The sequence below is a fragment of the Myotis daubentonii genome, chromosome 4 (genome assembly GCF_963259705.1).
Source record: "Myotis daubentonii chromosome 4, mMyoDau2.1, whole genome shotgun sequence".
Classification (NCBI taxonomy): domain Eukaryota; kingdom Metazoa; phylum Chordata; class Mammalia; order Chiroptera; family Vespertilionidae; genus Myotis; species Myotis daubentonii.
In genome coordinates, this window is record NC_081843.1 from 87691240 (window position 1) to 87833650 (window position 142411).

General features: G+C 51.6%; 2 protein-coding genes and 1 long non-coding RNA gene across 6 annotated transcripts; 1 reads left to right on the forward strand and 2 right to left on the reverse strand.

Annotated features, from left to right (window-relative positions):
• Window positions 1-8130: 8130 nt before the first annotated feature.
• Window positions 8131-39162, reverse strand: SLC6A3 (solute carrier family 6 member 3). Of its 3 annotated transcripts, none has more exons than XM_059694643.1 (15): window positions 38995-39162; window positions 36809-37141; window positions 35335-35466; window positions 31000-31231; window positions 27051-27189; window positions 25533-25667; window positions 23867-23970; window positions 22278-22402; window positions 19302-19414; window positions 18049-18177; window positions 17236-17335; window positions 16018-16118; window positions 14273-14440; window positions 13613-13684; window positions 8131-9466 (listed from the first exon to the last, which is right to left on the reverse strand). In XM_059694643.1, the coding sequence occupies exons 2-15, from the start codon at window positions 37092-37094 to the stop codon at window positions 9443-9445; spliced, it is 1860 nt and encodes a 619-aa protein (XP_059550626.1). In that variant the 5' UTR covers window positions 37095-37141; window positions 38995-39162; the 3' UTR covers window positions 8131-9442. The 3 variants fall into 3 exon arrangements, with proteins under 3 accessions (XP_059550626.1, XP_059550625.1, XP_059550627.1); XM_059694642.1 differs by having other exon boundaries at window positions 38754-39161; XM_059694644.1 differs by lacking the exon at window positions 18049-18177 and having other exon boundaries at window positions 38754-39162.
• A 6867-nt stretch (window positions 39163-46029) lies between these two features.
• LPCAT1 (lysophosphatidylcholine acyltransferase 1) lies at window positions 46030-82450 on the reverse strand. Of its 2 annotated transcripts, XM_059694646.1 has the most exons (14): window positions 82175-82448; window positions 66051-66193; window positions 63855-64069; window positions 61828-61940; window positions 60528-60588; window positions 59927-59985; window positions 57945-57979; window positions 56738-56792; window positions 55017-55099; window positions 52697-52822; window positions 51954-52107; window positions 50190-50288; window positions 49796-49937; window positions 48034-48362 (listed from the first exon to the last, which is right to left on the reverse strand). In XM_059694646.1, exons 1-14 carry the CDS (start codon window positions 82307-82309, stop codon window positions 48178-48180), a joined length of 1605 nt encoding a protein of 534 aa, XP_059550629.1. In that variant the 5' UTR covers window positions 82310-82448; the 3' UTR covers window positions 48034-48177. The 2 variants fall into 2 exon arrangements, with proteins under 2 accessions (XP_059550628.1, XP_059550629.1); XM_059694645.1 differs by lacking the exon at window positions 49796-49937 and having other exon boundaries at window positions 46030-48362; window positions 82175-82450.
• Window positions 82451-82571: 121 nt separating this feature from the next.
• On the forward strand, window positions 82572-97827 carry LOC132233641 (uncharacterized). Its single transcript, XR_009452681.1, has 3 exons — window positions 82572-82681; window positions 86800-86868; window positions 97439-97827. It is a non-coding gene; the product is annotated as an uncharacterized LOC132233641 (long non-coding RNA).
• The last annotated feature ends 44584 nt before the right edge of the window (window positions 97828-142411 follow it).

Below are 142411 nucleotides of genomic sequence, written 5' to 3' on the forward strand. Positions count from 1 at the left end.
AGGAGCAGGAGCAGGAACCGGGCTCCGGGCAGGTGGCTACACCTGGAATGTGTGTTGCACCTGTCAACCGATGATTTGTTGGCACCAATTCGATGCCAAGAAGAATTCCCAATTGGGGTGCAGTGAAGGAAACTTTATTCAGTGCAAACAATACTACAGGTCAGTGGTGCTACAGCACAGCCATGGAACAGGTCTAGGGCCAGGAAGCCCTGGGACCAGGCCCCTCTGACTAGATAGCGCTGCTCCTCCATGGTCGTTTCAGCTCTCGCTGGGGAAAACCCAGTCTCTAGTCTTCTGTGGAAAGTGCGCTCTCCTAGCCAGCAAATGCAGCCCTGTTAGGTGGCGGGACCATGGAAATCACAAGGGTGCTGCTCAGGCTACCGGACCTCCCCTCCCTGGGCCCCTGGACATGCTGTCTTTTCTTCAGTCCCAACTTAACACAACACTGAGTCCTCCCTGGTCCAGGGCTCACGTGCACCTAGGACTCAGCTGGAACACAGGAAAGGCAGTGGTCACCCTTGGAAGCTTGCATGTCTGGCCATTGGGCCACTCCTCTGGGGGACAAGGAGCCCCCTGGCCTGTGCTGACCTGTGGGGCTATAAGCACCGCTCTCACCCTCATGCCCTAGCCTGTGCAGCCATGGTCTCCCAGTTTGTCCACTGCTGCTACGATAGTCAGTAGAACCCACAGTGCACTGCAACTCTCTGGGAAGGCTGGGGGCACAAGCGGGAGACGCCTGGGCTCTGCCTGGAGTCTGGGGAGTGGCCGGTCAATCGGCCCCCAGGCATTTTGACTCCCGTTGGAAGCAGCCAGAAGGAAACCGATCTGCACTGGAATCGGAAGTTAGGTCTGGGGCTCAGGGCAAATCGCCCTCTGGGTGGGGGGAATTGGCACTAATGTGTGTGCCCCTGGGCCCAGCCAGGCGTCCCGCTGAGATGCCCACAGATGCAGCAGGTCCAGCCCGGCCTGAGAGCTTCCCCTTCCACAGGTGGCTGAGGGGGTGCTGATGCTGGGGAAGGCCTGTCCATTCCCACAGGAGACCTGGTTGCTGCTGTGGACAGTTTCATGACGGGGCAGAAGCTCTCCCCGGTCAAAGCCCTGGCCCATAGTGTTCCACCTCTCAGCCCCCAGTCATGTCTGTGGGGACATGGGCACCTCCAACAAGCCTGCAGGAAGCATGTAGGAGTGACCATCATCCCAGGACACACGAGGGTGCTGGGGTCAGAAACAGAAACAAATCAATTTACTGGTTCAGATAAACTTGCATTTCTAGTTAGAACTCAGAGAGAAGCCATCAAAATCTATTTCCTGGGTTAAAAGCAACTTTCCTAAGTGCTAGCAACAATCAGTGAGTGCAACCGAGAATGTGATCTCGTTAGCGGATCCCTGGGAAGAGCCCATGAAAATGGCTCTAAATCAACCTCACCAGGTGCTCTGAGACCTTCCATACTTATTTAATAGTTTAAAATCTTCAGCTGGGACTGGAGATCACCTGTTTACAATGAGTAAACTGATGAGTAAACAGGCAGGCGGGAACTTCCCCCATAAACTGGGCAGTGAGCCCCTGCCCATTCCCCTACCCTCCTCCCATGTCCTCCTCCAACAACTCTGGGGTGGACAGAGTACAGGGTGGACAGGACAAGGGGTCCCAACATTGACACACTGAAACAAGACTCTGCACCCCAGTGGCACAGGGCCAACGTACTTTGCTGCCGTGGGGAATGGATCTACAGGTGACTTTCCCCCTTTTTCCTCCTAAGCTTTAAAAATAATCATTTTGTGGTATAGTAGAACATGTAAAATTTTAGATTAAGTGTCTGTGTGTGGAAAAGGCTTAAAGGATAAATCAGAATGTTTAATAGCTGATGGTTGATAATACCCTCTTTGAATACATTTATGGAAAAGCTACTCAAATATTAACCTTTGATCCAGACCAGGCTAGCTCCCCATGAGGACCGCAGGGCATTGCCCCTGGCCGGCAGCGAGGCTGGGCGCACAGTTTAAAGTGGATAGCGTGTGAATACATTTGCCATTCAAATTTTAACCCAATAAATATTCTGTCGGAGGCAACTCTTCATCTACACAACAAATAACTTTAAGGCAAGAGGAACTTAGCTCCTGGAATAACTAAAATTATTTCAATTCTAGATAAATACGTTCAAGTACATAAGTGGCTTGACTTTTAAAGTTCAGTTATATAAACGGAAGCTTTTTGCATTCAATTGGGGAGAGCGAATATTCCAAGCAAATAGGGTTTGTGGTATTTTCTCCCACGCCACCTATTGCTAGGTATACTCAAGGACCCCCAAGGCTGGTGTCCCCAAGGGGGAGCCTTCCTTCTCAGAGAATACCCCCCTCCTGAGAAAGGGAAGGGCTGCTTCTCAGGGCAGAATTTCCTGGTGTCTGCACTCATCTCTGTTACCTGTTCACACCTGGCCGGTCCACTGGAGCCCTTGGTTCCCACTGCAGACAGCTGTGCACACTAGCACACTACGGGCTGTGAGGTGTCCTGAGCAGGAAAATGGGGGTCACTTAGCACCCTCAGTTCACTGGACACTCTTCTATTGTGTCATTCATCAGCTGCCACCTTCTACTGTAGCTGCTCTGGGGACACAGTGGGGCAAACAGGTCTGCTCTCCTCAGATACCCCTCTGCTACCTTCCCCCTCAGGACACCGTGACCCTTCTCAGATTTAACTGTCCTGGGCCTCACTCCTCCCGCACTTAGGGCTCCACCCACTGGTCTTCACAGAGGGACAGCATGGGGGCTGCAGGGGCTGCGGACCCCAGTGACCAACCATCCTGGGAAGTGCTGGGCGGACTGGGGTGGTCACTCACCCTTCTCAGTCTGGGCCCCAAGTCTTTGACCCTGACCTGCAAAGGCCTATTCCAACCCCGCCCCCCTCCACCCCCCGTTCCACACACACACACACACCTGAAACATGTTTCACAAAACAGAACTTGCCCTTCTCAGGTGCACTAACTTTGATATTTTGGGTTAAAAGTCTCAAGCCAGACGCACTACATTGAAGTACTCTGACATTTTCCATTCTATGTGATGTTACCCAAAACTGTGGGTCCTGGCCCAGTGCGGAGGTTCTTTTGTGTGGATTACCTGGGAAGCAGTTAGGTGCCCAGCCCCTCCCAGTTCCCTGGCAAGCAGGGGTGGGGGCTGGAGGGGTGGAAGCCCCTGAGTGGCTGTCTGCTCCTGTTCTGTCTTCCCAGCTCCCACATGAGCCTTCTGTGCAGGCAGTTAGCACAAGTGCTCTGGGGTTGGTTTGAAGGGATGTGTGGGGAGAGTGTGGTGCCTCAGCCTTCTTCTCCGGAATCATGGCCATGAAGGTGGACTTTGTGCCCTTGAGGCTCCTTGGAAGGAGGAGGGAAACAGGTAGATCTGGGTGTGGCAGCAGCATCCAGGGGACAACTGAACATGGGACTTGCTAATTACGGTTATCTCAAAAAAAGGTGACCTTTTTCTCTGCTGCTAGGAATCAGGATTCAGGTAGAGGCCGCAAACTTTGGGCTGGTCAGATGCATCTCTAAAGATTAAAGGATTGTGGAGAAAAAGCAAAAAAAGCCGAACGCGGAGGAATCTGTTTACCCTTTAAATCACCGATTTCACTGTTGCTGAACCTTAAATTAAAATGCTTCTCTCAAAGGAAAATCACATGGCTTTTCTGGGGTTTAACTTGCAGACTTTGTGTCTAAAGGTCACTTGGCAAACAGCATAAATGCGATGGTAAAGTGCAGGGTGGACAGAGGGCTGAGACCTCCCACTTGACAGAATTGGGGGCACAGGCAGGCTCTCCCTCCCAGCATGGCCTCTGCACATGTTGGTGTGAGAAGAGTACACTTCTCCTGGTGTTTTGAAATGGACAGCATTAAAGAGCCTGATGTCTCCTTGGAGAACAAGTGGCAGATACAGCATTCCGATGTCTAGCCCCCATGTCAGAGTACTTCAATTTAGTGAGTCTGGGTCAGTATTTTTATTGGGGATCTTATATTGGGCCAGAATGACAGACTTTTAGATGTAATGCAGGACCTTCCACCCATCCACCTACTTGTCCATCTATCCAACTACCCCTCTATCTATCCACCCACCTATCCATCTATTATCCTTCCTTCCACCATCCATCCATCCACCCATCCACCCAATCACCTGCCCATCAACCATCCATCCACATACCCACCTATCCATTCATCCATCCCTCCATCATTTATCCATTCATAATCCATCATCCACCTACCCATCCATTCTTCTACTTTCCTCTCTCCCTCCCTCCTTTCTCTCCGTCCTCCTTCTATCCACCCACCTATCCTTTTTTTCATCTATCCACCCATCCACCAAACATCCACTTATTCACTCACTCACTCGTTCATCTAAATACCCACCCATCAACTCATCCATCTGCAAATATAGGGTGTCTCCCAAAATGTATACACACACACTTTGAATAATTATAAATGCACTGCTTATTGAAATAAATTTCATTTTCAAAATTGAGCTATCAGCTGTTAAAGTGTGTATACATTTTTTTGGACACCCTGTATATGAGTGACACCATCCACGGTGTACCGGGGCTATTCAAGACACTGGGAGAAGTGACCGGGACCAGCTCAGGCCTTTTCCCAGGGGATCCCCCAGCCAACTGGGAGGAGTGCTGCCCTTTCCTGTGACACTGGGGAGAGTGGACATTCAGGGGGCACTGACCAGGGGCCAGAACCCAGTAGTGGGGGTTGGAGCAGGCTTCCAGAGGTGATGCCTAAGAGAAGCTGGAGTGGTGTAGGGGATGGTGGTTGGAAAGTGGGGGGTGAGAGCGGAAAGGAGATTGTTGTAGACAGAGAACAAGTGGGAGGCTCAGGAACTTGGAGATGTGTCCCATTAGGCTGGAGCCTGGAGTGTGGTCTCCGGGACCTGAGCTCCAGGCAGGGCAGACTGCTCCCTCTGACATCCCGGCAGGCCCACCTGTATGAGTTTCCTGGGCTGCTGTAACAAAGCATTACAACCTGGGTGGGATGGGGAGGCTTCAAACAACGGAAATTGATTTTATTTACCTTTAAAATGTACTATTTTTATACAGTTTTGGGGTCTGAGTCTGAAATCAAGCATGGGAAGGGCTGGCTCCTTCTGCAGGGCCCCAAGGTAGTCTGTTCCACGCCTCTCTCCGAGCTTCTAGGGGTGACTGGTGATCCTGGGCATTGTGAGCTGTGGCTGCCTCACTCTCATCTCTCCCTCCGTCATCCCATGGCCTTCTCCCTGCTGCGTCTCTGTCTCTCTCCTCTTCTTATAAGGTCGCCAGCCATATTGGGTGACGCCTTCCCCACTCTAGTATGACCTCCCCTTACCTAATTACATTCCACGAAGTGTAAGTCCTGTGTGGGAATACCACTGCCCAGCCGCACAGCTAACATTGAAAAGATGACAACCCCTTGTGTGAGTGAGTTGTGGAGCAACAGGGACTCTAATACTATCTATCCTCTGATACTCTCATACCTCCGCCAATGCTACCCCTAATGCTCTCATTTACCCCCGACACTGTGCTAACATAATAGTAATGATATCTTTCCAATGAGGTGCTGGGGTTAGGACTTCACTGTCTCTTGCTGGGGCACAGAAGTTAACCTCTAGGGCCCCCCATAAGTCAATGCCATTTGCTAACAGGTCCTCCCTTACCTGCTGAAATGTTCCATTCATGAACTCTCAGTGTGTTGTGACAGACAGGTGTGTACGTGTTCTGCTGGGCACGTGGTTGGAGGTGGAATTGTTGTGTTTGGGGATGTACTTCTCTGTAGGCTGGAACTCCTGCGAAGCAGAGGATTCCCTGATTCAGCAGAGGGGGTGCTCAGGAGAAAATGGGAAGGAAATGGGGCAGAGGGGACAAAGGCTAAGAATGGGCCTGGTCTCAGGAGCTGTGAAGCCAGCCCGCCCTGGGGCACAGACCCCCCCTCAGGCCAGGGTCAGGCTTTTGCCCATGGTCAGTGGTTGGTAACTGGCATCCCCATCCCAGGGCAGGCCTAGGCCCAAGCCCCAGGAGTCTCCATGTGAGGGGCCCAGTCACCCAGGCATCCCCCGGGGTGGTTCCAGGTGTGAGCTGTGTTGTCCTGCAGCAGGTGCCACACCTGAAGGCAAAAAACATCCCAGATGCCAGACGGAGAGCTTGCAGCATTTGCTAATGTGGTTCAACCTTGAAGACGCACACTACTTTCCAGGTCGCATATCATTTATTCTCGTGCCTGAAATGTGTTAGCGTTCCCATTGCTCGGCCTGCTCATCAACATGGGTGGGGAGTGTCCGGCCTCTGGAGTTTACCAGGTGTGGCGGGCTGAGGTGGAGTTGCCTCACAGCTCCCCCTGCATGTCCTAGCTTACGGATGAGGTTGAGCATCTTTTTGTGGGACCGTTGGCCATTTGGACCCGCCTCCCCTTGTGTGCCTGTTCATTTTCCTATTGGCTTCTCTCTCTTTTTCTTGTTGATTGGTAGGAATTCTCTACATATGCAGGGTATCAGCCCTTTGTCACTTCCATTTGTGTCATAGCTCTGAGCAGCATGTGGCTATCTGTCTGGCTGCCTAGGAGGAACCCCAGCCTAGTAGCTTGGGATCAGGACACGGAGGAAACTCCCATTGTAACAAGTGACTGCTGAGACAACACCCCTCAGCAGTTCTTTGGTGGCCTGGATCCATGGAACAGCTCCCTGGGACCGTCCAGAGAGGCACAAAGTTCCCAGGCTGTGCCCAGCTGACCACGAAGATCTCTGCTGACCGCAGTGGACCCAGTATGAGAGCGTGTATGTGTGCATACACATGCTCATGTGTGATGTGAAGCATGCCTGGTGCGTGTGCTTGTGTGTATGTGTACATGCAGGTATTCACATGTGTGGGTGTGGAATGTGGTATGTGTAAGATATGTGCAGCATGTGTGTGTCTATACGTGTGACACGTGCAGGATACACGCTGTGTGTGCATGTACATGTCTCTCTTTGTGTGGGAAAATATATAAGAAAGGACAGCTTGGCTCCCAGCGTTCTCCCCACCCCAGAATGTGACACCTGGAAGGCTCCATGTGGGGGCTGTGGCACAATCAGGCCTTTGTTTCATGACTTTTCCCAGGGTCCTGCAGATGCTCACACTGCACCTGGGGTGAGGGCACAGCTGCAACAGAACAGGCCTGCGAGGCCATGGACAGTTAGTCCGAGTGGCCCACGCCTGCTCTGGTGACCAAGGAGCAGAGGGGACATAATGGTGCTGAGCTCTGCTCACCTTGTCCCATTGGGACAGGTCCTGTGTCCAGCCCAGTGTCTGTTGTGATGGCTGACAGAGGTGACACCTGTGGAGCCAGGAGGGGGAGGGCTGGGTCATAGCCAAGGGGCAGGCAGCACCTCAGGAAAGCAGCAGCAGGAAGCGCTGGACAGTTAAGGCATGGCCCACCTGCATGTGGCCAGATGGGTGGAGTCTAATGGGCAGACTCTGTGGGGTCCCCTGGTCCCTGGGAAAGTGAGACCCAAAGGAAGTGAGGACATTCTTTGGGGACCTGGGGCAAGAATGACCATGCAGGGGTGGGTGTCTGGCAGGAGTGACCAGTGTCCTACAGCCTGGAGGGAGTGACTGGCTGCCTGACCACTCAGGTCCCAGAACTGGGCTTATTTCAAGTATAATGATAAGCCACAGAGCTCTCCTCTAGGCTGTGGCCTGAGCTGACTGGTATCTGGAAGGACTCCTTCGGCCATAGAGTGAATGAAAAGCCCTCAGACACCAAGGACAGGGAGCCACTTGAGACTCTGGTACATGTCCCTGGAAGGGGCACTTGGCCCGGCAGGCATGGTGGTCAGACCGCAGGGCTGAAGTCTGGCCACGCAGGAGCCTGCAGGGGAGCTGATGGGCCGGATGAGGACTCTAGAGAGGCAGGAGGACAGTGTAGGTTGGCCCGAGCCAGCGGGCACCAGGGAACCTGCAGGCCTAGGCCTTGGGTGGGGTCCAGGTTAAGCCCAGCAGACCTTTAGGGCCCAGGCTGTGCTCCCTCTGGTCTGGAAGTTGCCAGGTGAAGAACTCAGGAGGGAGTGAAGCTGTGAGCCTGAGGCAGCCAGCCCGTAAAAACAATGGGGTCGAGCAAAAAAGTGGCCAAAAAGCCGGGGTTGTCTTTCCCGCATACAGTTTTTATTGTTGGTGATGCTGAGTATGGACACAGACAGACATTGACAACACCAGTGTTCTACATGGAGCTCTCGATGCTCCCCCAAAGGAGGAGAGGACAGACCTGATTCCTCTTGGCCACACTGCAGACAGCCTCCAGCTGACAGTCCGTCCCCCCACCGCCTGCCTCCCCGCCCTAGAGGCAAGTTCCATACCCCCTGGGAACAGTGTCCATGGTAGGGGTGCCGAGATGCCCTGCAAAGCCAGCACACGCAGTGGGACTTCTCCACGGGGCACAGAGCTGTGCCAGAGCGTATGGTCAGCAGCCCCGTGCATCCTGAGGCCGATGGCCACTCTCCCTCCAGGCAGACGCCAGGTGCCCGGAGAGCAGTCCTCGGCCAGCAGTCCTCACTTGGTTTTGTTAATACTCTCGTAACAACAACTGGACATCAGCAAACAGATTTTCAGAGACCCATCCTACATCTGAGCATTAGTTTTGATTCACAGGTAAATATGATTTAAAAAAGCCATTCCCTAACTTAAAAAGTGTTGTTATCGATGTGATGTGTGCCAGAGAGAAATAAAATCCTGGCAGGGTCCCAGGCTGCCTGCCTGCGGGGCTCTGCAGCTGGAGATCCACAGCAAGGTGAGCATGAGCTGACCACGGCCCACACCAGACAGGAGTGGTGGCGGCCATACAGATGCCACAGGATTTGTTTTTCTCAGTGACAAGGACATAAATAGCCTTCCCTTCATACACGGACCCTCGCCCTCCGTGGCTCTGAACAGACGCAGTGTGTAACGTGGAGACATGAGCATCCCCTCCCCCCACCCCCTGCCTCCCACTTGATCAACTTTTGCAGTTCTTCCATTTCACCTTGCGCACAATTAGGCAAAATATGGTGATATTTTAAAAATATGAACAAAATAAGTGACCCAGGGAGCTGCTGTGAGCACTGGGCTCTCACAGAGTGCACAAATAATTTCTGTATTTCTTTTCAGCACACAGATGAGCGAGGCCTGTGCTCTGGATGGCGGCTGAGGTGGGGAACGTGTTACGTGAATAGAACAGTTTTCTACCTGCGGGAATGGGCACAGATCTACGGGGTTACACAGCGACACAGGACGGACGGCAGGCCCTCTCTTCGTGGCAGAAGGGTGTAAACAGTCAGAAGATAAAGCTCTCGTGTTTCCAGTGAAGCAGAAGTTAAATAGTGGAGCAGCCCTCCTTTCTGTCCGAGCTCGGCTTTTCCGTCTTGGCTTGCGTCTCTCCCACAGGGACGGCTGCCCAGGGCCTTCCTTCTCCACTCCCCGCTACACCATGAGCCAGTGGCGCAGCTGCGAAGAAAATGGGCTTATTTAGAAGTGAATTGAGAAGCCTATGACTGACTGGTAGCTGTGAGGGATCTCAGCAGAGAGGATGGTGAGGATACAGCCGGGGACCTCATGGCGGCTGGGCCAGTTGCTGACCAGACAAACACCGCACACCAGCAAACCTGGGGCTGGTCTCAGATGGCATCCCCACAGCATCTGTGTCACCTGGGGTGCCCCCAGACCCCCACAGCCACTCTCCTGGGGCCTCTGGTCCGTCCCTGAAAGGCTGTGCCCTGCAGTTCTATGTCACTTACATGACCCCAACAGGTGCGGGAGCAGGCCTCATTACACTCGGGACGGATGAGATCGACAGGCCAGCTATTCAGTCTTCCTGCAAATGTCATCGCCTATCATGCAGCTGGGAGTTCAGCCTATTTTTGAGCACAAGCCATTCGATCACACTAAATGGCAAGAACTACACTTTTTAAACATTTTTAAAACAAGGGCATGCAGGGCTTCTTTCTGACACAGCCACGGCGGGGACAGGGAGATGCTCAATCTGCCACTGGTCCCCTGTAGGGCTCTTCCATCACCCACAGGGGGTCAGGACTCCAGGGGGCCGGCAGCGACCGACAGGTGGGGCCCACGCTGGCGGAGCCCGGGTGCTCTGTAAAGGGAACTGGTGGGCAAGGGAGGCCATGCGTGGGACCCAGGGCCGAGCCCCAACCCTCTGTCCTGGCCACGGCAGCAGCAGAAGGCGACCTTCTCTGGAGGAAGGTGTGCTCAGGGGGTATCTCAGAACTCCAACAGATTAAGATCAAGCCATGAGCTCGTGAACATGGACACCAGGAACATGGCTGCAGCCCACTCTCAGTGGAGTCAGAACAATGGAAACTTCAGACCCCACAGACCAGAGAGGTTGCCACTGTCAGATTACGGGGCAGCTGTGTAAGACGTTTTAAAAGTGACATCTGCCACCTACAATGATGGTGTATTTCACAAGAAACGGGCGGACCAAATGCAGCTTCCAGGGGTGAAGTGAAGTGTAGCTGTCGCTGAAGTGGGATACAATCAGAGAGCCATGAGGTGGAGGATGAGGGCCCTGTTGTGCCAGGTTTACACACTGAATGTTGTGTAGCAGGTGGAGGGAGTGGGCCACAGCCACACACAAGGGTAGTTCTGGTCAAGATGGAGTAATAGCGACTGAATTTACTCTACTATCTGATGTTGCCCAAAATGAATAAAATATACGTAATAATGGTTGTCAAGACACGAGACCTCAGATGACAAGGGACAATGATACTGAGAGAAACAAGCAAGGGGGCTCTCAGACTGCCTGGCTGGATGTGTCTGAGAAATCTGTAGGCTGCAGTGGGACCCTGGTGCAGCCAGTGAACCCCCTGGTGCTGGGGACGCCAAGGCAGCTGGAGTTTTCAGTACAAAGTACCTAGAGGAGAGACCTGCACAGGGAGCCCTGGAGACCACAGGGTCCCCTTGAGGGTTCAGCTGAAGACTCTGTGCACAGGAGGTTTGGGAAAGAGCCACCCAACAGGATTAGAGGGAACAGCCTCTGAAATGCACCCCGGATGGGAACTGTGCTGCTCCGCCAGCACAACTGGAAAATCCCAGGCTTGTGGGACACTGGGAACAGTACTCACGAAGGACTCGCTTCCATGGTGGGAAATAGCCCTACACTGGCTATTTCCTACACTGAATGCTGCTCTGCTCCCACCTAACAAATCCTAAAAAGCAAGTCCCCCAAAGGTCACACTGTCCCCAAGTAACTTGACAGTGTCCCAGAACAAAGTTCAAGAACATTTAAAGGGGTGCAACAATACCCAGCACCTAGCAAGGTAAAACTCACAATATTTGGAATGGAATTAAGTATCACCAGACATGCACAGAAGCAGCAAAATTCACCCCTAATGAGAAAAGTCAACCAACAGAAACTGACCTAAATGTTAACATCAGCAGAGAAGGACATTAAACCTGTGATTATAACTGCACTCTATATGCTCAAAAAGTTCAGCAGAGACAGGAAAGCCGTGAAAAAGACCCAAATTGAATTTCTAGAGAAGAAAACTACAACGTGTGAGACGATAAATTGCTGGATTATCAGCACATTAGATATTGCGGAGGAAACAAATAGTGAAGTAAAATACAACAGAAAGCATATGAAATAAAACAGAGAAAAAGAAAATTAAAGTGGCCTAATACATGTAATTGGAGCCCTTGAAAGAGGTGGGAACAGAAAAAATGCTGAAGAAATGATAGCCAGAATTTCCCAAATTTGCTGAAAACTATAAATGCAGAGTTCCAAGAGGCTCAATGAGCTGTAGGTATAAGAAGCAAAAAGAGAGGTGCTGTAACTACACACATGGAAACAAATAAACCCAAAGATTCAATCAGCATAATGCCCAGGTGAGTCTCACACACCAGAGCCCCAAAGGGAAACAGGCAAGAGGCAAGATTTAAGTCTACCTGCAAAATTCCCAGAACTGACAAAAAAATGGACCCACACACCCTGGTCACACAAGATATCCTGAGAGGGGGTCAATGGGGGATGTAGGGGGAATATCTGTAAGACTTTCAGCAATAAAGATAAATTTTTAAAAAGAAAAACAGAAAGGCACACTACAGGGAAACTTCAACACCAAAAGCAAAGGAGACAGGAAGGGTCCATAGCACATGGCAACCATGCCCTATAGGACTGCAAGTTTTTCAGTGTGATGACAGAGGAGAATTAATGTCTTCAAAATGTTGAAAGACAGTAACTGAAACAGGCGGTGATATAAAAGCAGACTTGAAGAAATCACAATATATATTAAAATAAGCTTAGAACTGAATGATGAGGAAAATACTGTTAAAAGTTGTGGAATGCAGCCAACAGGGTATTTTGAGGAAAAGTCATAGCCTTTAAGGCTTATATGAGAAAACTGAAAGGTTGAAAATTAGTGATCCAAGGTCTAAATTAAGATGTTGACAAAAGTATAACAGAGTAAACCCAAAGAATAAAGAAATAATAAAGACAGGAGGGGAAATTAATGAAATAGAAAGCAAAGAATGAATAGCAGCCTGCACCAAGACATCTGTCCTGCAAACTGTGTAAGAGGAAGTTCTCTGTCTTAATAGACCACCTTGCCCACCACTGCCTAAAATTGTGCCCCTTTGATGGTTTTTGAATCAATGTGGCACCCACATCCTAGAAGGATTGGCCATCCAGCAGTCATAGCTGTCATTAGCACCCTGACTCAGCTCTCACCTGATCTAAGTCCTTCTCACAAGGTAGTAGAAAAGGGAGTGCCTGCCAGGTCACCTTCCACTGACCAGCTATGTTACTGTGGGGTGTTCCTTAGTCTCTCCGTGCTTCAGGGGCACCCTCTTGGAAGAGAGAGTGACAACTTACCTCATAGGATGTGGGAGTTAAAATGTGTCACACATTTTACTCTGTCTCTCAACAACATTAGGGCCATTTCCACAGCTGCTCCATAGCATATGGTAAACACGTATGGAAGCTCATGCATGCTCCCAGTTGTAAGGTGAGGAGAAAGAATAAATCCTGCTACAGGCCTGATATGACCCCTACTCCCTCCCACCAGAGCCTCCCTTTATCCCCCCCACTCCCCCGTCTCCTCGTAACCCCACCTCATAGCAGCCCCAGCGAGGGAGCCTGTCAATGTCATCAGATCTGGGCTCCATCTTGGCGCCAGACCTTCTGGAGCCTCTCACCTCCTGCAGATGACCACCAGCAAGGTGGCCTGGGCTGCTCCAAGTTTTTCTCCCTCTGTGAGGCAGGTGAGTCCTTTGCTGATCCTACAATTTGCTCTGCCCACCCCTCAGGGCCTTTCCCTGTGATGTGCCCCACACCCCTTGAAATGCAGGCCCTTCCCTTCACACAGATGACTGCTCAGATGCCATGTCTTGGTGGGCCTCAAGTCAAGTTCTGCCCCTCTCTGCTTTCTCTTTCTCCGCCTGCTGTCTGCACCTGATACACTTCGTCTGCTGCCCGCCCTCCTCAGGTCAGGGGTTCTCAGAAGGTGGTGGCAGGGAGCATTCACTGAATGAGTGAACGAGCCTCCCAGCCTTCTGAGGGCCGTGATTCAAGGACAGGCTTGCTCTCTAGATCTGTGTGCATCCAGCCGAGGGGACAGTGGGGATAGCAGCACTCACCGTGAACTGGCGCACCTCCCCGCTGTCCACCAGCTCGCGCTCTTTCTCGGGGGTGATGGCGTGGGCCACTTTCTAGGAGAAATGGAGAGGCCGTGGGTGCGGGCACACGCTCAGTAAGGTGACCAGACTCCCTGGTTGGCATGTGGTGGTCAGGTACGGGAGCTGACATCCGGGTCCCCTTAGGCCCTGGAGCAGAGTCCAGCAAAGGTTAAAGAGGCAGATGCTGGAGAAGTTTTGTCTCCACGTCAGCTCTCGGTGGGCTCCGAGGGAAGGTGAACAAGACGCACCCCCACTGGCCCAAATCCGGCCTCAGGGCACCTGAAGCTCACATGCCACGCAGGAGGAGCCTCCTGTCACATTCAGCTCCAGGAAGCTTGTCGTCCTTCCACTTCCTGCCCCAGTGGCCCAGGCCCCAGGGCCGGACAGAGCAGCTGTGCTCCGTGCTGGTCCTCCGGGGCCCTCTGCCAGCAGCTGCCAGGTTCCCTCTCAGTGTCGCAGCCTCAGAGAACCCTCCCACAGCCTCACCCGTCTCAGGTACTGGGATTGTATGTGGTCTATGTTCAGAGTTTGGCTGGCGGGAGGTAAAAGTCCACTTGATGTAGTTGGTGGCCTCATGGTCAGGTGACCGGGATGGGTAAGGGGCCCTGCTCACATACGCACCTCCCGCAGGGACCCGGGCAGGATGCAGAACTTGTAGGCCGCGTAGATGGGCACCATGGACATGGAGGACGCTGCGATGGACCAGCCCAGTGCGTTGGCCCACTCGGGGAAGACGTAGTCTCCATAGTGCGGGGGCCTGAAGGTCACAATGCTGACCACGACCACAAACTGAAACCAAGGGCAGAGGTCATGCGGCTGCACTCGGCCAGCAGGCAGGGGGTGCAGAGGAGGAATGGGGCCAGCGTGTCGGGGCCGGGGGTCTTCCAGCCACCACAGCTCTAGGGGCCCTGGCCCCACAGACCAGGGAACCCAGGCAGTGCCTGCTTCTCCTGCTGCTCCGAGTCCCCAGCTGCTGCCACAGGATGGGGTTCCTGAGGTGCACGTCCTCTCAGCTCTGAGTTTGACAGTGGGCATTCCCACTGCTGTCCTTGGACAACCTCACACCTTGTCCCATCGGGGGACCTGAGGATGTAGAGCAGCTCAAGAACACCTCGTCTGCTAGGGTTCACACCCCCACAGCCTCCGCCCTCTGGAGTGCGGGGAGATGGGCATGTTGGAGACGGGCCTCGGGCGGCCGGGGGGTGGGGTGGCAAGCAGCTTCCAAAGGTTCGGGTGCGGCTCTGTGAGAAGCACCGTCACATCAGGTGCTGCACCCTGACTCCTCCCTCTTCCTCTCACTAGCCTCTGGGCTGGCCCATGACGGGGTCAGCCTAAGCTGCCTGTCTATCCCAGGCCTGTCCAAGGTGCCCACTGGGCTGGCTGGGGTGAGGGGAGAGCCAGGGGTCCGGGGGTGCTGGCCTCTGTGCATAGCTCCCCGACTCTGCACTCAGACCTGGACTTGGCCTTGAATGGCCATCTGGAGTCACCTGTCCAGACCTGCTGGGGTAGTTCAGGTGTCGAGAGCCATCGGGTCTCAGTCACAACCACTCAGCCCTGCTCCTACAGCGAGGAAACAGCCACGGGCAGCCTGTAAGGCAGGGCTGGGGAACCTCTTTTCTGCCAAGGGCCATTTGGGTATTTATAACATCATTCATGGGCCACACAAAATTATCAACTTAAACATTAGCCTGCTCTATTCGGTCAAACATTTAATTACCTCACATCTAATGCCTTGGCAGGGCCAGACCAAATGATTTTGCAGGATTATATGGCCGGCAGGCTGGACGTTCCCCACCCCTGCTGTAAATGAATGGCATGGCTATGTTTTAATAAAACAGGCACATGTGGTTTGGGCCCAGACAATAAAAGCCAGGCAGCTGCTGGACGGTGAGTTGTGCCTGTGCCTGGGGAGGCCCCCAAGGGCAGAGTGGTGACAGAATCCACCTCACTCTGTCCTCTGGACTGAGTACTTGCTGCCCCAGGAGGTTTAAATTCTATCTGGTCCTCAAGGAAAACGCCAATAACCTCACTCATCTCAGGCCTCCCCCGCAACGCAGAGGTATGGCTGAATGCAGGACACACAAGGGCCTTCATGGAGGAGATCACCCTAGATCCCACGTGAGGTCCTCAGTGGGCTTAGTGGGGGGTGGGCCACACCTTCAGGAGGCCAGAGAGGATTTCAGGGACCAGCTGGCCCTCCTGGAGTCCTGCATGACCACCGACTCCACCTCAGAGACCTGGTCTCCAGGCAGCATGGGTCCCCGCCACCCCCAGCCTTGGTGAAACCTGCCCGCGGCCACCACTGACCCTGGGGTAGATGCAAGACCTGGGCAGAGCAGGGACGTGCATGGCCTTTGGCCCCTTACCAGGAGGAAGCAGGGGCTGACGAACTTCCAGCACAGCCGCCAGTAGAGGCTGGGCCGCTGCCCGGTCATCTGCTTGATGTCATCGCTAAACTGTCGCACGCCTGGGGAGCCAAGCAGGGAGGTCAGGACAGGACTTCTCTGAGGCCCAGGCAAAGACCTTGGTCCTTGCTGACCCCCGGGGCCACCCCAGGGGACCTCAAGCCCAGGCTGCCTCCTGTAGGGACCAGCCCCCCTCCAGACTGCCCGGTGCTCTTGCTGACGGCGGGTCCCCACACATGTTCCCCATGGTGACACGGGGTGATGTTTGCTCCTCAATCCTGATGAGGAAGACCGGTGCAGTTCCAGCCACTCTGCCCGACCCTCTCCACCCTCTGCTCACCTCAGGGGTCCTCCCCCGATGTCCCATAGCTGTCCTGCCCCGCCCCCCCCCCACAGCTGTCCTGTCCTCCCTCCCACCCGCCCCCCAGCTGTCCTTGCTTCCCCTCTGCAATCATTATTTGTTTTTTCGCTTCAAGAATTTTGGCAAAATAGATATAACAAAAAATTTACCATCTTATCCATTTTTAAGTTCTGCGGCATTAAGTACGTTCATGCAACCATCATCTCCATTGATCTCTAGGATTTCTCCATCTTCCCAAACTGAGACTCTGAACTCATTAAAGAATAAACCCCCCCTCCGCACCCCCCCAACTCTGTCTCTATGAGCTTGACAACATTAGGACCATCCTGGGAGTGAACTCGCAGAGGGTTTTTCCTTTTGGGATGGTTTATCTCAGCAGAATGTCCTCGAGGTTCATCGTGTTGTAGCGTGTGTCAGGATTTCCTTTTTTTAAAGGATGGAAAGTATTCCATTGTATGTATATAGTCACCATTTTTTAAAGGAAAGTATTTCTAGATGATCAGTATTTTCTCCAGGAGATCTTAAAAGGGATTTCTCCTGCCCTGAATTTGCCCTGGCCTCTGGCATGGCTGAGGCAGGTTTGCTGAGGGTGTTGGGGTGCCACCCACGCTGTCTTCATTGATCCTAGGGAATGATGCTGCCAAGCCTCTCATCTCTGTGATGCTGTGGTCACCACAATAAGCTTCCTAGAGCTAATGTTCTTCCCTTTTCAAGCCAGCTTCGCCAGGAAGGTAGCAGCACAGCCACAAAGCAGCAGCACCGTGGCCAGGTCCCCCGCCCGCCGAAGCACACCAGCCCAGGAAAGGTTTCTTCCTTACCGTAGAACCAGGCCACCCCGATGGCCTCGATGAGCACCCCAAAGAGGATGGATGTGCCGGCTGCAAAGTGGTCCAGCAGAGTGAACACATAGATGCCACCCTGAAAGAGAAGGGAGTGCCCACTGAACTCCGGTGTCCTGGTGTGGCAGGCCTTGACCATAAAAGTGCTTTTCTTAAAACATAAACCTGGCCTGTGGGTTCAATTTATAGACAGATTCTGTTTTACTACTCCCTAAAGTCTGATTTGAGTCACTAAAATTCAATCCACCTGCAACTTCTTAGGGACACATCCATTACAAAAAAAAAGACGACCTCTCTTCTCCTTTGTGAGGGCTCCTGGTGGCATTAGAAATGAAAGCAGCCAAATGCCAAGCTTAGCAGACCCCCTATTGGGAGAGGAGGTGACCTGGGTGCCTCCCTCCAGCCCCATAAATCCACAGGCAGGTGGCTGAGCCAAGGGCACTTCCCAGGGAGCTGTCCAGGCACTGAAGTAACTCTAGACCATGTTCCATAGGTGCCACGGCTACTCCATGTGACCACGGCTATCCAAGTGTGATCACTGCTAGCCTGAATGTGCTCGTGGCTACCTGTGAGTGACCACAGCTACCAGAGAGTGCCACAGCTACTCCACGTGGCCATGGCTACCCGAGTGTGACCACAGCTACCCAAGTATGATTATAAATCAAGGGTTGTTTTGGGGGGGATGCAGCCTTAGAAGAGCTGTGGCTCTGTCTGGCCTGACCGCACCAGCCTTTTGCTGCCCAGTGCTGAGTGCTAATGAGACATGGTCAGGTGAGCTGAGCCTGTACGTACATTGGTGACGCAGAAGAGGGAGAGAAGGAAGGTGACCAGGACGATGAAGAGGGTGAAGAGCTCCCGGTGCCTGTGCAGCAGCTGGAACTCATCAATGAGCCCGGTGATCACTGACTCCATCCCGCCCATCTGCAGCCAACACAGAGCAGGGGATGCGCTGGGGGGCACTCGGGACCACACCGAGGTGCAATTTACATGAGATTCAGTGGATGTTCACCCAGAAAATGGACATGGAGTGGGAACTGCACGGTGTCCAGGGTGCAGAATGCCCTAAAGACAAGACAGCCCTCGTGAGGGCTTCTCTTGTGACATGGTTGTTGGAGAGAGAGGAATGGGGGTGGATGCTCCGTCCACTGGTGGTGACTTTCCCAGCCACTGTGAAGTCCTGGGGCAGGGGTGGGGGGGGGGGAGAAGTGCTATGTGACTAACATACGAAGCCTTTCTGACTCTGAGTGTGTGTCCCGGGGGCCCTGACTGCTTGGGGTCCGTCTAGCCCCACTCTATCGAGACCACCTCCCCCAGGAAGTGCTGTCAGGACTGCATCCCCACCAGACCTGCTGTCCAAGGGCTGGTGACTGGGCTGGCGGGAGAGGAGGTGGAGGGCTACAGAGAGTGACCAGCGTTCTCATGGGGAGGGTCTCTGCATTTTCCAGGAAGCTCAGGGGAACAAGGCAGTCACAAGGACCTTGAGGTCTCAGCAGGTCATGAGCAGGCAATGGGGAGGGAGGCTGAGGAAGTCCAGGAGACCCAGGGCCAAACGAGGGTCCACTGTCCACCCCCTAGTTCACCCCCCGTACACACACACGAAGGGCCTGACATGAGACCCTCAATGGGCAAGGCCTAGGCTGCGGCTAGAGACTTCTGTTGCCCTATCCTGCAAGTGCAACCACCCCTCCTGCAAGTGCAGCCACCCCTCCTAGGGCTGAGGGGCCGGGAAAGTGATGCGTCATGAGGAACCTGCCTTGACTCTGTGTGGTCATGTCACCCTGTTTTCCTGCACAGCCCTCTTGCTTCGTGTGTATTTAGGGCCCATGATGGCTCAGGCAGAGGGCGCAGCTGGTGCCCCGAATGAAAAAAGAAGGGGTGAGTTGGTCCGAACACTTTATCCCGGTAATTGTGGGCCCCCTCCCTGCCACCCATGCGGCACTCTGTGTGAACACAAGCTTTAGGGGACCCCAGGGAGCGTCTGTGGCTGCAGATGAGCCTGGCTGTCGTGGGCGGGACCAGGCACGGGAAATGCTGGCGTCACTCACGGCGCTGTCGATCCCCAGGGTGAGCAGCATGATGAAGAAAACCACAGCCCAGGCAGAGGACAGCGGGAGCGTGGCCAGCGCCTCGGGGTAGATGATGAAAATCAGCCCTGGCCCTGAAAGCAGAACCTCAGGTTGCCACGAGTGTCACTTCACGTTTACTCCCTCTTCCCCGCCCCCAAGAGGCCCACTCGGCCCCCACAGGTGCCTCCAGATTCAGGAGCACAAAATCTTTCCCATCACAGCCTCCCCTGTCCTCCCTCCTGTGAATCTCGCAGACACCTGCCTCTGGACTCTAGACAACGGAACCCAGCACCAGGGGCCACAGCTCTGCTCCAGATCTCTCCTGTCCCTGGCTGTGAGGGCTCGGGGGCAGGGGGTGGGTGGTAGGACCTTGGGGGTCCTGCCTGTGTCCCTGAGCACCCGAGGGCCCTCTGGCTTGTTCTTCCTGAGTAGGTCGCTCACACACTTGCACTCACTATGGTTCGTGAGCAATACGTTGTAAATATTTTCTGTGCCCTGAAGTACTCTAAGTGTGATCTGTAAAACCACAGGCTGGATGAGCAGACCACATTCATGAGTGCTGTCTGGTGTGTTGCTGGGAACGGGAGTGCTCCTGGGCACATGCCAGTGCTCCTCAGATCAGCCCCTTCTACAACTTTCTGGAACTGGTATTGCTGGGTCAGGACAGGCGCTCTGGGCAGCCACACCCGCTCCTCATCCCCAAGAGGTGAGATCCAGGTGGAGGCAAAGGCTGTGAGCCTGGACAGAGAGGGGACGGAGAGGGGACGGGGACAGCAGGACTCACCTAAGATGAGTTGCAATTTGGCTTTCAGTGGCCTCAGAGAAAAACATATTCCTACGGGAAATTGGTAAATATTTCCACAGAAATTTTCATGGTCAATCAGAAGACGCGCATACTTAGCTGACAAGCACTGCCCACTGAGACTCTGCTTTGGAAGCACCTGATAGCTCTTCTGTTTCTCCCAGGCCTCAGTAGACCTGCTGGCACCAGCCAGGAATGGGGAGCTTATACGGGGCGCTTAGGTCTTTCTAGAGCAGTGGTTCTCAACCTTCCTAATGCCGCGACCCTTTCATACAGTTCCTCATGGTGTGGTGACCCCCAATTTCATTGTTACAAATTGAACGTAATTAAAGCATAGTGATTAATCACAAAAACAATATGTAATTATATATGTGTTTTCCGATGGTCTTAGGCGACCCCTGTGAAAGGGTCGTTCGACCCCCAAAGGGGTCGCGACCCACAGGTTGAGAACCGCTGTTCTAGAGGATGGGACAAAGGCCAGAGACCGGCCAACCTCCCAGAGGCTCTATGGCCCTGGGGTCGGGCTGGGCTCTCTGATGACTGAAATGCAAGGCCAAGGGTTAATTCTTTGAGATGCTGTAAAGTCTAAATGCCATAAAGCCAGGAACCCAGAGAGAGATTCATCAGCTCTGTTGAATTAATGTCAACACCCTCACCTTTCATTTCTGTATCCGAGTTAACATTTCACCCTGTTTTCCTGAGAATTAGAGCCATAAATGACATTTACTTTGCTTGTCATGCAAATGCATAGAAAACATCCAGCTTTACCTTCAAGGGTTAATAGAGGTCTTTGCAAGTTATTCCTATTTATCATAATAAAGGGCAAAAAGGACCGGAGAAAATGCATACATGCAGGTGAGTAAATTTCACTGCTCTGTACTTATTTGCGTTTATGTTCCCATTCTCCCACCTTTATTAATGTTTTTTCCTAGAGGGAAGAATATGGACTTGAAACCATGCGAAGGATTCATCCCAGGCCCCTGCTTTCTCTGCCATTTCAGAGGGGACCTTTTGGGTCTGGGAGTCTCTGTTTTCTACTTTCAAAGTGGGTTCTTAATGCTCAACTCTCGGGAAATAGATGGGATGAGAGCTGCCGGCTGAGCTGAGGACACAGGTGTGGTGGGTCCCTCCCTGAATGATTCCTGACCCAGGAAGATGCGTCCTTTGCACTCACAGATGAATCTAAGGAGCAGCCCCAGCAGAAGGGACGTCCCAGCAGCCAGGAGAAGGGGAAGGAGGCCTTCAAACTCGGGGCAGTGCCCCAGAGCCAGAGGACAGTCTCCAGGGGAGAGACCCCTCCCCAATCACCTGCACAACAGTCTTGAAGGCAGGGGAGGGGCTGCAGCCATCTCAAGAGGACTGGAGCCTGCACTGACCCCATTCAAGGCTGCTTATGCCACGGTTTCCATCACGAACTAGAACCAAGCAGACTCCCAAGTGCTCAGGGAGCTGCAGCAATCAGAGTCCCCTCTCAGGACCCATATCTGTGCCCAGCCTCCCAGCTTCCCCTGCCTGGTGCACTCCCTGCTGGGGCTGAGCCCGCTCCTGGGTGGTCTGTGCCCGCACCTGCACCCTCCACCCGCCAACTCCCAGGGCACAGGCACCGAGTGCTGGAGAGTCCAGGTTTCCTCCGAATACTGTCCACATCCCCCGTAAACATGTCATGGCCATTGGCTTTTGGAGGGAAAAGCTTTGGAACAGATTAGCTGCTCATGTCAAAAACAACCCAACTTTTTTTTGGCTGATCATGCGTGGAAATCCAAAAGCCTTGCTGCTTGGGACAGCTCAGTGCTCCCAACCCCGCTCATCTCCCCTCAGGGTGTAAACAAAGTTGGGGGATCCAGACTGACAAAGGAACTGGACCTCATCCTGCAGCCCAAGTGGCTTCTGTGAGGAGCACGAGGCCGAGGGGCCACTGTCACATTGTCCCACAAAGGGTGGGAGTGGGAGGATGTGGGGACAGGGGTTGTCCTGCTTCCAATTATTTGTCCTGCAATCGGTCCAGCACATGAACATGTGCAATTCTGCAGATCAGCAACTCTTCTTGTACCAAGGCCTGTGTCTCCCCGTCATTTTGCAAGAAAACACATTTTGAGAACTGGCCTAGAGCAGGTGGAGGTATGGGGGCCGCAGCCTGCGCTCGGGGGACTCACCATCCTTGGCCACGTCCCCGATGGGTACACTGTGCTTCTGGGCCATGTACCCCAGGAAGGAGAAGACCACGAATCCCGAGGAGAAGCTCGTCAGGGAGTTGACCGAGGTGGTGATGATGGCGTCTCTGTGAGAAGAAGACACCCAGGCCAGCGCTGGAGCAGCTGCCATTTCCAGTCATCATTCTCAGTTTACTACATGTTTCCTCCAAGCGCGGCCAGGCCCTCCTGAGCTGCAGAGCCTGTCCTCCGGCTGCGCTGCCCATTGGGACGGGACCTCCCAGCTGCGGGTTCTGGGCTCTGGGCATGTCCTTATGGTGAGCAGCCGTCATGTTTGGCCGGGATGGCAAGGCTCCTGGGACACATGACTCAGTGATGAAGGTGAGGTGGTCTGCACCAGCAACCCGGGGGCGCTGGGTGGACAAACAGATGGCCATGGGGGTCCCCACCCATGGTGAGGGAGCTGTCAGGCAGCAGGGACCTTGTTCAAATGCAGATTAGGACAGAGTGGGTTTGGGGGGCCCTAGATGTCGTATTTTCCTGCTGCTTCTGGGGGGCTGGTGCTGCTGGTCTGAAGATTCCACTCTCAGCCCTCCTGGGAGCCAAATGGAAGGACATTGCAGAGTGCCCGGGCCTGAGGGCACCGGTGGGCTCAGGCAGGGCTGTGTTGGAAACAGCCGCCCAGAGTTCACCCTCTGTGGGAGCCTGGCAGCAGTCTGGTCATTTTGCTGTGCACACTCGCTGTCTTTGTATATTTACCACATTTTATCCTCAGGATATGAAAGAATATAAACATGAGCCTGTAGTCCTAGCCAGTCTGGCTCAGTGGATAGAGCATTGGCCTGTGGACTGAAGGGTCCCAGGTTCGATTCCAGTCAAGGGCACATGCCTGGGTTGCAGGCTCCATCCCCAGTGAAATCAATAAAAATATATTTAAACATGAGCCTGTAAAGGTCAAAGAAAGCAGGTCCCAGGTAAATTCTGTTTCTGTTTTTAGAAGGATTTTTGGGTCCAACATGTGGCGGCAGCTAAGTCAGGTCGTTCTGGGCCAGGTGGCATGGCCAAGATGCCACCAGGCTGTGGGCACACAGTGCTGCCATTTTCCTTCCTGCCTGATGCTGGGTCATCTGGGTGCCTCTGCATAGAGGCTGGGATACCCTGCGGGAGCCAGGCTCCCAGGTGCAGGCCAGGGGACTCATTTAGGTTCTTCACTGTGGGGGTGTCTGGAGGAGGAGCCCGACCTGGGCTTTGGGAAGAGGAGGGAGGCAGGGGGAGAGGAGGAGGCAGGGGTGGGGCCTCGGGGGGAATCTGCTGCTCCTGGGATTTAGGAGGCTTCCTTGCAGGGAGGTGATGCACATCTTCACGTGTTTCAATACCTTCCTGAAAGCAAGGACCAGCATTTTGCCTGTAGTTTCCCCATTTTAGTTTTCACTTAAAAAGCCATTTGGCTCAGTGGTTTTGCACACAGAGCTTACTTCCCCTTGCTTTCTACTGGGCACATATTGGGATACCCCCACCCCCATATCAGTGATGCACATTGATTTTTTCAGACCATCTTATGGGAGGGAATGGGACAAGAGTTCAGAACCCACCTGTAGCAGTTGTTGGTGAATTTATTGTAACTGGAGAAGGCGATGAGCACCCCAAACCCAATGCCCAGTGAGAAGCATATCTGGGTGGCAGCATCGATCCAAACCTGCAGCCAGAGGGGAATGAGCGGCTGTTGGAGATAATTGCGGAAGTGAGGGCCAGCTGTCTCGAGGCAATTGTGCAATTGTGCAAAGACCGAAGCCTCAGCTCCCTGTCCTCCCTGCAGGCATCTCCTGCTGAGATGCCTCCAGCTCCATGGAACAGGGTGGAATTTAAACGCCATTATCAACAAGCACCTGGCATCAACAACATGATCAGAGTCATAGGCGTCTCAGGGAATAAACCTTCCCGTGTCACTGGCCTGACGGAGCGTGATGAAAAGGGACCACGTCTTCGTGCGTTCTTTGCATTTGCCCACATGACCACAGTTAATTTATTATGAATCAGTGCTGGCATCTGTTTTGCTTCCTCGTGCATGTTGCCTGGAGCCGTGTCTGGGCCTCTGCTGCATTTCCTCTCTCTCCAGTCATCCAGCTCCCTCTCCCTTCACCTCCTCTCGCCTTCCTCCCATGGCTCCTGCAGCCACCTCACCTCCTGGGCTTCCTGGGAGCTGAGCCACACCCCATCAGCCTTCCCATTTCTGCCTCAGGGCTGCTCCTTCCTGAGTCCCTAGCGAGCCCCACACGTGCCTCTCATGGCAACCTAGCAGCATAAGGCAGCCCCTTCCAAAGGGGCCCTACCCCCAGCCTGGACCTTCCCCTCCTGGCCACATGGCCTTCCACACCTAGTTACTCCCCGGTGGCTGCTGGAGTCCCACCATCTGCCCATCTAGTGCACCTGAATTGGCACCCACTCCCTTTGGAAAGCTGCTGTTCCCATTACCCCTACACCCACTGGCCAGCGGTCACCGTCATTTCTGAGCTGTTTCCCTGCAATGCCATCCCTTCTCTCTCTTTCTCCGGAGACCCCTCTCCCATGGCCCGGCCAAGCCGCTGCTCTCCAGGAGGCTGCCTCCAGTACTGCTTCCTTTGCCGAAGAAACATGCAGCCTGACTCCAGAGTTAGTGTTTTAGATCATGCTCTTGTCACCATTGAGGTCTGGCTTCCCGAGGAGAAGCCCTGGTTCCTGCGATATCTGTCTTGATGGGCCGATGGACAGGGAGCTGGAGCTCAGGCTGCATTCCAGGCAGGTGGAGGAGCTCACTGGCACAGACTGGGCCGGGCCATCGGTGCTTATCCGGGAACCCAAGAGCATTCCTCCGGGACATGGGATGGGACATGGGGAAGAGGTCAATAGGCAGGAGCCTTCATCCTGTTTCTGCGAAGACCCAGCAGGTGACCTTTCCCCTAACTGCCTTCTTCTGGTCCGTTGAGCTCTCCTGAATCGCCCATCCAGTGCATCTGAATTTGCACCCACTCCCTCCTGTCCATTCCCACCCCCCTTCTCAATAAGACGGTGAACTCTATGGGTGGGATCAGGTTTACACATTGCTCTGCAGAACCTCGCACACAGCAGGGCAGCCAGCACCTGCTGGATTTATAGGGCGAGTGAGAAATTCCAGCCCAGGTTCTGCCTTTGGGATCTCCTCCCCCAAAGCATGGGGACCCCCTGACACCATGCCTGCCCGTCCACATGGACTTCAGGGTCGCGAGCGGTGGGCATACTCACGGACGCCTCACAGAGCCGACGGAAGTCAACGCTCAGGTATGCCCTGATGCCGTCCATGGCTCCAGGGAGAGTGATTCCTCGCAGGAGCAAGGCGAAAAGGACCACGTATGGCATGGTGGCCGTGATCCACACGACCTGGGGAGAGGACAGCGTCACCGGGCTGCACAGGCCACCTGCTGGCAGGGAGTGGGCACAGCGTCACCCTGATGGTTGGTGCTGGGAGAGAGGTGGCCTCTGCCTGGGAAGCCCCACATCCCGAACATTCACAGGACGCCAGCTCAGTAGATGCTCACTGGGGGAGGCCATCATGACTTCCACTGTGTGCATCTTTCCCAGGGATTAAAAGAGGACAAACCATTTGGCAAGGAAGGAGCATTCCTGCTCTGTATTTGGTCTGTCACAGCAGGAGTGGCTGGATTTCTGGTGAGTGAGATGTGAGCAAGTTTCACTTGATTGTGCGAACGTGCACCTGGATTACATGTAAAGGATGGATTCCGGGCTCCAGAGGGAGGAAAGGCACGCTCACTATCAAAAGGCTCCCATGTGCTGGCCCTTCACTACATGTATCATCACACCTGATGAACACATTCTGGTCAAAAGTGCTTTGGGTGCCCAGATAACAGCCAAAATATTGTCATCAGCAAAACCCAATTTATGCTGCGCTTGTCTCAATGCTGAAAGCACTCTGCTGTGCTTTTCCCTTGATGCCATTTCTCAACCTCAGTCTTGCGTTGACTCCTCAACTCAAACACAGACCCCCTGTCTGCTACCCAACCCACCACAGCCACCCCTCCACTTCACAGCCATCCGTCCACAGCCCACCTGCCATGGCCTACCCTCCACCGTAAACCCCATGACAGCCCCCTGTCCACTCCCCCCATGGCCATGTGTCCACTCTCCCCATGGCCATGTGTCCATTCTCCCCAATGACCATGTGTCCACTCCCCCCATGGCCTGTGTCCACTCCTCCATGGCCATGTGTCCACTCTCCCCATGGCCATGTGTCCATTCTCCCCAATGACCATGTGTCCACTCCCCCCATGGCCATGTGTCCACTCTCCCCATGGCCATGTGTCCATTCTCCCCAAGGACCATGTGTCCACTCCCCCCATGGCCTGTGTCCACTCCCCCCATGGCCTGTGTCCACTCCTCCATGGCCATGTGTCCACTCTCCCCATTGCCTGTGTCCACTCCCCCCCATGACCATGTGTCCACTTCTCCCCATGGCCATGTGTCCACTCTCCCCCATGGCCTGCGTCCACTCCCCCAATGGCCATGTGTCCACTCCCCCCATGGCCTGTGTCCACTCCCCCCATGGCCTGTGTCCACTCCTCCATGGCCATGTGTCCACTCTCCCCATGGCCTGTGTCCACTCCCCCCCATGACCATGTGTCCACTTCTCCCCATGGCCATGTGTCCACTCTCCCCATGGCCATGTGTCCATTCTCCCCAATGACCATGTGTCCACTCCCCCCATGACCATGTGTCCACTTCCCAGTTGGCTAGGCTCAGCCTCACCTTCCCCGAAGTCTTCACTCCCTTCCACAGGCTGAAGTAGAGCAGGACGATGACCAGCACCAGGCAGGATGTGAGCTGCCAGCGGGGAGGGCCCAGGTCGCCGATGCCGCGGCTCTCATGGAGGTGCAGCACGCCGCGCCTGGAGAGGGAGAAAGGTGGGGGGCCTAGAAGAGCACTGCTTCCCCACCCAGAGCTGTAACCAGACAGCTGAGCTCGCCCAGAGACTGTCCTCCCCAGCTCCACATGGCAGACAGGACCAGCCTGGCAGGGCCAGAGACCCCCTGCCCCCCTCTGAGAAGGGCCAGGCCCAACAGTCCTAGCTGAGATGCAGGGTATATCCTCCAGGTGAGGGAGAGGGTGGGCGTGGCATGCTGGGAGCCCACAGAAGCCCAGCCCTGCCCTCAGCACCCTGCGTTTGGAACTGGGGAGAGAATGGGTGCCTTGGGTGTTTGAAGAAAGAGCTACAGAAACCAGAGGGAAGGTGTCAGCAAGGTGGTGGCCGCTGCTGCACACGAAAGGTCCAGGCCCTTTACAGGGCTGAGGCTGAGTGGACCTATAGTAACAGGTGTCTGCGCTGCTCTCCGAGGGTGACAGTTGACGAGAGCTGTCCAGCAGTTGAGGAGGATTCTGCGGGAACAGACTCAGGATGAGTCTGCGCCAGGTTTGCTCAAGAACTTTCTGGTAGAGGGATCCACCACCAAAAAGACAGAGCATAAGGCCACACGGGAAGGGGACAGAATGGCCAGAAGAGCCCTCCCTGTGGGCCAGGCAGGGGTCTGAGGCACTTTCCACACAGTATCTCATTAAATCCTGTGACGGCCTGCGGGAAAGGTGCCATTGTGTCCACCGTGCATCTGCCGCCTCCTCTCCCAGGCAGGACTGTGAGTCAAAGCTCAGCCAAAGGCTGTGCTGCTGCCCAGGCAGTGGAGGAGCCACACTGAAAAGGGCCATCACCACGGGATTTGCGAGGTCCGAGCAGATCTTCCTGGCACCATGGGGGAATGCGCAGACCGCAGCGTCCCAGACCTTCACCAGCTGCAGGCACCCCGGGATACGCTGGAGAAGTTCGGGTCTTCACACACACAGTCTTGGGACAGGAGAGGCTGTGACAGGCAGGGAGAGCCCAGCACAGCACTCCTGCTCCGTCCCAAACCCGGCATGGCCCAGGTCGGCCTGCAGTGTCCGAACTGTCGTCACCACCTCTTCTTTACGGAGCGCAAGATACACGCCGAAGTGAAAGGAATCTCCTCACGCTGTCCGATAGCAGTGTGGGATCTGGGGTAGGGAGCTGCTTGGTCAGGCAGAGGAGGGGGCCACTGGCAGCCTGCGGTGCCCTGCCTGCCCTCCTGGAACCTGCCCTCCTGGGGCCTGCCTCACCTGGGGCCTGCCCTCCTGGAACATGCCCTCCTGGGGTCTGCCTCACCTGGGACCTGCCCTCCTGGAACATGCCCTCCTGGGGTCTGCCTCACCTGGGACCTGCCCTCCTGGAACATGCCCTTCCAGGGCCTGTTTTACCTGGGTCAATAGAATTCCCTGTGTCTTTCTCTCCTCTTTCCCTCACCTCAGCCTTGGCTCTGTGTCTGCTGCCCATGTGCCCTCCTCACCTTGCCTTGGAGCCCCTGCCAGGCCTTATCACCTGGAACCTCTTTTCACCAATGAGAGAAATCTCCTTGGAACAAAACCATCTGCCCAGTGAGTGTGTGTGGGGCCCGGACCAACCCCTACATACAATCCAGCTACGTTTTGCACACACGGGCATGGGTTACACACCTAACCTGGTGGCAGGTGGCCACTTACCCTTCTGCAGGGGAAAGGAGCACGGTGGCCCACAGGGGTCACAGCCCCCAGGCTGAGAGGGTGTGGCTGGGGAGAAAGCACGTGGCTCTCCTCAGGACTGACCGTGAACTGCTTCTAGGATGCTGTACCCACTGGTTTTACCTCAGACACTTCAGGCTGCTTTGAGAATTAGCCCCTCGTCTGTGCTGGCCAAGTCCCTTCCCCAAGACTAAAAAGTCCTCTTGTCTGAAGTTGTGTGAAATCCCACAGACACTCCAGAGGACAGGCCCTGCAGATGCTGTCAGCCGGAGAGGAGCCGGCAGCCATGCCAGCCACTGCAGGATGCCACCGGGCACAGGGAAGGGCAGGTGCTTCCCAAGAGCAGGCGCACAGTAGGATGAGGACAGGACGTCTGAATAAGATGGTTTGGGGCTGAAAAGCAGACATTTCCAGAGTGTAAGTGGCCTGGAGGACCAAACAGGGATGGCCTGGGATGTCACCAGCCTCGGCAGAGATCTAACACTTCCACTTCCTGCAGCTTTCCTTCTCCAGGTGTGTTTATTGTCATGGTTCTTGGATCCGGATAAGGGAGCCTTTGAGGCGGGCCAGGCATGCACTGGGCTGCACCTACACTGTCACGTTGGATCCCCACTGCAGCTGTGTTGCCCCATTTACAGCAAGGACCCCAGGAACTGAGAGGGTAAGAACACTATCCAACCCAGAGACAGCCAGCAGCAGAGCCAGGACCTGGACCCCGGCAGCCTAACTCTGAACCTGTGCTCTGCCGGGGGGTGGGGTGGGAGGGGATGGCTGCCATGGAAAGGTGAGAGGCCTCCACTCTGGCCATGAGGGATTGTCATCATACCAACTAGAAAGCTGGACAAAGTACACCAAACGAGTATTTGCAGATGTGGGACTGGAGATGACAACGCCCCACTTCCCACCTGGAGGCACCTTCCGCCCCTCCCCAATGAGCACAGCATGGGGTCTTGCTGGGTAGAGCTTAGGGAGCCTCAGGTGCTGACAGGTTCTCCACAGAAGCCCACTGACTCAGTCACAGGGTGAGACCCTGCAGGTCTCCGAGCCCAGGCAGGGCTGAGGCCCACTGAGCTCCCACCAGCCACGGTAGGGGACTTGCCGATCACATGGAGAGCTCAACAGACCCTGGAAGGGTCACTGCAGTAGAGGTGATAAACCATTCCCAAAGCAAAGGCTGCCCCAGAAGCATTTCAAGAAGTTTCAAAAGGAGAAAATTGTACCACCAGCAAATTAACTTCCTACCAGAGCAAATCCAACACTCATTACGGGAAGATTACAAAATTACCAGACAACAAGAAGCAAGAAAATGTGACCTACAGCCAGGAGAAAATCGATCCATAGCTTCCTCATACCAAATACAAAAAACCACTCAAATGGGTAAAAGACTAAATGTGAGAGCTGAAATTATGGAACTCTTGGAAGAAAACACAGGCATAAATCTTTAAGACCTTAGGTTTGGCAATGGACTTTTTATAAAAAAAAAAAAAAATCAACTTATTTAAACAAACAAAAAAACCCTAGTTCATTCATTTTGTTCTAACCCCTGCCCCTACCTATATCAGCACCAATCAGTTCTCCGTATCTATGAGCTTAGCTTGTTTTTGTTGAGTTTGGGCTATGATTTTTTTGATAGGGCACCAAAAGCACAAACAATAAAAGGAAAAAATAAATAACTGACTTTATCAAGATTAAAAACTTTTGTGCATTAAATGACACTATCAACCTCCAAAAATATCTTGTGAATCAAAGATAGATCACAATGCAGATCAGGGAACACTTTGAACTGAATGAAAATGAAAATACAACATATGGAATATTGCTAAAGCAGCCTCTTAGAGGCAAATTCGTAGCTTTAGATTTGTAGCTTTATAATTTATATTAGAAATTAGGTGAAGGCCTGCTAGCCTTCCATCTGTGCTGAGGACTCATGCTAGCTTTGTCCCACAAAAACCCCAAGGGAACGGAACACGGGCACAAGACAAAGAAAGGGTCTTCTCACACCCCTGTGAGGCAGCAGGGGCGGTGGCTGACCCCTGGGCTGCCATAGAGAGCTTGGCTCCGCGTCCTTCCCTTCCTGAGGCAGCCACAGCCAGTGAGGAGTCATCGCACCCAGAGGAGCAGACCTCCCACTTACTCAAAGTACTCGGCGGCAGGCGTGGTCCTGAAGCTGTCGTTGAGGCCGGAGCCGTCAGTGGTGTTGCCGAAGTGGGCGTCTGTGCAGTTGGGGCTGTTCCAGGTGTTGTTGCAGTGGGTCCAGGGCAGCTCCATGGTGAAAGAGGAGAAGAAGTAATGCAGCGCCCACGCGATGATGACGTTGTAGAAGAAGCCAACGTAGAGCGAGATCAGGATGACCGTGAAGCCCACACCTAGGGTGGCGAGAGCACACAATCAACAGAATGCCCCTTCCCACCTTCCCTTACAGGAGACACTGCCACCTGTGCCAGCTGTTCGCCACCATCCTGATATCAGGCAACATCCTTAAATACACAGGGGAAGATAGTGAAAGGGCAGATGCTGGACTTTATGCTGTGACCACAGAGAGGGGCTTCCCCCTTCCAAGACCATCTATGGCCATCTCTGTCCACTCAGAGACATTCAGAGTGCCTCTGAGAGACATTCAAGATCTGAAAGGCCACCCAGGTTCACTGAAGGGTATCTAGAATCAGGTGGAATGCCTAGGGACATGAAGAGTCATCCAAGAACATGTAGGATCACCTAAGGCCACCCTGGTAGAACAGGTCATTACACACAGACATACAGGGCAACTAAGGGCCATTCACAGCTATCCACTGCCACTCAGAATCCAACAGGACCATCCAGGCTCACTTAAAGTCATCTAGGGCAGCCCTGGGTTACACTGAGCAATCCAGCCCAGAGTTATCCAGCACTACAAGGCCATGCAAAACCATCAGAATCATCCACTGCCACCTGTGACCACCCATGGCCACCCAGGATCATCTAAGGGCACCCAGAGATACAAAACACCAACAAATGTCAACAAAGGCCACCCCAAACCACTCAGGATCACCCAGAAACTTTCTGGGCCACCCATGATAATAGGGTTATCAAAGGCCATCCAGGGGCACACAGGAACACTCAGTGATTTCCAGAGCCATGCAGGGACAGTGAGAGCCATCCAGAGTTACCAGTAATCACTAAGGGACAACTCGATTCCTCCATGGCCACCCACAGCCACCCAGACTTATCTAGGCCAACTAAAACCATCCAGAACCACCAGGGCTCATCCAGGGCCACCCAGAGCCATCCAGGGCAATTCATGGCCACCCATAGCTACTCAAGACTACCCAAGGCAAACAAGGTAATATGGGTTCATTCATAGCTACCTGGGGCCACCCAAGGGCACCCAGGACCATGCATGACCATTCTAGGTGCCTCTTCTCTAAACATGAAAGTCTAGTGTTCTTGCACTGATTTGTTTATCTCCTCAATGAGCACAGCCCTGTGCTGGCTGCACAGATTCCCACTCAATAGCTGACTTTCTGTAGTTTGTGATTCCCTCAATCCCAAGTTAGGAGACAGGTGACCAGGATCCGACTGAGATTCCACCCACAGGGGCCACGTGGCACATCCTCCAGTGGCCTCAGCTCAGCCCGCCACACGGATGAGTTTCCAAAACTGGACAAAAGCCAACATGAGCTGCTAGAGCAGTGGTTCTCAACCTTCCTAATGCTGGGACCCTTTAATACAGTTCCTCATGTTATGGTGACCCCCAACCATAAAATTATTTTTGTTGCTACTTCATAACTGTAATTTTGCTACTGTTATGAATCGTAATGTAAATATCTGATATGCAGGATGTATTTAGGCGACCCCTGTGAAAGGGTCGTTCGATTCCCAAAGGGGTCGTGACCCATAGGTTGAGAACCGCTGTGCTAGAGTGTGACAGTGAGGCTGGGACTCTGAGCGAGTTACCGAGGTGCACCATGTCTGCCGACTTCTCCTCCGGGTTCTGATACTGCTGGGGTGTGGCCAAATGCCCCCATCCATGGTCTCAGCTTCTCTAGAATGGGATGCTGACAGTCATACTTCCTGTATCGACCCCAATTCATTAGGATTTAGCAGCGCTTTGAAATCCTTGGATACTATTTATTGACATTTTATAAGCAGCAAAATAAGAAATCACTTCAGCAGTTTTTTTGGAGAAAACTCTTTTTGTGGCAGGAAAAAGCTGAACTTCGGCTTCCACCTGCTAGCCCCCACCCCCGTGGGGCCACCGTCCTTTTCGTCTTCTGTAGGCCCTCGCCCGTGGGCACTCCAGAAAGAGGCAGATTTACTTTGACTCAGTGCTAGACTCCCAGGAGGAGGTGGGAGCACAGAGCTGTGTCCCATAAGAAACTATGACAGACAGACTTCGGACCGGAAGGATGCGCTTCTTAGAAACCCAGAGATACGAACTGGTCCCACTACAATCTGTGTCACAGGATGCTGGAGGCATCCCTCTTCAGCACTTCCCCAGATGGTCACTGAGGATAGACACGCTTAATTTCCGACTGGGCGCTTGAATGCTCTATAAATACTGACCACAGTGAAAGCTCATTGCTGTGCGCGGCCGCGTGACATGTCAGCGCTGCCCAGCAGAGAACACGATTAACTCATTTGTGTCTTGTCTGTTAGCCTGGGTTCGCTGCCCTCGGTGGCACCAACATTGGGCCAGTACACAGGCGCTGAAATGTCCATGCTGACACCTGCAACTCTCATCATAAGTGCCCGGTGTCTTTAGGTACCTGCACATTTCTCCTCGGGGGAATCAATGATGGTGCCGGAGGCGAATCTCAAGCAACTCATTTGAGCTTTGACTTCTGTGTGCAAACTGCACAAGGGAACACCCAGCACCTGGCACCTGAACCCAGAGGTGTCCGAATCTTGCTCTGAAGTTCCACTTGAGGGTGGGCATGAATCATTCGGCCTCGGAAAATAATGATAACGTTTTAAGATTCACCCAGCAGCCCATTAAGCAGGAATAACACACGGTGCCTGGAGGAGCTGTCACGCCCGGCCGGTCTCAGCATTTCTGCTGTGGGAGGGCGATTCCCCCATGGAGACGAACTGCAGCAGCTGTGCCATGTCCTCACTCCCGCGGCTGATCAGTCTCTATCTGAGCACACGCCCCGACCCACCCATGCGGCATCCTGGGAGGGACAATAGGGCTTCTATTTTCTTCAGAACATCAACTTTTCAAGAAACTCTAAGAAAATCCAAATCCTGGTCTTTTAATAGCCATTTTCCTAATGAACCCAGCTGTCTGCACCAGACTCCTTCTCCGGTCTCTTTGAGGGAATACCCCTGAATCCTGCGCCATCAGCTCCTGTTGGCCCCACGGGAAGTCAGATAGGATTCCATCCCACCCTGCCCCTGACTAGGTGACAGGGGCCAGTTACTCAAGCCCCCTAATCTCAGTGCCTACATCTCCAAGACACACAACACAGCGCGTCCCCTCCCCAGGGCTCTCATGAGGATGGAGCGAGGAACTGGGGAGGGTTAGTCATCGGGACTCAGCATGATGTATGTTTGCTTCATGGCGCCATGGCGTCTCAGTAGCAGCCTGGAAGGCTCAGTGAATAACTAGACAGTTAGATAGATTATGGATAAATGATAGATAATAGGTGCTATGACAGATAGATAGGTAGATAGTCGAGCTGCTAAATTACTAAAGTCAGGTAGGTTGAGGCATGAGAAAATAATTCTGTTCTTGTTTTAAGTAGCCTGGGAGCTTAAACCTTTGAACATCCAGTCCTGTATCAATGCCTGGATATACATCAAACCTCCCAATAACCCTGATTACCCCCGAAGGACTAGGGGTAGGTGTCCAGGCCATCTGACATCCAGTATCCAGACCACCGGTCATCTAGAGGATTCCCAGCTCAGACCAACCTGGGGACTAAGAATGCAGGACTGATTCTTCTCAATTGTACTTTTTAATACAAGAACCTCAGTTTTTCTTTCTTCTTCAGAACACTCTAGCTATTGCCTAGTTGTGTTTCCAATTTGTAAACCCTATGACCCTTGAATACATCTTTATTATTTATTTCTAGCCCAGAGCCTCCTGATTTTATTTATGTTCAGATGACATTTCATAGATAGATAAGTAAACAGGTGTTATACATAGATGATAAATAGGTAGGTAGGTAGATGATAGATGGTTGATAGATGATAGATGGTTGAGAGATAGATGAATGATATGTAGATAAATGGACAAATAGATAGATTATAGCTAGATATACGAATAGATTGATGGATGGATACATAGATTATAGATAGGTAGCTGACATATGGACAGATAGACAGAGGTTTGCTCTTAGGACCAAAATTCAAATGGTGTGTTCACATGCGTAGACATTTAGCAAAGCACTACGGACTGCACACGACTTGCATGGATTTGCTTTGAAAGCTCTAGAGCCGCAGCCTGGTCTGTGCCACGCCAGGTGTGAGGACGTGTCCCTACCATTACCTTTGAGTACAGGGCAGATCTTCCAGACGCCGGCAGCTCCCTCCCTGTTGAACTGCCCGAGGGCCAGCTCCATGTAGAAGAGCGGCATCCCCGCAATGACCATGAAGAGCAGGTAGGGGACCAGGAAGGCGCCTGTGGGACAGGACAGCATGGTCACTGAGGGCCTCAGGGCTCAGCCACCTCCACCAACTACACCCGTTGTGGCCCCGACCACAGTCCCTGTCCCTGTTTGTCCTGAAGCTCCCTGCCTGGCCGCCCTCCAAGGGAAGCCACAGGCTGGGTGGGTGAGTGTCCTCCATCCATGCCTAGCCCCGCTGTCATCAGTGCTCCGAACCCCTCTAAAGCTCTCAAAGTAAGCGCGCCCCTACTGAACCCCCAGTGTCCCAGGTTATGGAGTCAACCCCCGAGAGCACAGAGATGAGGCCCTGCCCACACTGTGGCTCCTTCCCCACCTTTGGCCCCTCTTGCTCCTCTGTGGAATGTCTGGCCCTCTTGAGTTGTGACTCTTCTGGGATCTGTGGGCCACCTCTGACCTTGTGTGGGTTCTGTCATCATCCCAGCTCCCAGCATTTGAAACCCGCCTCGACCGGAGGCTGCAGCCCATCCAGGGAGGTGCCTTGTTCCTCTTGGAGCTACATCCTGCCTCAAGAACAAAGTCCAGGGCCCCAGGCTCTGCTTCCTAAAGGCCCGCCTCAAACGAGAGATGGCTTTGCCAGGGCCCTCTTCCTGGGACTGGGAGGGAGGCAGGGAGACCCTGCAGCTCTGTCTGTCCTTGGGCAAGTTAATGCACTTCTGAGGCCTCGGTCTTCTCCCCTCGACCTGGGAAGAGTAATGCCAACCTACCCACGGGCATGCTGGAGGGCCCTCCTGGGACCGTCTTCCCAGCCCTTCCACTGTGCAGGGTGGTGTGGCCAAGGACTCAGAGAGGCCACTAGGGAAATGGAGCGCCAGGAGGGTAGGCATGACCTCCAACTTAACTGGTTTCTCAACTTGAATTTTTGGGGTGATCCTGCCTTATACCTTAGTTTTCTGCCGGGAGTCCAAAGACAGTCATGGTTCTAGGACTGGTTGAGTTCAGGGTGAAGTGGGAGAAGGGGTAGGGGAAGGGCAGGGCATCTTCCACCACTCCAAGCTCAAGAGCCTCACTCTGTAAGACTGTGTTAAGTCACCCTTCTGTGGCCTTTTCTTTCCAAAGTGAAAAGCACCTTTGGAAAAAGAAGGCAGGACGACAGTGCCTCCAATGGCTAACTCCTGCTTCCTCTCTCCTGGCCTCAGTATCCTCAACTATGAAGACCTGACATGGAGTGAGATTGCTCTGGACTCTGTTTCTATGTGTTTCTGTGACATACAGCTAGGGAGTCTGTGCCGGCTAATGCTAAGTTACGACCCAGTGCCATGTTGCCAGAGTGCGCCCATTGCCTAGGACTCCAGCCGAGCCGGAGAGCACAGAGAGGACGGGCGGGCAGGGACTCACCCCCGCCGTTTTTGTAGCACAGGTAGGGAAACCGCCAGACGTTGGCCAGGTCCACTGCGAAGCCAATCACCGAGAGGAGGAAGTCTATCTTCTTGCTCCAGGTCTCCCGTTCCTGAGGCTCCACGGGGGTCTGTGGGGAGTTGACGAGGGTGGAGTTGGTGAGCTGCACCCCATTCTGTTCCTTAACCAGGACAAGTTCCACCGCCTTCGGGCACAGGGCGTTGGGCTCCTTAGCCGGGGCCACGACGGAAGGCATCAGTCCCACTGGGCATTTGCTTCTACTCATGGGCAGACTGGATGGAATCTAGGATTCTGTGCTTCCTCCCTCTTGGTCTTCAGCCAGCATGAAAAATAAACACACATCGGAATGCAATGAGTTAGTAGCCAGAACTGCAGATGTACCCAATGGCCAGAGCAGAGGTCCAAGGCATTTATAATCATTTCTTTGGGGCAGAACAAATACATTCCAAGCAGCCAGGGGTGAGGACGACAGGAGATGAGTTATTTCTCCTGGGGGCTGGGGGAGACGAGCTGTGGGCACCTCAGGACAGACATCTGCTCTGCCCCCTTCCCCTGGCTGTCCTCTCTAGTCCAATGGAAGTGCAGGGCTTGTGTAATCTCTAACTTTGCTTTTAACAATAATATAAGTGGTTACCCCTGCCATACCCCACATTGCAGGGAGAGATTTACAGTCTTTAAATAGCATTCAACAGTAAGACTTTACAAGAGTGCACACCTATTCTTTCCATCATAGCAAAATCACCCACAGCGATGAAAAACTGCAATAATGATTATAACAGTTTCTCCAAGGAATGCCTACATGACCCACCCACGTACACCTGTGGCCCGGCGGCTCGCAGGCCCCACCTGGAAGAGACCGCATCATGTCAGCATTCACCTGAGGGACCATGAGCTCTTACACTTAGCAACTTTACCAGGGAGCTCATTTCCAAGCCCTGGACAATGCTGTCGGGGGAACAGAAGAAATTCCACAGGGCACCGGGAGCAAGCTGGGCCCTTCAGGCCAAGAGCGGCTTCAACTTTGACTTCTGGCATTTGGGTCCAGCAGCATTGCTGCAACAGCTCACGCACAGGTGTGCGCACATCTGCTCGCTCACATGCGCACGCACCGTGGTTGAAGCAGAAGCATAACAGGATGGAGTTTAATGGGAGTATTTTCCACTGTCTCCACGTTTGAACAAGAGCTCACAACTTATGGTCTTTATGCACCACTCCTCTGTGGCCCCTTCCCCTCTGGTGACAAACCCAACAGCGCATTCCTGAGAGCAGGACACACGGGCCAAGGGGCTGCGTCTGCTGGGAGGCAGGTGAGATTGGCCTGCCCTGCGGTGCAGGTGGAGGGGCTGGAGCCCTAGAGGTGGCAAATTCCCGCCTTTTTGCTCTGACAAGGGCCCTTGCAGTCCAGTCTGGCCACCTGCCAGGGAAGCCCGCACCCAGCACTTGGGGTGAGCTGACCCACTCCTGGAGCAGTGGCCTCAGAGTCAGGTCTGCGTAAGGAAAGCAAAACGTGGTCTCGCAGAGGAGCACAGCTGGCTCATACATGGCTGTGGTTCCCCGGTCCGTCCCTGTCTGCGCCTGTAATTAGCCTGGAAGCACAGCTCCGAGCCCCTCCTCTCACCTTCAAAATCAAAGACAAAACCCTGCACGATGGAGCATTGGCAGCGAACATCACCCGGATCGGATCCGGGGCGCTCGGCCCAGTCGGATTCCCCCTGCACCGCGTCTGGCTCAACAGGCAGGAGTCGGTCACAAACAGCTGGCGCCCTGGTGCCGGCGCCTCAGGGAAGCCGCCCCTTCCCGCTATCCCAGGAGCCTGCGCATCCCTGGAGCCGGGCGCGGCCGGGGAACGGGGTGCTCACCATGCAGGGCCAGGGCCAGGGGTCACGGGGCGCGCATCAGTCCGCAGGCCCCCTGGTGCACTCACCTCTCAGCCACCGATCGCCTTAAGGTCTCCAGAGGCACTGCCTGTCGGGGCGCGCTGTGCACCCTGGCTGTGAGCCACTTTTGGAGACGCTGTCGTCTGAGGAACGCGGCGCCTCCTGACGGTGCCCGTCCCAGCCCTGTCCTCCTCGGCTGTAACCTTGGGGTCCAGGGAGCGAACGACGAGCCCGAGGATGCGCGGGGGCGCCCGTGTGGGAAGTCACCTCGGAGTGCCCGGGCCTTACCTGCCCTCCCGGCCTCGGCTCTGCTCTGGGGTCCTGCCGCCAGGCGCCCGCGGAAGCTCTGGCTCGGGTCCCGCTGCGCTGGGCGGTCTCAGCCTCCAGGCTCTTATCTTGTCGCCGCCCCGCCCCGCCCCGCCCGCTGTCGGGGGCGCACGCCGGCCCGGCTCCGTTTCCCCGCCGCCCTGGGTGGGCGGGGGACGAGCCCTGCCTCACCCTCAACCCGCCCCTAGACATTGGGCAGGAGCCGGTGCCCACATTCCCTGTCCGCAGAACACTCTGCCCCAGATCTTGCCTGTCCCGGAGCCTCAGATGTTTGGGGGCCGGGACACCTGTGGGTCCAGGCATGGCCAGCAGGGGGGGTGGGGGTGGGGGTGGGAGTGGGGTGGCTGGGCCTGAGCCTGGCCAAGACTGTGCTCTCCCTCCCCGCAGCCCTCAGCGGCCCAATCCCCACCTGATGCTACACTTCTCCCCAACACCCAGCTCCACAGACTCCTCTCCTGTGGGGGTCCCCTTCCGAGATCCAGCGCCCAGGGGACCTCTCCCATGGAGTCCAGGCAGGTGAGGTCCTGTCTGAATCCCCAGCCTAGCTGCAGCTACCTCTGCCTTGCCCTGACCTGCAGCTGAGCTCCGGGGTCCCCCAGCCTGCAGGTACCAGGTACCAAGCTGCGGAGACCTGGTCCTTCTGTGCCGCACTGCCTGGGCAGGCAGCATGGGGTGAGTAGCAGGAGGTCTTGGCGGTTTGTGCCTGCAGCCATCGATGGGCACCAAGAGGCTCGACTCCTGCTCTCGTTGCAAACTGATTTCCCCCAAAGGTCTGGTGGTCAGTGCTAGTTCCAGAACCGAACGGAGTCGGAACCTTCCTAGCCCAGATGCCCTCTGCAAGATTTCACATCATGACGCAGAGGAATGGAGACCCCAGGCCACCAGGCCAGGTCCAGATCCCCCAGGTGTAGGATGGCTCCAAGGTGAGTGGTGGCCTCTGGTATGGCAGCTGGCTGGTGACCCAAGTTCCAGGCATTAACAGTCCTGGCGTGTGTCCTTTGATTGTCCCACTGTGCACTCACTGTAGGGGGACATCTACATTCTGTCTGGACTGCAAGTTGCGCTCAGAACTGTCATGGAAGCAGTGTCTCTTAGTCACACCCTGTCACATCCTCAGTACCATTTCCCCCACTTGTTCTTGGCTTTCACTTGGAAACTAGCATCACTGCCTTACCCACAGCCTCAAGCTGGTGACAAAACAGGGCTGATACCCAGCTGCAGTGCCAGGAACTGCTCTGCCGGCTGATTAGAATCAAGGCGTTAGAACTCATAAGGTGGTGTATCAGTCTTCTCCAGCTGCTATAACAAAAATGCCACAGACAGTGTGACTTATAAACAATGGACATTTCTTTGTCACAGTTCTGGGGGTTGGAAGTCCAAGAGCAAGGCAGGGGCATACTCAGTCTCTGGTGAGGACCCACTGCCTGGCTCACAGGCATCTCCCTGCTGTAACCTCACAAGGCAGAGGGCCAGGGGCTCTCTGGGGCCTCGTTTATAAGGGCATTAGTTCCATCATGAGGACTCTACCTTCATGACCCAATCACCTCCCAAAAGCCCACCTCTTAGCACCATTGCATTGGATGTTAGGACTCAATTTAAGGATTGGGGGGATGTACACAGTGCAGTCCATAGCACTCGGGGTTTCAGGAGATGGTGATGTGCCACCTTGTCTGTACACACCAGCGACCCTCACACAGGCTCTCTCCTCACACATGCTCATCAGCACAGGTTCCCTGGGACAGGAGTAATCAGTGATAGGACCTTCATCAACAGTGTCCAGGAAATAAGTGGCCATCAAGGAAACCATTGTCCTTTAACCAGTGGACACAGGGTAGAACTCATGAGTTCAGATATGTATTAAACACACAAACACAAAGAGAGAACAAAAAACATCAGGCAGGAATGCAAGCCAGGCAGGGGTGCAACTGTGTGTCTCCAAGTGTCCCTAGTCCTATTGGATCAGGGCCCACGCTGATGCCCTCATTTTAACTTGGTCACTTCTGTAAATACCTCCAAATGAGGCCACATTCTGAGGTCCTGGGCTAGGATTTCAACATATGAATGGGGGTTGGGGCACAATTCAAGCCACTCTAAAGAGGAACCTTAGCAGGCCTGCTCTGGAGGGAGCAGCTCAGAACATGACATGCCCCAAACCATGCTCTGCTGTTTGGCAGCCCCTGTCTCTGTGAAGGAAAGCCACCAGCAAACCAGGCACCGCCCTGGTTGGTGCTCCTCTGCGAGCAAGAGGCCAGCTGCTGTCTTGCTCTTGGAGTCCAGTGCAACCCTGACTGCCACGTCCAGTGCATCTTAGGGCCGTCCTGTTGGTGACTGGGCTCTACAACACTGCACCCCCCCCCGCCCCCCCCCAAGCTGCATTTCCCAAATGCCCTGGCCAGCAGGGCTCAGGTCAGGGTCTGCCACTAGTGGGCGCACCTGCTGCGTTTGAGGGGGAGGAGACCCAGGCAGCCGGATTGGGTTCCCTGAGGCTCCTCAGCGCTGGGTACCGACACCCCTCCCACCTTTGTCCCTCCAAACCATCTAACAATTTTTAACCGAATTCTCTGCATGAAATCCCTCTCTGTTTATAATTTGTACAGTGGCTGGTGCTCCTTAGTCAGCTTGGGCTGCTGTAACAGAGCGCCCCAGGCTGGGCAGCTCAAACAACAGATGTTTGTTTCTCTCAGTCTGGAGGCTGGAAGTCCAAGAGAGTGCTGGCACGGTGGGGTTCTGGTGAAGACCCTGGGGCTGTGTCCTCACACGAGGGCGGGGGAGGGGGTGGGGGGAGAGAGGGGAACAGGTGAGAAAAATGGGGGGTAGGGGAAGAGAGGGAGTCAGTACACCTCTGATCTCTCCTTATAAGGGCACTGATCCCATGGGGAAGGGGCACTCTCTTGACCTCTAAATGGAGTCACCTCCCCAAGCTCCACCTCCTAATACATCCTCCTTCGGAGGGACCCTGGGGGGAGCACGAACACTCAATGCACAGCAGTCCCAGACCATAATGTTTTTATTATTCAAACTGAGCTATAGTGTCCTAGGACTTCATTCTCTTACTTGGAAATCTTTTTGTTTTCTCTTGAGTTAATAATTGCCTGTTTTTCCATTGGTTAATTTTCCATGTTCCAATCATCCATTCATCTCCAAACTCTCAACGGAAGTATATATCTTCTCTCAGTCTGGAGGCTGGAACATCAGTCACCAACACCAGGCAGAGGCTCAAATAGCAGCAACAATAAAAGCGAGCAGAGTGCCGCCTGGGCTGTAGTGCATCCAGAGGAGGTACATACTTCTGTTGGTGAGCTCTTCAGAACCACTCACTCCACCTGAGGCACTGGCTGGACAGCCCTCAGCTCTAGGTTCAGCTGCTGGTTTTCTGACTGGAGAAAATCAGCGCAAACCCTGGTCTATGCCACAGCTGATGCAGTCAACACCCACTTCCCCACCACCCCTGCCCGCACAGTGTTTGGAAAGATCAGAAGAGACGCTTTCCATTAACTGACAGGGTCAGCAGCACACCTTCATGGTCTTACCTCAGCACTGCGTCAACTACCCTGCTCCCTGCTGCCATTTCTCGTCCCAGAAACCTCTGTCATCCTTCCACGCCACCGAGGATCCCATCAGCCCACTGTGTGGACATGTGGCTGCACCAAGCTGGTGGGCAAGGAATACAAAATAACAAGATAATTGGTGAGACACCTGCTTGCTAAAGACTGAAAAAAGGAAAGATGAAAGGCCCAGGCTTGCCATTGGTGAGGCTTCGGTGAGTGCACTGGTCTGTGACCCGTCCACATGGAAGGCAAGTTGCATATCTGATGATCCCACTCCCAAGAAAGGACGTTTATCACATGCATTCGAAAACAATGTGTGTTCTGCTATTCATGGGTGGACAATGGTATAACATAGAATAGGTCAGCTTAGCTCATATTGTTTCCAGTCTTCTATGTCCTTACAAAGCTTTCATGCTTGTTCTCAGCTACTGGGAGAGGCGTTGGTATCTCCCAGTATAAGAGTGTGGACTGGTTTCCTTCTGGTTTATCCTCCTGCTTCACCCTGTGGAAGCTGTTTCCAGGGGCATACACACTTAGGATCGCATGTCCTCCTGGGGATCTGAATCCTTATCATGTAGTGATTTTGCTGGACCTGCTCACAACCTGTGCTCTGAAGTCAAATTTGCTGTTAAAACAGCCACTGCATGTTTCTTTTGATTAGAGCGAGCACCCATTCTTTTCCTTTTAGCTGATTTGTGTTTTCATATGTAAACTGTGTTTCTTATGCGCATGATATAGTTGGGTCTTGCTTTTATATCCAAGCTGACAGTTTCTACTATTTGGGGTGGGGGTGGTGGAAGCGGTATTTAGACCATTTACATTTAATGTGAATATTGATGTGGTTGTGTTTAAATCTAAATTGACTATATGTTTTCTATTTTTCCAATGTGTTCTCTGTTCCCCTTTTCTCCTTTTCTGCTGTCTTTTGTATTGAGTTTTAAAATTTTTAGTTTCCTCTTCTTTTGTGGGATTATTAGCCAAATCTCTGTTGTGTTATGTTAGTGGTTGCTTTTGACCTTTGACCAGCATCGAACCCAGGACCCTTCAGTCCACAGGCCGATGCGATATCCACTGAGCAAGACTGGCTAGGGCTCAATCTTCTTTTAAAGAGATTTAAATAATGCTCAGTCAGTGTGGCTCAGTGGTTGAGTGTTGATGCACAAACCAGGAGATTATAGTTTGATTCATGGTCAGGGCACATGCCCTGGTTGTGGGTTTGCTCTCCAGTAGGGGGCGTGCAGGAGGCAGCTGATCAATGATTCTCATCATGGATGTTTCCATCACTCCTTCGCCTTTCCTCTCGACATCAATAATTAATAAATAAAAAAAGATTTAAGTAATAAGAAAAAGTGCTTATATTTGCCTATGTGATTACCATTTCTGGTCCTCTGCATTCCTAGTGTAGGTCCAGATTCAAAGTGCTATGATTTTCTCTCTGGTTTAAGGACTTATTTCAACATTCCTTGTAGTGAGGGGCTGCCAGTGATGAGTTCTTGCAGCTTTTATATGTCCAAAGCAGCTTTATTTCTCTTTGGAAAAATATCTTTGCTGAGTAAAGAATTCTAGGTTGGCAGTTGTCTTTTTCTCTTCCTGTTTTGTAGATGTTGCTCCACTGTCTTCTAGTTGGTCTCATTCCTAATGAGAAACCTGAATATTTTTGTTCCTTGCATGAAATGTGTCTTCTCTCCTCTGGTTGGTTCTCTCTTTACCCTTTGTTTGAACACGGATGTGCCTGGTGTGGTTTCCATCATGGTTCCTGTGCTTGGACTTCACTGAGCTCCTTGGATCTGTGGATTCACGGTTTTCATCAAGTTTGGAAAAGTACTTCTCTAAATATTTTTTCCAGTTTGCCCCTTTCCTTGGAGAAAGTTCCACAGCTCACTGATGCCCGGTTCACACTTTCATCTTTTCTTTGTTCTGAATGGTTTGTACTGCTGTGCCTTCAAGTCCACTCACCGTCTGTTCTTGTGATGTCAAACCCACCGCTACTCAGCCTGTGTATTTAGCATTTCAAACATTGTAGTTTTCATGCTGGAATTTCAAACATTGTAGTTTTCATGCTGGAATTCATATTGATCCCATAAAAGACCTCGCATGTCTCTACTGAAGATATTCAATCTTGTCTTTCGCTGGCTTTCTAAACAAGGTAATACAGTGACGTTGTATAACAAACGGACTTCACCCAATTCCATCATCAGAGTCATTTCTGGGTCTGTTTCTACTGATTACTGATCATTGTTTCCTGCCTTTGTTGTTGTTAATGCATCTAGGGATTGGATGCCAGGGATTGTGACTTCTACTTTGCAGGGTGCTGGATAATTTTGCATTCCTGTGAATATCCTGGAACTTGGCTTGGGGCTGCAGGTGAGTTACTGATATACAGCCTGGCCATCCTTTCAGGTCTTGCTTGGAAGCTGTGTTCAGCTGGACCAGGGCAATGTTTTGCCTATTTCCTCGCTACTGAGAAAAATACCCATCAGAGTTTCCCACTAGGGGGGAGGGTGGATTCAATCTCTGTTCCTCCATTTCGATTGGAAACAAAATTTTGGATTCTTACTCTTTTATTACATGTAAGAGAATTAATCAGAACCTAACCAGCTCTTGACAATATTAAATGGCAGAGATGGCCCTGTTGTCAGTACTGAGCCAGCCCGTGCATGGGTCCCACCACAGCCTGTTCCAATCACAACGCAGGAGAGCTGAACACATAGAAGCGACATTCCCATCCACCTGCAAGCCACCATGCCCACTTTCATGCCATTCAATGCCCATGGCTGTGGTGACCTTTCGTTTCGACTGCAAAGCTGTGTCCATCTCTGGATGTAAAATGTCCAGATCCTGTCTTTGCTTTATCCCTTTCCTTTACTTAAAACAAATCAATTTAACCAATTTCAAAGGCAAGACTCATTTATTATGTTAAAAAGGGCCTACAAGCACAAAGAAGTAACAGCGGCTGCTGCGTGAATGTAGTCCCTGTGCGTGTCCTCCTCCTGTCACTTCTGTGGGGCTCCTGACTCACTTCTGCGAAGAAACCTCATCCCTGAGTGTTACCTGAGTCCTGAGCCAGTGGCCACACACCCTCGATGTTCTCTTGTACAGTGTTTGGGATTGGAATACAACAGTTCTATCTGCTTTACTTTTATTTATAAATCCTTTACGGATTTAAAAGAAGGACGGCAAAGTGTGTTTAAGGTGTATATGCTCAACATACAGAAATTACAGAACCAGGGAGACAGCTACGCAAGTCTGAGTTCTGGGAAATGCCACCACTGCCCACAGGGTATCGAGCCACTCCACAGTGCCCCTTCGCTATCGAGAAACTGCTTCTACAGAATTTTAATCACTGTGCTTCCCAAACATGCTAGAATCTCATCTTGACCGCCTCTCCTGTCACAGCCTAAGAAATGTTATCTTTCTAATAAAAAAACTACACGTAACAAAGAGCATCTTCAAGTACATAGGACTACATTTTATTCATTCCGTTACAAACCCAAAGTTCTTCACATGGCACCCTTTCCAGCAGGGCCCCACGTTCTAGCAGGACCCCCCATCCCAGCAGGACCCCCATGTCCCCACAGGGCCCCGCATGTGGAGGGGCCAGGGCTGCACTTGGCCGTGTCGTCTCATACTAATGGGGTTTATTCCGACACTATGTACATTCACAGTTCCGAATGCCATTGAGTCACTACAAGAAAGAAAAGGGATCAGGAGGAGCAAACATCCATTCAAAGTCTGTTTTTCAGAGATTTTTTTCCTGAAAATGCACTGTGGCATTTCATTCAAAAAACCCTTCATGCACAGACCTGGAGGATGGAGGCCAAATTCAGGCCCCCTCCCTCAGAACATCTTAGTTTACTCACCTCCTTCATTGGTCATTGGTGGGTTTTTCTCTTTGAAAAATGAATCTTTATACATTTTATGATTATAAAATTAACCACCGTTAGCCACCGAGGCTGCATCTGAGTTTCTGTGGTGTCCAGCAGCCCGAGTACCCCTGATGGCCCTCAGCACCCGCCCCCTGTGTGCGTCCTGGCTGGCAGTGAGCAGCTGAAACAGGGGGAGGGGACAGCTGAACCGGAGTTAAGGGTTTTCCTGGCGTCTACTGGTAGAAATGCACGTCATGGATGCCTCGGGAAATCAGTAAACATCTTCCCTGTGCTTCTGGCCCTGGTGGTCACTTTCAGTAGAGATGCCCCAAATACAAAATTCAATTCATTTTAGAAAAAAAAAAATTCCCCCCAAAGGAACCCAGAGGCTTTGCTTCAGGACACCAACTGGAGTCTGTGGTTTTGATTGTGCTTTAAGGACAGGTTCCAATTCTGTCCTAAACAAGTGAACCAAGGGGATTTCAGGAAGAACAAAGGCACCACCAGCACAGTGTCCCCCTTCTGGTGCCAGGAGACTGCTCCTCCTCTGTCCCAGGGCGGGACTGGAGTTGGTCCCTGACAGACCTATGCGGCCTCGTGACCCTGACAGGCGGGGCATCAGCCTGAGGCAATCACCAGCTCTGCTGCTCTCCAGTTTCCGCCCGTCCGTCTGTCCGTGCAGCTCAGCAGGGGCAGCTGCTTTGTCCACTCACCAGAGCGGAGCAGGGGAGGGATGGCCACCCTCCGAGCAGGACGCGCTGCCCCAGGGCTGCTGGAGGTGCACAGCCAAACATGCCACCCATGTTCAATGCCTCGGAGCTGACACTACAGTGAAGTAAATGACGTCATATTAAAACAGAAATACCAAGCTGGTAACGATTATAAAAAAAAAGAGGGGGATTCAAAAGGATTAAGGATGGGAGATAGCAGTTCTGGGCTGGAACTCCTGGTGGCCCAAACAGGAGGGAAACTGACCTGGTGGAGAGGCCAGAGAGAGTGAAGTCAAAGCCACAGACAGCCTCAGAGTCTATCAAAAAAAGGGCCCATAAATAAATATCCTCTGACCCTCAAAGGAAAATGAAGTAGAAAAACAACTTTCTTCTTTTAAAAAAAATGCTGAATGTTTCCTGTAGTATCTAAATGAGGTTTATAAAATACTCATGAACTCCCACAAATATAAAAATGTTTAAAAACCGCTGGCGGGCCAGCCACACTGTGACTCCACAAGTCGACACAGGGTTTGTCTGGAATTGAACACATGCCACATGCCCCGCTTTTTGAGTGTGCATGGAAGCTGCCTGTCTGTGCACATGCCTCGAACTGACCAACAGGGGCCGCGTGGAAAGAGTGAGATGACAATCTGAACCCAGGACACTTGAAAACAAGCCACACCTGGTGTCCACCCACCCCTTGAGGACCTGCCCGCAGGGAGACCCCTGAGCCCTGCCAAGGTGGGTAGGACATGCCCCACGCGGTCTTGCTGTGAGGAGTCCGGGTGGAGTGAGCATAAGGTTTCCTTCCAGATGCCCCGCAGGCGCCCCTCAGGCCGGTGCCCCACAGAGGAGCAAAATGGAAACACCCCAGCCTCTGGCACTTGGGCCTGGGGACAGTGACCGAGCAGCCGACATGGAGAGTGGAGCCCGGAGATGGTCACAGCAGAGGGCTCGTGGCCATGCGGAGGTGGGTGGCGACTGCCGGGGAGCAGTCTCGTCTCTCCAGCACCCTCAGTCCTAGTCCAGTTTCTTCCGCACAGGCTTCCTCCCAGCATCCGAGTTCTCGGGGCTGAAGTCAGCACAGAAGCCGTTGGGGGTGAGAGCGGGAGGCGTCTGTGCACAGCTCTCGAAAGGCGGCTGGTCAGGGTACAGATACTCCTCTGCAAAGTCGGGGTATGTTTCTGCAAACCTGCCGAAGTCGGCTGGAGAGACGAGGGCACATGGTTACAGGGGCTTCAGGAGCAGACATCTAGAGTCTGGAGCTCTTCCCTGGGCCTACGTGACTCCCCCCCCCCCCCCCCCGCCCCGTACACCCCCACCACCCCCACTCACCGCCCCGCCACCGCTCTGGCAGGGGTGGGGTTTGTGTTCATGGTCTTAGAGGTGAGGACAAGACCCACACTCAGTTTTTCTCTGCTGCGCATAAAATCATAGCAAAAGCAAAGGGGCAGCCACTGTATCTACTCAGTTACTCTTGCTTGGGGGAAAGCTAAAGAAATGGCACAATTCTGGGCACTCTGGGGACTCAATGCATGTGAGGGAGGTGCTGCTTATCACAAGAGCTGGTTCAGGGTCAGGACGAGCGTCCGTGTGGTGACTGATACGCCATGAGGCAGATGCTACTGATGGATGTCTGACTGGAGACCATGAGTGCATGGAGGGTCACCCTGCAAGCTGGTCACAGGGCCTGAATGCCTCCCTGCCTGTGCATCTCCCAGTGGCCAGGGCTGGTGTTGAGTGGAGAGCACCCTCAGGCTTGCATTCAGGCATCCTGAGAGCAGGTGATGCTCAGAGGCCTTGGGTGTAGAAGGCTGCAGGCTCCAGGGTCATCCATGTCTCCTTGTAGGAAACCTGGAACGGCCTTTACTGGAAAAGTCTGCAGCTGATCAGGCTCATCACCAACCTCACTAACAACCCCCAAATCCACTGGGAAGCAGGGCCTACTTTAATGCAGACACACACACACACACACACACACACACACACACACACACACACAAATAACAACCACCTCCCACCCCACACCCGTGCCTGACATTTGGATGCAATTTTAAAACATGTCCAAACAAGACGTGCACGATGACCTTTCTTGAGCAAATGTCTGCTAGTTTTTCAGCAAGAACACTTACTCATTGTGAAATGCGCACTCTGGCCAGTGCCCTGAGCAGAACGCCTTCCGAGATCCTACTGCCCAGCCCCCCAGCTACAGGCGGGTTTCAGGTCCTAGCCCCCCAGGATCCGGGCCAGCCTGCTCTGTGCAGCCACAGGTGATGAAGCCAAACCTTCTAGAGAGGAGCAGTCCAGCAGAGTCCTCAGGGAAGGTGACTTGCTCCGGCACTGAACCCTGATGGCAGAGGCCCTGCCCTGGCCTGGCACACGTGCCCACAGCCCCCAGGACGACGTTCATCCTGGTCCCAGGTCTACGGGGCTTGGAATTTGGCTCTATTCATCGCCTGCAGAAGTCAGATTGAAAGCTCCCACCCTTCCTGGCCAGGTTTTAGGAAGAACCTTCCTCCTGATAATCTCTGTTGCAGAAGACACAGGGTGACCTGACAAGCACAGGTGGGTGGGGGTTCCATGTGTGTCCTCACTTCTGGCACCAGTGGGCCACCCTCCCTGCTCCCGGGCCTCTCACCAAACGTGATCCTCCCCTTCTCCTCCTGGTCGATGGCCCGAAAGAGGTCGGTCACGGTGAGTTCTGCCACCCCTAATGCCGTCTTGAGGATGCTGGACAGGGCGTCCTCGTCTATGCTACCATCCTCCTGAGACCCGTACATCTGCAAAGCAAGGTCACCCCGAGGTCTCCTCCTCCATCCTCAGGCCCCGCCGGGCCCACTGCCTGCCCAGGGTGGCCTGTTCCTCCTCCCGGAGGCCCTGACCCACCTGGCAGCATGGCCAGAACCAGCGTGCCGCCCTAGGGAGTGCTGAGCCCCTTAGCGTGACCCGCCCTCCCACCTACAGGTGTGCTCCACCTGTAACCCACGTCTCACTGTCCCCATAAATTAAACTCATGTGAACCCCGCACTTGCCTTGAAGGCCAGCTGTATGGTGTCCAGGGTCTGGGCAGGCCGGCAGACGACAGACAAGGCGACCACGTACTCCCGAGGGTCCATCTCGCCACTCCCGCTCTGCGAAAGAGAGACGCTCTGTCAGGGGCAGTCCGGCACCTCCCTGGGAGCTGGGGTTCAACACTGGCTGCTGAGTGTCAACACAAGGTTATTTTCACACAAACTTGAGATCATGTGTCTACATGGACAGAGCATCTGAAGTACGCTCCTAACCACTGGCTTCTCCACTCTTTAGGCTGCTAGAATGAATCTTCAGTGTGACTGTCACATGAAGGCACGCAGGAAAGTATGTGCAGCATGACGACTGTTGCCTGCCTTCCAGAAAAACAGACCTGCCCACGGGGCTCACTTCTGGGCTCTGAAACCTAGCCTGCTAGTGACCACACAGTGAGTGTGCAAATCAAAGGTGAGCCCAAGGTGATGACACCACACAGGCCGAGCACACTGGGTCCCACGCCTATGCCTCTGACTCTGGGAAGGTGTTTAATCTTGGGTCTGAGGCTCTCTGTGAAATGGAGGATATTCCTACCTTGTAAGAACACTGTGCCCTTGACACTGTGAAAAATAAAAATGAACCCACACACTGTGGCAAGATGTCCGGTGCTCAGTGATGATAATGCATCACCAAGATGTCACCAGCTGAAACCATGCTCACTCTTGTATTTCAAACCTGACCTGTTGTCACAGTGCCTGAGTGAGATGTAGCCACAAACCCACCCCACAGCTGCTTTACACCAGGAGTCGCCCACATGGGCCGCCTGCTCAACTGCACACTGTGGTGCCACAAACCTGCACACTCATGGGGTCTCTAAAGCCCACATCACTCACCAGCCTCTTTGAGTTCCACCACGGTGCACCTTGTGGCCACACAGAACATGCAACGTTGTCACACGGAATATGCTGTGTTGCACACACATGAAATTCTAAGTGTTCACACAGAACACACTATGTTGTCCACATGCTACATGCTCCATTATTCACACAACATACTACGTTATTCACAGGGAACATTCGTGGCTGAAGGAGCCCCTTCACACACACTGTGCCACGCTGACTGCTCCTACAGGACGTACCGCACAGGGGTCTGCACTGCGATTCAAACGTCCAGAGTGGCCAGGCGTGGGTGGTTTCTGGCTACATGGCAGCCTGCCCTCCTGGCTCTCTGTCTCCCCCACTCCCAAACATGAAAGGCCACCCCCATTCCCAGAGCTGCAGTGACGTGTTGACTCTGTGCAGCCAGCACATACGACCGACTACGATGTGTGTGGTGGAGAGGGGAGGGGTTGCTCTCTAGGGGGAGACCCCCAAGCTTTAGACTGAGGCGATGGGGAACCACTAAGCCGAGCATCCAGAAAGAGGCCATGCTTAGAAATTCTGAAGGCCTGGCTGGGCTGGTCAGTGGAGGCCTCTGGGAAGGGACACGGCAGGGGCTAGGCCAGCACTGCTGTGTGATATCACTCAGCCTTTTAGTGATCTGATCTAAGGAAACACACACTACAGACATGTTTATCAGCACATGCTAACTGAAATGGCAGATTCTTTGTGCATTTAAAACCATGGGAGAAAATACTCCCGAGGACAGGGTAGGCTGGTAGGATGGGGCCACTGAGGGGTGGTTTTTCCTTCTCTACTTCCAAAACTGTCAACAGAATGTTTATATTACAAGGAAAACAATGTATACTTTGAAGCCAAAGGTTTTGCCACCGCCACTGGGTGATGTGCTACCTCGTCAAACAGGGAGAACATGTCGGCCAGTGGGTCGGAGACAGGCACTTCCAGGTAAGCCGCAAACTCCGAGACGTTGATCTTTGCCCCCCTCTTCATTCCAGCACTTTCCGCGTATCTATCCAGATCTTTTTCAAGTTTTTCTGGTTTTAGGCTAAATAAAGAGAGAGGAAGTTTTTTTTCAATAAAATCACAGAATGCCAAAAATAGGAGGCTTACTGTTTTAAGACCCAACAAATTATCAACATGACTTATAGACCAAGCTGCTAGTTTTCAAGAACAGGCTTCTAATAACTTGAAGGCACGCAATGCTCTGCCTAAGCATGTACACCCCTCGGCAGGGCGGCCTGTGAGCAGGACGTCCTTCGGGGGCAGCTCCAGAGAGCATGGCACCAGCCATGAGGGGCTTTTCGGGACTTCAGTGTGGGCTGAAGTTGGCATAGAAAAGAGGAAAATGACCAGACTGCCAGAACAAGCACTCCAGCTCTCCTTGATGCCCTGTCTCGAGTGACATCGGGCAGCCCCAGGCGCAGCTGTGACCTCCAGCGTGGTCCCCAACACCTGCAGGGTGGAGGCCCCTGTGCGGTTCTGCCCGGAGTTCTGGTCCAGCACCAAGCTTTTCCTCACTGCTGAACACATCGCACCTGCCCTGTCACACATCACAGCCCCAACGCTTGTCACGGCATTCGAGGGAGTGCCCTTTCTGACGAACTGATCATGAGTCAAAAAACCCAGGCACTCACCCCAGGCCCCGCACCAGCCTGGCGAATTCCAGAAGGCAGGTGTCTGCAGGGAGCCGAAGCTGTCCTTCCGCCAGGGCCAGCTGGCAGTCCTCAAAGGTGTAGTCAGTCACGGAGACGCCCAGGGCCCTGCAGCAGAGAGGAGGCCCTGCCGTGAACGTCCTGCACGGCAGCGGTCCCAAGTCACAGGAGCCCCTGTGGTCTCTTTGAGTCTGCTCCGATGGCAGACACCCTGGCAGAGGCAGTGCTGCATGCGTGTCCTGCACCCTGCTCTGAGCCCCTGGGGTACCTCCTCACACAGCGGTTAGTACGTGAGGGAGGACTCTGAACGCCGAGATGCACAGAAGGGCAATGTGGGAAGGTCATGTTTAGTACTGAACATAAATGCCTAATCGCTGACCCTAAATTTCAATTACTTAGAACTTGGGCTGCCCAAGTTTGCACCCCATTAGGAAACAACCATGCATTTGGGCCTTAAAGACGACACCACCACCCCACGGGGTGTTTTATGGAGAAGCTCAATTCTTCACAAGTGACCAGGGATTGCTCTTCTCAGAGCTGACACCTCCCTGAAGCTGGGAGAGTCAGAACTTGGCCATTCTCAGAGCTGCATCAGGGTTCATGAGAAATAACCTTTCCTGTTAAAGAAAACACTCAAGGTAGGAAATCTACCAAGTATAGAAAACTAATCTTCTCCCCACCCCAATAACTGAATGGGCTTCAGTCATTTGATAAAAGTTCCTGTTGCAATCACATGAGAAGGAAACAGTGACTTTGACATTCTCCTTGACAAACTCAGGTATAATCCTTGGGGGACAGAAGCCAGAATTATTCCTCAGGAAGGGGGATGAGGCTGGCTGATGGGCTGTCCACAGAGCCCTTGGGGATCCTGGCCCCTCCCAGGTGCATTTGAAGGTGAGAACTAGAGATGAAAGAGGTGACAACCCACTGAAATTCTCCTGCAGCCGCTGAGGTGAGGGGGTGACCCATGGGTTATCTGTCCTCTTCCTTTGAATTAATATGGACAGTTTCTTTAGGATACATATCTTTAAAAATGTTAACAGGTAATTTATTTCAGTGTGTACTAAGAATATTTATACCCAACCTGTTGAGCCTGCAATTCCATGGATGGACATTATTATTTTTTTTTTTTATCAAGAGGTTAAACAAGGGTGTTATTGAGTACCCTGACTTCCCAAAAGTTGAGGATCAAGCGCATCCTGGTGGCCAGTGTGAATCAGACAGGGAAAAGAAGAGGGAGTTTTGTGTGTGTGTGGGGGGGGGGGAGCGGGGAGCCCAAGGCAAGGGGAGGAGTGTCTCACTGCACTCTATCCCTAGCGCCCAATTTCTTGAGGAGCCTGTGGACAAAGACAGGACAGCTTGCTGAGTGTTAATTCATGTATGTTGAGGTGAGATGCATGATTTTGCTCAGTGGAGTCTTATAGAATGCATTAAAGTGGGGTGCAATGTGCATACCGAAATGCTTTATCTTAGAAGTCTAAGCCACACAGGTCAGCAATAGCAACTGTTAAAGCCCCCTCTGCAGCCGCGTGGACCCCCAACGAGTGGCACTCACTGTCAGAGCCGCTGAGCTGCTGAGCCCCCTGCAGGCACCGAGGTGGCCAAAGTCAGAGGCAGCCCCTGCTGCCCTGGAACAGGAGAGAGGAGGAGAGGGGAGAAGACGGGATGGGAGGGATGAAGGCGGTTAGAGGGGCAGGTGTAAGAGCTGACACTACCACTACCTGGAACAAGCTGGGAATGGCCAGAAATAGGAGGTGAGCACGTTCCTGACTGCGGCACGGGTGCAGTACAAGTGGGAGGAGCTACTGTACAAGCTTAGGTACACAATTACCACACTGAACTTGGTGAGATGGAGCAGGAACACTAATAAACACTGCGTGGGTAGATGGAGAGAGAAGCTTCGAGAACATTCCAGCCCAGACAGACCCTGAAATCTGCAGAGGCCATTGCTCTCACTGACAGCTCTGCTGCCCGTCACACTGGGGCGCCCACACATGCGGCACCTGGGTGACTGATGGCTATGGGCACACCTTACATGAGTGAAATAAAGTGATGTTTAAGGATCTTCCAAATGCTGAACAAGCAGAAATGTCATTTGACAAAAACAGGAGACATAAAGTGTATGTCCAATAGGCCGAGTCCATGCTGTTCACTAGCTTTTGCAAGAACCCATCTTCCTAAAGCTACTGGCTTTCTTGTTTTTAGCAGCACCGAGGAGGAAAACAGCAGGTAAACAAGAGTGCTGGGTAATACTTAGGGAAAGGAAATCAGGAGGCCAGGAGGAGACAGAGGGTGCACTCACTCGGCCATGACGCGTCGCACATTGCTGGCATACAGGGCGGGGTCCTTCTTTTCCTCCTCTGAAGGGTTGTACACTGGAAGGAACTAAGCACACAGAGAAGGCTGCGTTACTGGCACAGTATCACAAGACACCCCCCTTACCAATGCCACTATAGTGACAACTGTGAGTCTGAAAAAGTTCAGATCTGTCAAAGCACTTCCCGCTAGAATCATCTTTGAAGTGGTCACACGTGCACATATATGCACGTGTGTGTGTGTGTGAAAATTCACAACTCGCCATTCCTCACTAGGAGTACCCACTCCCCGGACACCGCAGCTGTGGCCGGTACACTGTATTTGTAATTTCACATAGGGGCTTAGTTTTTAGATGTAAAAGAATGACATGTGTGCTTTTATTTCTAAAGGTCTCAGTTTTTTGTTGAGGATAACACAACAAGCTATTTTTACGTAAAAGATTATTAGCTTTTGGACATCTACCCAATGTTTTAAATAAGTCCTACCATGCAGAAAAAGCAAACAATCACCATTGAGCCCGTTTTCTTTAACACTAATATTTAAGAATCAAGGAATATCCCGAAATACTATCAATTCTCATAACTGAATCTTTTGCTTACAGCTACATTGAAAAGAAGGACGTAAATTGCAACAGTTCCTCACATTAGCACCAGCGTCTCAGAGGAGAAACATCAGGAATTATGTTTAGAGGGATTTCACAAGCCATGAAGCCTCTTTTCAATGCTCACAAGAAGAAGCCAGATCTGAAATAGAGCTGTTTCTACCAGGAGGCCCAGGGCAGGCCCAGCTTGTCTTTCTCAGAGCCTGGCTCCACTGTGCTCCGAGCCACCAGCAGGCAAGCCACATAAAATGTCCTAAGCTGTGGGGCTGCTACCCTTGGCTCAGCCCTGAGTATTAAGTGGCTTACATTCTACTGAAATGAAAAACTTGGCGGAAAGCCGGCTCATTTGTAGTCAGTATTACTCTGCAAAATTGATTGGAAGGTAGTAAAGTGTTTCATTAAATACTTAAGTTGCATATGACTCATCTTTAATTTTCAGGTGCAGGAGTAGCCTGGTAATTCCCTTTTTAAGAAAATAAACTCTATTCCTCATCCACTCAGATTAAATTTACAAGTTGAACAAATATAGCTGTATTTAATTTAGATGAGAGGATGGGTGTTGTGACTTTGTCTGATACATCCAGTGGGATGCAAACTGAAAGGCAGACTACATGATCTGACCAAGTATCAAAGAGAGGATGACAGTATGACAAATTTAGCAGTATTAGTATCAAGTAAAAATAAAGCTAAAAAATTTATTCATTGCATATGTGTCAATTTTATATGCCTTAAGCTGCACTAACCATAATAAAAGCATGACGGGGTTACCTTCCTTGTTGATTTAAAAAATTGTATCTGAATAGATTAAAAATCACCCAAGAGACAAGCGATTGATGCAAAACTACTGGGAAGCACCTCTACTAGTAAGGAGCCATGAGAAATGGCAAGGGTTCCAAGAGACAGATGACATAACATTGTGTCTGTAGAGATATCAATGTAACGTTGTGTCTATATAAAACCCAAGATACCACTAACACCATATCCACATAGACACCTATATAACATTGTATCTATACAGACAACATAACATCGTATCTATAAAAGACCTTGATACAATGTATTTATAACCCCAACGTAACATTGTGTAACACTATATTTATACAAACCTCAATTTCAATTTGATTGTGAAACTGACACAGGGTGAGCCACAGGATTTCTAACCTTAAAAACAAACAGATTTATAGCATTGGTGAGAAGATTCCGTTTAGCAAAATCTTCAACCCCCTTGCCCTGCAGAGGGCAGTACTGGGCAGTTAATTCTCCTTCAGGAGACAGATGCTGAGCCTTCTTCAGCCCAAATCTAAATCTTAAAATACAACAGTGAGAAAAAAGGCTACTTTTATTACATAGTGGTCTTCACTGTTCTTATTAAACACGCTCATATCTGCAGCTTTAGTATGTGCCCTGCAAGCCATTGCTTCTCAAGTTTGTCTTCCAGCTCAGGAAACCTTGCCCATCGGTCCTCACCCAGTCATCTCACGGCAGTGCAGACTGGACAGGCCCTCGCTTATGCCACTCCCATGCCTGGCTCCCAGAGTTCCTGACTTCAGAACCAGCATTTAAAATTTTTTATTTGCAGAAGTTGGAAATGGGGAGCCATCCAGAATCCCACCCCTGGGCCTTCGCTCGCTACTCCCTGGATACAGTCTCCCTTGTAACACTCTTACACACCCCACTTTGGCCTCATCGACAGCCTCAAGCCCAGGCCACCAGGAGCCCCTTCCAGCCCTTCTCCCAGCTTCTCACCACCCACCCCCACACTCCAGCCTCAGAAATGTGAGGACCACCACTCAGACATGCCGCTCCTCATGGCACCTCCCACGCATTCTGTTCCAAACACTTGACAAGGCCTGGGGGCCGTGGGAGGGCTCTTGCTTGGCCTCAGCACCCACACTTCCATTTCCAAAAACCAGCTCACATGGCAGCACCCTGGAGGCCTAATGTGCCTGGATCCCATGTTCCACCCTCCCACCCACCCCCACCCCCCAAGAGCTGAGCAAGAGGAGGGCAGCCCCTGGAAGTCTGCTGTCTTTTCCAGGGACAGGATGGTAATCACTGAGCTGACAGACGCAAGGTGGGAAGAGAAAGGTTCTCACAATTATCTTCCCAGTGGGGCTGAAGGCAATGAACTTAAGTCCCGGAACCCAGGGTGTGAGGACATACCAGATTTTTACATTCAGTTTCCACAACAGGGTGAACCTAACTGCTGTCAAATAGCAGCGGGTCACGTGTTCAGGTTTCACATTTGCTAAATTAACTGGAGCACTTTCCCGGGAGGACAGGACAAATGAGACAGCACAATGTCTGACTTACGCTCCGGGGCCTTGCCACGTCCACGTGATGGTGTCCTGGGGGCAAGAAATGAATGGATGAAACATGACTGGGAGTTGGGCATCAGAAATTCCTGGGGATGCCACACGGGTCCCTCCCTCCCTGCCCTTATCCTAACTTCCTCTGCTGCCCTCCTCCCTGCCCTTATTCTAACCTTCCTCTGACTCCAAATGCTGAGCTCCTCATCCTCCCAAGTCCACTCTGGGGCAGAGAAGAAGGTGGGTGCTCACCACCTAAGACCCCCTCCAAGCTCCTTTTCCTGCCCCTCCCCCACCCCCCAGGTATCCCGGGCAACCTCAACTGACAACAAGGAGACTTTGTCCATCTGCTCCCTCAGACTTGCTCATGAGGGCCTGTGACACCCAGCCAAATTCCACCACCACATTCGCATGCACCCCTAACTCAAGCAGGTTGGCCCCAGGTTTGGGAAGGGGTAGAACAAGCCACTGCTGAGCCATGTCTCCCGCACTCCCGTGCCAGGCCAGATCCCCACTGGGCATTTCTGACCCTCTCCATTCTCAGCCTCAGCAGTCACTGAGGTGGGACACTGGAGGACAGGTACCTGTTTCTACCCTGACAAAGGTCACCTATGGAGGCTTTTTCCTTCTGTAGTCCTGACACCCATGCACCCCTCTCACAGGCTCCAAAAACCCCTGGCATAGGGTTCCCTGCCACCCATGTGGCCCCCTCTGTGCAGGTCTGTGCTCAAACCTGCCAGCAGTGGGCTACGCCTGTGGCTATGCAGCTGAACACAGGACATGGGCCACAAACAGGCAAAGCAGGTGCCTCTGACACCCGAGCTGCGTGCTCTGGAACCTATAAGAAACCTTGCTTACAATACGTTCATGGGACAAACTAAAAAAATGGAAAATCTAGAATTCTACACACCAATGACAGATTCTCTTATTTGCAGAGACTGACGAACAAACACACCTCTTCAGTTTCAGCTGTGCTGCGAGAACAATTTTATCTGTCAGTCTGCGTGGTGACCAGTTCTGACTGACATTTATTTAATGGCCACTCAGAGAGCCTCCACTGCACCTGTCCACACCCTTAGGCCCAGTGTGCAAATCTCAGACCCTATAGGCCTGGCCCAGATGTCACATGTAATTCTGCACCGTCTATACCAGGGACTCCAGAGCCCACCATGTCCTGGCTGGTAGGTTTCTTCCTTTGCTGTCATAAAGACACTGCAATGGAGAGAAAGCTCTGTTTTACGAGTAGATCTGCCTCAGGTGCCTCAGTGGAGAACCACTCCTGTGTGTCCAGGGCCCAGGCAGGGCGGGGACACGAGTGTGTTTGGACCTCTCTCGGCTGCAAAGGCCCTCAGCCCATCAAGGTGAGATGTCACCCACGGACGGGGTTACAGAAGTGAGACGCAGCCAGCATGAAAACCGCTCCCACAGGGCACCTGGGAGAAGGGGGCAGCCATGGCTGCTTTGCAGATGTCGACGCACAGACCAGCAGGGCCCTGGCTGAACCTGCTCTGAGGTCCTGTCCCAGCTCTGCCTCTGAGCTGGGGATCCATCAAGATTGTCTGGGAGCTCTGAGCCCCAAACACCCCTTCTTTTATTTTGTTCTCTTGGAACAAACAAAACCTCTGCACACAACAGAAGCAAGATAAAGGCACATGAACCACAAAGTCACCTAACTCCTTTCTCTCCTGCTGCCTCCAGCCTTTCAGAACTTGAATATTCTTAATTTGTAATTTTCCTAGAGTGTGAACTGGACAGTGACAGCTGCTGAGGACACTGGGCAGAGAGGGGGGACGTTCACATGAAAATGTCAGGATCGATCACATGAGAGGAGGACCACTCCCTGACCTATGAAGGCAGGATTCTGTGCGTGAATATTTGGGAATATTCGGCATAGCAGGGTTGACTGGAAAACCCGTGTGTTCAAACACCTTGCAGTTCTCACTCCCAGGGCTTCCGCCTGAACACAGATCCGCAGAACACACTCACCAGCTTATTTGGGTACCGCAGGACCACCGGCTGGACAGGAACTCCCGGGATGAAGGCACCTGCAGAGAAAAGGGACACAGGAACCGTCTTACTGCCAGGGTGGCAGGTCCTGTGCCTGCGTGGCTCATGCTGGCCTCAGAATAAAATGGGATTTCCTGCCAGGCTTTCCTGGTCAGCAGCAACCCAATGCCTGGAAGGTCCCTCCCCATCTGTGCTGGTGGAAAATACAGAGAATTCCAGGGTCACAACCCTGCTGGCAGGAGGCAGACAGGAGTGTCTCCAGGCTGAGCTGCACTTTGAGAGGACAACTGGAAGCACTGGTGGGAGTGAGGGTCTCCCCCACTTTTTCAAGGAGAAAAAAATAATTAAGAAAACTACAGCCTGGCCGTGTGGCTCGGTTACTGAGCGCTGACCCATGAACCAGGAGGTCACAGTTCGATTCCCGATCAGGGCACATGCCCAGGTTGTGGGCTCGATCCTCAGTGTGGGGCGTGCAGGAGGCAGCCGATCGATGATTCTCATCATTGATGCTTCTATCCCTCCTTCCTGCTTCCTTTCTCTCTCTGGAATCAATAAAAACATTGGAAAAAAAGCTACATACCAGGTTTGAAGGTAATTAGGCAGGTCCTGTTGGTACAAGTTCCCTCTGGAAAAATCATTATCTTGAAATAAAAAAAAGAAGAGAAAAAAGAGTTCAGCAATAAAGGGACATAATTCAGAATTCACAGGTGCCAATTTTCACAATCTATTTCCCTACTGCTGACATAATTTAGATACTTTAATCATTTTCAGTTGAACAAGGTAAAATGCATTTTGGAAGATTATGCTGATTTCTTCTCTAACTATGACATTTATTAAAATCTGGAAGCAACGCAAGTAGACAACAGCATGTGCCTTCTTAGACCAGGGAGTTGCATATGCTAACTGTGGACCCTGCCTCCTGGCTGCTTTGAGGACCAGACACAACTGCACAGAACAGGCTGTCAGCGGGAGCAGGCGTCCTGAGGCAGAGCGGGACAGGGACACACAGATGAGAGCGTGTGGCTAAAGGACTCGGGACACGGAATGGCCCTGGGGATGGGGGTGCTGGCCGGCAAGTGGAAACCCCAACAGAATCCACAGTAACACCTTCCCCATAGCTGAAAAATACCACCTGTGTGGGTGCTTTCAATTCTGGTCCCTGAAGGGCAGACCACCTCCAGGTAACAAAGAGCCACCCTGGCATCCCTGAGGGTCTGGCAGGTAAGCTGAAGGAGGGGCAGGAATGGCCTGCACTGGTAGGGGTGGCAGCCAGGGAACCACTCCAAAGTGGCTGCCCATGGGTACAGGTGCTGGGAGCCAGCCCCCCTTGTGTTTCCTGAGCAGCCAGAACCCAGAGTCTGGGGGGATTTCCAGCTTCTGAACGTCGGCACAGTTTAAAAGAAGAAAATTACAGCTTGGGTCAAACACTTCGACGGATAACAGCAGCTGAGGCCTGCGCCTCACGGCCTGGGTCAGAAACCAGATGCACGCAGGAAGCTCAGCCCATGACCCCGAAGCAGTGGGCACCTTATAGACGAATGCTCTGCTCAGAACCGAGGTCCTGCCGACCCCGAGGACTGGGTAGCAGCTCTTTCTGACTCAGAACTTATACAAAGATTTGTTGTCAATAAAGACGATTGTGGGAACTTGAGATACAAGTCTGAATGGTTTCTTCCTTCTTTTAATTTTAAAATTCCAGAATCAAAAGTACCTGATATTTAGCAGATTCTTGGATTTACACTCATCAGAAATAAAAGGAAACTAAACACAGCCAGCCCCTATGGAAGGCAGGTTCTGGCCCCTTTGTTTCTTCTCCCCTCAGTCTTTAAGCTCACAACTTCTGGAATAAATCCACTCAAACGCAAGCAGGGCCCGGTTACCTGTGGCCACTTGCCGTTTGACTGCGCCCGTCTCTTGATTTCCTCCACGGTCCTCCTGCGAGAATCCTGGTCTGACCGGGACACAAAGACAGGCCGTATGTACTTGATCAGAGCTGAAAGGGAAGGGGAGGTGTCATGTGGGGATGCACCACTTCCGCTGAGCAGGATCCGGTGAGAGGTGAGACCCCTAGAGGTCCCAGGGGCTGTACCACGGGGAGGGTGGGAGTCCATGCCTGGCCACAGGGAACTGGGAAACCACCAAAGCTTCCAGTAAACTTAGAGGACAGCATGAAGCCTTAGTAACAACACTGAGAGTCCACAGGAGGTTAATCAGGGAAGGAGCAGAGCAAGGCTGACCCATCAGGGAGCAGACAGCCTCTGTCACTGTAAACAAAGAAGGGTGTGAGGGCCATGGACTCAGAGTCGCAGGGCCCAGGACACGTGGCTCCTGTTGTGGGGTGAACTGTGTCCCTCAAAAGGATATGCTGATGTCCTAGCCCCAAACACCTGTGAGAGTGATCTTATTTGGAAAGAAGATATGTTTTTAAAAAATATGTATTGATTTCAGAGAAAAGAAGGGAGAGGGTGAGAGGGATAGAAACATCCATGATGAGAGAGAATCATTGACTGGCTGCCTCCTGCATTTCCCACACCGGGGATCGGGCATTTGCGCTGACTGGGAATCAAAATGACTGAGACTTCCTGGTTCATGGGTTAACGCTCAACCACTGAGCCACAGCGGCCAGGCAGAAAGAAGATACTTGCAGGTGTACTCAAGGTACAGGGAGGTAGTCTGGATTGAAGTGGGCCCTAATCAGTGACTGGGTTTCATAAGAAGAGGTAACAGACACAGAGGGAGAGAACCATCGCCTGCCTCTGCTAGACAAGCCCTGCTCCAGAACCCACATGAGGTTTAAAAGGCAGCCTGTATGACTTAGTTGGTTAGAGTGTTTGTCCTGCGCACTGAAAGGTCATGGGTTCAATTCCCAGTCAGGGCACATACTCAGGTTGTGGGATCCATCCACCAGTCAGAGTGGGTACAGGAGGCAGCCGATCGATGTTTCTCTCTCACATGGATGTTTCTCTCTCTCTCTCTCTTCCTCACTCTCGAAAAAAATAAAAATATATCTTTGGGTGAGGAGTTGGAAAAAAAAAAAAAGGCAGAGGCTCGTTGGCAAGGAGGAGAGGAGAGGCAGAGCCCAGGCAGAGCAGCTGGAGGAACCACGGGGATGCAAACCTGGCACAGGCTGGCCAACCCTCCAGGGGCACCATGGGCATTTCTCCAGAAGGGCTGGGCCAGGCTTGGCATGCGAGTGCTTTCATCTGTGAAGTGAGGGGACCATGTAGAGCACCCAGGGGGCCACCTAGAGTGCCCAGGATTCCTTACAGCCTCCACAATAATGGTGAGTGTGCTCCACGGTGACCCCAAAAAGATGTGCCTATGTCCTAGCCCCCAGAATCTGTGAATGTGACATTTTAAAACAGGTAAGGATCTTGACGTGAGCTCACCCTGGATTATAAGACACAGACACAGACACAGGCAGAGGCCCTGGGACAATGGAGAAAGAGGTGGAATGACTGGACCGCAGGCCCAGGGATGCCTGAGCATCAGGAGCTGGGGAGGCAGGAAGGCCGCTCTGCCCCCCCGAGTCCCATCGGGGGCTCAGTCCTGAGATAATGTGATGAGGGTCTTCTGGCTCCAGAATTAGAGCAGACAGTTCTGTTGTTTTAAGCCACAGTGATCTACCATGAAGTCTAGGGACCCTCCTGTGCCTGGGTTTCGAGAACAATAACTAGTGTGCTGGGACGGAGCTCTGTGCTGTGCCCAGGCTTTTAGGATCCTCGGTGATAGAACTTGAAGAAGTAATTCAACAAATTATATTTAAGGGCAGTAATGAAAAATAAAACCCACAATGACTATTGCAGAGGAAATCACAACAAAGGAAAGATAACAGGGACGCAAACCCAGGGCCTATTTCACATGGGAGTGACCTGCACCGAGGGCGGGCGGGGAAGGCTTCACTCACTTCCCCATATCGGAATGTCTCTGCTCTCGGCCTTCATCACGATGGAGGACATGGTCATGGTGACGGGGATGGCATCGAAGTAGGAGGAGTGTGGTGCCAGGGTGAGGATGGCTGCCTCGGTAGGCAGGGCCTGCCGCCCCTTCACGGTCACCCGGTGGAAGCCACCGACGAACCACATGGTCCGCATTATAGCCTTGAGCAGGAAGTCCACAACCCTGCAAGAGAGGGTGCAAGTCAAACGGGAGTCTCCTTCCTCCTGTGGACAGTCGTGGACATCCTTGAACCGGATGAGCTCACCAGGAGAGCACAGGGACTCGCTGCAGCCGAGGCCGGGGAGAGGTAGACGCAGCCAGCAAAACAAGAAGGGGCACATGGCGGATAAAGGGTCACAGAGGTGGGGGGATAACTGGACACTGAGGAGACAGTGTGTCCAGGTGGAGGGAGCGTCCTGACATCGAAACCTGGGTGTTGGTCCCTGAACATACAGGCATGTGAAGAGTGGGACAAGAGCCCAGTCCACCTGGGTCTTTGAGATCCATGTGGTCCTGGAGACTGCTGATCTGCATGTTACAAATGGTTTTGCTACAAAAGGGAGCAAGCACCCGGACAATGGGAGAGGTGAGAGCTGGCCTGTGTGTTGATGGAACACTCCACCTACTATTCCCCTTTCCCCCCACCACCATGAAGCAATGACAGCTGACAATGCACAGGAGGGGCCTGAGGCCACATCCTGGAGCTGCGAGGACAGGAAGGGACTGGGCCATGTCCTGGAGCTGCAAGGAGCTTCAAGCTCAATGCAGGGCCAGTCCCTGGGCAGCAGGTCTCGAGGCAGCTGGGCTGCATACTGGAGGGCAGGTGGGGGCTGCTGGGCTTCTCCAGGACAATCCCAAGCTAAGACCCTGGGGTGGGGGATGTTTTCAGCTGAAAAGCTGAAAGTAAGTTCAAGTCCAGGCCCTGGTCTCCAGTGCACACATGGCACCAGGCTGTCATGAAGATGGACTTCTCAGATCTGAGAGCAGAGTCCCCACACTGAGCACTTGGGACTGAACCATGTCCCCCAAACTCCTATGTTGAAGCCCTAATCCCCAATATTTTGAAATAAGGTGAAATGAGATCATAGGGTAGGGCTTGCATCTGATAGGATCAGTGTCTTTATAAGGAGAGGAAGAAAGATCAGAACACTGTCCTGTGAGGACACAGGGGGAAGGTGGCATCTGCAGCCAGGAAGAGACCCTTCCCAGAAAGTCAGCCATGCCCGCACCCTGGCCCCCGACTTCCAGTCTCCAGGCATGAATATCTGCTGTTTAGTCCCGGCTGGCGGTACTTGGTTAAGGCAGCCTGACAGGACTAAGACACCCTCTTTCTACCACATGAGCTGGGTGTGTGTGTGTGTCAGAACCAAGACGACCATTACCACAGCCCGCCTGGCTCAGGTGTCGGCCTGCTGATCAGGTGTTGCAAGAAGATAATAGTTTTTACAACACTGTGTGTTTTGAAAGTAACTTAGAGTAAGGGACTTTTGTGAAAGGGCGCACTTCCTTTCATTAACAAAACCTAAGATTTTTATTTTAGGAACTTTTGAATGACACTAACATACATTGAACAAAAAGGCTCCCTAACCTAACATCGGTCTACTCAGAGCCGCACAGCTGTGCACAGCAGGGAGGACCCACCTCCCCATCCACTGCACAAGTGTGCTTCCCCATTGTGCACGAGGCCGAAGGGCATATGCTCTGAGCCCTGTTATTTCAAAACCTGTTTCCTCTTGCCTCCCTGGGTCCCACACTTGGGCACAAGTCATTGTGTGTTCCTCTCAGGAGTTCAGTGTGCAGTTTGTTCTCCCGTTTGTTTTAAATATATTTTTATTGATTTCAAAGGAAGGGAGAGGGAGAGAGAGATACAAACATCAATGATGAGAATCCTTTATCGGCTGCCTCCTGCACGCCCCACACCCCACACTGGGGTTTGAGGGCTGGGGGACATGGAAATAGCAGCCATGTGGCTGGAAGGACCCTGTTGGAAGCTGGAGACCATGGCAGGGGTGTGGCAGGAGCCGCAGTGTCCCAGCCCAGAGAGCGCAGCCCTGGCACACATTGCCCCGGGGAGGGGAGGATAAACACTGGGTGGATAGAAGCTGTGAGAACAAAGACATGGCCCTGTGACTCCCCACATCAGAGCACCACTGACAGGACTTACTTCCGCCACAAGGCCAGGGGCTGCTCCGGGTCCCTCTCAGCGGGTCCCAGGGAAGCGACGAGCGCGAAGGGCCAGGCGAGCAGCATCATGAAGGCGGCAAGCAGCAGCCGGATGGGAAAGAGCGTCAGCGTCATGACCGCGATCTGGGGAGACAGACTGAGGTTGTTCCAGAAGCACAGTCATTAAGGAACCTCTCCTCTGGAATCCTCGTGTGGAAGCTACCAGGCACTGGCGCTGAACCTGCCCTGGCCAGAGTACTTTCATCTCAGGAACATTCAGGTGGCTGGAGCAGCAGTGACACCTTACCCAAGTTACAGGGGACCTGCTACCCCTTTCCTGCTCCATCCTAGTCCTAAAGTCACCCCTGTGGGAGGCCGAGGACCGGGGTTGGGGGACCCTCTCAAGTAGTCATCAGTGCTCCGCCCCAACTCCCACACCTGCAGGCAGTCTGAGCCCGAGCCTTATATGACACGAGGACACTGTCACAGCACTAAGATGTCATCTGTGAAACGGCAAGATGGCAGGGGTGGGGCTGGCAAGACTAGGCCCCAGGAAGACCAGGGAATTCGGGGGGCTTTGCAGCCCAAGGAAGTTATAGGGCACGAGCCCAGCAGAGAATGTGCCACCGCGGGTCTAACTGGGAGGACGCCAGGAAGGTGGGTTGGGGCTCTGTGGGCAGGGGCAGGCCCTGCAGGTGAGGGGATAGTGCAAACACAGGGAGGGAGTGGGAATGATGGACACGTGGGTTCAGCCAAGTGGTCGAGTCCAGGAGAGTCCAGGTGGAAGGACAGCTGTCACCAAAACACAAGCACTTCCATGCACAACGACGTTCTGGCTCTGCACCAGCCGATACTCAGGTGGTCAGTCAGAAGAGGACCGGGAAGGATGACAGAACTGAAACTTATAAAGGCGTATGACCCATACTGCAGTGTTCGGTTACCTGCAATAATACACACTTCAAATATGCAGGTTTGGTGCAGAGAAGACAGAAAAGACAGGTCTGTGGTGAGGTCTCATGCTCTCGGCTGGCCAAGCCTGAACAGCCCCACCTGCCTCACCTTGCTGGGCCTCTGTCACCTGCAACTGAGCGCATGTGGGCTGTTCCCTCTGCCTCTGCAGATTCCCTTGGGCTCCCTGTCAAGACCAGCACAGCCCAACATGATATACAATGCCAGCCATTTAATGTGTAATTATTAATGTCCTAGAGGCCACACTTTAAAAAATATAAAGGTGATGAAATTTATAGTTTATTTAATCCAATATACCTGCAATATCACTTCAGCATGTACTCAACATAAAAAATTATGAGGTACTCCATGATTTTTCATGTCAGAAATCCAGTGTGAGTTTTATGCTTATGGGGCATCCCAATTTACACTCATCTCTTTTTTTGTTTTTTAAATATATTTCTTTATTGATTTCAGAGAGGAAGGGAGAAGGAGAGAGAGAGATAGAAACATCAATGATGAGAGAGAATCATTGATCGGCTGCCTCCTGCACACTGCCCACTGGGGATCGAGCCCGCAACCCGGGCATGTGCCCTTGGCCGGAATTGAACCTGGGACCCTTCAGTCCACAGGCTGACGCTCTATCCACTGAGCCAAGCTGGCTAGGGCCACTCACCTCGTTTTAAGTGCTCAATAGCCACCTGTGGCCGCAGCTGCCTGTTGGACAGTGCGGATTTGATAACCATGTTTTGCAAATGATGGCAATGTTTATTGGCCCTCCTCGCCTCCTCTTGCAGGAGCAGGGTGGGGAGAGCCCAGCGGGAAGCTCCAGTTTCAGCAGAGGCTGCACCAAAGCGGCAATCCCATACCTGCTGTCCTGCTGGCCTCGGTGACCATGCTTCCCACTAAGTGGTGCTGGCTCGAGGCTGTCAGGAAATGTCTTACTGGTGAGAATGCACCTTTGCACTCTGGCTTTCTGAGAGCTTGGCTTTGCTTTACATCGTGACTGGATGCTGAACTTTATCATAGGTCTGTGTCCAGTGGGTAAACCTGTGCCTGTCCTCACTCACCACAAGTGATGTGTTCACAGCTTGTCTCACATTAAAACCTTCGCGACAGTGCTGGGAAGTGACACTTAATTTCTTTTCTTAAAGCAGGGGTGGGGAACCTTTTTTTTTTGCCAAGGGTCATTTGGATATTTATAACAACGTCTGCGGGCCATACAAAATTATCAACTTAAAAATTATGTTGCTATGAAAAAAGCTCCTAGATTTACTGAATTTCAAATTCCGACTAATGTCTTGGCAGGGTCAGGTGTCCCCATCCCTGTCTTAAAGGAATTGCTGGGGGAACATACATACATACATACATACATACATACATACATACATAAAGGAATCGCTGGGTCTGCCCGTGAATACACCTCTGAGAATGAGTCATTGAGATCCTCGGTGACCCTGACCCCTGGGTCTCCTCCCGTGCTGCCTCCTCTGGGTGAATCCTCTGGGAACAACTCAGAATTCCAGCCAGCTGCCTCTCTAGAGAAATTTCTAGGGAGATTTCTGACTGCTGTTTCCATGTTTCTAAGACTACTGTTTATCAAGCTTTCTCTTTTCTCTTGGTTTCATTTCAGTACTTTTGCCAATGAGGAAATCTTCGAAGTCCTCAGACTTTTCCTCCGCCCCTAAGCTTCCTGGCACGAGTGATTTCAGGATAACCGAAGCTGCCCATGCCATTTGTCGTGACTTTTAGATCAGTCCTGATCTACAATCTCATTGTTTATATTATTTGTGCCTTCTAGAACTTTTCAGCCAATATTGAGATATTCTTCTATTTTATTCATCTCCTTTAGAACCAGTTTGATACTGATTCTGGCTCTTACCAGAGTGACTCCTACTCTGAGTCTATGCTAACGGTCTAATTCACATCTTGCAGTAAAAACCAGGAGCATTAATTTCAGAAATACCTTCTTTCCCAAAATTCACACTGAGAGCACCCAACTTTTTCTTAAGTACCTCTTTAATCTAACCCCATAAGTTGATTGCCTTTCCTTTATTTTTAACATTTAGTTTAAAATATTATGTCTTTTTCCATCCTCTGTGATTATTTTAGAATTCTGTTGCAGAGGGAAAAGAGGTCGCAGTCTGTAGGTGACACTTCCCTCCTGTTCCTGAGATGTAACCCCACCTCCCTGCACCCTTCTCCCCAGCCCGTGGGCCACCCTCACTGTTGGGGTGCCCTCACTTTTGGGGTGCTGGCTGGGAGCTAGCTCAGCAATCCTGCTCTGCCATTAAAATTGACAGCTGGCCCTCTCAATTTGCAAAGATATCATGTTACAGGAGAGTTTACTATTTGTTCCCATAAATCACCCTTTGTCTGGTGCCTGTGCTGCAGACGTGTGAACAGGCACAGAACCTGAAAATCCCAGGAAATCTGCACTTGGATGGTGTGGCATTTATACCACACCCTGCTCTGCAGGCATTTTGTAGACTTTTTTTTTTTTCAAGCATGTTTTTATTAACTTTAGAGAAAGAAAGGGAGAAGGGGAGAGAGATAAAAACATCGATGATGAGAGAGAACCATCGATCGGCTGCCTCCTGTACATCCCCTACTGGGGATAGAGCCTGAACCCAGGCATGTGCCCTGATTGAGAATCGAACTAGTGGCCTCCTAGTTCATAGGTCGACGCTCAACCACTGAGGCACACCAGCCGGGCTGCAGGCATTTTCTGTTTCCAGGATAGTTCCTACTATAAATCATGGTCTAAAACAACTGTATCTCATGGGGTTCCAGAAAGAGCATGTGGTTCCCAGCAGACTAGAATGGAGGCAGTGCCTCATTCCATCTGGACCAACAGGGAGAAGCTGTCAAGACCTGATCAGGGGACCGGAGTCTGCCCAGCACCTTGACTTGGGGCCGGAGTGCTGCTGTCCAAGTTATTTGGTTAATTAGCAATACATGTTCCTGTAGCCAGCAGCCATGGGGTCCACTTGGCCATTCCACATGGGACACAATATGTGAACCTCAGGGGATGCATTAGTGCTCCTGCTCCTGCTCTCGGGCATCAGGAAGGACACAGTCCTGGTTTCTGAGTTTCGCAGCAAGCAGGGGAAGGATAGGCTCTGACCCTCCGCAAACAGACTAGTCTCCAATGACATGAGGAGTGGGTGGTGGAACATAAAGTATACCCAGGGTGAACCACCTGGCTCCGCCTGAAGGATGAGGAGAAAGTGGTTCTATTGGTGTGTGTGCGTGTGTGTGTGTGTGTACTAAGTGTGTATGTACTACATATGTATAGTGTTGTGTAAATTGCACCTCCACAGGGTGCAGGGGGTTCCCAGCATCCCAAGCTAAGAGCCCACATGTTTTCCGGTGCTCCACCAGGTCCCCATGGCTCGGCCTTCACCTCACCCAAGCATGTGGCCTGTGTGTTCTCTGCCAGGTGAGAACTCAGGTAGGGCCTGTGTGAGTGCACCTGCCAGCTGGCAGCCCAGGCCCACTCTCCAGGAGCGGGGTGTGGGCACTCGGAGAGGCTGCTGATCCCAGTGTTGCTGGGAACAGAGCTGGATGCACCAGGGACAGGTGAGCTGAAGACCACCTGTGTGTGACAGACCCAAGGGCTGCAGAGGGAGGAGCTCTGACTTATGAGACACTGAGGACAGGTCTCGAGGTGGCAATTCGTTTCTTTTCAAAGATGGTAGGCTTAGGTGAGCACATAGGACATGGACAAATACTAATGAGTGTGGGACCTGGGTCTGGGTAGAGCCTGGATTAAGGGGGTAGCCACAGCAAACATAAAGATCGGACCCTAGGGCCCAGAGGTGCTGGGGCTGACCTGCTGTGCCACCGAGAGGAAGTGCCACAGGCCAGGGTCCCACCCTGCTCCCAGCCCACAGGGTACCACATGCAGGCAGGAACTAAAGGGGGCTGCTCACCAGCTCTAGGGGTATGCCTTTCAGAACAAAGGGAACAATACAACAGACAAATCAACTACCTCAATCAGTTAACCCACAAACCCCTGCCCCTCCACAAACCAAAAACAATACAAACAAACCAACAACGGTAGCGTGTACACCAGGGGCAGGGCATGCTGAATGAGATGCAGACAGGCAGGGCCACTGCTGGGGGGGGGGGGGGGGGCGGCGGGGGGGGGGGAGGGAGAGTCCTGCCAGGGAATGCAGGGTGTGGTCCGTGTCCCAGAGAGAAGGTACCCACAGTGGATAGGCAGGACAGAGAGGCAGGCAGCTTCCCAAGATCAGTCAGCTGGTCAGAGCAAAAGCCAAGGTTCAAGGAATAGACGAGGTGCCCTGAGGGGAAAGTCCCAGGCCCAGGACTCAGTCCTTCCTCCATGCACCTCCTGCCCGTGGACCCTGGCCTGACACGGGCACAATGGCTCTGATGTTGACACCCCACCAGGTCTGCTGCCCAGGGCTCCAGACATGCGTTGTCAACAGCATAACTGAGAACCCACAGCCATGCGAAACCACCACCCAAACTGAGCCCTGCTGGCCTGCTCCTCTCCAGCCTTCCCCTCAAACAGGCGACTTGTCCCTCAGGTCCTGCTTGGGCAGCAGACACACACTTCGCAGTCATATCTGCCATCTCTCTTTCTTACCAATTCCTAATAGTTCCACCTCCGAAACAAATCCAGAATCTGAGACCCCCACTCCTCCAAGGTGCAACATGGCAGCCCCACCCTGGCTCTCCACACACGGCCAACCCCATCCCTTGGTGCTCAGAGCTCTGCATGGCTGCCAAGTCACCCTTTGACCCCAGGCCCCCCGCATGGCCTCTGCTGGATACACTAGCCTCCCTCTGTTCTCCTTCCACACCAGGCACCCAGCACCCCTGCAGGACGGGCCTTTCCCCAAATCACTGGAGGGCTGGTCCCAGAACCCTCGCTCACATACCTGGCCATACAAGAGGGCCCATGTTGGACCTCCAGAGAAGGAATTGAGCCAGACAGGCACACCGAGCCTTTTCCTGGGAGGGGGACTCCTGGGACAGGAGCAATGAATGAGGGCAGATCAGCTGGAGACTGGGGGTGGGAGGACAAGGGCTCATCTTTGGAATGAAGCATGCACTAGGGTTCAGAAGTTGTTGGAGCAGCGGTTTCTGGGGCTGGGTCTTGTGCACTCCACTCCACAAACACACCCTGGGAAGCTGGCCTTGGTCAACTCCAAGCTTATGTCAAGAGGAACAGGTTGGAGATGCAATGCATTCATCCCGCAGGAAGCTCTACGGGGCAATGTGAGATAAACAGGAAAGCCTTGCCCAGGAAATTAATCTTGCTTTTACTGTTACTTATTAAAAAATAAATAAATAAACCAAGCTGTTCTTGCCAATCCTGATTTAGAATAGACAGAATATTCTACAACTGGGAAGCTGACGCCTGGTGCCCTGAGAAGTTGGCGGTCCCCACACCTCAGCCTGTCCAGGCAGGAGGTGGTCCACAGAGCCACGTAGAAACAGTCAAATCTACTGGGGCCACTTTCTCCTGATGCAGTAAGACGTCTCATTTTATTTTTCTTTTTAAAGAAAAAACAACTTAGAAAAAGCACAGTAATCCTCACAGGAGTCCCACCAGCTGGCACAACCCAGCACTTTCCTTAGAAAACTCCACCAGCCACAGCAGCCTGGAGCCGAGCCTGGAGGAGCTTCTGAGGTCAGCCGGGGGCCCAACGTGGCAGATGCTAACCCAGAAAACCCGCCCGAGCTCTCCGCTGTGCTTCCCCGTCACCACCACATCCTTGAGAGATACAAAACACTGCTGGGCCCAACTCTCTGCTGCCTTCAGTATGGGATAAACAGGAGCGTTCACACTGATTCTAAGAGTTAGAATCCATGAATGCAAAAGGGAAACAAAAAGCCGATGTCTCAACAGTCGGGGTCAGTTTTACCTCGTCACATACAGGACTGCTCTTAGGAAAAAGCTTCCTCTTTACAGAAAGACAAGCATGAAGGTGGCTAGTGAGCCAAGGTGTCAACGTGGGGGGTGGGGTGGGAATGACTGCTGGGGGGCCAGGGAGTGCAGGTCACATCCGAGGGCAGCTTCAGACGGAGAGTACAGAGTGTGTATTGGGTACCTGGAATTTTGTGACTTGCCCAAATTCACATGGACTATTTGCCTTTTTCTTACTACTAACATGTGAATGCTGACTGTCTTCCTGACCCTAGGTGTCAACTGTATCCCACTCTGAGGCTCCCTATCCACGGACCTGTGTGACCGTTAAGATAACCTGTACCTCCAATGAAGAAAACTTCCAGCACCCATGCTTACTGCTACATACGTGCTATTTCTTCTTAGCTATCCCACTCAAATCTAAAATTAAATGCAGCTTTTCTAAAACAGCTATTTTTGTCTTTCAAACTCTCAGCCAACCCCAACATCCCTGCCGTCCCCATCATCACTATTCAAGAGCTCTCAACTCAAATCTTAGCACTCACTGCCCAATCTGGAGGTGTCCGCAAAGTGTCTCAGTCATTCCCTTGGAGTTACACTCTGCCCTGCAGTCGGTGGCCAAGCAGTCTTCCTGGATGGCTGCACTGACCACTCTAGGCCTGCAGTGATGGTGGGTCTCCTGAGGCAGCAATGGGCATCCATGACACTCCTCAGAGGTCAGCACCTCTGGTGTACGGCAACCCTCAACATGACACCCTATAACAGGAACCACCCCCATCCCCCTCCCCCCAACCAAGGAATCCTACCACCACCACTACCAGACAGTCCTTGCTTGCCTGCCCTTTAGCCAGTGCCCGAGGGGTCCAGCCAGAAGGCCAGCTCAGGCCTGAATCTGGCTCCATCAGCACTGATGGTTTCACAGGCCCAGGATGTGCAGGCCCCTGGCACCGGTAGCTGGGGGAGAGTTTGAGGCAGTGGGGCCCACAGTCCAGCTGGTGAAGGAAGCATGAAATGAACCCCTCAGTCAGCAGTCAACACAGTGGGCAGCATGGGGCTTCCAGGTGAAGGGTGCAGGAGCGCAAGGCACTGCAGTGTAGGTGGGCCCTTACTGCTGGGGTGCTCAGCAGAGCACTGGGCCCAAGGACACGCAGCAGCAGGTGAACAAAAGAGCCTCCACACGAGGCCAGGGAAGCAGACCCTCAGGGACATCAGCAGCCACCTGCCACATGGACTCAGGTCTCCAGGGAAAACTACCACCCAGACGCCAATGGAGGCTCACTGGTCAGTGGCTGGGCCCCAAGACAGAGGAGGAACAACACAAATGAGCAGACAATAGGTGTCCAGGTGTGGTGGGCACACCTGGAGTGGGGTGGGGGTGGAGGGGATTATCTCTTCTCCAAGGGAGTTGAGGGAGGTCTTTATAATGTCCAGTGGGATTCAAACAAAGACTGAGAAAGTGCAAGGGGGGAGGGGCAGGGGAGGGGTTCCACAGGGGGAAGGCTAGTGCAAAGGCTCTGGGGCTGGAGGCCAGGCTTGTGGGAGGGGCAGGATGGGCAGGGGTAAAGCACACAGGCAGGACAGCCACATGGGACACTAATGCTCCACTGTTTCAGAATGATGGCATCCTCGTGGCCCCCCCCCCCCCCCCCACCGCCCCCCTGCTCCCATGCTCTCCCTGTCTTCACTCCTCCTACTCCTCAGTTTCTACAAAATCTCATTTACCTGGGTTTTCAGGGCCGCTTGGCTGGAGCCCAGAGTCTATCCCTGTGGCCCTGGGATTTGGGATGTGAAATTCCACAGTAAACCAAAAGGCAGGTGGGGGTCCTGGGTGGGGGGCAGAAAGGCTGGGAAGTGTAGCTTCCTGGGCTGGACATTCCACTCTGGGACAAGGCTCAGCTCCCAGGCAGGAGCTGGCTCCACATCCCGTCTTAAAGGCCGCAGGATCCCAGCAACACCTGACCTGCTCCCACGGCACCTCACTGTGGGCAGGACACCCTGTAATTACATGAAGAACACAGAGTTCCACTTGCAGAAATGGACCCAGGAGGCTGGGAGCCCCACAGATGGGTGTAGAAGCCCAGAACAAGCGAAGCTGGGCGACAGCCCCCAGGGGGTGGGGCAGGGCCCCACAGAAGTAGGGCCAGGATGCAAGGGCCACTCTAAAAGGTGCTGGCTTATCTTTGAGAACGTTCCTGAGGGATAAAAACTTAGGAGGAAGCCGAGGGCAGTGGGGAGGGGAGGGCACAGGCCAGGCACAAAGAAGACCTCATCCTGGTCCACTAAAAAGTGATGTCCAGAAAGAAATGACAGGGTCAGAACACCAGTGGTCCCAGCATGGCACCGGGAGGGGCCGGCAGAACTGGAGTGCTGCAGTAAGCACCAGAGACAGACAAGTCTGCTCATCTGACAGGTGGGTCCCTACAGGCCCCTGGCTGTGTCCCAGATAGAGCAGCAGGTCCCTGTCATTGGGGCTCACAGGCCAGAGAGGCCTCAGGTGAGAAAGTGAGGCAAAGGCCCCAGTCCCTGCTCCTAAGCCAGAGGTTCTCAACCTGTGGGTCGCGAACAATGAAAATACATCCTGCATATCAGATATTTACATTATGATTCATAACAGTAGCAAAATTACAGTTATGAATTAGCAACGAAAATAATTTTATGGTTGGGGGTCATCACAATATGAGGAACTGTATTAAAATGTCACGGCATTAGGAAGGTTGAGAACCAGCGCACAGCCCCCACAATTTAACTGTCTGAAGTCGGGTGTGTTCCCCCTCAGGCAGCAGGGCCAGGGTTAGTGGGCAGCTTCATGGGTCATGTACCGGGGGGAGCCTCTGGCTCAGGGGGAGGGCAAGCAGGGGCAGGAAAGGTAGGGGGTGCAGACCACAACACACCGGAGGCAGGGACAAGGATGCTGTGAGCACCCCAGCAATAAGGGCCCACCTACACAGCAGGCCTGAGGGATCCTGTCCCCCGCTCAGCTCAGCTCAGAGTTGTAGCTCAAGGAAATCCCTTATCTCTAGGGGCCTTCATGTCCGAATAAAAGAATCTTGAAATTCAAGAATCTTGAAATCTAGCATTTCCAGCCGCTTCTATTTGTTTAGCAAATACCTGCATAGCCAGCAGGGCCCAGGTGACAGGGTGTCCTAAATTTCCCATGGTGGGGCCCTCCCCAGAAGTCCTGGGCTCCCAGCTATGGGGAGAATGCCTCCAACTCCAGGCAGCCCCCCACCTGGGCACCTACTCATGACTATACCCACCCTCAAATACAGACAGTGACCCAGAATATCAGGGCTCTGCTCCCCAGCTTTAAAGAGTCTCCAGCCCACCAATAACATTGGTCGGGTGAGGTTGGGCCTGGCACTGGGTCCTTGGTGCCAGTCAGCAGAGGAGTGGAGAGGACCCCAGACAGTCTGTCCCCTGGCCAAGCACAGTGGGGAAAGGCAGGGGTGATCGGAAGACACAGGGTCAGCTAGGGTGGATGGAGGGTGTGGGGGCATGGTGGCTAGCTGGTGGTGGTGGTGGGGAATTCTGCTGTTTGCTCTGTATATGAGACAGTCACCCATGCCCCCTCCAGGGGGAGCCTGGGAGAGTAAATGCACTAAGATAGAAGACCCCCATCCCAGGGTGGGAATCCAGGGTCTGATCCATATGGGGCCCTTTGCCCGTCAGCATTCCTGGCTACCTTGGGCACCAAGGTCACCTGTGAGCAGCTCAGGCTCCGGGGTAGCCATGGAGCACCAGGCCTCACTGGGTGTCAACTGCTGGTCTTCACCCCCCAGATCTTAGGGAACCTGCATGAGACACAGCATGGAGAGGCCCAGCTTTGTGTCACCAGCCTAGGGGGTTGAAATATTAAAATTGTGAAAAATTTTTAAAAGAAGGTTTTATGTGGCAAATAATTTTTTAGGAAGTATCTCTCTTCGGGCTCTGAGATGGAAACCTGACTTTTAAGAGGAAAAGGGCTGTGGTCCCATGGACACCTGCACGTGTGGTAACACAGGGCAAGGCCAGGGCTCTGTCCATGATGGCCTGTAGTAGCTAGTGGACTGTCACCAAATGCAACAGAGCCCAGTAAACGTGCCCAAAGGAAGACAGGAAGCCGACTGCCAGTGGCCGTGTCTGAACAGCATTTCAGCACTTAAAACACCTAAGCTCATAAGGCTGAAACATGGTTAAAATGCCAAGGAACAAAGAACTAGCTTTTGTTTTTTAATCTGTACTGAATTTATTGGAGTAACATTGGTTAATAAAATTATATAGGGTCCCAGTGTACAATTCTATAATACATTATCTCTATATTATATTGTGTGTTCACCACCTAAAGTCAAGTCTCCTTCTGCAACCAGGTATCTCCCCTTAACCCTCTTCTACTTTCCCATCCCCCTTTCCCTCTGATAATCACCATACAGATCTGTGTCTATGACTTTTTTACTTAATCCCTTCACCTTTTTCACCCAGCCTTCAACCCTCCTTCCCACTGACAACTGTCAGTCTGTTCTCTGTATCTATAAGTGGATAAAAAAAGCTCTGGTATATTTACACAATGAAATACTACTCGGCCATAAAAAAGACGTAAATCTTACTTTTGTGACAGCATGGCTGGACCTGGAGAGTATTATGCTAAGTGAAATAAGCCAGTTGGAGAAAGACAAGTACCATATGGTTTCACTTATATGTGGAATCTAATGAACAAAACAAACAAACAAAACAGAAACAAGGCACTGGCTTTAGTCCTGCAAAACATGGCCCGGGGGCTGCACGGTGACTTGGGCTCTAGAAGGACAAACACTATGACCACGTTCAAACATGTTATTTCCAAGCACATACTTTCTTCTGGGCTCATTTTCAAAATAATGCACTTCACAGCTAGGCCACGGCTAAGTTCATGGAACACTAGGAATGTTAGAAACTTAACTCAGGCCAGGTCAGGTCGCCCTAACCCAGCCCCCAAAACCCACAGGAACTCCAGGGGATCGATGGGGGCTCTGTCTGCTCTGGGGATGGTGGCACTTTGTCCTGCACTTTGAAGGCCCAGGGGGCAGGACAGGGGGCAGGACAGGGGGCAGGGTTGCCAGCAAGGCTCCAGGTCTCTGGGCAGCGGGCAGGGCAGGGGCAGGGCTCCTTGGAACATGGAGTGTGGAAGCCTTGCTCAGGCTCACCTGGAAAGGACAGTTCAGGGCTCTCCTCAGATCATCTAAATCATGGGGGGAGGGGGAGGGGAAGGGTTTCCTCTCTCAGGGCCCTGACACTTGTGGGCCTGGCAGGATGGGCAAGGTGCCCAGCTCCTGCAGCATGGCTTTTGTGTGTATGTGTGTGTGAGTATGTGAGTATATACTTCTGTGTGTATGTATGCATGTAATGTGTGAATATGCTTCTGTGTATATGTGTGAGTGTTTATATACACACATATAAAACATACACACATGTTAACAATTCACATTTCAGGACAGAGGAGTATGAAACTAAAAGATAAGCCTTTTGAATCTCCCTTCCCACCCTCAGTGTTAGCCACAATTCAGTGTCACTTGTGGACCGTTCCAAACATTAGAATGGTGAGTTAGAAGAAAAAGGCAGATACCCACGGACGGGGCTCCCTGCGGGGCCAGGTCAGATGTCTGCATGCAGCAGCCATCACTGCCCTGGACTTGGGGACAGCACTGTACTTGGGCCTGTCTCCTCACCTGGGATGTGGGTATATAGTACCTGACCCTCCACTGACCCCCTGCTCCCATGGCTGCACTGAGTGACCAGTGCAAGGACACTGGGAATTCCCCTGGACCCTACTGGGCTACAAATGTGCCAACAGAGGCATCACCATCAGAACTCCCAGGTGGTCAGAGGTGGCCAGAGACCCAGGGCCTGGTGTCCACTTGGAGCCTCAGCCTCCTGGGCCTTCCAGGCATCTAGGGAGGGTGAGGCCTTCTCTGTCCTTCCATGGGACACAAGCTCTCCTGGAAATCCTCCATTCCACGAGGGGCTTCTGGTCTCTATTACCACTTTCAGACTGGGTCACCTCCCATTTAACCACTCCCTAACACCCCTGGCAGAGCTGGGGTTACAGGAGGGCCTGGATAAAGACCTGCTCATTATGTCTCAGGCATGGAGCACCCAGATACAAGGGGTGGCAGGGTGGGTGTGATGGGAAGGGCTGGCAGGTCACTGGAGCAGGAGGGAAATGCCAGGCCTGGTCTGTGTGCATGGGGATGGGGGCACTGGGGCCAGGGTACCAAGACCACGAGTGGCCCAGAATGAACAGAGTGTGGGCTTCCCTGCTCAGAATGGCCACACCTAACCCAGGATCCAGGCTGAGACCAACCAAGGCCCCTGCTGCTGCTTTTTTTTTTTTTTTTTTATCAAAACTAAGGACTTGTAGAAAAAGACCACCCACTTTTGGGTGAATTCCACAAAGGGCTGCTATCAGCAGGTCTAGTGGGTCGGAGTCTCCCTGGGCTCCACCCTCCTGGTAATCCTCTCTAAGGATTAGGCAGGGGGAGGGGTGTGTTCCTCAGCTTCCTCCCTCCCAGGACTCAGTTCCAAGGTACACAGGAAGCCAGTCAGCTTTCCAGGAAGTAAGTGCTCACTGACACTGGTATAGGGAGTTCAGAAATGGGGAAACTGCAGAGCTGGAGGTGGGATACACTCACACTCGTGGGCTCCAGCGGGAAGCACCCAAAAACCCAAGTGATATAAAACCACTTCATGATTTCAGAAGCAAGGAATCACCATGTGACTAGCCCATATTATACTATTCCCAGTTGTTGCTGTTTTCTGTCCAAAGAGTTGCTTAAGCTCCTTGCTAAATCTACAGTTAAATGACAGATGGACTGGTCATTAATCCACATACAATGGTTCTTCCCTGGCAGCAAATTCTAGCATATAAATGCAGGTCCCCTGACTGGTTCATCTTAATCAGAATTTAGGTGAGTGTCTGAGCTCCCACCGTGCTACGGTCATTGCTGAATCCATTTGCTTATTGATTTGGGAGGCAGGCTTTCTTGGCTTGGATAGTCCAATTCACTCTGTGGAAATGTTACCCTAAAATACAGTAGATAAAGGTAAAAGGCTTGGCAGACAGAGCACTGCTTGATGAAAAGCAAAATATGTCTGCTGAGCAGGACTTGGAACTTGAGAGCAGAGCTACACACCCTCATCCACACACTGCTGACATCTGAGCAGTAGCGATGACTTTGTTACAAGTACACGTGATTATTCTGACTACGGTTTCTGAAACATTGTGACAGGGTGTACACAAGGTATCCCGCCCTTCCTTGGAGGCTAAGACATCCCACCCACCTGTTCTTTTTCTGAATGTCATCCAGATGCTGCCTGCCAACATCCAAAACCAGGATCTGAAAGCAGTCTCAGGGAAGAACAGCCCACAGGCACTGCTCCAACCCTCCAATTTACAACCCTGTGACTCCTGGGGAAGGGAGCTGGGGATTTCTGACTCTCTGCTCTGACATCCTCCCTTCCACTTGTTTATTCATTCAACTAGCTGAGTCTCTGCAGTGGACCTCACCCACCTCTGCAGTGAGCACACAGTTTGGGACAGGACAGACATGGGGGGGGGGGGGGCAGATCACTGCAAACATGACAGGGATGTGGAGGTGGCCCTCTGGGAACCTCCAGGGAAGAAGAGCTTCTTCCTGGAGGTGATATTTCACCCAAGAGGGAGGAGCAGAGAGGCAGGGACAGAATGCCCTATGGCAGCTGGAGCCAAAGGTGTGGGGCAGGGCCCAGAAGGGGCCTTGGAAACCACCTGAAGGGCTCAGGGCTGGCTTGGTCCCCAGGGCACCTCAGGGGATTCTAAGCAGCAGAGCAGTGGGAGGAGGAAGGCCTCCTAAACCAGTGGTGGCCAACCTTTCAGACCTCACAGACCACCAGTGGTCCGCGGACCACTAGCTGGCGACCGCTGTCCTAAACCGCTAGAGTCAGGGGGGGACCTGGGAAGGGGGGCATTCAGGAGCACAGAGGAAGTGACTGTGTCCTAACACCCTAGTACACTGGGCACAGCACCTAGTAGGTGGTGAGTATGAAACTACAAGTGAAAGAGGCACCGAAAGATACCGGTGTCTGGCTCTGGACACACAGGGGCAGGGACCAGGAGTCAACTGGGGACAACCTTGCCCTTTCCTATCATCAGGAGGGACACCACCCTCTCCGTTCTCTTCTCAATCTCTGCCGGTTTCCTCTGCCACCCATGCCAACTGAACCGACCGAGAAAGCGCTTCAAGAAAAGGCAGGAGTCCCAGAAAATGACAGCTTTAGACTGACTTCAAGAGCGTTCACTTGAACGTTATTTCAGGTGAGTTACATTACACATTAAAAAATCCTCAATGTCACGCCCACCCACTGGACAGCCACTTAAGTCCAACATCTGCGCCTGCTTCGGTGTGTAGTTTTGGAGCCTGAAGAAAGGCTGACCTGTGTGCGATCTTAAGAAACCCAAACGCCACCACTAACAGAGCCCGAGACCCCACGGTCAGGGGGTCATTCCACCTGGTCAGACCCCACGCGACACAAGGAACCAGTGTGGAGGCCCCCGGCGTCCTGCAGCCGCCCATCCCTCAGCCAGGACCAGCCGGCCGCACACATAAAACCGGATGGGGCGAAGCGCACACTGTTCCCTCCCAGGCTGGAACCGAAGTTGTGTCCAACTGCTTCCGGTTACGGACTAACCCCCAGGGGAGCGTCCCTCGAGCACTCCCCAGAAAACAACTTGCTAACAAAGCGCAAATCCTCCCGCTGTTCATCTTCAGGGGACACCACACGGCCCGCACCCCAATATTTCTGGCACTGACTCAAAGGATCAACTAGGTCCTCACACACGACGAAACTCATCAAGTGACAAAGTCACATCCAGGGGGTCCTCTCCAGCCCCGCGCGAGTCCTGCAGGAGTGGACAACCGGACCAGGGAACGAGCTGCGCGGACCGAGCTGGGGGGAGGGATGCGGGAATCAGGGGAAGGGGTGCAGAGATCATGAAAAGGGGTGCAGGGATCAGGGAAAGGGCGTGAGGCCGGGTTCGAGGTGCGGGGGGCTGGGGAAAGGGAGGAGCCAGGTTTGGGGCACGGGCGGCGGGAAAGTAGGAAGGAGAGCTGAAATGGGATGAGGGCGTCGGGGATGCGGGATGCGGGCCGCAGGGCAGTGTGGGGGGCGCGGGCGGCGGGGGCCTGAGGGGCGGCAGCCGGGCTGGGCCGCGCCGGGGACCCCTCCCCCGAGTCCCTCCTCGGCGCGGCCCAGGCCACGGGGCGCGGGGCGCGGGCGGCACCCACCTGGGCCTTCTGCAGGGCGCTGAGGCGCAGCTCGTGCACGAAGGGGTTCCGCCCCGGGGGCGCCAGCCGCCGCGCGTCGCCGGCCCCCGCGCTGGAGGCGGGGGCATCCCGGGGACCGCGTCCCCGCATCCTCATGGCCGCGCCGCCCTCCGCGAGGGTAGCCGAGGAGCCGGGCGGGCCGGGCGCGAGCGGGACGCGGAGTGGAGGTGAGCGCAGAGCGGGCGCGGGGCGAGGATGCGCGGCGCCAGGAGCGGCCCGGTGTGCGGCCGCGCAGGCGCGGGAGGGGCGGCGGCGTGACGTGGGCGGGGGGCGCCGGAGGGGGCGGATCCTGGGCGGGGCTTCGCCGCAGACCCCGCCCACCTCCGTCCCCGAGAGGCAGCCCGACCCCGCCCCCTCCCGGCGTCCGGAGGCTTTGTGGGGCTGCGCGGGTTGGAGGAACGCTGGCCGGACCTCCGGGACGTGCAGGCCGCCTGGTCCCGAGAGAAGAGGAGGACGGTCCGGCCCCAGGTGCGGCGAGGCCCGCCACATCGCGCCTTCCGCCGCTCAGCGCATGGCGGGAGGCGCGGCCGTGGTTCCTGAACTGACCCACGCGGGGGCAGGGTGGGGGGGTGGGGCCCGCACCCGCCCAGCACGCGTGCTCCCCGGCCCTCCCGACCCCGGTCTGGGTGGAAGGCCGCCCCACCTGCTCAAATCCCGAGACCCCGGAGGAGCAGGGCCTGGCCGCAAGCACGTGTGAGAGGCCACAACATACCGTCCCATTAGGGCTCCCACACCCCGTCCCCCCCTGCCTTTCTCCGCTCTCAGGTTACTGGGAGGCGGTTTTGGGGAAGGAGGTTCTCCTGGCCTCTTCATCCGTGCCAATTCTGGCTGTTAGGGCAGGCCTCATCCAGACACGGGGGGCCACCCAGCCCAGGGGCCCACCCGGGACGGTGGGGCCAGGCCGGAGGGGGTCCACGGATGCATTTGCCACCTGGGACCCAGTGTTTTGAATCAAATGATTCTCATTCCCTAATTACTCTGGTTCATGGAATTACCCCGTGAAGGGGAGACATTTGGGGATCCCTAATTTATGGCACAGTATTAACTAGGGCAACAATGAAATAGCTTCATGTTCAACATTTATAAATTTCAAAAGTCCACCTCAAACCGTTTGTAGTGAGCACGGCTAACTTTCTCGGCATGCCTCTCCTTGTGGCCCAGTCAGTCAGGAGATGGAGGAGCAGGCGTGGTGGCGGGTGAGGGAGGATGCTGGGACACAGTCTAGTCTAGTCCCTTTGTTCACAAATGGGCGTCTGACATCAGGGGCAGGAGCCCAGCTCTGCCTGCATTGCTCTAGGGCTGCCGGAAGGTCAGACCTCACTGGGGCTTTGTGATCTGTGAGGGTCCCCCGGGCAGGGGTCAGGGAGTAACTTGACCCTCTGAATACCCATCAGAAAACCTGGCCTCTAACATGGTGAAGTATCACCGTGCTGGGCCCTTTCTGTGTTTTGATGGAGGGTGAGAATTGGAACCAGAAAAGAGGCCAGTGGTTCTGGCATCCTACACAGCAGCGCTAGTAAGAAAGGGAAGACCAGGGCTGGGTCCAACACAGCTTCAGAGCCATTACGCTTGGCCTGGGCAAGTGAGCGCTCCTGGAACCTTGGTTTCACATCTGTGAAAGGCACTCTGTGCTGTGAAGACGTGAAGGCCTGGGGAATGCAGTGGGCATTATTTGCTGGTGGACACTGGTAGGCACCAGCCTCTGTGGCCATCAGCACTGCTGATCTTTGGGAATTTGGTTGCTAATTTCCCTGACCTCAGACACCAGAGCCCAGCTGGGAAGGCTGATGGGGCAGTTTGAGAGGAGGAAGAGGGAGAGGAGAGAGGGGAAGGGGTTGAGGAGGGGAGGGGGGTGCTCCACTCTTTCACAACCAACAGAGCCCTGGTGGACCCTGGGAGGTCAGCCAGAGCCAAAGGTCACCAGAGAGCAGGGTGGAGGAATGAGGGCTCAGAATGGTGGGTCTAGGAGTTGCCCCCTCAGGAGGACTGGCCAGAATAGAATGGAGAGGTTGTCCAATTGTAGACAGCAGTGGAGACCACCCCACAGTGAGCCATGTGGTGGACAGGGAGTGGGAATTCCAGGAGCCTCTTTCTGGAAAGCTGCCAGGTGAAGGAGGAAGGAGGGAAAAAGGGAGGAGTGCAGATGGAAATACAGGGTGAGGAGATGTGGGGGAGAGGGGCAGATCCAGGGCCTTTAATTTAGGGAGGGTACTCAGGTGTTCCTAGGTGCAGGAGCAGCTGAAAACCCTTGGATGGCCCCATCTCAGTCCAGAGGACCCAGGGTGGGACCTCTTCCTGCTACAGCTGCAAAGGAGAGACAGCTAACAGGGTGGGTTAGCCACCGTGGACAAAGGTTCCTTGTGTGTGAGGAAGTGAGTTATCTCTTGGAGGCTAAGTGACAGGTGGGGGCTGGCAGGTGGGCTTGTGGGGAGAATGGTGCAGGCTGGGAGGTTGGCTGGTGGCACTGGTTGTTCACTATTAGGCTTCAATGTTGATAGTGTGATGGAATGTTCTAGAAGTCTCAGGGGGGTCTGAAAGCTTGATTAGGAGAAGTTGGTCTTCGATCTGGGGTTATAAGCAGTTTCTTTCAGAAGAGGGGAATAGGCTTCCATTCATCTCTGGGACTTAGTTTCTCAGTTTTGGAAAAACCACCAGACAGGCCCTTTAACTACTAAGGCAAGTGCCACATGGTTCTCCAGGAACCTTCTGGAATGCAGATGCTGGGAGCACAGGAGCTGCTGGCCTTGCTCGGTCCCTGTGGCTCCCTGCTCTTTTTCTCGTTTAAGCAGGTAAATGGAGAGAAAATTCTCTCCCACGGCCTAGATGAACTGAGGATGCAGGTGCCTGCTGACTGCTGTGGGGCTGGGGATTTGTGGTGTGTTTAATTGTTGAATTTTAGTCTTATTTACAGAAAAGGAAGATGTTCTTCTTCATTTCTTTCTAATATTTATTTTTAGTTCTGCTTTTCATGGTTATTTTTATTCTAAGATTTTTTTTTCTCTACATGGCGACCCAATATTCTCACAACCATTTATCAGTCTCTCTCCCACGTGTGGCTCCACTTGGTACATGAGCAGAAGTATTTATAAAGCTATTTCTGGGTGTTCTATTTTATTCTATTGGTTTATTCGTTCCTGTGCTGGCCCCACACTGCGGTCAGTTCTATCTTAGAAATAATCTGCCTTAGTAACCATAGGGTGCATTCCTGTTGGCACTTCTTTTCATGAGTTGCCTCAGCGATTCACAGGACTTGTTATCCATCCATATGATAGAATCAGTGTGTCTTGTAGCTAAAGGTTTTTACTGGAAGTTTTGTTTCAAGTTGCATTAAATGTGTAGATTGTTTTCATAAGAATGTGTTGCTGGGTACCTGGAGTTTGGTGTAATCAACTGTGGAAAGACACAGACAGGGGAGTGACTATTATCAAGGGAGAACTTTTACTCACAGCTCCCTACACACAAGAGGCACACAGGGACATGGGGCCATAGGGCAGGGTTCTCAATCTGTGAGCCGCGACCCCTTTGGGGGTTGAATGACCCTTTTACAGGGGTCGCCTAAGACCATCGGAAAACACATATATAATTCCATATTGTTTTTGTGATTAATCACTATGCTTTAATTATGTTCAATTTGTAACAATGAAATTGGGGGTCACCACAACATGAGGAACTGTATTAAAGGGTCATGGCATTAGGAAGGTTGAGAACCACTGCCATAGGGGGAGGAACCAGGAGAGGTCAGGGGGCATAGAAAGTGAGGGAAAACCATGGGCAAAATCCTTTATTTGTGACTAGAGGCCTAGTGCACGAATTTTGTGCACTGGTAGGGTCCCTAGCAGCTACCGGCTGCCAGCTGGGGCCTCCCTCCCTTCCCCTGGCTGGCCCTACCCCCTGGTCAAACTCCTGGATGAACTCCCTGTCCAGGGGACAATTTGCATACTACACTTTTGTTATATAGGATTTCCACAAGAGGGAACAGGCCACGAAGGGTAAGCAGGCTTACTTTTGGCTAGTTTGAATAATTTCAGTGAGGGGCTCAGGGTGTAGGGCTGCCCCCTATTGTCTGGTTTCTGCCCTGAGGTGATTAGGGCAGGGACATTGGTCTGGAGTTTGAGTGCCTGATTGAGGAGAGGGTTGGTTTGCATTTGAAAGGTGTGCTCCCAGGCAGGTAGCCCTGGGAGAGGCAATCAGTCTGCAAGGCTCCCAGATGTCAAAGCATTAGAAATACCAAAAAAAAAACATGTTTCATACAGAATATATGATACTTTGCAATTTTAAGCATTGTTTTTCACCAACATGGTTATTTTTTTCATTTATTTAAGTCTTCTTAAGTTCTTTAAGAGCATTTAAAATGTTTCTATGTAAGGATTCCATATTTATTAGATTAATTCCTGGATATATTATAATTTTGTTGTGGTAAAATAAAGGAGTCTTACTGTTTGCTCATGGCTCGTATGGAGGAATACTACTGGTTGTGTTGATGTTGTTGAGGTTGTGTAAAGACAGACTGGGGGGGACCAGAGGCCATGGTGGATGCCTCTGTCCCAGGTGGCTGTCCCTGGCCCACGCTGCTGTCTCTGCTCTAGGTGGACGCAGCCCCAGGTGGATGCAGCTGAATGAGGGACCCCAGCACCTGCAATGGACCAACCTCCCAGGTAAGCCACAGAATAATGAGAAACAGTAAGTCCTGTGCTTTTCAGTAGCTAAGTGTTGGCATGTTTTGTTAAGCATCAATAGTATCTTCTAAAAGGCAGGTGTTTTAAATTTTGATGAGGTCCAATTTATCAATATCTTTCTTTTATGGGTCATGCTTCTGGTATCCTGTTTTAGAAGGACTTACGCACACCAAGGTCATTAAGATACTTCTAATAAATTAAAAACAATTTTAAACTTTTAAAAAAGATGTTCTTATTTCAGAAGTCTTGTGGTTTTAGCTTTACATTTAGATCTATATTCCATTTTGAGTGAATGGTTGTGTGTGGCATGAATTGCTGGTACATTTTTTCCTTTCTGGATATCCAACTGCTCCAGCTGCATTTGTTGAAGAAAATACCTTGCCCCATACAATTACCTTGACAACGTTGTCAAAAGTCAAGTGATCATGTCTATGTGGGTCTGTTTCTGGACTTTGTATTGTGTTCCATTTACCTGCAACATTGACCTATGCCCATATCACACTGTCTCTATCACTGAAGCTTTATATTAGGTCTTGAAATTAGATAATGTAAGTGCTCCAACTTTGTTCCTCTTCATCAAAATCCTTTTGACTCTTTTAGATACTTTCATTTCCCATACAATTTTATAATTAATTTGTTAATATCCCCAAAAACATCTGCTGGGATTTTTAATGAGATTGTGTTGAATCTGTTGATTAATTGGAAAAAACAATGGCTTACCATTATTGAGTAATTCATGCTTGGTTATTTAGGTTTTCTTTAAATTTTCTTAGCAATCTATATATATAAAAGCCTAAGCGACTGAATGACTGGTTGACTGGTCGACCGGTCACTGTGATGCACACTGTCCACCAGGGGGAAGACGCTCAATGCAGGAGCTGCCCCCTGGTGATCAGTGCACTCCCACAGCCAACCTCCTGTGTCTGGCCAACCTCCCGTTGTCCCTCCCCCTGGCCAGCTGGGTGGTCAGTGTGCTCCCACAGTCAACCTTCCCTGGCTGGCCAACCTCCTGCGGTCCTTCCGCCTGGCCAGCCAGCCCTATTTGGCCCCGATCACAGGCCAGGCTGAGGGACCCCACCCATGCACGAATTCATGCACCGGGTCTCTAGTCTATATATAAAAGCCTAAGCAATGCAGGAGCTGCCCCCTGGTGGCTAGTGTGCTCCCATAGTGGGAGCACCGCTCAGCCAGAAGCGGCGCTCACAGCTGGTTAGCGCAACTGTGGCGGTGCAAGCTTCTCCTGCCTCCATGGCAGCGCTACCTAGTGGCGGCACCAGCAGGCGCAGTGGGGCTGGGATGAGCGGGAGCGGTGCCCGGCCCCCAACTGCCTGCTTCTTCGTGCACTGCTAATCCCTCAGGGGATATCAGACTGCTGGTTTCAGCCTGATTCCCCACGGGGTCTTATTGCGAAAGGGCACAGGCCAGGCTGAGGGACCCCACTGGTACACTGGGCCTCTAGTGTTTTATAATTTTCGCTTATAATTTATCAATCTTATCTATGTCTCTCTAATTCTGTCCCTAAGTATTTTATGTTTTCATGTTGTAAATTGTAATTTTTAATTTCAACTTCCAGAAGTTTGTTGCTTGCACATACAGGCACCACCGAATGCTGTGTGTTTACTATCTATTCTGCAACCTTGCTAAGTTCACTCATTAGTTTGGGTAGCTTGTTTTCAGATTCTTTAGAATTTTCTCTGTTTGTAATCATGCTACCTGTGCATATAGCTTATTTTTCCAAGCTTTTGCCTTTTGTTGTCTTTCTCCTTTTTCATTTCACTGACATCCTCTACAGACTTGAGCAGAAGTGGTGAGAGGGCACCCCTACTTGTTAACAACCTTGGGGCAAAGTGTGAAGTCATGATGTTTGCTGCAGGTTTTCCATAGGTTTTCTCAATAAGGTTCAGGGTGTTCCCTTCCATTCCTTGTTTGTTGAGAGTTCTTGTCATTTTATTAAAAAAAAAATCTATCCTATAGTTTTTCTCCTTAATCTTGTTAATATGTTGAATGAAATTGATGGATATTCTAATCTTAAACCAGCCCGTTTTTCTGGATAAGTGCCCACATGCCTGGTATTAATTTACAGAGCACGATATTTATTTTAGTTCTGCCTTTCATGGTTGTTTTTTAATCTATCATTTTTTAAATGAGTTGTGTTTTCAGTGTTATATCTAAAAAGGCCTTGCTTAAATCAAGGTCACAAATGTTTTCTCCTGTTTTCTTCAATAAGTTTTGTAATTTTAGATTTTGCATTCAGGTCTATAAGCTTTGTGAGCTAATTTTTATATGGAGTGAGGTATAGCTACAAGGCTTTTTTTTTTTTTTGCATATAGATATACAATTGTTCCTCCATTTGTTGTAAAGAATATTTTTTCTCCATTGAATTACCTCTGCACCTTTGTCAAAACTCAACTGACCACATACACGTGCTTCTACTTCTGGAATGTCTATCCTGTCTTATTGATCGGTTCATCAATGTTTTTTTTTTTAAATTTTATTTTATTGCTTACAGTCTTACAAAGGGTATTACATATGTGTCCCTTTTTTTCGGTTCATCAATGTTGATGTCAGTTCTACACCACTTTGTTTGCTGTCGCTTTGTAATGTGTCTTGAAATCAGGGAGCATTGCTTTAGTTTTCCAAACTAAACTCAGTTTTTCCTTTTTGAAAGGTGTTCCAGTTATTCCAGATCCTTCTCATTTTCCACTGGAATCTTATAATCAGTTTGTGATTTTCCACACAAAAAAAAGTCTCTGCAATTTTGATCAGGATTATGTTGACTCCATGCATCAATTTTTTAGAGAAATAACATCTTAACAATATTGAGTCTTTTGATTAACATTGCATGTCTTTCAATTTATTTAGTTTTTCTTTAATTCTCTCAGCAATGTTTTATAGCTTTCAGTGTACAAATATTATACATCTTCTGTCAGATGTATCACTATTTAATTTTTCAGTGCTACTGTACATGTACTTTTTTTTTAAAAAAGTTCATTTTTCATTGTTCATGGGTAGTATTAGAAATATGATTAATTATATATAGATTTTGTGTCCTGAAACCTTAGTGGAATCACTTGCAAGTTCTAATAGATTTCTCAGAGGTTCTGTATTTTCTAGTCAGAAAATCATGCTGTCTGCAAATAAAGACAATTTTAGGTTTTCCTTTCTGATCTGATGCCTTTTATTTCTTTTTCTTGACTGATTTTATTGGTGAGAATCTTGAGGAAGTTTTCGAACAAAAGTTGTGAGTGGGCATCCCATCTTCCTGCCTGGGTGTGATGTATTACCCTGTTACATTGCTGTATTCTGTCTGCAAACATTTTAAAGGGTATTTGCATCTATATTCATAAGGGATAGTGCTTGACTGGTTTGGGTATCAGAGCAAGGTTAGCCTTCTAGAATGACCTGGGGGTTATTCTCTCGTGCTGACGTTTCTGGAAGAGCTTTTGTACACCTGGCACTATTTCTTCTTTAAACATTGGTGGAATTTCCCATGAAGCCATCTGGGTGTGCAGCAGTAGTCTTCTTTCTAGGGGGAGTTTTTTTTTTTAACTTAAATTCAATTTCTGTAATAGATTTAGGGTGGTGTCTGTGGGTCTCCGGCCTCCCTCTCCCTTCTCTTACAAGGACATCAGCCATGGGCTGTGAGGCTCCCATCTCCAGGTCTTACCTAATCACCTCTGCAAATAAGGGCGCCCTCACAGGAACCAGGGGTCAGGACTTGGGCCTTGACTCAGTGGTGGCCTTGTGGGAAGCTCAGCTGCTCAGATCCCTGGCTGCCCACCATCTTCGGAGGCTCTGAAGAGGGGTGTCTGGGTTGCAGTGTTCCCAGTGAACCATGGGAACAGGGACTACCCTGTCTGTGACTCCCCCAAGTCCCTCCACACTTCAGGGAACAATTGCCAATGTGGGCAACAGGGGATCATGTGGGTGATGCGTTTCTAAGGAAAAACAAAATTGAGGAGCTGTGCATATACCACCCCCCTCCACATTCTTATTCAACTCAACGCTGATGCAATTTGGAGAAAAGAAAGAAAATATTACCTATTTGGGGACTTAAACTCGTCAAAATACCATGTTGATAAATGTCAGCTAGTTGAAAATTATTACATAGGAGTGACAGTTGGCAGGTTTTATGTAGCACACAGTAAAGAAAGTGATTTTCTGTGTGCTCAGCTTAGTTTTAAGGTGAAACTCAAATAAAGAAACACAAATAAAATACTGTTTTTATACCCTGAAGAATTTACATGACATGGTTCCTTAAAAGACAGAAAATGTGGGTATCTCGGTATTTCGTAAGTTGTCCCAGCTGGAGCTCATGTTACCTGTCTGTGGGCACAGGCTGCGCAGGGCGCGGATGAGGTCAGCCTCTTTGTCAGGGTCCCTGCCTGGGCTGCGGGGCACTGGGGTCGCCCCAGAGAGATCAGGTTGCTCTTAGGGCCTTTCCTCCTTCCCACACCTGGTGGAATGAGGACTCCACCCATTAAGTCCCCAGTAGAGGAATCGGGTTCTATGCAGCATCCTGACACTTCACAGCAATGCCCTCTGTAGACGGGCTGTACAGCATCATCCTGTGCGTGGTTAGGTGACCCCCCAGTACAGGCTGTGCCCTGGCACCCTGTGGCGGATCCAGAGCACCTAGAGGCTGCAGTGCTATAGTCACGGGCCCAGAAAAGATGCCTGCCAGCACCTGAAAAGCCCAGCGGCCACCTTGCATGGAGAACTCGCCTTGCTCTGCTCCTCCCAGGGCTCCAACGCCTTTCTCCTCAGCCTCCCAGATGCCACAGAAACCTCGCTTCCCTCCTGCTCACCCTCCTCCGTCTTGGCCAGTGGTTCTTCCCCACCTTGTTCGCCCCTGAACACACCTCCAGGGCTTCCGTGGCCCTCCTTCGTCCCCCCTCCCCACCCTCCCTCCCTTTTTCCTCCTCCCTCACTATTTTTGCTGGGGCCATTTTATAGACAGGAAAATTGAGGCATAAGAGATTGTGCCAGGATTGCAGCTAGGGCCAGTGAAGGCTGTAGCCTCGTTTCCAGAAGTCTTTCTTTTTGCTCAGGGTCTGGATTCCCCGGGGCTGTTGCCCATGGTCATTATTTCTGCAGGTGGCCTTCCAGAGAGAGGCCCTAGTTTTACAACCCTTGGATTCCAGATAAAATCATTTTCTTCAAATACACAGTATTTAGCATCAAATAAGAATCTAAATACTTGACATTATATATTTTATTTGTAAATTTCAACTCTTATTCAACATGCAGGTCAGCATTTAAAACATGAGGCAGTGACGTCAACAGCACAGCCAGCAATCTGAAGCCGCCATGAAAACACAGGGTTAAAGGGCTGCGAGTGATTTAAAAATGCATCATCCGCACAGGGTCTCCCTCAGCTGTGCCATCTGTTTTATTTTCCTTGACATAAAAAAACACACGATCCTCTTTCCTATGGGCCTTTATGCAAACTAAAAATACTTTTGAAATTCAGAGGCATGGAAACAATTTTTTGGTGTTTGAGTACAACTTTCTTCACACGTTGGATTTGCAGAACAAATGTTTGCATGTAATTTTGCTTCCTAAAATGTCAAAAAAGCACAAATATGAAAATGATTATTCTCAAAGGAGTGATCTTTTATGAAAAAAATGCATATAGTAATTCTTTCCAGTTGGTTTTGAGAAGTAATGTGTGGAATTATATTTGCAAAGTTGCAAAGACAGAGATCTCATTTTGTGGCAGGAGGGAGAATTCCTTGAGGCACGATTCACTGTGAGGAAGGGGCACTGGCCTGGCCAACAGTGGTTATGTTCTGGCTGCAAATGGTCATGTGATTACATTCTGACAGCTAGCTGTGGTCATGTGATTATATCCTGGCAGCAAATGGAACACAAGCACAAGATGGAATTAATGGGAAGTGCCCTTAAGGGGAGGGTCCCTGCCTGATGGCTGGAAGGTGAATGTAATGGCTGGAGCTACGGCATTCATTTTGCGCTATGAGATAACCTGGGGTATGTAAGTCATGCCAACAGAACTATCAGAGAGTAGGAGCCTGAGCATGAGCCCATGGCGGATGCTCCCAGGCCTGGATGACTACCTTTGACCTTCATGAATGTGAAGAAGAAGTAAATGTCTATCTTGTTTAAGTTGTTATCATATTGGATTTTTCTGTTCCTACTTGCAAGTTAACTTAATCCTAATGAATATACATACCACTGGTATGCTTGGACTGAAAGAGCAAAGCTGGGGTGATGTGGTATTGATTTTTGCATATTGAAATTGATTTAGAAAGCCCTTTTAAATTCCTCTGAGTATGCCTGTCTGCTGCTTCCTCTTCAAACCCAGGTTGTTTCTCAGCCCAATTTCTACAGGACCTTTTGGCCTGGCTCCCTTTACCCCTTCCCACACCATGTCACTCCCCCAAACCCACCCTGTGCTCCCTTCAGGAGGGTCTCCCCAGTCCTCGGTGGTCTGTCACCTCCTGAGCCTCCTTATTCCTCTCCTCAGTGGGCCTAGAGCCCAGCAGAGCTCTGGAACATGGTAGGAGATCAGGATCAAGGTGCCACCTTTGCTATAAAGTCCTGAGACATTTTGATTGTATAATATTCATTGTCTGTAAAGAGAAAGAGAATCAACTCATTTGGAGAACCAAAAAGTTTATTCTAGGAGGATACCTATATATAAAAGCCTAATCAACCGTCCACCGTTCGACTGTTAGCTATGATGTGCACTTACCAGCAGGGGGCAGACGCTCCAACCAGTAGGTTAGCTTGCTGCTGGGGTCTGGCTGACTGGGACTGGGCTAGATTGGCCAGACATGCCCTGGAGCCCTCCCATGGTCCCTCCCTGACTGGCCAACCTCTCTGGTCCCTCCCTGGCCCCGATCGTGCACCGATGGGGTTCCTTGGCCCGGCCTGCGCCCTCTCGCAATCTGGACCCCTTGGGGTATGTCAGAGAGCCGGTTTCGGCTTGATCTCCATAGGCTAGGCGAGGGACCCCACTGGTGCACGAATCTGTGCACTGGGCCTCTAGTAGTGACATAAATCTTCATATTCATTATCTAACCCTTAGTATGTCCTAAGCTCTGTCTGGGATGGGAGGACTTAGGGTGACAGGTGGGCTCTGCTCCCAGCTGGAGGTGAACACTGACATTGACACAGTTGGGCCCCTAGGAGTGTGTGGGAAAGGAGGTACTGGGAAAGGTGGAGGAGCTCTTAGGAAGAGAGAAATAACTCCTACTGGGAAGATCAGGAAGGTCCCGGAGGAGGCGGCATTTGAGAAGTTCTGGGAAGAGGCCCAGGAAAAAACTAGTGAGTGAGGAGGTGGAAACATACATCATCAACGTCATTTATTGGAGGCTTGTCTTGTAAAGTCCCAGAGCTAGAATCTTACCTGTGAAGGTGGGATCAGTCTGTGAGCCTGCTCTCTCCCCCTCCTTCCTCTCTGGGGACATGACTGCTATTGACTGGCTCCTTGGCAAGGCCTCTCACCCATCCCCAGAGATGAATGGGTGCAGCAGGTGTGGATGGGATTGGCAGGAGAGCCACAAGCACCCCTGAGTCTGCTGCTCACAGCCACACCTGTATGCCCACCTGTACCTGAATGCCCACTGCACCTGCACACACACCTGCCCCTGTGTATACACCTGCACCTGAACCCACACATGCAAATACATACCTGTGCACACAGCTGCTCCTCCACACACTCCTGCACATACACCCTCACCTGCATGACTACCTTCCCCTGCACACACACCTGCCCTCTTCACCTCACATGTGCACTGACGCCCCACCTGCACAGCCAGGTAGGGTTGCTTTGTACCAGTTCTGGCTTCAGCAAACAGGAAGTCACCCTGAGTGGGAAGCACTTGGTCTCTGCTAACAGATGCCGAGAACCCCCTGACCTGCCCCTCCACTCCAGGATGTTTGTCATAGAGGTCCTTGTACATATTTTCAGTACTTGAATTGATGAGGCCAGGAACTCTTACTGGCTTGGAGGCCTTTTATAACCCACTTGAGTTTAAAGATTCAATAAAGAGGGTGTGTCTCATAAAACAAGGTACAGGAAAGTAGCATTTGTGTTTTGGGAAGGACTTTTTGAATGTAACTGGGGGTGCAGTCCTGGACTCTTGGAAGTGTGTTTAGCATGTGTTTCACTTCATCATGTTTTTCTTTTTAATATTCTTTTTTTTTTTTTAATATTCTTATTGATTTCAGAGAGGAAGGAAGAGGGAGAGAGAGAGATAGAAACATCAATGATGAGAGAGAATCATTGATCGACTGCCTCCTGCATGCCCCCTACTGGGGATCAAGCCTGAAACCCGAGCATGTGCCCTTGATTGGAACCTTTCAGTCTACAGTCCAATGCTCTATCCACTGAGCCAAACCAGCTAGGGCTTCATCATATTTTAGAATGATCCCCATTTAGGACACACACTGGTAACCCAAATGAACCTAATGTCTTTGGCAGTGGTGTTCTTCCTGAGTGGAAGCACTTGGTCTCCGCTAACAGATGCTGAGAACCCCCTGATCTCCCCCCCCCCACTTCAGGATGTTTGTCATAGAGGTCTGACATATACACTTACATACCATTCCATTGTGCCAGCCCCTTCCTATATGGCAAATACTCTAGTTTCTGCCTGGCTGAGTAAAACTTTATGCAGACAAGGCTATTTTCTGCCATTCTCCTTTCCTCTGTGCTTGGAATTAGAGGATTCTCCTAGAAATTCATTTGTTACAACAGTGATCCGATCGCTGGGATGAGCTGACACCAGACACGGGTCTTTTTTAATTCCCTGGAGTTATACTTCATGACATGGAGAGGCGATAGAGAAGGGTTAGAGCACGGGCCCTGTGTGACCTTGGGGTGACAGCTTGTCTCTGCCTCAAGCTCTGTCCTCACCTGTGATATGGACGAGGTAGAACCTGCCTGAGGTTTTTGTGAGGCTCAGAGTGCGTGCAGGGAAGCGGGGAGCAGAGCGCAGCCCGCAGCCAGTGCTCGCTGAGCCGCTGTCTGTCAGGTGCCTGGCCATCGCCTTCCAGGACAGCAGTCCTTTCACGAACACGGGGGATTGGGTGAACAGGAGCACAGCCCGAATTCTCAGTTCAGCAGAGTTGATGTGGCCGGGTAAACACGAAGATGGACTCTTAGCAAGATCAGGGAATTAGTCACCTTTCCTTGAGAGGTGGGTCCGGGATTGCAGGTGGGGTTTTGTAGAAAGCCGGGTGTGATTTCAGCCACTGACCATATCACTGGGGAAAAGCACTGCCAATTCAGCAAATCTCAGGAAAACTCCGAGTTTGAGTGTTTCCAGTTCCTAGAGGAAAAGTTGGAATATTCCGTGTTGGGCAATTCACCACCTTCTCTTTGAACACATGGTTTCTTACACACTCAAGATGGGTATGTGGGCTCAGCTTGCTGAGGTGCCCTCCATTCTTCATCGTAAAGTGTGAGCTCATTACTACATCCCATACACGTATTTCTCTGGGTCTGCGTCCCTAGCCCATGTGCACAGGGACGTAATTTAAAAGTGTAATATGCCCGGCCAGTATGGCTCAGTGGTTGAGTGTCAACCCATGCCCCAAGAGGTTGCCCGTTTGGTTCCTGGTCAGATCACATGCCCAGGGTGTGGGCTTGATCCCCAGTGGGGGCCATGCAGGAGGTAGCCGATTGGTGTTTCTCTCTTATCATCGATGTTTCTATGTCTCCCTCTCCCTTCCTCTCTCCCTCAAAAAAAAAAAAAAAAAATCAATAAAATATATTTAAAATAAAATTTTAAAAAAAAGAAATAAAAGTAAAATGTCTCCCCCTTTAAAAAAAAAGTATACATATCACACAGAAAAGGACCAGAGGTCCAAGGCTGTCCCCGTGGCCCCTCCCCCAGGGCTGCCTGAGGTTGGTGGGGGAGGAAGGGGGGAGGGGGGACAGGGGTTGGGGAGAAAGGCATGAGGACTTGGCACCATCATGGGAGGGAGAACATTGAACAAGTTCTTTCCACTTCTGAGCCTGGGTTACCTGATCTACAAGAGGGGTTTATGATACAACCCACCTCTAAGGTTTGCAAATAGCATTTGCTGTGGAACCTTAGCATACGCTGGCCCATAGGAAGCTCTTAAACATAGCTGTCAGTGTTAACATGAAAAGCATGAGCCACTGTCTCTCACCTAAATATTAAATCCTGGTATTTCTCACTCACTGCGCCAGCTGAATGAACAGACTTCTTCGCCTTCTTCCATTAGGTGTACAATCATGGCCTTTTATTTTTTTTCCGGTTTGGGGGTCTGCTGGGTGTTCATGACGGGTGGATCCACGTCCTCACCTGACCTCTCAGGAACCACGTGGACTGATGTCCTGTGGTCTTTTAAAAATTGTTATTATTATTCTAAATCAGAGTGTGTTTTCACAGTTGGTTTCATGTCTTAAAGGCGCTGCTTAATTTTATGAGAAAACATGAGCTCACACCTTTGACGGTCACAGCCATGCTGTGCTCTGTGGAACGTTAAATGCGCCCAGGCACTGCAGGAAACCCGGTTCAAAACCTGAATCCTAATCCTGTCCCTCACTCACCAGAGTCCTGTGGGAGCGGCTGCCTCCAGATCTTGCTTCTCCTTTGGTCACTGTCCAAAGAGCTGTGTGGAGAAAATCACGAAGTAAACGGTCCAGCCCCTAGGCTTGGCCTGAGTCCCGAGGAAGTCAGCTGGGCTGGACGGCACGTGAGCCTCTGCTACAGACCAGAGTGACCCGGCTCGCCCATAAAGAGCCAAGTGACACGAACTCAAACGCCAAGAGGCAATAGATCTAAGGAATCTGCCTTTTCATTGTTATAAAAAAACAAACACCTGGGAAAATGCTGCACACAATGAAACAATATACTTTGTGGGAAACTCATAAAGTCTTTACGATGTTGCATTTTGTGCTATAGGGTTCCTGTGATTTATAAAGTGTCTCCAATAAACTGATGTGAGGGCCATTTCCTCCTTCCAGGCGCCCAGCACAGCCTTCCCCTGGGGCCCTCGGTGGTTGCTCCGCAGCACTGTGGGCAGGGGACCCCCTCCCATCGGCTGAGAGTCACAGAGGGTTCCTGCAGGGCCCCAACAGGAGGGACAGAGACGAGAGCCCTGGCTCTCTGAATCAGCACGGCTAAGCACACAGGAGCACTGGGGGCCCCTGAGTGCGCTCCCCACAGCTATTTCTGCAGCCATAGTTGTACTTAACGGGTGGGGACTGTGAAACTGGGGTTCCCTGTATAGAAACCCACACTGGGAAATGGATGGATCCCCCTAAAAGGTGTCGAGTACATTTCCATTTCCGTGATGTAAAGCAGGTATTTGCTCGTTCTACTATCTGGCCAATTACATTTGCAGGGTTAGGGCCAAGGAAATGCAAACACCACCTTGAGGAGACACACCCCCACCCCTGAGCTGGCAGCATGAGGGTCGGCCAGGCCACCTGTCAGGAGACCGCAGTGATGCTCAGAGGAGAGGAGAGCAGCCCCTGGGGCGGCAGGGCGCAAATATCCAATAAACGACACACACACGCCTTGTGATCTAGGAATTACACTCCTGGAACCTGTCCCAGAGGAGTCTCACGCATGAGGAGAATCTTTATTTGGAACTGTGAGAGACTGGCAGTGCCCCTCCCGGAGGGAAGTGACCAGTCGAGTCTGCAAGGTCCTGTGTGGAGCACTGAGCAGGCCCTGCAAGCGGCCACCAGGATCTGTCGTCTCCCTGCACAGCCCCAGCGCCGCTGCGGAACGGGGTTTTTAAGAAGCACTGGATCATCACGAGACCGGAGGCGAGCGGCACAGGGGGCGAGGGGCATTCTGAGGCAGCACTTGGACCGTCACTTGGGATCTCTCCACGAGACAGAGTAGTTTCCACGAGTGTGATGGCAGGTGCTGAAACCCCATTCGAACGTCGAGGCAGCATGGCTGAGAGTGGGGACAAAGTCGGCCGCAGAGGGGACAGTGTGAGGGGACGATGTCCAGTGGGGCCAGGGTGGCTGAGGGTCTGCTTAGACAGTGGTCAGCAAACTGCAGCTCGGCAAACCGCGGCTCGCGAGCCACATGCGGCTCTTTGGCCCCTTGAGTGCGGCTCTTCCACAAAATACCGACTTCTGCGCATGGGCCACGAAGTTTCAATCACACTGTACGTGCGCGCCCGCACGTGGTATTTTGTGGAAGAGCCACACTCAAGGGGCCAAAGAGCCGCATGTGGCTCGCGAGCCGCGGTTTGCTGACCACGGGCTTAGGAGAGCAACCTGAGGCGGGAACCAGACTGAGGAGTGGGCACGAGGCTAAGAACAATGTCAGCTGCTGCTTTAATCATGAGTGTAAATTTAATGTAACTTGATAATGAAGCTATGGTGTCTATATTTTTTACTTCAATCTCAGTTTTTCCGTTTCACTTCATGTTTGAGAGTAGCACGCGGTCCGAATAGTAAGTTCTCTCACTGCTAGCAGCATTCATAGCACTCTGGCCTGACATGCGGCCCGGCAGCCAAGCCCTTTCGCTTTCAGATGGAATGAGGAGGGCCGCGCCTCGTCTGCCCCGCCGGGCGTCTGGTGGCGTCAGCACTTGCCAGACCGCCTTTCATGGGCTTCTGCTGTCAGCAGAACAATTGTTTCTGGCTGACGCTTGGCACAGGCAGTCCTCAGCCAAGTGTGTTTTTGAAGGGTAGGGTTTGATCTCCATTCATTCGGCTTTGTTGAAGGAGAGTGAGAAAAAGGAATTCGCCCTAGCTTCTGATTCTGTCATTTTTATTTTCAGTCCAAATGCCGTAACCACGGCTGGCATTGAGCTTTCAGCACGACCCGGCATCTTGGCTACGTTGGAAAAAGCACGCCTCACTCCCACCAGTCAGAGTTTTATGAACGGCTGCCCCACTTTCCTGCCAGGGCTGTGCTGTGCTGTTGACCCAACACGACACACAGGTCCCTCTGTGTCCCACTGGACACTGGCCAGGCATCCTCGGTCTACGGAGCGAGATCACTCAGCCCTGGAAATCTCAGGGCAACAAAAAGCCTCTGTTCATTCATGACTTTGAATAGAAAGGGTCTGGCCGGCCACACTGCGGGGGCCGGAATCCCAGATGGGCGCCCGGGCAGCTCTTCCGTCTGCCAGCCCATCAGGTGGGAGAGGCAGTGGCGCCCCATCCTGGCTCCGTGGGTGAACCCAGAGGAAACCCGCCCCATGAATGTCTCAGGCCACGTCAGACTGTCACTGGACCTTCACAGCCCTCTTTGTCGTCACTGTCCAAAGTGCACGGAGCCCATTTTTAGTTTTTGGGCGTGGGCACTGGCTCAAGTCAGCACTGCCTGTGCCGGTGAGAGGGCACCACACGGCCAGAACCAGGAAGGAGACGTGCGCTGGTGCAGATGTTGTGAGGCTGCTGTGGTCAGTCCCCATCCACAGGCCCTGAAACCTGAGTTGTTTGGCTCCCTGGAAGGGAGGGGGGCTGATCCCCTGACATCTGGTGCCCGAGGGGAGGCTCTGGTGGGCCCGGGAGTTGGGCCAACATAGCCAGAGAGGCTGCTCTGCCCATGATGTCAAGGTGGCACTTGGTATGTGAGGCCCTAAATGCAGGGGTCTTGCCAGCCATGGTGCAATTTTTAAAGTTGGCTTGTTGTTCAGCCCGGCTGGCGTGGCTCAGTGACTTAGCGTCTACCTATGAACCATTCCCGGTCAGGGCACATGCCCAGGTTGTGGGCTCAATCTCCAGTGGGGGGTGTGCAGGAGGCAGCCGATCAATGATTCTCTCTCATCATTGATGTTTATATCTCTTTCTCCCTCTCCCTTCCTCTCTAAAATCAGTAAAAAAACAACAACAAAAAAAACACCCCAAAACAACAACAACACTATATATATATAAAGCTGGCTTGTTGTTCAAATAAATGCACCCCCCTTCTTGTTAAGTGGCAGTGCTCATTCCCAGTGCCCGGTAGCTGTGGGCCATTCTCAGAAACCAGGGAGCAGAAAGAGGGAAGAGGGCACAGTGCCCAGCTTCACACTTCCCTGCACAGCCCTTACAGCCACGCCTGGCCCAGGCCCCGAGGGGCAGAAACCAGGCTAACATAGCAGCTGGAAGTCAGCTCCGGAGCAGGAGCGGGGAGCTCTGTCCCCCTGGGCATCCGCTTAGCTGGCCTGTGGGAACAGGAAACTCCCCATGGTATTCCACCCCAGCAGACCCCCATCCCTCTCCTCTCTCCAGCCAAGATTTCAGGGTGTTTCTTTACACTTTCATGCCTCTGGCCCAGAGAACTTGTCCCCAGGGACACGGTGTACAGAGGGTTGTTGTAATGACCCCCCCCCCATCTCTCCGTATCGACTCCTTTGCTCCTGTCCCTGACTCCTGAGGAGACTGCTCCTGGACATGTAGAGAGGGCAGTGCTGGAAAAACAGGGTGCTTGTGGGCGGCTGGGCTGTGAGTGCCACGGCAGGGAGAGAGGACACCATCCCAGAGGACACCCCCTCCCACGCGGGCTGAAGGCTCACTGTGCCACAGGAGGGGGCGTGCCCTGAACCCCAAATGCCTAGGGAGGGAGGTGCTGCTCAGGTTGGCTTTCAGGCATGTTTACATTCCCACACACTTCAGTGGAAGTCCAGGAAGCAGGTTGTGTTTTGAACTTGCCAGTAAGAGTCAGGTAAAGGGTGAGAGATTTTGGAGGCAGGTGACTGATCAGGGTTTGTGTGCCAAACAGAAATTCTGCAGACCCAGCCACGCGTGCTGTGGGTGTGGGGCAGGTGGGGCCAGGAGGCTGGCCTGGGTCTGGTCACTGAGTGCCCTGGATCAAGACGGGGCACTCAGCCCCTCAGCTTCCTCCTCTGTGTCGTGATGAGTTCGGTTCCGCCACCCCAACGCTCTGATGAATTTTAACCACGTTTTCCAGCGCGACTGGAAACACAGGTTTGTCCACTGCTCACGCTGAAGACAGCACCCGGACTCCTGTGTAACTTAGCCCTGGACCGCACTGGGACGGTGGTGTGGTTGATGATAAACCCAGTCCCCACTGGCCCATGCTGAGCCTGCTGCAGGGCAGCCTGCTGTGGGTGCACGTCACTCCAAGACGCCTCAGGATAGAACGATTTTCAATTGTGAGACATTAATTTGGAAGCTGACTTTCCTATTAAAACAAGGGTTATTCAACCTCGTAGTAATGATTCCTTAGTTTTAACGTTTCTTTTTTTAATCGAAGGCCGCTCTTTATGTATCTCACCATGTCTGGATGGCAGGCGTCCCCCGTGGTGCATGGAAAGCAGGCTTGCCCAGTATTTGCCTTTCTGAACAATTTCTAGTGGTTTTGATGACACATGGTCGGGGCGGGGCAGGGCCTTGGGTTCTCGGCAGGCCTGACATCACAGAGAGAGCAGGACTCGGCACTTGCAGTGTAGACAGTGGTCCTGTCCTCAGCTGGGCCAGGTGGGGAGGGGGAGGCTGGTGTTGTCCCCATGGGCAGTGCCCGGAACAGAGAGGGTGTGAGCGATGCTGGGGAGGGTCCCTGTAGTAGGTGCCTCTCCCAACCGGGGCAGGCTGACGTTGGCAGGACCCGTCCACATCAGGCCTCCTTGTCCATTTCCGAATCCAGCTGTGCCAATATTTACCAAGCCATCGAGTCCCGGCTTCCTTCCTGAAAACATCTCTGAGGGGCTCACCTCTTGAGAGCAGGTCAGCATCACCCTTACCTCCCGTGTCCTTGATCTGTAAACACCACTGAGCTTCCCATAAGCCCTTGAGTTTTCCACAAAATAATACTTCTGCTAGCTACAACCTTCCTGCCCTTATTGTCATTCTTCTCACAGTTGCCCAATTTGCGACTCTGCGCGTGGGGAATACTGGGCAGGCCTAGGCCCATCGGGTAGGAGGAGGCCAGCCCAGAGCCAAAAAGATGAACCTGGCAGTACCTACACTGTCCCATGGCAGCTGTTACGGAAAGTGTGGTGTCAGTCCATCAGCCGAGGGTTTACACCGAACTACGCAAACCAACGACCCTGGCTGTGTTTTCTGAATGGAATGAAGCACATTAATTGAGGGTCACGTCACTGCAAGGAGGCAGGCAGGGTCTGGGTGACTTAGGGCCCTTGAACTCATGTAGCAGAAGATGTCTGGACTGCAGGCCATCCAGCTGGACAGATCATTTCAGTTCCAAGTTGTAACCCAGGTGTGGCCCCAGTCAAGCAAGCTGCAGTGTGGTCCTGGGAACAGGTGTCCATGGAGGCATCCCTCACCAGCTGCTGGTTTGAGGAGGAGTTGAGGGGCGTGAGAGCCCCCTATTAATATCCTGGATGGATGTGTTGTAAATGCACATCCTCGTGGAGTCATTGTTTTCCTGCAAAACAATGACAGTGCCCACTGCTTCCATTGTTCAGGAAGAGCTAAGCACCTCCAGAAACCCTCCGGATGCTGTCTCAGGAGTGACCGACGGCCAGTGGACATTGATGGATGCCCGGCACCTCTGCAGCAGCCACCTGGACAACCCTGACCATCACTCATGCCAGTTCCGGGCCATCCAGCAGTCTCCCAGGGTGGCTGTTTTCAGTGATGGTTCAACATGGGATATTTCAAGGATAATAGAGGGAAAATGGGGAGGCTGCCCGAGGATTGGAGGGGCCAGTATCTACATTTTAAAATTTAATTCAAGCCAAAACCGGTTTGGCTCAGTGGCTAGAGCGTCGGCCTGCGGACTGAAAGGTCCCGGGTTCGATTCCGGTCAAGGGCATGTACCTGGGTTGCGGGCACATCCCCAGTAGGAGATGTGCAGGAGGCAGCTAATCGGTGTTTCTCTCTCATCGATATTTCTAACTCTCTATCTCTCTCCCTTCCTCTCTGTAAAAAATCAATAAAATATATTAAAAAAAATTTCTAAAAAAAAAAAAAAATTTAATTCAAAGTGGCTAAACAAATGCACACTTCTACGCACCCATCACAAGGGAGAGTCCAAAGCAGGAAGAATCTGCTTCCGCTGCAGTGGACAGAAACCCAAAGAGCAGGGCCTTCCATTAAAAACAAAATCCAGGTGGTTGGTCCTGGCGTGGCTGCTGTGGTGCCTCATAGTCAGGCAGAAACTGACCCCTACATTTGTGGCTCTGCCATCCTCAACCAGGGGTCCACTCTGCATGCAAGGCCCAGAGACACAAAAAGGCCATGCATTTTAAGAAATCATAATAAAATAAATGCAAACACTAAAAATATATGATGTAGAGACTACAGATGAGGACTCATTTGGAAAGATTAGCTATTTCTGTCCACGGTTTTCTTCTGTCTCTGGGGTGCCCTGGGGTAGAACCTCGGCATTTGCAGGGGACACATTTGTCACTTTGGCTTTCTTGCCTCTCACCCCCTTCCTGCCTTCATGGGACCAGGGCAGCAGATGCATTTCCTGGCAGAGTTCTTGGACCCACCCCTCTGGACCCCATGTTTAGACAGACTCCTGTAGGTCAGCGATCAGCGGAACGGAGGCCCTTCTCCCTCACTAGCTGCTCTCCAGCTGCATGGCTTGGGTGCCACAGGTGGGGGGCCCTCAAGTCTTCATGACCTGGGCTTTCACTTCTTATAACCGAGGGATGCTGCGTCACCCATGACTTGCCCCTGACCTGTGCTCTGCCCTGTTCCCTGAGAACTGGGTTCCACATATTTTGGGGCTAGGAAGCCCGGCCTGGAGGCTCCCATCATGAAGGGTCCTGCATGGCCGGGAGCTGCAAGGCTTCAGGTCCCTCACCCACAACCAGGTGCATGGCAGAGTCCATTCCACTGGGGGTCCCGTGGCCGAGGCAGCGCCCCTACCCAATCTGCTCTTGGGTCTGGATCTTGGCTGGTTTCTGGCCTCCTGCCTTGGTGCCACGTTCTGAACCTGCCTCTCCAGTGTCCCTGAGAAACTGGACCTCCCCCCCCACCCCGTCCTTCCAGTGGTTCCTGGGCTGCAGATCTGGGCAGAATGGTCTATGCTGGTCAGAGCCGGGAGCGGATGGGCACAGCGGTTGTGTAACCGACACCTCTCCTGTGGTGGGTGCCATGTCCGTGTCCTGATCCCTGGAGTCTGTGAATGTGACCTTTCTCCAAATAGGAGAAATGTGATCCAGCAGATGTGAATTAGTTAAGGATCTGAGATGATCCTGGATTAACTGCTTGGCCCTGAATGCATCACCATCGTCCCTACAAGAGAGAGACAGGAGATTAGATGTGCCACAGAGAGAAGCCACGTGAAGATGGAGCCGAGGCTGGAGACTCGGCCACCAGCCCAGGGGCCTCTGAGCACCGGCAGCCGGAGTGGGCAGGCCCGTGGGAGCCGCAGAGGGCAGGATCTGCATGTCAAACTCTGGCCTCCAGGATGGGAAAGAACCCATTTCTGCTGCAGTGTGTGGTGATTTGTTCCAGGGGCCTCAGGCCACGCAGACACTCACCCCATGGAGAGCCTGCCCAGCCCTCAGGAGGGTGTTCGCTCCAGGCCACTCCCTCCAGGCTGGGAAGGCCCCCTGGTCCTGCTCACTAGCCAGCCGGGCAGTTCTTCAATGCCAGTTACACAAGGACAAGTGGGACAGACATGCTGGGGTCCGCAGACCTACAGAGTGAAATTCGGTGTTGGCCATGACTGTGCCAGGCCTCCTCGGACCCCTCTGTTTCAGACCCAGAGCCCCCCCAGGGACTGGTTGCTTCCCCACTCGCACCCTGGGACCCCATCCTCTGTGTGAGCTCAGAGCCCAGCCTGCTGTCTGCCCCTCAGGGTCCTGGCACACACCAAAGACCAGGACTGCTCTTGGAGCACCTCGACTCTGGGGTGGAAACCGGTGAAGGAGGCACGGGGAGGCAGGTGGAAGCCGCGGGCACCCTCTCCTGCAATCAAGGTTTATCGCTGCCGACGCCTCCGTCTGTTCCTCGGGGCCTCTCATTTCTCAGACAAGAATGTTATCTGTGATGACAGCGGCTCCGATGTTGCAACCGACTTTCTGACGGGCACAGACACGCTCAGCTCATCCTGAGCACTCCCGGGTGTCCCGGCGCATTTACGCTGGCTTCAGAGCATCAAACGGTTTTTCTCACAGCAGAAGCCCCGTGAACATACCTGGGGCCCAGGGTGTCTGGTAGAGGGGCCTCGGAGGACGGGGTCCAGCTTCAGGGAGCTCCCCAAACCTGGTGGCTTTTCACAGCCATGTCACGGCACTCCTGATGTGTGTGGGTCTGGAATTCTGGACGGTCCTGGGTGGCTCTCTCTCAGGTCTCGGTGGCTGGGATTAGGTGTTGGCTGAGCTGGAAGCCTGTGGCTCGGCATGTGGAGCAGCTGGGGGCTGGCTGGCCTCTCTCCCTTTAGGTCCTGTCAGGCCTTCCCAGGTGGCCTCCCTGAGTGCCATCTGCCAGGAGGGTCATTGAGCTCATAGCCTGGGGTCCAGCCTCTGCACAGACTCGGACAAACTTTCCTTGCTCTCCCCATGCCCGAAGCCTTGCCTTCCTCCAAGGCTGCCTGACTCAGGGCCTCTGCTCCTCTGGTCGGGCTGTCCACGGGGCCCTTCACGTAGCCTGGTCACAATGTCACAGTGTTTATCACACTGTACGCTTTAATTTTTATGTCTTAAAGTGTAATTGACTCACAGGCAGTCAAGGCACAGGTCGTAAGCATTCGACTCATTTTCACCCGTGTGTGGACCTGCACAATCTCCACCCAGTCAAGACACAGAACGTATATCCCACCCCTCACCCCCACCCCTGCCCCGGCAAACACTGCCCTCGAGAGTAGAGGCCACTGTTGGGAACTCTATCCCGCGGGTGAGTTTTGCCTGATCTCGAGCTCCAAAAGGGGGAAACACGTAGCATGTACTTGTGGCCGGTCCCCGTGGTGGACACCAGTGACCCCACCTCCTGGTCATCTTAAAACGACAGCCCTTGAAGCCCCTCCCACACGAGGGGGCTGCCCTTGTAGCCAGTTTCAAAACGAATGAAGAGCCCCCGGGAGAAGTTTCCATGATGAACATCTCGCAGCCAGTCCTCCGGCTCATCCGGCCTCCAGGTAACTGGCCAACATCTGGCCTGCAGCCTCCTGAGGGACTGGACCTGGAACCAGCACGTTAGGCCCGCTTGGAATTCCTGACCCACAGAAACTGTGTGAGGTAACTGTCTGGTGTTGCTTTAAGCCACTGAGTTTTGGGGTGACGAGTTATGCAGCAATCGGTAACTAACAGTGTTTAACGCAATGCCCAGGCGGTGCAGCTATGCCGCCGTGTATCCGCTGTCATCCTCCCGCATGGCTGTGCTGCCCCAGTCGGGTGGATGAGCTCCGACCTGTTCCTCTGTCCTGCTGATGGACACTTGGGCGATGGGGATGCCAGGATGAAGTGCCGGGCCCCCTGCTCCACAGCCCTGTGTGGATAGGCTGTCCCCCTCCCGGGTGCGCATGTGGGGCGGCACTGACGGGTCGCAGGGCATCTGTGCCTTTGTTTTGTGAGAAGCTACCAGATCATTTCCCGAAGCAGAGACACCACCTTACAGGCCCACCATTGATGTGTGAGAGCCCCAGCCGGCAGCCCTGACGCATGGATACTCGGTGTCCTTACTCTTCTGCGTGGCAGCCGGCCCCTGGGAGGAGGCTGGGGTGAGCTGGCTGGAGATGCTTGGCTGGCTCCGAAAAAGGGCCCTGCTTGGGCCTCCAATGCCCTACGGGGTGGCCAGGTCAGTGCCTCCGGGAGGACGCGGGACAGTAAACCGGGGTCACGATGGGGTTGGAGAATCACCTAGTGGGTGACCCCAGGGGAGAGGGCTGGAAAGACAGTTGTGGGTGGGGAGGATGAGGGCACCTTCTGTCCCAGGTGCTCAGTGGAGCCACATGGCAGGACGTGGAACATGCCTGAGGCCTGGGATCTCTCCGGTGCTGAGCAGAGTGGGGTATGGGGCACAGTGGGGCCTCGGTCCTCAGGGCCTCCCAGGGGACGGTGAGAAAGCACTCGTACCAACATCGCCCCTCCTCTGTGCAGCTGGTTGTGGGGCGTGGCACAGAGGCAGGGGCGTGCATGGAACAGAGCCTCGGCCTGGGCTCCCTAACTCCTAGCAGCAGCTGAGAGCACTTCCTAGCATTATACTTAGCACTGATGAGCCGATTAAAGAGAATTGGCTCAGAAGAAGGGAGGAGAAGAAACATGGCCTTTTAGTGAGAGTTAATATAATAGCAAATACATTGTTTTCTAAATTATCTGGCCATTTTCTTGATTAATCACTTAATCATTACCATACATATAAAACAAAAAGTTCTACATCATTTTTTATGAAGCATTTAAGATATTTATGAAGTTGAATAAGTGCTAAATATAGTTGCATAATATTTCATACTCTGCATTTTATTATAATGTTGCAGTCGGGCACTAGACGATGTACAAGTTTTCTTTATTATGATCAATTGTGAAATGAACATCTTTCTATATAAACCTAGTGAGCACTTCTGGTGGTTTCTAAAATAAATCAGAAGAAGCAATAATGAATTAGGCATATAAACATTGGGGGCTTTTAAACAGAGGCGATTTTTATAAATTACGGACTGTGTTTAATAAAGGGAGAAGCGATTGTGTCTCAGAAGACTCTCGGTCGGGAGGTTTGTGCTGACAGTGCTTCTAGTTGCTTTCAGCCCAGTCCTGGGTGCGAGGGGCCACTCACGGGCTGGCGCAGGGACAGCTCTCTGACGCGTGGACAGCAGGCAGGTGCCATGTGGGTGCGCCAGGGGTGCTCTCAGGAGCCAAAGGAAGGCGTCTGCGCGGGAAGGTGTTGACACCAGGGCTTGACAGCGCTATCTTTCCTCCTCTCGCCCATCGGAAGCTTCAAAGAATGGTCAGTTTAAAATATAGATGGAGGAAGTGGCGAGTCGGACCACCTGTCCATTTTTGGCTCCAGCGATTCAGGCTGTCAGAACCTCTTAAGGCTTTCTAACGCAAACTCTAATGTTGCAGGCATTCCTCTGCAAGACCAGAGATGCCCTCTGCCTCCGGCGCTCTGACCCCGTGCCTCCCTCCTCCTCCCCACTGCCTGCTTGCTCTTCACATATGTCTGCTTTTTCGAAGTTACTTAACTACTTCGAGCAGTTTGGGGCCTAATGGTAGCTTTCTGAGATGTGTGTCAGCAGACCTGACCCAGTGTACTGTGATGTTCTCCGACAGACTAATTCCTAAAGGAGAGAGAGGCATGGCGAGAATTCTGTTCTGAGATGAACAACACAGCGGTCAGGACTCAGAGGGCAGGTAAGTAATGACAGAGAGCAGAGGGCCAGGATGTGGGCACTGCAGCCACCTGGTGCCCCAGGAGGCGAGGCCTGAGCCAGGAGCCCCAGGACAAGCCCATCTATATATATAAAAAGCTAGCGACAGTAACAACGGTAACAACTGGTCATTATGATGCCCACTGTGGCCAGCGAACCAGCCCCGATCAGGGGGTGGGGTCAGCCGGCCAACCTTCCATGGCCCCTCCCCCTGACTGGCCCACCCCTGATGGGACTCTCCCATCCCGATTAAGGTCGGGGCCAATTGGGCAAATGCTCCCCCCACTTCCCCCACAGCCCCACTAGACCTGCAGCCCCTCCCCCCAGCTTCCCTGCGCCTGATCACCCCCCCACCCCAATAGGGGGCGGTCCGGCTGGCCAACCTCCTGCAGCCCCTCCCCCTCCCCAATCAGGGGCAGGGCTGGCCAGCCAACCACCCATGGCCCCTCCCCCTAATCGGCACTCCCCACCCTATTTGGGGGCGGGGCCAGCCAGCCCACCACCCACAGCCCCTCTCCATGGCCGACCCTATCCCCAGTAGGCCCCCAACCCCAATCAGGGGCAGGGCCAGCCTGGCAATTGCCTGCAGCCCCTCTACCCAGCCAGCCCAGCCTGTTGGAGCCTGATCGGGGCGGGCTGGCCGGCCAACTTCCTGCCATCTCCTCCTCCCAACAGGCCCAGCCCCAATCCGTCCCAGTTGGGGCTGGCCCGGCTGGACCCCACCCATGCACAAATTCATGCACTGGGCCTCTAGTGGTTTCATATGTTCTTCAGAGATAAGGGGTGGCCCTTTCTGCCGTGGCTGTCTTGGTTTCAGCATGAAAGTGCCATAGGCTATGGTGGAAATTTGTGACAAATGCCATTCCCCAGTCCTGCCAGTTAGAGTTGGCTTATCTGTGCTGACCCACTGGCCGTGCTGACACAGGTTGGCCAGACCTCCAGCAAGCAAGGGCCAGCAGGGAGGTGGATGCCAAAGTGAAGGTGTTGGATGGTAGATGAGGGTGGGAACTGAGGGACACCTGTTGAAGCCTAAAGTTCAATAATTCTGCTCACAGGGACAGAGTTCCGGACTTACTCTCAGTTCTTGCGTACACACACCATTTCAGTCTAAATGTATTCATCAACATTTTCCAAATGCTGAAATCCAGTACGCTTTATTGCCTAAACTCTTTAGAATTGAGGTGCACATTCCAAGACGAGGAGTCCTTTCATGCTCATCCTTTGCCTCTGTCTTTCGCTCCCTGCATGCCCTTTGACCTTTTCCTACGGGACATCAGCAGGACTTGACTTGCTGCTCCAATCACTCGAATGGCCTGCGCTACCAGATTCCGACGTTGACTCTGTCAAGACAGGTGACAGTGCGTTACCGAGGGCACAGTGTGCGGCCAGGGGGGCCTGAGTCGGGACTGCTCCAGGGTGGCTGCCATCTGGGTGGTAATTTAGGGATGGTGCCCATCTGACCTGGCAGATAAGCCACTCCACTGACCCTGGCCAATGCAGCGAGCACCGCAGACCTGCTTCACCCTGCCTGCCACCGGGAGGGCAGAGTAGCTGGAGTTCTGTTGATCTGGACACTTTTCACTACACGAACCAAGCGTGTTCACTGTAGAACCAGAGCATAAATAAAGAGGGAGAGGAGGCCATTCCAGGGCGTGGTGAGCCCTGCCAGGTCGCACTCCTCGCCCGCTCGCCGCCTGCTCTCCCTCTTGGTCTCAGAGGAGCTCACCAGCACGTGTTGGGGCTTCACTTGGCCTGAAGTGTGCGACCTCAGGGTGACACTTCGCCTGCCTGTCTCACTGTAAAGTTGGGACAATAGTCAGCTCCCCTCTGGCTTGTGACCTCAGGAAGTTCAGGCTCCAGGTTGTCCTGACTCTGGCCCCTGCCTCTCCTCTTGGTCTCTTCTGCTCCAGGAGGGCCCGGACCCCAGACCTGTACCAGGCTGGCCTCTGAACCTTACCCCACATCCTCTCACACTCAGGAGCTCACGCACCTGCTGCTCTGTGAAGGTCGGGGACCCCAATGGAGGTGGGGGCCCATAACACAGCAGATGAGCGAGAGACCACAGCTGCCTGGAGGACAGCCACCTCTGTTCTTGCCTACACGCACCTGCTGATTCGGGGCTGGGCTGTTACAAAGAGGCAGCCTCTACCCCAAAGGTTCTCACCCTGTATTTCCTGAAAAATCCAGACAACCAAATCCAGTTGTTAGGAGTTCTGCTCCCCAGGCTGTCTGAAGGTGCTCCTCCCAAGCTCTTAGAGAAAAGTCCTAGGCCATTGCCACCTCCTGCACCATCCAGGAACCTGGGGCGCGACGGGGGCTTCAGAGAGGCCAAGAGAGGCCTTGGAGACAGGCAGTGAGCCAGGTGCACACAGAGGCGTTTGCGTTTTCTCGGTGGAGCTGAGGCACACGCTCACTTGTGAGAGGGGGAACATGCCTGTCCCTGGGCCCTGTGTCTCTGGAGATGGTCACTTCATGGGCAGACTGTAGTTCCTTGTTGCTGAAGCATTTTCTTTTCCTTTTTTTTTTTTATTCTGTCAACTTTTATTTGCTCTTTGGCCCTGGCCCCGCCCCTGGCCCTGGCCCCGCCCCCCAGCCCGCCCCCACTCAATCACCAGTCCCTTGTCTTCAAATCTCTCATCTCCACAGACAACTGGTCAACCCGATCATTCTGACCCGCCGCCAGAGACAAAGTCCAGGCCGGGTCTTTTCTTCTTTTTTTAAAAAAATATATTTTTATTGATTTCAGAGAGGAAGAGAGAGAGAGAGAAACATCAATGATGAGAGAGAGTCATGGATGGGCTGCCTACTGCACACTCCACCCTGGGGATCGAGCCTGCAACTTGGGCATGTGCCCTGACCAGGAATTGAACCAGTGACTTCCTGGTTCATAGGTTAATGCTCAACCACTGAGCCACGCCAGCCAGGCTGAAGTCAAGCATTTTCATGTGCTCGTTGTCCATGTGCATTTCCTTTCTCTGGATTGTGTATTCATCGTGTCCACTGAGTTCTTGTCTTTTATTTGCAGTTTTGCAAAAGCTGCTTTACTGTCTGTCACTTCTGACACTCTGTAAACATTCCCCGGTCTCTGCACTGGCTTTAGTTCGGCTTTTCTTTCTTTCCGGGGTACCAAAAGTTTGATCACTCAGTTGTAGTTGAACGTAGTCATCTTCTATGGACTTTGTCATACCCTTTTCATAGCACGGGGTAGAAAACAGTTCTGCTTTCCCCTGGGAGACTCCTGACCTTAGAAAACCATCTGGTGAGACCAGCGAGGAGGCCACAGGACACAAACAGGAAGTTCACCTCAAGGCCAGAGCCCCGTGCTGGTGAGGAGGGACTGACCGGTGCCCTGGGAGAGCTTTGTGAGTCACCTCACCTGCCCTGGAGGCACTGGGGCTGGGTTAGCAGCCATGGTGTGAGCTCCTCATGAAGGGAGGGTCCTGGCAGTGACCACAGGGCACAGGCGCCTGAGGGTTGCCAGCACCCTGGAAGCGCATGTGTGACTGCGGCCCACTCTGCTCTCAGAACCCCAGCCTTCCCGTAGATCCTCCAAACACACCCCACCTGGATCCTGGGTGCCCAGCGATGCCCCACTACCACCTGCAGGTTCCCCCGTCTACCATATGCCTCCCCTGAGGGTGCAGAGGACGTGTGGCAGCCCAGAGGCAACCCTGTGACTTTTGCAACCTCTGAGGTGCCGGGGAACCAGCCAGTCTGGGGTTTGGGGGTAGGTACCCTAACACCCATGTGCATCAGCTCAATAGGGAGGAGATGAGTGCTGCCTGGGAGCAGCCCTGTACAGGGGCCCATGTGCTACAACCAAAGGGGAGGCGCAGGTGGCCTGGGAGATGTCACCTGCGAGTGCCTGGGCAGACAGTCCCCTCAGGTGTGAGCACAGGCCTGCCCCCGCCTTGTTGGCTTTTAGGAAACAGCTTCTGCTGGAAGTGAGTTAAAGGCGTGGAGCCCAGGGTGGGGGTGAGGGGTGGGTGGGAAGGGGGCAGCGGGGGGCAGGAATGACCGACCGCAGCCTGAGGGAGGTCCTGCAAACACAGGACCAGACCTTGCTAGGTTACTGTCTCCAAGTTGTCAAGACACCTCTGCCCCAGCCCAGGTCCCACTGTTGGGAACAGGGCACCTGGGATCTCACAGGAGGGAAGCATGGCTGTGCCTGGGTCTCTTGTCCACACAGGGTTCGGGGGTGGGGGTGGGGGGGGAAGGGGCGGGAACGGGGCTGTTGGAGGGGCTCACTGGCCCCAGCTTCGTCTCAGCCTCTGACACTCTCTCCCCGGCACCAGCGCTTTCTGCCCACCTGGCTATTTCTGAACATTTTGGCCATTTTGTCACTCGGCCTTTCCTCCCCCAGAGCTTCAGGGCAGGAGATCAATGGCCACACCCTGGCCACCTCTCCTCCCCGTCAGGGCTCTGGGCTCCTTGGCTGTGCTTCAAGCACTTGCCCTTCCCTGGGCGAAAGAGAAAGTGACAGAGTCCTTGAAGGGGCCACGTGGCGGTGAGAGTGGTGGTGAGAGCCTTGCTCAGGTGCTCAGTGGTGCCTAGAAGTCGGAAGGTCCCCTGTGGGCGGCTGGCTGCGCTTCGCCCTTTGGTCAGAGGCCCTCCCGGCGGGGGCAGGGCAGTGAGGGTGGTGTCTGGGCGTGGGTGGCAGGCTCTCTGTGACTGGGGAAGGAACTGGTGGTGACAGGAGCTCAGCCATCCTGGCCTGAGTGAGGACGGCACCCTGGGGGATACCTGTGTTGTGGGTGGGATCACTGGAACTGAGGACCAGCCCGCTGTGCCAGGGCCTGGGGCAGCCCTTCCCTGTGCCCACGAGAGCTGACCTGAAGGCATGTGTCCTGGGCCCCTGGCCTTGGTGGGGTCCCTGAGGTCTGGCTGGAATGACAGGTTCCAGTGCCCGGGACATGGGGCATGGGGCATGGGGGACATGCTCAAGGTCAGCCACTCAGCAGCTTGCGGTGAAGTGGGCCTGCGCCTTCGCTGCTCTGCCCACGGCCAAGGCTCACCCACCTGCACCCCACAGTCATGTTCCCCAGGCCCTGCCAGGGACACGTCTTCCCAGCCCTCTACTCAGTCTGGTCACGCTCCCTCCAAGGGCACATGAAGGGCCCTCAGAGAAGCAAACCAACAGGAAGAGTTATCCAAGCCCCTCCTTGTGTGCCCAGCAGCCCTTGAGGCCTGGGACTGCATTCTTCTGAGAAATGTGGGCAGGTACCTCCCCGTCCCCGGTAGACAGGTCAAGAAAGGGGGAGCCAAGTTGTCCTGGTCCCTGGCAGGGTCTTGCCCAGTGGCAGCTGTGAATTCGCACATCTCTCAGGTACTTAGGGGAGCAGGTGACTGGGTGGGGAGAGAGATCCCTGTTCGTGGAACTCCTCAGCACCATCTTCCAAGCTCCCAGGGACCTCTGTGGAGTGCTCCAGCCCAGGGGGGCTCCGTCCCAGCGTCCGTGTGACCCTGAGTCAGCAGAGGTCACGTTGGCATGTGGGTTCTGACTCAGCAGTTGTGGGGTGGCCCACGTCTGCATTTCTCCAGTCTCCGGGGACAAAGCTGACTTGCTCACAGATTAGGAACTGGGCATGTGAACATCAGAGCACCTCTGGGTGACAGGGTGCAGGGGTCTGAGCAGCCCAGGCAAACCAGCCAGCCTCGTGGAGACGGAACCCGCTGCCTCCAGTAAGACCCCTGGGATGGGGACTCCTGGGGTTCCCAAGCCCCACCCCCCAAAAGGATCACTTGGGTCACTCCGCCCTGGCAAGGGACAGCTTCTCAGAGGGTGTCATGATTCAGAGGATAGTGGTTTTGTTAAAATTACTCATTGTAAAAAGACCCTGGAGAGTATTTATATGCAAAGTTTAGAAAATAAATTCACTCAGATTCCCACACCCAGAGAACACTACAGATACCAGTTTTACTATTTTTAAAAATGTTTTTAAATAAAATCTTTAAACAAGATCATGCTGCTTATTCTATCTAGTAACTTACAATATCCCTGACGTTTTTGAGAGTCTTTCTGAGCCATGAAATACATTTCACACATGGTTTTTATGGGCAATGTTACAATAAGATGCTGGGAATAAAGTTAAAACAGAGCTTAAACCATGATTACTAGTTCTCAGTCTTCAATTTTTTTTATTTTTTCCACTGTTCTAATGTGTTCTGGTTTCCACTTGAAATCACATGGGAGACAGGAACTTTGGGGAAAACTCTGCTCGCAGCGCCCCCGTGTGGCGAGTGGAGTTAGGACAGGAAGGAGCTTGTCTCTGGGACAGCCTTCCAGGAGCAGCCCTGCAGTCCTCCTGCCTGGTATTATGGGGGCTTGTTTTTCGGTATTCTGGTTGCCTACAGCCTGTTCTGGGCAAGTCTGGGGTGCCCGCCAATCTCGGTGCCCCTGGAGGAGGAACAGCAAGGCCAGGGCTGGCCTGAGTGAGTGGGTGGGAAACTCCCGGGTGGGTGCTCCGGGGTGGGCTAGGAGCAGAACCGACCACTTTTCGGGGAGGGCGATGACCAGAAGAAACCCCCCGGAAGACGAAGATGTGAAGATAAACAAAACTGCTCGCCACCACAGTGAGGAGCATAGAGAGGGAAGCAGAAGTGACCCACCGGACAGGCAGCATTTCAAGTGGACGCCAGCCCAGTGTTGGGGGTGGTGTGTAGATCAAGGGCCACATGCACCTGGGTTATTTGAGTTTCCCCATCTCATGTTTGGGTGAGGTAGATTTGATAAGAAATCATGTGGTAAAAAACAAGTCACCTTATAACCTCACATATGAAGGGTTTTGACTGTTAATGGTTGTTTGAGATTTGAATCAGTTTTTCCCTCTCGCTCCCACAGCCAGAAGAACCCTTGCACGTCTGTGAATCTATCACACCTCCACCCTGGGGATGTCCAGACTCCCGTGTCCCAGCCTGGTCTCCTGCTGGTCCACCCCATCCCCAGCCATTCTCACTCCTCTGGCCTGGGGGTCACCAGGATTAGGATGGCGGGGTGACTGACTGGGCCTGCACCCTAAGACACCCCAGGCTTCCAGGCAGAGCTCAGAGGAAGTGTGTATATATGTGTAGGTGAATGTGTCAGTGTGTGTCTGTGAGAGTGTGTATGTGTCTCTGTGTTATTTGTGTACATGTGTGTATGCTTATGTATGTGTGTGAGTGTGTGTGTGTATATATGTGTGCATTTATGCATGTGAGTGTAAGGGTTAAATGCAGAAAATGCAGCCATAACAAAAGGACAAACATGCTTGAGATGAGGAAGTTTTGTTTTTTATTTGCTTTTTACTGTGGAACCCTCTTTCTCCCAGAACAGATAAGAGTTTTGTTCTCTCTGGAGCATCAGTGGGGAGTCCAGCCCCCCGCCTCCTGAGTCCAACCCCGAATTAGTGCTTATCTGGAGGTTCTGAGGTGCAGCTTTGAAAACCACTCCTTGAATCATAAAATTAAAAGCTTTGACAATTCAAAAAACGCTAAAGCAAAACAAAAGCCAACAAAAACGTGTGAGGCTTATGACAGAGGGCCAATGTCCACCACGAGTACGAAGACTTGCACGGAACCTTAAGTTAAATGTGCAAACAGACTCACAATCATCTAAAAAGTTACAAGATACAGTGTGGCTTTTGCCTCTGAAATTGGCAACCCATTTAAAAATAATACTGGTTGATATTCAGAGGAATCCATTTCAGGTACTGCTGGTAAAAGCAAAATCAGTGTAATTTTTTCCGGAGAGGAATCTGGAAAACATATCAAAAGCTTTAAAACTGGCTCTAGCCAGTTTGGCTCAGTGGATAGGGCATTGGCCCTCGGACTGAAGGGCCCCAGGTTTGATTCCCATCAAGGGCACTTACCTCGGTTGTAGCCTCGATCCCTGGCCCTGGCGGGAGGCAACCAATCGTCATGTGTCTCTTTAACATCGATGTTTCTCTATCTCTCGCCCTCCCTTCAACCATGTCTAAAAATCAATGGAAAAAATATCCTGGGGTGAGGATTAAAAAACACACACAAAACTTTAAAACTGCCGGGAGCCGGTCCATCCTTGCTGTTTCAAGGGACCTGGCATATATGGCATACGGTTCTTAATATGTTTGCTCACCTTCTTGGCGCTGTGTTTTAACCAAAGTCACCTCTCCGAGAAAGGTTGAATCCCCAGGTAGGGATTTTCCCCTGAAGTTAGGGAGGGAATAAAACCCCTCAACTAAGTGCCAGGCGGGTAATTAATCCCTTTAACTACGAACAATCATGCTTAAACTACATAATCTTTTCTCCCTGGAATGGAGATAAGAAACGCCCTAACCTTTGTAATAGAGATTGATAGGATTGAATCAACTGGTATAAATACAGTTGTAACAAGACAGAAAGACTCAGAACTCAGGAGACAGAATTCAGAAGACAGAACCTACACGGAGCCTAGAGACAGAAGAACTTCGCTGGCGAGAGCATGCCAGAGGATCCTGGACCGGGACTGGCCTCGGAGCCTAGAGACAGAGCCTAGCGGGAGAACATGGCAAGGGATCCTGGACTGAACCTGACTACAGAGATTGGCAGGAGAACCTGACTGGAACCTGGACACTGAACCTGACTGGAGAGCCTGGACAGAACCTGGCTGGAGAACCTAGTGAGGGAACATGGCTACAGAACCTCGCTGGAGATCCGAAGCAGAACCTCTCTGGAGATCCGGGCTAGAGATCCTGGCTAGGTTGCTGATCAACTGAACACTGTCCCCGTGTAATTCCTTCTTCGCCGACTCCGTCCACACCTTTGGGGACCCCTGGACCCGCTGGGGTTGGACCCCGGCATAAAACTGCATACCTTCTGGCCTAGAATAATTCCACTGTTAGGACTCTGCTGTGTGGGTGATGTTGGGTGGGGGATGGAACAATCTATTGCCAAGTGGTCCAGAGGCAGCCTGTGGCCTGTGTGTGTGTGGCCCAGGGCCTAAGAATGGCATTTAAATTTCCCAAGGGTTGTAAAAACAGTCAAATAAAGGCTACTATGTGGCAGAGACCCTTAACTCCGGAGCCGCAGCAAACACCGCAGTCTCTGCTCCCCGAGGGGCCTGCTGGGTTCCAGGTCTGCAAAGTAAACTGGCCACAGACAGAGTCCCAGCAGAAAAGACATACGTGCTCACTTAATGCTAGTTTTACGTGGTTGGGGGGGGGGGTGGTTACACAAGGAAGAGAAACCCTTCAGCCGGGTGTGAAGGGTTTTATACCATTGGGACAGAGGAGGATGGATTTGAAGAGAAGAGACAAGACAAAGGAGGGGGATGGGAAATTGTGGGAAGGCAAACGCCCGGGGACTAACAGGATCGAGGGCAGTGGCTGGGTGTGTCCGGGACCCTCCTCATCCGTGTGACAGGGACGGTCTCCCCTGCTGGTCCCAGGAGTGCAGGCCTTCACAGGAGAACTGAGGGTCTGGGAGCAGGCCGAGAGGGGACAGCAGAGAGACCCTGTGAGTCTGCTTTCCCCCGCATGCCGTCAGCTCAAAACAACCGCATGTCAGAGCAGCAGCCGTGACCTGCAGTGGCCACTGTCCGCACAGCCGGTCCTGGATGCATGTGCTTTACCTGCTTTTGCTTGTGGGTTTGTCAGGCCCTCAGGGATGGTGGCAGGGCACCAGCTTTTCCTGCAGGAGGAGAGGAGAGCCCCCGGCCCTCCCCAGTCCCTCACAGTTCACGGTCTGGCCAGGAGGGGACCAGGGCAGGAGTGGGGGGACAGCATGCCTGGGATGCTGGCCAAGGGACCCTGTCCTCTCCCCTCCACCTGGGACTGTGCGGTTGGAGGTCAGACCACCTGTCCTCTGGACCAGGAGCCCTGTGGGTGGGTTGTGGAGGGGAGTGGGCATCAGGACAGGGGAAGGTACCAGGCTGGCCTCTGAACCTTACCCAGGCTTCCCGTGGTCAATGCAGGGTTCCAGGCCTGACCCTATGCATCCCATTTGATTAGCAGGGGCTCAGGAAGCTGAGTTTTTAACAAGGACCATCCTTTGAATAACTGAATTAGAAGGTATGGGGGCAGGACCTGGTTCACCAGGGAGGGTCAGTGTGGACTGGGGGCTCCCAGCCTTTCCAAGCACAGTGGCAGGTGTCCTGCTGCGAAAGGCAGGTTCTGTTTCTCTCTGTTTCTGTAGTTAGAACAGCAATGGTACAGGCACAGGACACTGAACCCACCTGGGGCCTGGCCTTGGACCCAGGCGCCGGCATCACAGCCAACACCTCCCTCTAGTGGACAGTATCTGCATTCCAGGTCCAGGCTCTCTCGGGAGGGAGGCGAGGCAAGGATGGAGGAGTGTTAGGTGTGGGGACACCCCAGCAGCATGCATGCACAGTAATCCCCGGGCTGGACCTGGCTTAGAGGAGTGTAGGTCTCTTTTGTCTTCCTCCCTTGGTCTAAGAAAAGGCTTTCCCAAAGCAGATGCCAAGGGGAGAAGGGGAGGCAAGGGGTGGGGAGCTGCCTATTCTGGCTCTTCTGACTCAGCCTCCATCCCTCCCACCAGAGCCCCATCCTCCTGGAAGGGGGCATCTGCACCTGTATGTGTGTGTGTGAGAGTGGGCAAGAGTGTGAGGAAGTGTGCCTATGCCTGTGTGTGCACACATGCAAGTGTCATGTATGACTGCATGCATCAAAGTGTGTGTGCACATGTTCAAACACATGAGTGTGTCTGGTCATGTGTGGCTGTCTGCATGCATCTGAGTGTGCACATGCCTGTGTATACACACGTGCAAGCATGTGCACACATCTCTGGCTATGTGTGGCCATGTCAGTACATGCATACATATTTGCGCATGTGTTCACAGGTGTGTGTGTCCGCAGGAGTGTGTTGGAGGGAAGTATAGAGGAGAGGGTGACGAGGAAATGGGTGCGTGCCCTCCCCTACCTTTCTGGGGTAGGAGAGGGGGCAGGGACAGGGTGTGAACAAATGGGACCCTGTCTGTATGGGACAGGTGACAGGAGTGTTCAGCTGAGGATCTTGCTGAACCCCGGGGTGGGGTTGGGTGTCTTTCAAAGTGAGTCTCCAAAAAGTGAGCAGTGTTGGTAACAGTCCAGAGGCCGCCTCAAAATCATGGGCCACCATGGGCCTGGAGTTCTGATGGCCCCTCAGCTGAGACTGCAGGTCTTCGTCAGCGCAGCCGTGACCGAGCCCACAGCGCCCCCTGGTGCCACGTCACTTGGGCGCACAGGCAGCGGGAGCTGGGAAAGAGCTGATTGGTGCCTCCCTTTGGAGAGGTGGAGTGGAGGCCGGGGCTGCTTACCCAGTGCGTGTGCCCGGACAGAAAGACAAGAATAATCGGCCCATGGATGCAGCAATAGGCGGATCCACAGCTGGATTTCTAGCAGATCAGCTCCTTTGGGGTCTGAGAGGCGGGGCTGGGTTTTCTCAGCTTCAGCCACAATGGGCCTGTGGAGCAGCAGAGCGCTCACCTGGGCGGACTGGCCAGAGGCTGCCCAGGACCAGTGAGTCCCAAGGAGCCGAGGGTCAGGACAGGCTGCCCAGCCCCGACTGCCCACCCATTGGAGCTTCCTCGGTTGAACCGCCAGGACATGCAACCCCGGGCACTGCCCCTCAGTCCTCTCTTCCCCCTGAGGCTCCCCTGATGGAAGCAGGCAGGATGGACCGGGAGGAAGGCTGACACGTGAGTGTGCGTGCAGGCGCTCTGACAGACAACCATCCCATAACGTGACCCTAAAAAAGAACAAACCCTTCCACAGGGCTCGCAGTGCATGTTGACTGGAATAATCTGTCACCTCTGGCCTGGCCTGCAGGCCTGGGGTGCTCAGACGCCCGCCCCCTCTCACAACTCCTCTCTCTGCACCCCTGAGCCCACCGCGGGGGTTGCCGTTCCTCGCCCAAGCGGCCCACAGAAGGAATGTACGCTCAGTGCTGGGCCAGAATCCAGAACCAAGTGTCACGGGGCCACGCTCCCTCTGAAGGCTGCAAGGGAGGGTCCTTCCCGCCTGCCCAGCTCCTCGGCCTCCCCTGGCGTGTGGGTACATCGGTCCCTCTCTCCTCTGGCATCGCCCGGGGTTCTCCTTTGTTGTATCTTTAAATATATATATATATTTATATATATACTTCAGAGAGGAAGTGAGAGGGAGAGAGAGATAGAAACATCAATGAAAGAGAACCATTGATCAGCTGCCTCCTGCATGCTCCCTCCTGGGGATCGAGCTCACAACCCGAGTGAATCCATGACCTCCTGGATCATAGGTCAGTGCTCAACCACTGAGCCACGCTGGCTGGGGTCCGCTGCTGCATCTTCACATGACCTTCCCCTCAGGACATGGGTCACACTGGGCTAGCGCCCACCCTACTCCAGTATGACCCCATGGTAACCTGATTACACCTGCGGGACCTTATTTCCAGATGAGATCACATTCGCAGGCTCCCAGGACACATGAATTTGGGGGACACCATTGCGCCCAGCACAGTCTTCCACTGCAGCCTCCCTAGCTCCTCTTCCCTGAAGCCTGGGTTGGGTTTGGGTGTCCTTCAAAGCCAGGACCAGTGTATCTAATGACCTGAACACATTAGCACATAAAGGAATAGCAAGTAGTGAAATTATACGTCCCTGTGCAGCCCCTGTCACGGCTGGGGGCCTAGCGGAGGGTCACCCTGTCCACATGCCCTCAGAGCTCCATGGGGAACAGGATGTCCACTGACCCTTTGCCAAGGGAGCTGCTTCCCACTGCTTGGCATGGAGCCCAGCATAGTCAGGGCCTCAAGCCATTGTTGTTTGGACAAAGAAGTGGAGCTGAACCCCCCAGCAACCCCCCGCCCCCGTGTGCTAGAGCCCCCAGGAGAGGCCTCCTGTGGAGTTTGCTGGCTTGGGGTGCTCACCCACCTCTGCTTTGGGGTTACAGTGAGCCTGCTCTTATTTTTAAAGCATCAAATTGAAATTGTCCTTTCACTTCACAGTTATCCATCCCATGGACTCCGCTGTCCCATGGTGTTTTGGATGCAAGCACGTCTGTTAATCCATGTCCTCATGTACACGTACAAAGGCTTAAACGGTTAAACATCTGAAACAAATACACTCGGCGAGTGGAAATCAAACCTCATTTTCTTTTAATTTCAGAGTTGTCTGTGGAAAGCTGACGTGAAAGACACCGAAATTGGATAGGTAATTAATTCACACGCACCTACAAGAAAGGAAAAAATGCACAAATTATTGGTAACATTTTGTAAGCACTGAAATTAATGTAGTGTGAATTTGTCATTTCTACCCAAAGTTACAGATTTTCTATATTATAATTTAATCTTTTTAATGTAAAAAGAATAGGAATTTTGCCCTTTCTGGCCTCTCGGGAAGCAAGAACCAGTGTATCTAATTATCTGAACACGTAAGAACATAAAGGAATAGCAAGTAGTGAAATTATAAGTCGGCCGGAACAACTCCGTGTTCTCTGATTAAACTCTCTTTCTGGAGCCCTTAGCAATCATGTTGGCCTTGTGTTCATCGTAATTGCATGTGTCAAAGCCAAGGCTTTGTGTAAATGGGACCGAACGAGTTACAATTTTAATTTAGAAGGAGATAATGTCCGTGGCTCCTGCGGGCGGCCGGCCTGGGCAGTGTGGCAGGAGCCGAGAGGGCAAAGGCCCCGGGCGGCGGGTTAATGGCGCGAGGGGGCCTCATCAGGCCACATCGCGACGGTGGAATTTCTAAAACAGAGAAATGCAATTTAGCAACTGGAGCCAACCACCTGCTCTCTCCCTGATCACTCATGTAAAGGAGGCTGTCTAATTTTTTCATAGCTCCAGGCAATGAATTTCAACAACGGATACTGTGTTGATCATCAGGATGGTGACATACTTAAATGAGATCTTTTTGTCTCACTTGAATCTCAGAAACAAAACAAAATGCTGTTTTTAACTTTTAAAATGTTCCCCAAAGCCAGGGGAGTAGCCAGTTCTCTCTTTTTTCCCCTCAAAGAACCTCAGCGTTCTTCCTTCCTCCCCCCAGCGCATCAGTGATTTTTGACTTTGACGTGCCATTTTACTGAAGGTCGTGCCTGATTACTCCCAAGCAGGATGTGCTGACTTAGTCATCAGAAAGAAAAGTCCAACAAGAAACCCCTTGGCTTTGAAAACCCCTCTGTGAGGGCGGAAGGGATTCGTAGTCATGCTCCTATCGGAAAGTGCCGGGCTTTCCACAGACAGACCCGGGGACACCGGGGCCGGCTCCCATCACCTGCCCTGCACAGAGCGCCACAGAGCCATGTCCCAGTCCCTGGGTTCCGAGGGGCCTTCACACCCAATGGAGAGGGCCCATGTGACCCGGGCCGCGAGGGGGATGAAGGCTTGACTACATGGCCGTTGAAATGTCCATGACACACTTTTCCGTATTTCAAGTCCTTTGCTGCCAGTTGAAGAATTAAATTTGCTTATGTGTCAAAGAAGCATTCTGTGTGGAGAGCCTGGATGTGCTCTTCTGAGGGGCTCTCTCCTAAACATCACCTCTATCTCCCCAATATGGGGGCACAAAGCACTGTGCTCTCCCCCCCCCCCCCCCCCGGGACTAGTGGAATGACCCAGGTAGTAACCAGAAGGGTTTGCTGGGGTAAATAGACCCCTCTGCTCTCTGAGGGCAGGTGGGAATAGGGGTGGGTATGTGGGCACACGTGGGGTGGGTGATGGGTTCTTCTGCAACACTGGGGCTCCACGCCTTGGGCACAATTTGGCTCCACATCAGCCCTATCAATGGGGCCAAGAGAGAGTCCTGTGTTTGGTGAGGAGAGATAGAGGCAAAGGCATTTCGTCACCATTAATCAATGAATTGCTCAAGCGTGGACTGTGTGTCTAGAAAAGATAGAGAAGCTCTGAATTTCTCTCTGATGCTGACCAATCGTGTCATGGACCTGAACTAAAGACGTTCCCGATTTCATGCCTGAGGTGGCAGGCGCAGCCTTTGGCACCAGCACCCAAAGCACCCGCTGCAAAGCACCCGCTGCTGCCCAAACAGCTCAAATGCCTCGTGGGTGAAATGGAAGGCAATCTCTGTTTGCAGGAGCCAAGAGTAAGCAGGGGAAATTTAGGATAGCCAATAAAGTTCATTGTTTGAGCTTCTTTTAAAATGATAGCTCAAAAGACTTGTTGATGCTGGGCACCCATCTTTTTTTGTTCCAAGGGTCCCAGGTTAGTGACTTGGGTGACCCTGTTAGAAAAGTATCAAAAGTATCAGTCCCAACATTAGAGCATTTAAAAGTGCTCTAGGAATAAGGGCATATTATTGCCATCACAAAAAACAACAACATTGTAACTCAATTTTACTTTACAGTAGATTTATTTTTTATCAAAGTCTCATGTGTCAATGAAATATTTGTTAAACATTTTCCCTCTGGTTGTTTTTATTTATTTTATCTTATTTAAGTCCAGTGCATGAAGAAGATCATGTGAATTCTCACCGTATATTTTTTAGTTTATTCCATTAGTGTGCAAGTCAATATTCAGCAACTGGGTTTCTGGGGTAAACAACCCTGATTTGCAGTGGTTGCTGCTTGCTATGGTGTAAATACTACCACCATTGCTAATTTCAGGATGTCAGCAACAATGTGTCAATGAGCGAGTGTGTGAGAAGAGAGTGTGTGTTGCTCTCAGAAGTCAGACCAGCTGGCTGCACCACTCTGCCCCCACCATGGAGAGCAGCTTTGACTCTAAGCTAAGTGAGAATTTGCCCATAAGTGCAGGCCCTGAGTGACATGCTACCTTTATTTTTCATGGTTACATATTGGCTTTGTTTTTCCAAGGGGGGCTGATCCTAGAAAATATGGCTGGGTCAGCACAAGCCAACCTCATCCTGGGGACTGGGAGGAGGGCCCACAGTGGTGAGCAAGGAGTCCTGTGCCAAGAAATATCATAATTTTTCTTAGTTCATTCACCATCACTGAAATGACAAGTTGGGTTGTAAGGAGTCGGCTATTAGGAGCATACTCACCAAGATTAAAATCCTAGCTCTACCTGACCTGAGAACATTACATAAAGTAAGTCTCCAGCCTAAAAAACCCTACCTCTGATGGTGTTGTGTGGAGAATGGCTACAGCATTTGGACAGAATCAAACCTCGGACTGACTTATGGCAAAGCCACATACAAGTCCCAGCTTGGAGGGCAAAACCCTCCCAGCACAATTATAGCCAAAGGGCTATGGTTGTAAGCTTGACCTTATAGTCTGACCCTGCAGTTCTAGGTAGCTAAGGGATGTGGGCTGCGGCGGTGTGTGTGTGTGTGTGCAGCAAGTGCTGCCTAAACAAAGCTTGATAGAGTTCAGAGAATGGCAACAACAGGAAAGAAGCAGATTTGAAATTCGCAAGAACATTGTCAACACCTTGCCCTTGTTTTGCTTTGTGTGATCTGACTGTAAAACAAAGCTTCAGCTTACAGGCTGGGTCGCTGTTTCCTCATCCAGGCACAGTGGTCCACCAGGCCCCACCTGCGTTCTCTTGTTCGTCTTCTTTAATCCCTCAGTGCCCCTCCTCAGGTTCACGGCTGGCCGTGCTGGACGCAGTTCAGTGTTGTGAAGATTAAATAAGGTCATGCATGCACAGCACCTCACCTGGGCCTGATCCACACTCCACACTCAATGAGCTAGTTTGTGTCTATACACTGTATTGGGCATATAATACAGTGTATGTTCTCTGAGTCTCTGGTGGATGAAATCAGTCAGAGAATCTAAGAAGGAACGCGACTTCACTCTCCAGCTGCTGATAGTCCAGCAGGGATGTGATGGTTATCAGGGTGTCTAGGAGAGCACCCGTGTCACAGGCTGGGTGGCTCAATCAGGTGGACACAGAGCTTGTGGCCTCTCAAAGGGGCAGTGACTGCCCAGGGCAACCGGGGTCATACTTCTGAGAAGGTGATGTGAGCAGCGAGTCATAACGAAGGGGTGACATTTGTCAGATGGTCAGGGGGCACTATGCCATGATAAAGAGTTTAATGTTCATTTTTTCAGAGAAATGTTTGGCATTTGGGGTATAGCTTGTAAATATCCACACAAAAATCTGTTTGTCTCCATTTCTTTGACATTTTAGTAAGCCATAAGAAAAAGTATCGGTATGAATTCTTCAAATTCCAAACCAAAAGATATTGAGGTGAAAAAATGGCATTTTACTTTTCTATGGTCTATTTTTTATCACTATGATGTGAGGTCAATGACAGGTGGTCGTCCAGTCCAGGGACTTAGAGCCAGTAAAGGAAACAGTGGCCCCACGGGTTCCCGACTCTGTCACCCCTTCCCCAGGGACACCTCAAATCCCTCTCGGCCTGTGCTGAGCCTCTCTGTAGGGAATCATGGGCTCAGGCATTCCCACCCATTCATTTTCATTTCTCATCTACAGGCTGGCCCACGACTGATACATTTTAAGACCGTGGTTTTGTGTCTCTGTCAGTCTTCTCAGTGTCACTCAGCTCAGCATTTGCAGTCAGATCAGCTGGTGTGAGTCCCGGCTTTATCACTTTACGCTGCGGGAATCTAGCAAGATACCATCTGATCCGAATCTCAGTTTCTTCATCCAGGAAACAGAGAGAGAAGAATCTTTAACTCACAGGCAGTTTTTATGGAAAATAATACAAGAAGTAGATGTGTAAATTTAAAGTGTTAATTACTACTGATGCTGTCATTTTAGACCTTAAAAGCAGACCCAGGAATCTCCCCTCTCCCCTGCTTTTTATGATGTTCTTCTGAACTAACTAGGGAAAATGTCCTCTGCCAATCCCACTCTTATTATACCCTGCCTGACGAACCTGGAGGCACACATCTCTGTACAAGCAAGCTTTACTAGTATAGAAAGAGGCCCATAAAGATTTCAGACATTGGGATCATTGACCATGGATTTTGAAATAATAAATTAAGGACAAACTTGGAATATTGGCGGGGATCAGGAAAATGTTTAGAATGGCATAGCTAACTTGTTGAAAAAGATGAGAATGGCAGTTGCTTCTTTAGGAGTGGTGTCAAGAACTGCCCAGAAAGGGGCATGAGGAAACTTAACTGATGTGCTGGTATGTTCTATATATTTGATACTTTATTTCAATATTATTTTGTATTGGTTTCAGGTGTACAGCATATTGGTTAAACAATCATCTACTTTACATAGCATTCCTCCCCACCCCCACCCTTGGCTATTTCTAGTATCCAACGGGCACCACACAGATTTATCTCAGTTTTATCGACTGCATTCCCTATGCGATACTTTACATCCCCATGACTATTTTGTAGCTACTAGTTTGTACTTCTTAATACTTTCCCCTCTTTTCTTTCTCCCAGTCCCCCAGCTCCTCTTCCCTCTAATAGCTGTCAGTCTGTTCTCTGTACCGATGAGTCTGTTTCTATTTTGTTTGCTTGTTTGTTAATTTTGTTCATTAGATACCACCTGTAAGTGAAATCCTATGGCAGTGATGGCGAACCTTTTGAGCTCAGCGTGTCAGCATTTTGAAAAACCCTAACTTAACTCTGGTGCCGTGTCACATATACAAATTTTTTGATATTTACAACCATAGTAAAACAAAGAATTACATTTTTGATATTTATTTTATATATTTAAATGCCATTTAACAAAGAAAAATCAACCAAAAAAATGAGTTCGCGTGTCACCTCTGACACGCGTGTCATAGGTTCGCCATCACTGTCCTATGGTATTTATCTTTCTCTGGCTGGCATATTTTATTGAGCATAACACCCTCTAGGTCCATCTAGGCTGGTGCAAATGGTAAGATTTCATTCTCTTTTATGGGGCATGCATTTAAAAGATGAAATGATACAGTGTATGTTCTCTGACCACAAAATAATTAAATTAGAAATCAGCAACAAGAAGACACTGGAAAATCCTCCAATGTTTGAAAATTCAATAACATACTTCTAAGTAAATATTGTTTCAGTGAAGAAATCACAGAGGAAATTAGGAAATATTTTGAACTGAGTGATAATGAGAAGGCAAAGTATTAATACTCATAAGTTGCAACAAAGCAGTACTTATAACATTAAATACTTACATTAGAAAAAAACAGTTTAAAGTCAATGATCTAAGCTTCCACCTGAAAAATCAAGTAAAGGAAACATAAGCTGAATTGGAAATAAGTCAAAGGAAGGAGATAATAAAGGTAAAACCAGAACTCACTAGCATGGCCAACAAAGAAAATCAATGAAAATAAGTTAAGTTCTTTGAAAAGGTCAATCAAATGATAAAGCTCTAGATAAGCTAATAAAAAAAAGATGAAAAACACAATCTCATGAATGAAAGAGGGGCCATCACTACAGATCTTACAGAACTTATATGGATAATAGGGAAACATTATGACAATTAATTTGACAACTTAGAAGAATTGGACAAATTCATTGTAAGGCACAAATGACCAAAACTGACAAAGGAGAAATAGAAACTCAAAATACTCTTAAAGCTATTTCTTTTCAAGTCTTAAAACTTTTTATTTACATATTTAAAAATTGTGCATTCTAATAATTAAAATTGTTTGAATGGAAAGAAATGACACTCTGACTAAACTGTATTTTACAGCCTGCAGGCCACCTTGGCTTTTACGCTAAAAATCACTGTCATAGCACCCAGCTGATATACACGATGTAAGTACATGATTATTTAACCACGATGCACGTTCTTTCCCTTCCCTGCCAGGCAGACAGGTAGCTGGAAGAGGCAGGTGTGGCCTTTGTTGTCAGTTCATAGGTTGACACTAGACTACTGAGCCACACTGGCCTGGCAATTGTTATCTATAATTTTTTTTTAAAAAATTTATTGATTTCAGAGAGGAAGGGAGAGAGAGATAAAAACATCAATGATGAGAGAGAATCACTGATTGGCTGCCTCCTGCACGCCCCACATCGGGGACTGAGCCCGCAACCCAGGCATGTGCCCCTGACCGTAATTGAACCCAAGACCTTTCAATCTGAAGGCCAATGCTCTATACACTGAGCCAAACCGGCCAGGGCATTATCTATAATTTTTAATCATCTCTTATTTCTCATTATTGGAATGATAATCTTGGTTATGCTTCTTTCTGCATATGCTTAACATCAGACCCAATCTGTCTTCTTTCAGATTTTCTCATTTGGCTGAATCTTGGCTTAAATTAAGCCCAAGTTTATTAGCTTTGTAGTGGTCCCAGTGAAGATCTGTTCACTCTAAGTGTCAGATTGAGACCCTTCCATTCCAATGAAACAAAAATGCTGTCCTGTCAACCAACTTTCAGTGGCATCCAGGAAAACTATACAGAACCAGTGTACACCCTTATAGTCTGGCCTTTTCCTTGAGGGCCTCTTGGCCTAGATCAGTGGTTCTCAACCCTCTGGCCCTTTAAATACAGTTACTCATGTTGTGACCCAACTATAAAATTATTTTTGTTGCTACTTCATAACTGTAATGTTGCTACTGTTATGAATCATAATGTAAATATCTGATATTCAGGATGGTCTTAGGCGGCCCCTGTGAAAGGGTCATTTGACCGCCAAAGGGGTCGCGACCCACAGGTTGAGAACCGCTGGTCTAGATGAACAATCAGGAAGATAATAGAATGCCCAAGACCCCCCAGATCCATTTATCACAACTCTCAGAATCCTTCAAAGACCAAGGGGCAAAGCAGGTGCATCGGGTGAGCATCCTTGGTTGATGATGTGAAAGGGAAAAGATACAGCTCCCCTCTGCCTGCTGGAACCCAGGTGCAAATGTGGCAGCCCTCCTCCCCTGCAGCTTGCTGAGAGCATTCCTTTTGTGTGGAGCCTCACGAAATTTACAGGTAAGAGCCTGGGGACATGCCCATTCTGTCCTAATGGCTTGCTTCACTATTTGTTTTTTTCTTTGCCATTTGTAACGGTGTTTTCAGTTGATTTTATGAATCTCTGAAGAACAGAGGGAAACTGTATGCCGCAGCTTCCTGGAGGGCAGTGACCTTGCACAGCTTTTCTTGGGGGGATACCCCGGGCATTCATGGGAAGGTTGACCTGTCAGACTGAATCAGCAAGCTTTTCTTGGGGGGATACCCTGGGCATCCGTGGGGAGACGGACCTGTCAGACTGAATCAGCAGTGCCTCGCGTCACCTCTGAGTGCTTCCAGGCCTCCCCGGACAAGCTTTGCTGTGACACTCCACATCCCGATGGTTGTTCCCTTACACACTGCATACAAGTGAAGATTAGGAGAATATCACACAGGAAGAAGTGTGGGCTGTCGTCAAGAGAATATTGTAGCAAATACATGGACCTATCCTCTGAGCGCTGTGTGCACACGTGTGTTGTGAGCATCTGTGCATGCACGAGAGTGTGGAATAGGCATATGTGTAAGTTTCAATGCACGGCTGAAACCAAGCAAATTCAATTAAGTTACTTTCTCTGTCAGAAAAAGTTGTGTGTTGAGAGACACAGGACACCATCAGATGCCACAATGGTTACACTGTGTCACCCCATATCTGTGCAGCCATTCCAGTGCCACCCCTGAGCACGCCCAACTTCTGGAGATCACCTGGGTTTGCCTATGACCTGCACAGCTAAGACTCTTCTACTCTCTCTTAGCTGAGGTGGCAACAGGTGATGGCATGGACTGGAGACGTTGGGGACAGCACCGTCACTGATCAGGAAAGCTCACCTGAGCAGGCGTGGGCAGACAGAGCAGCCAGGCACTGGGGCAGCCCCCTGAGTGGTGGACAGGCCTTGGGCAGCTGTTCCTGACTTCAGAGACCAAAGAGATGTGTGATAGAGTTGAGAGGCTGTTTCCCTGAGGGAGCAGGGTCTGGAGGAAGAGACTTATGTGACGCCCCCATGCAGGCAACAGGAATGTGAGGTGTGGCCATTGTGCACACAGTCACTGAGGGCGTAGAGGCTGTTTTCACTGCACTCGGGGCAGGAGGGGCAAGGCTGCCCTGCTCGTGTACGTGCTGTTTGAAGAGCTTCCAGGTGACATGGACTGTGAGACCACAAGACTGATCTGAGGATGCTCTGGCTGGGAAATGGGTACAGACTGTTCTGCTGGGACAGGGTAGGGGTGCTGCAGGGCTCGTGGATCCCAGAGAGCTGTGCCAGGGTGGGGGACACCTGTGAGGGTCCTGGGTTGGAGCCACACTGGCCTTGACTCCTGGGTCTCTGCTCTGACCTCACTCTCCATATTCAGGGTGGAAACCGCCGCCCTGCTGGCTTTTCTTCCTCCCTTGGGCCCAAGGCACTCTAACTGGTCAATATGTGCAGAGAGGAGGGGAGCTTGCCTGAGTCTGAGAGGCTGGCACGCTGGCTCTCCGGGGAGCCCAGCTCCGGGATGGCTTTCTCTGAGACAGACTTGAGGTGATGCTGGCTTTCATAAATAATCCACCAACCGTCTCTTCTGCTCCATCACTCCAGCCACAGTCAGAGACCTGAGGTTTCTGATAGGACAGGAGTTAATCAGCTTAGAGCGGTCTAGATCCAGGGGCTACCCCTGAGCCGGGAGGGGGCGTGGAGGGGCTAGAGGACCTGCATTTCTTCAGGGTTCTCCAGCTGACAGTCATGGGGCCCCTAAGTCACAACAAGGATGAGCTACCAGGATGTTTCCTTTCCCACCTCCAGTGCGGTTTACTTTACCTCCCATTACCACACTTCAGGGGATCAAGGGCAGCCCTTGAATGTGATTAACCCCCCAGGGTGCCCTCACCCCTGTGGTCCTGTGCCCACTGCTCACTGCATTGAGAAGAAGATCTGAAAGCTTAAGGGCCTTGGAAAGGAGTCTGGGTCCGCATGGCCCCGCTGGGACCGAATGAAAGAAGGTGGGGGGCTTGTAGGGCTCCGTGAGGAGGGCCTTCAGCTCCTAGTTGCCACTGACTGCATTTATGAGTGCCCTGGGCCTTTCTGCCCCAACTCTCTGGAAACTGTCTTAGAACAAAGCCGACAGTGATTTTGCTCTGAGGGCGAACCTGCCTCCTGGCTTGGAAATCCATCCAGTTTGGGGTGTAGATGTGCTCCCTCCAACATCTCACACTAGCCGTGTCAACATCATAGAACCTAAAGGCCACCGTGACCGAGGGTTCCACAGGCCGTCGCTCCTGGAGGTCAGTCATTCCAGCGACTTTGTGAGTCATGGGCGAGGCTGGCCCTGGAGTTCTTTTCCCCTGTTGAGCCCCTTCCCCATCTACACACACACACACACACACACACACACACACGCACGCACGCACACACACACACACACACACACACACCAGCCACACACTTTACAGGAGCCGTCCCTCAAGGATGCCCTGAGTCCTGGTCACTCCTTTTCTTTCTTCCAAGGAGAAGCCCTGCAGGATTCAGGGAATTGAGCTGGCCCCTCCCATAGCTCCAGAGGTGTTCATCTTTCTTTCATATTTCCCTCTTCCTGTTGACTTTTACAAAAAAAGTAGTGGGGCAGTTATCCAACTTGTGTAGGCCTATGAGAATTAAGTGAATGAGTAGACATGTTGGTCCTAGTGTGTCAGGTTTCTCTAAAGATGGGGGAACCCTGCATATATATTTCCTTAGGACTTCACAAAGAATGCAGATGTCCCAGGTTGGAATATTATGTTATTGGACTATTGCTTTTCATGGTGGAGGCAGTGACACCAGCTTTTCTCTCACTCTACCCCCCCATGTGGACTGGGTGAGACCTTTTGTCACGGAGTGTTGTGTGAGTATGTATGTGTCTGTATGTGCATGTCGGCCAGGAAGGGAGGGAGAGAGAACAGCCTTGCTCTGATGAGTTTTATAAGTTTTATGAATCCTCATAGGACCAATTTTTAAAAGTTAAAAAAATTTTCAATTATAGTTGACATACAATATTACATTAGTTTCAGGTATACAACATAACGATTAGATATTAATATACCTTATGAAGTGATCACTCCAATAAGTCTAGTACTCATCTGACACCACACATAGTTATTACAATGTTATTGACTATATGTTTAGGACCAATTTTTGACTTTTTATTTTTTCCTCTTTTATATCTGTTTTCTGTATCACTGATTTGTAGTACTAATTTTATTATTTGCTTTCTTCTATTATTTTCTTAGTGTTTATTTGATGGTGTTTTTCTAGTTTTGTTATAAAGAAGCTGAGGTAATTGATTCATATTCTTCCTTATTTTTAATATAGGCATTTGAAAATACAAATATACCTTACATGTAGTATGTCAGCTGTATCTCACAGTATCAATATATCTTATTTCAATTATCCTTCAATTGATAATTTTCATTGTACTTTCTTTTTTGACCCATGCATTTCTGTTATTGATTCCTGGTTTACTTACACTGAAAAGATAAATACTCTGTATGAATTCAATTCTTAGAAATATCCTAAGGCTTACTTTATGGCCAGAATGTGGCCAGATTGAACAATTGTTCCAATTGCACTTAAAAAATATGTTATTCTGCAGTCATACACTGGAATGCTCAATGTATGTCCACTCTCTTGTTGTTATAATCTGTACTTTTACTGATTTTTGGTCTTTTTCCAATTAATTATTAAAGGTGGTGTCTTAAAATCTCCACCTATGATTGTACATTGATCTTTTACTTTATTTATATATTTTTAACTTTTATAGTTTATGCTATGCATGCAAATTGAAGTTTTTAAATATCTTCCTATTATATGCCTCATTTATCATTATGAAATGTCTCTCTTTACCCCTAACAATAACTTTTACCTAAAGATATATATATACATTTTTTTTCCCATTGATTTTTAGAGAGAGTGGAAGGGAAGGGGGAGAGACACACAGAGAGAAACATCAATGTGAGAGAGACACATCAATTGGTTGCCTCCCACACGTGCCCTGACCAGGGCTGGGGATTAAGCCTGCACCAAGGTACTTGCCTTTGACCAGAATCAAACTTGGGACCCTTCAGTACACTGGTCAATGCTCTATCCGCTGAGCAAAACTGGCTAGGACATCTAATTATATTTTGTTTTATGTTAATATAGCCTTATTGCCTTTCTTTTAGCTAATATTGCTTGTTCCCCATATTTTTACTTCAGCCTATCTATGCATTCTATTTAAAGTTCATCCTTTATAAGGAACACACTGTAATCTTTTTATTTTTATTTAAAATAAACAGTCCGACAAGCTTTATCATAATTAATGCTTTTAGTCCATCAACATTTAATTTAATTACAGTAATAGTTGGGTGGTTAATCTGATCGTTTGTGATTTGTTTTCTGTTTGTTCTAAACGTCCTATATTTCTTCTCTCCTTCTTTTGGAATAACTAAGTATTTTTATTACTTTATCCCCCTCTCCTTTGTTGGTATCATAGTTATATATCTTTAACTTCTATGTAATTTAAATATGCATACTTGATTTATAAAAATATACCTTAAGTTATTAATTTTACCAGTTCCTGAGCAAATGATAACTGTCATACAATTTTTTATCATGTATCCACTCTTGCTTTTTATGCCTTTGTTAGAAACACTGCAAGATGTCTTTATTGTTATTGTTTTAAAGAATAAATATATATCCTGAAATTTATCCTTTCTGGTTCTCTTCATTGCTTCATGTATACTTCCTTTTCTTCTTTCAGCCAAAATTTTGCTTTATTATGCCTTGTAATCTAAATCCATTAGAGATGAATCTTCTAAATTTTGCATGAACATATAATTTAAAAACATGTTGCTGGGTATGGAATTCTAGGCTGGTAGTTTTTTGCTTTTCTTTCTGTAGTTAAAGATAGCATTCCATTATCCTAAGACTTTCATAGTTTTGGGAGAAAAGTCATTCATTAGTCTTATTTTTCTCCTTTGAAAGTACCATGTCGTTTTCCTCTAGTTAAGTTTTAGGTTTTTTAATTTGTATTTGGTTTTTAATAGTTTGATTATAATGCATCCAGGTGTGGCTTTCTTTGTATTTATTGAATTTGTGTTAATGAAGTTTCTTCAATTGATATCTTTCATTTTGAAAAACAATTTCTGCCACTGTATCTTCAAATATAGTTCCATCTACCCCTTTGTCTGCGTGGGATGGGATTTCTTAGTAAATCATCTTCCAGATGTCTTTTATACTATTTTGTTCTTTTTATTCTTTTATTCTTGTTGGATGTCAGGGTACATTTTTATTGATCTGTCTTTCAGTTAATTAATCCTGTTTTCAACAATATCCAGTCTCTTACTGAACACTCCTGACCCAATTTTAAATACAAATATTATATTTTTATTTGTAGAATGTCAACTAGATTCTTTTGTGTAGATTTCTATTCTCTATTGAAATTTCCTATTTTTAATCCATTTTATTTTTTTGGTTATTTTCTTTATTATGTTTATGAGTTATTTTAAAATTCTTGCTTGGTAACTCTCAAATCTGAAGTATCTATAAAAGTAACTATAAATCTTTTTCTATTTTCTGTTATCTTTTTATTAACTACTTACCTTTTTTTTCTGCTTTACATTTCTCACAAAACTTGAAACAATTCAAAAGCTAGATAATATGATGAAAAGAACTACCAAGTCTAAAGATGTTATTTTTCTCTGGAGGCAGTCTATTGGGAAGACAGGGTAAGGGATGATCACATCACCCCAAATGGGAATTAATCTGAATTGAGGTTGGGTTGTCATTATAGCTATATTCAACTCACCATATTCCTTGGATTTTAAAATCTGGCAAACACCTTGATAGCAAGAGCTGGCATCTTTGTTGCAGACCCCTCATGTTGCTGGAATTATGTCTCATAACTACTGAGAGAATATAGGACACTTGGTGTTTCTAGACCAACACTGATGATTTAGTTCATCTACTCTCATTGCTTTCACTGCTCTATAAAGTCTTTAAAATGATGACTTTTGTAATTTATTCCAGTTTTTTTTCTAGATTTTACAGTTATGTACCCTGCTGATATCTGTTACATCTTACCTGGAAGGAGAAGTTCCAATAATTTTTTAAAAAATACACCTTATGTGTATATATTGACTTCCATTGACAAAGAAAGTTACTTGGAGCCAACTAGTGGAAACATTTGGTAAGTGAAACCCTGGTGTTCATGGAGAGACACTGCACTTTGATGGAGGCTGCGTAGGAAAGTCTGTTGTGGGAGAAATAGAAAATGTCCTGATGGGGTTCTACTCTGCCTTCCTTCAAGCCACTTTGACATGTCCCAATCGTGATTGTGTTTTTGGCTCTATGCCTTTATGTTCAGCTGTGGGTGGGAGAAGCTCTTGGAAGGTGGATGGAGGGGAGTGCTAAATGGGGAAAATTAAGAAATTCATAAGGGAGAGAGAAGGAAAGATGATGGAAGGGTTGTGCTTCACTCCTAAAACTAGATTCAGAATTAAAGATTTTGAAGAGAATCCGGAATGTCCCTCTATCATCTCCCTGTCTGAGGTCTTGAGCCACCCCACGTCAGCAGCGACTTTGGTCACCCTCCTTGTTCCGCAGCCCTGCATGTGCCTCCTCTACTCAGGGGCTCAACCTGAAAAGGGAGTCAACGACTCACCTACACACATCTGCCTCATGTGCTCAGGGAGAGGGAAAGGCAGGATTCTGGCATATACTGTTTGTGTCTACTTGCTAAGCGGGGCAGAGTGGGAGGTCCTCGCCTGGCACTTGTTAACTGACTGCGCCTGAGGAAGACAAAGGGAAAGCTCAGCGCAGAGGCATCTGTTTGCCTGTGAACTGTGACAGAGACATGGGGAAGCATTTCCCTGCAATCATCAGCCCAGGGAGGGCCATCCATCTCCCGGTGCACGTGGCATCTCTGTTTAACAGCTGATAGAGCCTCTCCAAAGGGCTTTCTTTGCTCTTTGTTTAAAATGACATATGATGGGCCTGGACTTATCAGTGTCCCTGAATGCATTTTCTGTGCTCTGTCCCCGCCAAGGGACTCGGTCCTTTCTAATGGATATGCACAGGATTGATTTTGAGCTTGGTATAATTTAATCCATCAATTTAACATTAAATGAATATGCAAAGGGAGTGTTCTTGTGGATGAAAAACAGAAGGGGGGCATTTTTATTAATCTGAAGTGGACTTGAGAAATGAAAACAGCCTGCTGCTATTAGTATCTGCCACAGGGTCCCACAGTCGGGCCATTCAGGAGGCCGCGTGGCTCCTGAGCAGCTAAAACGAGCCCACAGGCATAAGGAGGTTCCCATGGGTAGGAAATCCCATGGGATAGAGGGATGCGCCCATTGGCCTTGCTGTGGTGAGACTCGCCTAGGGATGCAAGCTGGCATTGTGGGAAGCCCGAGCCCACGGTGCAGCTGCGTCATTTCAAATCAGATCCAATGCCCAGGACTGGACAACAGGGTTTATTGATTTCAGATTCTTTGATCCCAAAGGTATTTTGGAGAGTGGATCACTGAACAACCTGGGTGAAAACAAAGGCCCACGTGGCATCTGGGGAGAAGCAGAGCCCCCAGCTGCACACCGATGCCTGGAGGCCAGGGGACGCCAGAGTGCTGAGGTAGGACTGTGTCTGAGGTGTGGCACCCACAAAGTGCTTACAGAGCTGGCTCCCTGCCTCTGCAGCGGGGCTAAAGACAAAGCGGTCATCTGAGCAGCCCTGCTGGGTCATCTCAGGTGTGTTGAGCGCGTTGTTAATTCCCTCCTCCCCTCAGCAAGGGCAGCAGGTCTTCCCTTTTCTACGGCTTTTTATTTTTCACGTGCCAGACTCCTTAAATGTTTCCCACCCTCTCGCTGTGAGTTCACAAAGCAAACAGTGCTGGTTTTGTCCACTGGAAACTGGCAAGTGTTTCCGCCTGAGTTATCTTCCAAACAGATCTTACTCCGTTTCTTCACGTGTCCATGGGCCTGGCTGGGGTTCTCCCAGCAGCATGTTGTTTTGCCATAAAAACCAAGCCCCCTCCAGGAGCCTCATTAGCATCATCCATGACAACACTGTGCATAGACTGGTCCTAAACTTGCAATAGTAGCAGAAGGCAGTCCAGCACGATGCTTATAGGAATCTCTGTTGAACAGACTTATATAAACTCTAAATAAACTTGTGTCTCCCCAGAGCTGCAAGCTCATACAGAGCGGGTGGTCCATCACTTGGTGTAAAATACCATCCACTACAAACCAATCTGATCACTGTTTTGACAACTTCCTGCTTGGTTCCAACTATTGTAGGTGTCACATTAGGCATTCCACTGTACTTCAAAGTATAATATGAGATGACCCTGTGAGGAAAAGAGGATTTCAGGCAAAGGTATGTCTTTTACAGCTGGAGACTCAGCCTAAACGTGGAAGGGGAATTTTGGGGCAGATGACCTCCTCAGAGACTGAAGTTTCATATTCTAATGACACGTACACACTACCTATAGGAGGATTGGGAAGGTGCCATAAACGTGTCCAGGCTCATAATTGCTCCCTCCCCAAAGTTACTGCTAAGTGACCTTGATGAGTATTATGACTTCTGTCAGAAATTATCACTTTCCATGGTGACTAATAGAACTGATGCAAACCCACTTTGAAACCACATTGTCACCGCCCCCAATCTCTCTTCTTCCGCTCTGTTTTGTCATGTCCGTGACCAAAGCTCTCTCTAATTCTCATGGCACAGTGTCCTGAAGGCTGTGGAAGCCACGTGGGGCAGTGACAGGACCCACGTACATGCCTCCCTCTGGTCAGGGTCTGCAGGGCCCCAGAATCTCAGGTCTCTGAGCTCAAAGGTGCCCTCTCCTCATTCAATCAGGTGGTAACTCAGGCTCTCTACAACTTGAGAGGCAAAGGGACCGAGTGTGGCTGACTCCATGTCAGATGGGCTGGACACATGCTGCCTGAGGATCTTGTCTGGACATCATCAGGCAGTGCAGATGGTCCAGGGACTCTCATCCAAGCCATCGCGTTTGGCCGGGCTGCCACAGTGCCTGAGACCTTCAAGCTCAGTCTGCACTGAAGTTATGACACTAAGGGGCACAAGCACCTGCAATAGCAGTGAACTCTGACCTCTGTGAGCACTGGACAGTGCCTGGCCAGAGTCTGACAGCAGGGGACATCGTGATCCTGGCCTGCCACCCCACTCAATTCAGTACCTGGGACAGCTCTCTGTATGCCAATCCCCTCAATCCATCTGAATCAAATCTTTGGAAAACTGGGCCGTTGCTTCCTACAAAATGAGTGAGTTGGAGCTGTGACCAGTGGACCCAACATGCACACTTAGAAGAAACAACAACAGTTATTATTTTTATCATTAGAAAGTACACTTGTCTTATTTGTGGTAGTGCAGCTGGAAGAGAAGGAATGCCCTCTTATTTCTGTGGCCCCTTATCCAGCTGCCACCAGGGCGGAAACAGGCAGGGGAGCCTCCAAGACTCATTTACTTTGAGGAAATGTACACCTGAGTATCCCCTCTCTCTAGGTCCAGGGGCAGCAGGATGCAAGAGGAGCCGGCTGACCTTCTAGACCAGTGATGGTGAACCTATGACACGCGTGTCAGAGGTGACACGCGAACTCATTTTTTTGGTTGATTTTTCTTTGTTAAATGGCATTTAAATATATAAAATAAATATCAAAAATATAAGTATTTGTTTTACTATGGTTGCAAATATCAAAACATGTCTATATGTGACACGGCACCAGAGTTAAGTTAGGGTTTTTCAAAATGCTGACACGCTGAGCTCAAAAGGTTCGCCATCACTGTTCTAGACCCTCTCTCCACAGTAGCTGCACCACTGTCTGGATTCTGGATCCTGGGCTGACCTGGCCTGAACTCCACTCAGATCCAACACTCCCCACCAGTTCCCACAGAGGGCAAAGTATGTGCCCAGGGACAGCGTTCAGCCTGTGCAGGTGCCGTCTCTGGGCTGAATTCCATTTTGAGAGGGACTCCATGAAGAAACGGGAGGGAAGGAAAGTCCTGTGTTGATGTTCTCCCACTGTCACCTTCCCATTTGCTCCTGGGAAGAGGGCAGGCTTCTGGCCAGCACAGCCTTCCCAACACATTTCCCATGGCTGGGCCATACCCCGCCCTTCTCTCATATCTCCAGGCTTGGGCATAAATGACGTGAAGGAGTGAGCTTCAGGAACGTGCTGGTCCCACACCTGCTGCCCCCTGCCCTGGTCTCCAAGAGTCCTCTCAACTCCTGGGCTGTGGAAGGTCATAGCCTGGCTTGCAGGCTTCTTGTGGACACCACCATTCCCCAGAACACACTGCCTCCCTCCACTGTGGTCAGTTCCTGGGGCAGACAGACCCTGATGTCAGCTTCCCTTCTCTGGGCTTCTCCTAAGGCAGCAGCACCCTGGCCACGCACAGCTGGATGCCTGCTCGCTACTCAGTGCTTCAACATTCAATGATTTATTTTTTCAGAGATGCATGCACAGATGGTTAGATTGTAGATGAAAGATTGCCCAAGGGAATGCTGATTTCCTATTTTGTTTTAGCTTAGGTAGTGGGTACAGGTGTGTTTGCTTGGCATATAAACTTCACAAAGAGAATTGTGTTGAAGAAAACCTAAAATACCTGCCTCCCAAATCTGTAGAAATAAAGTGAACCAGTCAAAGTCCCCCATGCTGGGCCAATGTGTGCAAGAAAACCCTGCCACCCTGTTCAGGTGCCTCAGCCAGGGTGAGCCACGGAGTAAAAGCCTGGGCCTCAGCCCTCTGTAAATCGGTGTTAGGAGAGGGGAAGCCAAGGAGACGTTTTCCACAGAGGGGCCCACTTATAAGCTCCCAGAAGCCCCTTCCCATGCCTGTTTTGCAGGTACCTGGTGTCCCTATAGCCCCACCAGCCTCTCACCTGAGCCCACCTGGCCTGCCTGTGCTGCACTTTTGCAGGTTTAGTTGTGTAAGGAATAAAGAGACATTTGCAAAACCTTTGATTTACTGCTGGCATTGATCAAATGCCTCTCCCACTGCATGCTATGCCCAGCAATCATGGAAGACATTCCTTGTTCTCCCAGTCTGGAGAGTTTTCAGAGTTGGAAACGGAGGCCTGCCCTTTAATTAGCTCAGCCGCTCTGTAAAGTGGGACTATCACCAGCACAGGACGTGGGAGGGAAGCTGCTGGGCAGGTGTGAGGACCCCGAGAGGTGTGACGAGTGACCTGTTATGGAGCGAGAAGCAAGGCCTTTCCAGAGGCAGAGTGTCCAGTGGGAGGGACCGGGTATGGGACCTCCCAGCCTGAGATGCTGGCTCCTGGTCTGGGTGCACCGGGCGCAGAGCTGGATGTGTCCTATGGGCGCAGGCGCCTGGTGTCTACACGGCAGGGAGGGTACAGGACACCCTCGCTGCTCTCAGCACCCCTTCTCCTGCCTCGGGAGGAGCACCTAGTCCTTATAAAGTTATTTTCTCTTCTTTACCAAGAAAAATATGTTTCCATTGAGAGAACTCATGGGAAATACTTTTGGAAAACAAATATATTTGAGGGCTACTGTTTGTAGCTAAGTTTCTCAGATGCAAAGTGCACTCATTTTATTATCACCTTTCCATGTTCTGCTTATACATGGTCGAGTGTGTGTGTGTGTGTGTGTGTGTGTGTGTGTGTGTGGTATGTCCTTCTGTGCGGTGTTTCTATGTGATGTGTGTCTGGTGTGTCCATGTGTGTCTGTGTGGTTTGTCACTGTGCGTGTTGGGTGTGTGCATGGAGAGTTGAGCAGTGATGGAAGAAGCCAAGCTAATTTGGCACCCTCAATCATAGAATGACAACCGGAATTTGCAGCCGCATAAAGAAGATGAGCGTGTTAACGCCTGACTGGGTTTTGCCGGGTCTCACCCACCTGGAGTGCAGAACCGCGGTGTGCTGATTGATGAAATGGCTGAGTGTGATTTCTGCTGAGTACTTCAGGCATGAAATTCAAACTCAGCAAAGACTTGCTCCTTTGTAAGTTCCCCTCCTGTTCCAACCTAATCACTTGTCCCAGTTCTCCCCAGAAGATGTTAGTATGCATTTGGGCAGGTGATCTGAGCAGGCTGGTTTTCCTCTGGAAGAAGCAAAAGGCTGAGTCAAGTGGAACTGCTGTCATCCACTGTGCACGTCACATCCAGTCCTCCTTTGCTGAGCCCCGTGCAGGTGGCTTGTCTTTGCCCAGGTGGGCAGGGGGGCCTGGGTGCTCGAGGTGACCAGAGGACAGGGGGCGGTGGGGATGACTGTGCATCTTGCTGGAATCACCTCTGCCAAAAGCCAGACAAGGACCTGCCTTGGCAGCCCCCCTGTCCTCGGCAGTAAGTGCTGGTGGTACCCATGGATGAGATGAGGGAAGGGACTTCTATCACAATGCCCCTCACACTCAGGACTGGCAGGTTTTCACCTGGAGTCCCCACTTACAGAAAACACCTCTCACTATATCATTCTCCATTACCTGTAAGACCCTCATGTGTCAATTTCTCTCCCTCAAGGACATGACCAACGCAGCACTGTTGTCCTCCACGATTTACGTTTGGGGCCCCAACTGGGAGAATTTTCTGGTCCCTTGGTG

Coding starts and splice junctions, on each gene's coding strand:
- LPCAT1 (XM_059694645.1), bottom strand. CDS start 82,309: ATGAGGATGCGGGGACGCGGTCCCCGGGATGCCCCCGCCTCCAGCGCG. Junction 59,986..60,527: donor CCTAATTACCTTCAAACCTG/GTATGTAGCTTT, acceptor TTTTCTCTGCAG/GTGCCTTCATCCCGGGAGTT. Junction 48,363..50,189: donor CCATACAGCTGGCCTTCAAG/GCAAGTGCGGGG, acceptor TCGTCTCTCCAG/CCGACTTCGGCAGGTTTGCA.
- SLC6A3 (XM_059694643.1), bottom strand. CDS start 37,094: ATGAGTAGAAGCAAATGCCCAGTGGGACTGATGCCTTCCGTCGTGGCC. Junction 31,232..35,334: donor GATCTGCCCTGTACTCAAAG/GTAATGGTAGGG, acceptor TCGCCACCCTAG/GTGTGGGCTTCACGGTCATC. Junction 18,178..19,301: donor CCCTGGGGATCGACAGCGCC/GTGAGTGACGCC, acceptor TGTTGGCTGCAG/ATGGGCGGGATGGAGTCAGT.